At 40.2% G+C, this 144,179-nt stretch overlaps 3 protein-coding genes across 5 annotated transcripts; 2 read left to right on the forward strand and 1 right to left on the reverse strand.

Annotated features, from left to right (window-relative positions):
- The first annotated feature begins 2,450 nt into the window (after positions 1-2,450).
- On the forward strand, positions 2,451-37,386 carry pcf11 (PCF11 cleavage and polyadenylation factor subunit). Its single transcript, XM_052025917.1, has 16 exons — positions 2,451-3,156; positions 8,480-8,605; positions 10,666-10,854; positions 11,081-11,278; positions 14,890-16,061; positions 18,673-18,853; positions 22,073-22,904; positions 24,164-25,854; positions 26,169-26,271; positions 29,161-29,277; positions 29,393-29,495; positions 32,589-32,772; positions 33,056-33,211; positions 35,284-35,376; positions 36,202-36,237; positions 36,440-37,386. The coding sequence occupies exons 1-16, from the start codon at positions 2,989-2,991 to the stop codon at positions 36,644-36,646; spliced, it is 5,556 nt and encodes a 1,851-aa protein (XP_051881877.1). The 5' UTR covers positions 2,451-2,988; the 3' UTR covers positions 36,647-37,386.
- A 13,520-nt stretch (positions 37,387-50,906) lies between these two features.
- Positions 50,907-76,349, forward strand: LOC127575856 (ankyrin repeat domain-containing protein 42-like). The gene is made up of 12 exons (XM_052026051.1): positions 50,907-50,967; positions 52,219-52,379; positions 53,635-53,742; positions 54,375-54,494; positions 55,203-55,338; positions 59,427-59,627; positions 59,913-60,038; positions 63,246-63,351; positions 66,869-67,038; positions 68,223-68,349; positions 69,555-69,696; positions 74,210-76,349. The coding sequence occupies exons 1-12, from the start codon at positions 50,940-50,942 to the stop codon at positions 74,333-74,335; spliced, it is 1,551 nt and encodes a 516-aa protein (XP_051882011.1). The 5' UTR covers positions 50,907-50,939; the 3' UTR covers positions 74,336-76,349.
- Positions 53,898-108,071, reverse strand: ccdc90b (coiled-coil domain containing 90B). Of its 3 annotated transcripts, XM_052026052.1 has the most exons (10): positions 107,789-108,061; positions 106,203-106,319; positions 102,861-102,964; positions 100,286-100,387; positions 95,119-95,160; positions 94,952-95,023; positions 92,412-92,465; positions 89,617-89,731; positions 54,785-54,915; positions 53,902-54,502 (listed from the first exon to the last, which is right to left on the reverse strand). In XM_052026052.1, the coding sequence occupies exons 1-9, from the start codon at positions 107,892-107,894 to the stop codon at positions 54,833-54,835; spliced, it is 795 nt and encodes a 264-aa protein (XP_051882012.1). In that variant the 5' UTR covers positions 107,895-108,061; the 3' UTR covers positions 53,902-54,502; positions 54,785-54,832. The 3 variants fall into 3 exon arrangements, with proteins under 3 accessions (XP_051882014.1, XP_051882012.1, XP_051882013.1); XM_052026054.1 differs by lacking the exon at positions 100,286-100,387 and having other exon boundaries at positions 53,898-54,502; XM_052026053.1 differs by lacking the exons at positions 53,902-54,502; positions 54,785-54,915 and adding an exon at positions 79,059-80,401 and having other exon boundaries at positions 107,789-108,071.
- Positions 108,072-144,179: the final 36,108 nt, after the last annotated feature.

Genomic DNA, 144,179 nt, shown 5'->3' on the forward strand with positions numbered 1-144,179 from the left:
CTAGATAGAGATTTGGATAATAATAACAAAAGGGGCAAGGAAGGGGTGGAGTTTCTGAAATGTTATCAGGAGAAAGTTTTTGATGAGTCTCTGGCGCTAAGAGGAAAAAAATAAAAATCATCACTTGGAGAAGAGCTATTTCCAATAGCAACAGTTCAGGTGAATTGTATTCAAATGTTGGTAGACAAAACTGTAATTGAGTAATGGCAGGGCTTAAATTGAAGATGTTGCAGCTACCGTCTCGGTACATTCCTATGAGGAAGAAGGGTTAGGAAATTAAAGCTAAAGCTCCATGGATGACAAAATGGATAGAGAGCAAAACAAAGTAGAAAAAAAGAGCATATAAAAGACGCCATGTTGTTAACACAAGTGAAAACCATGCTGTTTACAGCAAGTTCAGAGGGAAAGTGAAAAAGGAAAATAATAGAAGCAAAGAGAGAGCAAGAAGAAAGGACTGGCAGAAAACATTAAAGGTAATCTAAAGAAAATCCACAGGAAAAGGATTGTAAGAAGAGAGAGATTGTCTAGTTAAAAAATAAAAAGAATGTTTGTCCATGGAGACATGGCTGAGGTACTAAATGAGTACATCAGTCATCACTAAAGAAGAAACTTCTGAGCAAAGGAAGATGCAAGTGAGATTCCAGTAGGGCTAAAAATTATTAAGCTGGAGGTAACAGAAAGGCTATCTGTACATAAATTGGTTGATGCAAAATCAGTGTGTGAAAGGGTCCATTTCCATCCTGTGAGACTCAGTCACATGGTCCTGACAGAATACATCCTTGATTGCTGAGGGAGGTAAGGGAGGAAATTGCAGAGGCTCTGACCATAATCTTCCAAACATATATAGATTTAGGATTGTACCTGAGGATTGTAAAATTGCAAATATTACACTGCTCTTCAAAAAAGAATACAGGAATAAAACCCAGTCACGACAGTTTAACCCCTGGGAAACATTCTCGATACAATAATGAGGGACAGTTTTAGCAGATCACTTGGATAATTATAAATTGATTAGAGAAGGGCAGCATGGATTTGTTAAAGCCAAGTCATATCTAACTAACTAATTTGATAGTTTACTTTTGGTAAATAAAGAGGGTCAAAGAGAGTAATGGAATATTAGTGATGTTCCAAAAAGCACTTGATAATTGGCTTGTATAATAGGCTTGTCATCAAAACTGAATGTCATAGAATTAAGTGGAATACTTCCAGGGTTGGTATGACTACTTTTCTTAAAATATTAATAACGTGGATGGTGTGTGGGGCACAATAGTTAAATTTACAGATGGCACAAAAAGTTGAGAAGCAGTTTTCCTTAGATTTTTTTCCCTCATAGCACCAACTAAAGAAAAAAAATCTAAGGAAAAATAGAAAGGCAGGTGGATTGGACATGTGGCTGGCAGAGAAAATTAAGTGCTGAGAAATGTCAGGTGTTACATTATAATGGAAAGAATGAGAAGAGGCAATATAAACTAGAGAACACAAATCTAAAAGAGGTACAAGGACAAAAAGAAAGCATTGAAAGTGGCAGGGCAGTTTGAGAAAGTGGTTTAAAGAAAGCATATTGAATCCTGGGCTTTATAAATAGAAGCATGGGGTAGGAGAGCAGGGCAATTATGATGAATCTTCATAAAATACTGGTTTGGGCACAACAGGAATATTGTGTCCAGTTTAGGATGCCACACTTAAAGAAAGACACAGATGGCAACCAAAGTGTTTCGAGGGCGAGAAAGGTAGATAAATTGGAGATACTGGGGTTATTCTCCTGATAATGGAGGTGATTGTGAGGAGATCTGATTGCAGTACTTATAGCCACTAAGGGGTAAATGTAGACGATAAAGAGAAACTAATGCAGCAGCAGATGGGCTGAGAACAAGGGGACATAGAATGAAACTGATTGACAAAATACCTAAAGTGACAACAGGAAAAAGAAATCAACCCTTCATTTGTTTAGGTCCAGGAATGCATAGTCAGGAATATTAGGGAAACCAGTTTCAATTATACTGTTCAAATGGAGGTAGAAGAGTATCTGAAAAGAAAGAAATTGTAGGAACATGGGGAGAAGACAAGATAGATGGTTGTCACATAAATAGTACAGATTTGATGAGCAGAATGGCATCCTTCCATGCTGTAACCAGTTTTTTTTTGTGAAACGTATAATTACTGGCTGATAAATATAAAAAGGGGAAATTGGTGACTGCATCCCACAGCCAAGTAATAAGGGCATTGCGTCCTTGGGAATATTTTACTACTCACCACGCCTGTATGACATCAATCACTTCCTTTGGGGGTTGTTTTCAATAAAGACAGAGAATTAAAAGGGCGCATGATGAGAACATCTATATTATGTATTGTGTGTTTGCAAAAATAAATACAATCAATGTAGTGTTTGAAAATAAACAAGGAACACACAGTGACTCCCTGAATTAACAATGAAAACTGTCTGTCTGAACTCCACTCTTGCAACTGTGTGCAACTTGGGGCTTGTTACTAGTCGACATCCGGCCTCGCCGGGAATCCACGTGGCCACATGACACAAACGTCAGCCGACACGCCAAGCGCAGGCCAGCAGCCAATCAGGAGTCGAGGAATACAGCAAGACGCAATGTCCAAGTGCAGCCACCAATCAGCTGTCGTACTTCGTGGATCATCACAATGCTTGTGCAAACGGTGTTGAGTCAACAAATGAAATGCCGCCGGCTGATGCCCGTCACGATAGCAACCAATGAGTTCTGGCTGTGATCACTCCCGATTGTGACGCTTATGAATAGGTTAAGTGGGCGCTGCCGCCATTTTGTATTAGGAGAGGCGAGGGAGTGGAAGTGTTGAGCGGCTGGGGGTAGTTTAGTGTCGTTTTGGCCTGGTTTTAGGAAGGACTTCCTTACCATGCGAATATTTAGAGAGTAAAGACGTATTTTTTTTATTAAGGGGGAGACTTTTTTGATATTTAAGAGGTATCAGTGAACGGAAGTTTTAATTTAAAACGCAACGATGGCGGAAGACACGGCGAAGGCGGACGCCTGTAAAGAATATCAGTCGTCGCTGGAAGATCTGACTTTCAACAGCAAACCGCACATCAACAACCTGACCATCCTGGCCGAAGAGAACCTGAAGTACTCGCCGGAAATCGTCAAGTTAATCGAAGCACAAATATCCAAGGTTTTTAAATCAGTCTCTTTTTTTTGTTTTCAAATTTTTTTTCGAAGAAAATAATTCGGAGAGTAATTAATTTTTTTCAAGTCTTCGGCTAGGTGAAGGGGGTGAGGTGCCCGGCGGCTCGGCTCCCTGTCGCTGTGCTAATGTTGATCAAGATGGCGGCGGGCCGGATGGGCTGTCCCGGCCTGTTCTGGCCCGGCCCGGCTGAGCCGACTGACGCACAAAGCCCGTGATGCGGATTTCACTCCTCGCCTATTCGCAGCCTCCCGCCCGTGCGCCACCGACCCCCTTCTCCTCACCCCCTCCACCGGTAGCGTTGGCGACTTTCGATCCTCCCATCTTTTTTAAAAAAAACAAAAAAATGCCTTCGGGTGAGGTTAGCGAGAGGGACAGTTTGTTTTCCTTCACCTCCCGGGGGTGGGGGGGGGGGGTGGGGGGAGCTGTCGCCAGACCGGAGCAGCCGCCGCCCTGCTGAGTGCAGTCGGCGGGTGTCTTCGAGTCCCTGTCGGACATCAACCGAGTGTCCGAGGCCCGGCCCCCGTGTGACCTCCCCGGGCGTGATTGGCTTGGGGCAGGGATGTGCGGGGAGGGGGGGGGGGAGGGCGGTGGCAGCGGCTGCTGCACCCGAGCCGCTGGAGGCCCAGTGTCGGGTGTGAAATTACTTCGTATCTCTGTTAAGCTTTGGCGTGTTTAACTCCAGTATTTCCAGTGTTAGTGTATTCATTGTTTAGATTAAATTTTAATATCCCCGCAGAGACTGCATCTTGCTGCCTCTTTAAATTGCTGTCTTAATCGTTAGATTTAGTTAAGCGGCTCGCGTTTTCTCGCATTTTAGTTCGCGTTAATGTTTTCCTGACGTAGTGAGATCATTGAACGAAAGCAAGTGGATAGGGGTGGTTTTCTCTGTAACCGGGCCAGACCGAAATTGCTTTCCTTTCTTTAAAAAAATAAAGGATACAATTGATCTCTTTTATCTAATGTTCTTAATGGCAGTGACCTGTTTAAATGGTTTTGAAAAATTGCTAATAAAGAAAATGAAATACGTTCTTTTGTCTTATTTCTTTCAGACTTGCAAGGTTTTTATTACAGTGTTTCAGTCGTTGATGTTCTATTCAGGAGCACACTAATCGCAAAACTGAATGTTTGTTAAAAGCTAAGTTTAGGAGGGATGGCCTATTAAAATGTAAAGTTTAAATTTGAAATTGAGAGAAGCAATGCAAATGTTTAAAATTCTACTTTTAAAAATGGGATGCACAGTTTAATCCTGTCTTCAGTGATTGAGGGGAATTCAAAATGATTTCTATTAAGCTTTAAACCATTAATAGTTAGGTTCCATCTTGGCCAGTTTTATAATACTGACATTAGACCAAGTAGGTCTAAATATGGAAGTTACTGTATTGTATCATGGCATTGTTTCTGGATACCGTGAATATCTGAGAATCTGGAATTTCCACTTGCTAAAATAAAGTTAGAAAACAAGCTTGATTACTCCACAAAATCACTGAAAATTGTTTGGATGGTATCCATGTGAATAGCTAGTATTGGCAATTGTTAGTGTTTTAAGGGCCCATTAGGAAATTTGAGAGAGGTTCCTTTAGCTTGTACCATAATGTTCTCACAGGTTTATTGAAACAAATACATGGAATCTGCTTACAAATAGCACAGCTTTATTGTAATCCAATGTAGTCAAATCACATTATTTATAAAGTTGAACTTCACAATGATGCTGTGGCTCAATTAAGCATTCAGTTTTGTGATCTCAGTTTTAAGCATGTGGCTGGGCAAAATTCAGTACTGTCTGCTGCTCGTGCTGGTGCAGATATACTCAGCATATTGGAAGGTGCTGAAGATCTACAGTTTACACCACAGGTGTTCATTTTCACACAAGTCATTTAATGACCTTGATACCTATGACCCAACTACCATTGCTGGTTTAGTTTTGGCAATGATCAAGAATGATCTGCAGCTGAGAGTTATTAAACTTAAATTCTGGCTTCTTAAAGCTAGAGTACTGGAAGATGCTGCCTGGTATGACTGTCATTCCTTCAATATACTGTTGGAATAGCTTGGCTTATTGGAGCAAGGAATGGTGCAGCTTCTATGCTCTTTGGCATAGAATACAAATGACCTTTTTATTCAGCCTTGTACTAAATTTGTATTTGTGTTGACTGGTGAACAGTGCATTAAGCCTTTTTCAAAAAAATTGCCAGTCTTGTAAGCAGCTTTGTTTGCTCCCAATGCTCTTTGCCTTCATGTGCTCCTGCTCTCCGTGCTTGTCCCAAAACTTATATTTCTATTCCCCTCAACTATTCGCTGATTGTGGAAGCAAAATAGCCTGGCTTCCATATAATTGAATAATTTCAATAATCTTACCAGGTAGTTGGAAGAACAAAGCATAAATGCTGAAAATTTCACTTTTTCTGTTGGACGGACAGAAGTGGAGCAGATTACAATTTACAGCATAATACAGTGATACTGGAATTTGATTTGTAGTAATCCATAAAATACCAAAGCAAATGCTGCAATAAATAATATTGGTGCTTGGTCAGTTTCATGCTGAAGATGAAAATTATCTTCATTGAAGTTCAGTAACTGAATTACCTGAAGTACATTAATCAAGAATGGCTTGTTCAAGAATTAATTAATGATGGAAGTAGTATTAGTAAATAAGGTCCATTTCATAATTATATGAATGGAATTAAGTTTGTTAGATGCTTGCTATTTATGAGCCCCAGATTTGTTTCATTTGGATAAAGTTTTCTATTTGATCAGTCTCCGGAGAGATCATTTTGAACATTAAATTTGGGTGAGAAGCCTGTTATTGGCTGTAACTTTCAAATTGTTTTCATTTTTTTGTAAAAGGCTGTCATTGCCTTTTGACTGCAACTGGTTAATATTGTTACTTGCCAGTTGTTGCCATCATTTAAACATGTTCTCCAAAACTTCTCAGAACTAATATTAAACTTCAGGTTCTGATTCCTGGAGCCGCTTTGCTGCAGTGGTGAACTAGTGGATATCTTAAGTATACCTTGTAAATATATACACAATTTGTAGAAATTGACTACAAGGTTTATATTTACATTCCAAGGTTTAATTATTAAGGTAAATGGTCAGCAATTCGTTGAAGGCTGTATAAATGTAAAACTGCTCCTTTGCATGTAATTTGTATTCAAATAATTGGAGCATTCAGTTGCACATGTTCAAACCTGTTTGCATGGTTGAAAAGAAAAACTAATCCTTATGCACAACGTTTCTATCTCATTGGGAATGTTACCATCGCCTGTGTCCACTCCATACTTGATAAACCACATCTTAGCCATCAAGTGCAGTAGGGATTGTACTAACGGAGTTTCAAAATGAGTTAACTGCCAATCTTTATGAAGTGGCTAATCAGTGAGATCTTTCATTTATTTTGTACTTGTCTCTCGTACAAAGTGCAGCTACATATGTAAACCTAAAGAAGTTTAAAATTGTCAATTGTGATAATGCTTCAATCTTGAAGTAATGTACCTTGGTCTAAGGAATTTTAAGCTGAGGGTGAAGAAATTCAGTGCAATTGAGAATTACTTCATTATCTAAATGGATGTAGGCTAGCCAGGGCCATCATGGACTCTTTTTATAAACAACACTGGAAAAATAACTAAAGTCAAACTGATTCTGCACTTTTAGTCTGTATAAACCTGTCTTCCCATACTAATGTCTCCCAGTACAAGCTGAATGAGGTCAGCTTCAGACTCAACATCCACATTTCACCTGGCATCCATCAAACGAAAGTTCAACTACCACTTTGATTCCAGCAGATCCAAGTATTTCATTAGCAAGTATAATGTTATGTAATGATTAATATCCATCCCATGGTGTCATCAAAGTACACAGGTTTGAATTGGTACACTGGTGTGCACTGATGTTCATTTTTTTTTCCAAAGCAAAATTCTTGTAGTGTATGTGATCGTTTGATTTTCTTTGGTGGGGAAGGTTGGAATTACAATTGATTGATGTGTAACCATTAGGTTTTTGAACTGTAGAACCTATGTGATCTACACAAAATATATCACAATGCTTTTTGCGCAATGCAGGTATAAATTCAATATGGTTTTGATAAAATATTTGCATTTTTAAGGTGAAAAGTTGGACACTTTGGAGTGAGCTCAGTTTAATTTGCATAGTTGAAATGGTTGCATGAAGTCTGGTCTCATTAATGTGACTGTTAACATGACTGCAACGAAAACTGATAAAGATAAGTGAAGATCCAAATTTGATCTGTGTCCCATGACACCAGTCTTGAAGTCGGCTGGCTTACGATTGGTATGCACTAGATAGAAAAACCAGCCGGCATTAATGTATTTTGGGAAAGTGGATGTTGGCAGCAGCAAAATCTAAAGTGGCATTGATATCCCAAACACTCAGATGCATTTTGGCTATGAAAGTAATGTGCCTTAGAATAATACCTAAAATGTGAAAAGAATGAAAGGGATGTCAGACACTTCGACTGAAAACCAAATTGCAAAACAAACTTAAACTGAACAAAAGCAAACAGTATGTTTGCTTAGAATCTGTAATGAATGCATTAAAGAATTTTCATTATTACAGGACTGGTAAGTATGTACAATTAAAATAATGCCTTTGCAACTGATGGTTGCTTTACTCATTTCAACTAGTACTACTATTTCATACAGAATTGATTAAATCCAAATAATACTAGATTTAGCATTAATGCTATGTATATTCTTATTGTGTTGGCTACTAAGCGTGTGATTACATCAGCAAGGTAAATTAATAAAAATCTGATTTTGGTGCATTGTTAAATGTTTAGAAATGTATATTTGAGGAAAATGGCTAGCTTTGCAAGCAGTTACAAACAGCCAGATTGTATATAAAAGAATTAACTTAAATTTATAAATTCATAAGTGGATTTTTATTTTCAATTTTGCTCTTAACTAATAATTGACTAACTGGAACTGCATTTGCTACAGTAACAACTGAAGAGTGACTGGCAGCTTGTATTCCAATTCCTCACCAATAAGTTTCTGATTGGAAAACATGGAAGATCTGCTTTGAAGCAAAGTACATGGAAGCAAACAGTAAAAGGGTTATTTACACGTGAATATAGGTGTAGTATTCACAGGTGCCACAAAACTGTTCTGAGACTAAGATTCCTTTGAGCGTTTGGCAACAACCAAATCCTGAAGTGCAGCAATTTGGAACAGTTTTCACTTAAACTGCAAATGAACCCTCCTGTGTTTGTATGTCATTGTGACTTCTTAAAAATTGCTTTATTCTGTCAATTTTTGTTTTCCTAATGTTCTGAGTTTTCCTATTACTGCAGGCACCAGTTTCAGAGAAGCTTCCAGTAATGTACCTCATGGATTCCATTGTGAAGAATGTTGGAGGAAGCTATATCACACTCTTTGCTCAAAACTTAGGTCTTACATTTGCTAGTGTATTTGAAAAGGTACCTATAATTTTGTCACTAGTGTATATATGTATATATTTGCTTCTGTTTTAGTAACTAGATATCACTGATGTTGCTGATGAAAGGTATGTATGTTTATGGAGTTGGAATGAATTTACATTTTAATCCCAGATCAAGATTTACATTATTTTGGTACACTTCAACATATAGCTACATTTAAAATGGTATTGTTTGATGGAGTGAAACTGGATTAGCTATAATTTAAAGGCTTAGTATATGAGAGAATGTGTATGTAGATATACAAGAAGACTAGATTTTTTGCATACAAAGCCACCGATTTGCAAAGTTTCTTTTACTTAAACAAGGATACACTATCTGAGACGCATCTTCATCGTTCATTTAAAACAATTCTATTTGGCTTCCTTGGTAAATTCTGGGTTCTTAGTGTAACATAGTGAAGGATCAGTTTTCTTTTAAAATGAGTTTAATGTTCTGAGCTATTATTTCCTCCCTTATTATTGGGTTGTCCAGTAATGAGGCAGACAGCCTCTCTGAATGGTCTCCCTCTGCAAGTGGTATGAGATCTTGTATTTTTCACTCCAACGAAAAGGGAGTGAAATTCATGTATTTTGAAAGGGCATATGTTAGCTCTTGCCTGCAATTCCATACTGCAGTAGTTTGCTCTTTGTCTTTGCCCAGAATTGATGTTGTTAAGTTCATTACAAAACTAATGTGGCTTCTGTTACAATGTGTTGTTTTAATTTTATGTACAACACAACCCTCATTTCAATTTCTGAATTTCCCTTCGGGGTAATAGTGTCCATTTTTTTTGATACTGTAAATCATGAAGCTAGTGTATTAGCAAGATTATTGTGCTCAAATTGTGTAAATTATTAACAACAAATACAGCAGTGTGGAATAGGACACTAATCTACATTATTTTTAAAAATACCACAGATTTTATCAGCTAATTGCAGAACATCGGCTGTCCATATTGGAATATTTTAGAGGTTCCACATCATTGAAAGTTACTGGGCACATTTTGGTACTCTGTCTTACAGTTCTTTTTCTTTCTTTGAGCCACTTAACCACCATCACATGAAGAATTTTCCTTTCAGGCAATATAATTAGAAAAGTTTTCATATTTTGGGGCCGACTATCAGAATTTGCAATCCCTGGTCGGGTACAGTCTTCCCTTTCAAGTCAAACCTGCAAATACACAAACAGTGACTTTGCCATTTCCTGCAAAGAATTTATGATCTGAATGAGATTTTCCCTTTTCTTGCTGAATATTTTGTGCTGACCCAAAATTTTTCATCTTCAATTGGGAAATGGAGGTTTTGTATATCTAAGCTGAATTTGATCCTACTCCCCGAAGTAGAAGGTCGTCAATTTAATGTGTTTGTGTTTATCATTCTGTATCCAGGCTGTTTTTATTTAGGGACTGGTAGAATTCACATGACAAGTAATTGACTTCCATTTCATTAATATCACTGAGTGAAGATGTCAGCAAATACCATTGGAGCAGAATCACATTTTGAAATTTAAATTCCTTTTTTGACATGTTTGACCATAGACATTGTACAAATAGATAGCTTTACAAATAAAATTTTTGAAATAGTTTTGTACTGTGTAGTGTTGTCCACAAGGCATTCTTCTTGTGACTAAATGAAACGTGTAGTTTCTAAGATTTTTATTTTTGACTGAGAAGTTTGTGCTTAAACTGAAAGCATAGTAACATTAAAATCAGTGAGGTTGGATATTACAGAAGATGCATGAATTGCGGTTACTTAGATGGATTTTTATATGGGGGGTGGGGCAGTGTATGATTGTTTTGAGTTTTGCCCAAAATAGCACATTTTGAAAATAGTTTTAATTCAATCATTCAACTGACAGCATATTAGCTAAGTGAGAGAGTACACAAGTGTCCCAGGACTCAAGCCTGCTTTAGAAAGCTTGTGGGGGGAACAAACCTCAAATTTATCCAGTAATATATCTGTAATAGTTCAATCTTCTTGGGATTTATTCTGATAGGTGTGTTTGTAAGAATATATAAAAGGCATAACACTCATAAAGTTGGATAACTGTTTTGTTCTTAGGTGGATGAGAGCACTAGAAAAAGTTTGTTTAAATTGCGCTCTACGTGGGATGATATGTTTCAACTGACGAAACTTTATGCCTTAGACGTCAAAGTCAACAAACTAGATCCTGCATGGCCTATTAAGCCTTTACCACCAAATGTGAACAGTTCAAGTATTCATGTAAATCCCAAGTTTTTAAATAGATCGGTAAGTGTTAAAGGAATCTCACCTCTATCATAAGGAATAACAGCATATGTTTCTCGTGTTCAGGTTGGATTAATGTGCTTGGCATTATTAAACTTCATGAGAGTAAATAAAGAAAATTTCCAAAATGTTGTGGTGTTTCTTATTTGTCAGCATTTCTTCTTGTACCAGTTTCCTTGGAGAATTGTAGAATGTCCTGGTCGTAACTTGACTTTTTCCTTGCTCGTAGCTTGAAGAACCCAGCACCTCAAGTTCCACAGTTGCTCCTGTTAACTCAGCCAAACAAAACATTGCTGAGTCACAGAAAAACGTAACACAGGAGCAAGAGCAATTTATAAGACAGCAACTATTAGCAAAACAAAAGCAGTTACTTGAGTTGCAACAGAAGAAGTTGGAACTGGAATTAGAACAGACAAAGGCACAACTGGTAAGTTCAAGTACTAATCACTAAATATGTTTCAGCAGTGAATAGCTATGAGGGGGAGGTAAGGTGAAGGTAAATTTTTCCAAACTGGAATTTTACTTTAGAAAATACAGATATAATAGCAAAAATATCTTGAGGACCAGAATTTAAGGCTTGGGATTTTTTTAGCAGAAATTTCAAGTATATTTTGCCATTAGCACTTGCATTTGTTATTGATCCTTATTTAAAAAATTATCAATCTGGGATTGCCAACAGACCACCACCTCTTATAAACATTCTTAATTTAGCAGTTCAATATTGCATTCTTATTAGGTGTGTTCACAGCCAAATCCATTGTTAATATTTTCCAAGTGCAATTATTGATTACCTGTCAAAAATATCTCCGTCCTGCATTACTAAGATGGTTACCATATACTACCAGTTATCTTGGAGAACATTTTTAAGGCCACTGATTAGAATGTACTGGCGGTACTTCAGGTCAGATGTAAACAAGTTCAGTCGTGCACATAGACCTTGGAAAGTAACTTCTTGTGGTTTTTGGCTAATATTTGCTTTATTGATAGAGGAACACATCTTGACCAATGTGAGCCATGCCTTGGACTGATGCATCATGCATATGTATATACAGATCTTGTCACATCAGCTAAGATCCATTTAATTTGTTAGATAAAACTTTTACCTTTATAAACTTAGATGAATCATGGGTTGGTTTGCATCTTTGCATCAGACTTGAGGTGCATTGGGAAAAGCATGGTAAATGTACAAGGAGAGTGATGAAAATAAAGACCATGAATGCACATTTGGATTTGGCCTGGGGAATGACTCCATCCAGTGGGGATATTTGATGACGACTCATTCTCCTTCCTCCTTACCCCCAAAAAAGTAGGGTGGTTGATAATTGTGCCTTAAAGGGGTCTTAGAAGAACTCGTATGGTTAGTTGCAAGCTGGTAGTATAGTTAATTGTTTGGCAGCAGTTAAATCTGGATTTTTCAGAAACTGCAGATGTTAATCTTTAAAAATAAAGAACTTAATAAAATGAGAGCAAAATATTCCATTAAATCAACTGAAATCAAAAATGTTCAAAATACTTGGGTTAGACAACATTTCTAGGCACAGGTTCAGGTCAATGAATCATGAGAACTGAGGTTTGATTTGGTTAGCTTTAACCTCCATCTCCTGGATATGAAAGACATGAATGTCTAGATCTTACTGAGTTATCCAGACTTCAGGATGGTTTCTGGTTATCCATTTGATGTCTGAACAGACAAATTGTGAGATATCTTTTTTGAAAACTGAAGACCAGTTTCTTACAAAGCTAGGTATTTTAGCTATATGTATATGATCTGAATGTGTGAAAGGCAAATGATTATACAGTTGAAGCAGGTCTCAACTTCCACTATTTTAGTTCTTTCTCTGCTTTGAACATAACTGATACATCTATGACTTCTAGCGTCTTATCTAAGTAGTTCTTGCTATGTGGCAGGATGGTATCTATTAGGTTATAACTTGATGAGTAGATTTAAAATATCAAATTTTTTTTTTACGAAGTTCAAGTTATTTTGACTGTAGTTTAAGGATGCTTTTAAGTAGTGATTTTTGTTTTGATTGGCTGGATCTAGTAACTCTGGGTAAAGGAAGAGTAATTGTAAGTTGGAGAGAGGTTAGTAAAGGCATAAAGGAGAATGTCATTTGTAGCTTGTACAGATAATTAGAGCAGAAGGCAAGTCATGCTTTGATATGGCACCTTGAGATCGAAGTTAGGTGGTCCAAATCTTTTCAATGAAGAAACAGTAAAATGCTGAAACTTATGAAATTTATTAGTTGTCAATTTGACATAAAAGTATTTGATGCCCTAATTTCCCAGATACAGATTATGGAGTTGAAAGGAGGCATTTTGGATACTGTAGCCAATCTTGCAGAATGCAAAGATTTTTGTGGGATATTAGCCGCATGGGTTTTTAAGTTTGGCTGTTTTTCATCATGCTTACACAAATTGCTAGACTTCATTAACTTTCATAATTTGCGCAATTGAATTTGAACATGCTACCTTGGTTGCTAGTCCATTGCCATTATTGACTGAATGATACACATAGAGTAACATGGTGTACGATTTGGGAAAAGTGAATCTTTTCTCCTCTAGTCAGTTGGAAAACCCAATAAAATTCTGGTGTTTTATTATTAATTCCAGTATATCAAGGGATGTTTTTCTGACTGAACATCAAACAATTGCAACTGAAACCATATGTTACAGAAATAAGTGGTTGAAATTCATATGAATTGTCTTGAGGAAATCCCAGATGTATCTGAAAAAAGACTTGAAGAACCTGTTCTTTTCAGAAAACGTGGTTTCCCTTTGATTGGAAACACTTTCCAAGCAAAAGGCAATATAAACTTTTTCTAGGAAACCTTATTTTATTTGAGATCACTACTATTGCTCAATATAAAGTTAGTTTCTCAATTAACCATCTGAAAAGCATCAGCCCAATAAAGTACCTTGCTGTGTTAAAGGTTAGATCTATCTCTTTATGCTTTAAAGCTTTTGCTTTGTCCACATTAGAAAGCAAAAAGCTGAAAGTTAAATTACTTGATGGTGTTGAGCAACTTAAAAGAAAAGTGGCCAGCAGAGTGGTGCAACAAGTAGAGCTGCTACCTCAGCTCCAGCACCTCGGTCCAATCTTGACCTCCAGTGCTGTCTATGTGGGGTTTTCATGTTCTCCCTGTGGCTGAGTAGATTTCCACAGTGCCCCAGTTTCCTCCCACATCCCAAAAACAAGGTTGTTATGTTACTTGCTCCCAGAGAATGTGGATGAGTGTAAAATTTGGATAGTTAAATGTGAATGTAGGGAGAATGAAATGGGTTAGGATAGAATTAGTGTAAAAAAATATATGCTTGATGGTTGGTGCAGACTCTATAGGAACGCTATCTGTGTGACTCTAATCCAAGTGAAAGAACTGGGGGGAGAAAAGCCATGCTAGGAATGCTTGGGTTATCTTTGGAGAGAAAGGTTTATTGTTTTAAGTGATTACCTCTTCAGAACATTTGCTGGATGTACCAGTGGCAAGACTGGATTGTCACAGATCATTATATTCCTATTATATGCTTATGTAAATGTGATAGAGCTGCCTGTTAGAAAGAAACTGGTATTTCATGGACTGAAATCCTTATGCAGTAAGTTGGTCTTAATTATTTCAGTGTACAATTTGAATCTTGAGTGTGATGCCTTGCTTAAATTGAACATTCTAAAAATAACGAGAAATAATTACAGATCATAGGCATCAATGACACAGACCAAACTGAAATGAAAGCATGCACACTAAAATAGCAAGGGGAAAACCAGCTAAATTTTTTAATGACCTGGGGGGGGAAATCAGCCAAAATTACCTTTCTCCAAAGTCTTATTTTCCAATATAATTTTCTGAATTTCTTTCTATGCCAAAAGTTGGAAGCACCTTTGTAATTAGGTGCTGTAGATTTTGGAAAAATGCTACTGTTTGAGAAACCATATATTAAGAAAAAAGATACAATTATTTCAATCCAGATGTAAATTTAAAGTCATATAGTCTGATATACATATTTATGCTTTTGTAGTAATTGTACATACTTTTATTTCAGATTGCTTCACTTGCTTCACAGCATCCCATTCCTGATTCAATGGTAACCCTTGGGCATTCCAAACAACATGTGCCAATTACAAAAGTTTCTCCTATGCTTTCAACGGGGTCAGCAAAGCCAACTCCAGCTGCAGTCAGGCCCTTGCAACAAGAATCAGCTCAGCCAGAAAAATCTCAGGCAGCACATGCCAGTGATACCAAAGCATCAAATAGAGATCCTCGCATAAATAGGCCCAGTCAACAGACAAAAGATTCTGCTAAGAAGGAAGGGCCAGTGCAAACAGTGAAATCTGACAAAACTGTAAGCAAAAAAAATAGCCCAGCTAGAGGATCCTCTGAAAAGTCAGCAAATCAAATCAGCATATCAAAACCAGACAAAGATAAAGTCTGTGACAGATCAGCCAGAAAGGAGTCCAAGGTGTCAGAAGGAAAATCTAAAGTGGTTTCACCAGTGAAAAATAAGTTGCCTGTAAAGAATACTAGAAAAGTGGACACTGAGAAGGTAAAAGTAGAAGTTGCAAAGAGAGATCCAAGATTGCGAAAGTCTTCTCAGGATAAGACTGATAGCAAAGTAGAATCAAAAGAAAGGAGGACAAGTACTGAAAAAAAGGTAGAGGAAGATCAGAGTAAAGGAACTGAACGCAAGTCTTCAATAACAAGAAGCAGAGCAATCAATGGCATTCTGGGAAATGAAAAGGATGGCAAAGAGATTGAAAGAGATGTTAAATCTGGAGGATTTAATTTCAGGGGACATCCTCGATCATCAAGATCACGGTCTCCAAGATCACGATCACCAAAATCACGGTCACCTATATCACGTTCAACAAGACAGAGAGGTAGATTATCACCCAAGAGGAGGCGTATAAGTGTTTCTCCACTTTCCAAAGTGCAGGACAAAGAAAAACCGGTAAAAAGACCCTTATCTGATGAGTATAAGCAAAATAGTAACTGGGAACATCGAGATCTTCGAAAGAAAGCCAATAGCAAACCAGAAGCAAGGGACTCGAGGAAACCCAAGAGGACCCGAGATGAGAGAAGTCAGGAATCACAAGTTGCACGTCCTGAAAACAGAAATTCCCCCAGACGCTCCCCTGAGCCAAAGGAGAATGCTGAAAACTGGCATGACCCTCCATCTGCCAAAAGGTGGAAGTCTGGGTGGGAAGAAGCTAAAAGGTAAGCTGGGAATGCACAGAACCAGACTATAAGTTCATTTTAGTCTATACTTTGTTCCAAAGTTAAAATACATTTTAGAAATACAAACTCTTGACCTGACATTCACAATAAATATGGAATTTTAAGTCTCATCTAGTTTTTTCACCACTTCTGTCCAAACTGAAGTTATGCACAGATTTAGAGAAACTTATTTTAAGTTTATATTTTGAGGTTTGTGCTGAATTTTCTTCATAATATTTTGCTGCCACCTGGTTATTCTGATCTTAGAATCTTAGCTGCTTGTACTTGTTTGTCTTATGATGCAGAGATTCAAGTTGGAGAGTTGTTAGCTAGGAAACTGTGGTGAATTGTCACGAGTTAGACAGTATACAATGGTGGATGGGAATTTTTGATAGGTTGCCAGTCAAATGAATTGCATTGTTGTGGATTGTGTAGAGCATCTTGAATATTTCTGTAGTAGTGTTTGTCGTAAACATGCATACTATTGCAATCCTGACTTCTGCCTAGTGAAAAGTTTTGAGTTCACATGGCAAGTACACCAAGTCTCTGACCATTGGTATTTGTGACTGATCCAATGAAATTTTTGGTTAAGGGTGAAACCAAGGTAATGGGGTATTCAGTAATCTTGATATATTTGAGTATCAAGGGAAAACATTGCCTGGCACTGTGTGCAGCAAATTTTACTTGTATGCACATGACTGCTTCATTATGAAATTGAATACTGCAAACAACAGTTGATGTCTCCAGTTCTGCCCATGTGGATGAAGAAATTGTGTTCTTTCATGGTGTACTAAGTCATAATGTGTAGGGTGTGTAAGTGGGACTGTCTGAGCTGTTCTTGTGTAGAGCTGGTATGGACCTGACGGGCCATGCAGTAGTCATTTTGCTGATGTCGGGTATCTGAAATAGCAAATAAAGGATACACTCGTCAGGCAGCATCTGTGGAAAGAAATAGTAAATGCTTCAGGTTGAATATCTTTGGTACTCAGAAAGCAAACAAGCTTTTTTTGTTGCAGTGAGGATGGGGAGGTCTTGGGATGGGGCTGTAAGAAAGAGACCAGGGTTGTTGTTTTGATGAGCTGTTGATGTAGCCATCTGGTTGATGGGTTTGAGGGCAGTTGGAGAGAAAACAAGAATGTATATAAACTGAAATGCAGGTCAGAACAGTATGAAATGTCCAGGAGACGAATGGAGCAACAGACTGAGAAAATATTACTAATCGATAAATTATAACAGGTCAGCAATGGATCAATGACGAGCATCAGCTATCTCTGTAACTTTCTTCCTTTCTGCCTCCTGTAGATGTTCCATTCTCCCAGTTCCTCTGTCTCTGTAATGTCTTTCCACATTGCTGAGTCTGAGATTTTTTTGAAGTGTGGCTTCTGTACCGTAATTTGTAGAACTCTTGACTGTCTTATTTTGCCTCTTCTGAGTACAGAGCAAGGACTGGTCCTCTCCCTCCACCCCACTAGCTTCCACATTGAACTGGTCATCCTTTTGTAACTTTTGCCATTTTCTATGAATTCACCATTAGACACACGTCCCCCTCATCTCCCCTTTCAGAAAAAGATCAGGTTTTTCTTCATCAGGCAATGAGACTTTCTTCCATCTCCACCAACCACTGCCTTTCTTGCGGCACTCTCCCATGCAACCGTAGAAGATGCAGCACCTCTTTTACCATGTAACTGCTTACCATCCATAAGACATAAGAACAGAATTAGGCCATTCGGCCCATTGAGTCTGCTCCGCCATTTGATCATGGCTGATTTATTTTTCCCCCTCAACCCCATTTTCCTGCCTTCTCCCCATAACCTTTGATGCCCTTACTAATCAAGAACCTATCAACCTCCACCTTAAATATACCTAACGAGTTGGTATTGACCATTCAGGTATACTCAGTCCTTTCAGATGAACAGTGGTTCACTTGGATTTCTTGCAGTGTAGTGTATTGCATTCAGTGCTCACACTATGGTGTTCTCTATGTTGGAGAAACCAAATGCAGATTGAGTGACCATTTTGTGGGATCTTCATTCAGTTTACAATGTCTGTCACTTCTCCATTCCACTCCTACTGTGACCTGTGTGTCGAATATGGCCCAATCTCAGCTTGACAAACAGCAGCTCCCATTCCATCAGAATTCATTGCACATTTCCATCTTAATATCAAATTTAACAATTTCAGGTAACATACTTTATTTGCATCAGAATAGGCCAATTCTGCCTATGTGCATATTTTTGGGTTTTTCCAGGATTGTTAATATAGAATACAAGTTGGTTCTAGCAGAGGCCCTTAAGCACCTTTCATCTTCATTCGTCTATTACTTAATAGTGATAAAAGATCTGGGATTTTTTCTCTATTATACAAGAAATTAGGATTTTGTGTCTCCAACCAGGTTGTGCAAAATATTGCGAACATTATCTGGTGCCAGCAAGTGCTTGAAAGAAATGTCAATAGCTAGCTATTCAAAAATTAACCTCTGTCCCTTTCACAGAATGTGCATAAGGGAAGGGGCTTCAAATAACTTCTGATGAGCAGAGTTCTCTGTTAACATTAAAATTAAGTTATTTGGGATGGTGCGATAATGAAGACTAATAAAATGTCTACATTTTAGCTTGAAGCAAAAACAGGATACTCAAGTACATACAAAATATCCACACCAGAAGGAAGTTTATCCTGGAAGTAAAGGAATTCTGTCTCCTCGAGCACCACGCCAGCAAAGAATGAGTGTTGATGCAAACTTACAAATCCCCAAAGAATTGACGAATGCTAACAAGAGAGACCTATTGAAAAAAGTAAGTAGAAGTGTTTTGAATACAATTTGGAATGAGTCAAATGGAATTATATTTATCAGCCAATGAGACTTTTTTCCATGCTTATTATTAGGCAAGTTCTGCATCATCAATTGGAGAGGTGGGGTTGGGAAACATTTTGGCATTTTTCTTGCCAGATCCTGAAAAAGAGGATCTGCAGTGTAAGGTAAAAGGCTTGCTTGGGGTCAAGATGGATATCATCAAAGCTTATCCAGAATTGTCACTTCTGACCTTGAATTTGTCCAACATGTTCCCCAATGCAGACATGGTCAGGTTATTTGATTCAGAGGCTGAACATTCCAGATGAGGAAACAGTAGCAGTGACAATTGGAAGGAGTATTAGCCCCTATTAGAAGGAATTTCAAAGGATCCCATTTCACTAAACTTGGATATGTATATATTATGAAGTTAGGCTAAAACTAGATTTAGTATATTTTCCAGCGGTTTTCTAACAAATGACATGGGGGTTGGAAAGAAATCAAGAAACTCAGAAGTTCTGTTGGAGGAAAGATTTTATGCCCGTAGTTTCTAGCATCAGTCTTGAGCTTCTGGCATTCAGTCTTCAGTTGAAAATTATTCTTAAGATATCTGGGCAACAGAACAGAAAGCCATGAAAATCTTATCTATCCACATATGCTCCTGGCATTAGAAGGAAGACTTTTTTCAAACAAGATCAGTAGTGGTGTTTACCAGAAAAACTATCAGCTTAATGGTGAACAGTCTTGGAGAACCTTAAATTATAGAATCATAGAACAGTACAGCACGATACAGGCCCTTCGGCTCACAATGTTGTGCCAATCTTTAAACCTCGCCTAAGACTATCTAAACATATCCCTCTATTTTAAATTCCTCCATATGCTTATCTAGCAATCTCTTGAATTTGACCAATGTACCTGTCTCCACCACCACCCCAGGCAGCGCATTCCATGCCCCAACCACACTCTGGGTAAAAAAAAACCTTCCTCTGATATCTCTCTTGAACTTCCCACCCATTACTTTAAAGCCATGCCTTCTTGTATTGAGCATTGGTGCCCTGGGAAAGAGGCACTGGCTGTCTATTCCTCTCAACATTTTATACACCTCTATTATGTCTCCTCTCATCCTCCTCCTCTCCAAAGAGTAAAGCCCTAGCTCCCTTATGATTTCTACTGCAAGGACTCTGGCTTGTCAATTAATGTTTGAAGATCATTTACGTGGGAATCTGATTCCAAAAAGAAATGAGAGAGCCATCAGATGTGTGAGCTACCATGCAGGGATTCTGCCTTTCCAGTAGGTTGTCTCATTGCCTCTTTAGACATTTACAAGACTAGAGGCCTTTTTAATGGAATTTGTGGTTCTTATTTACCTCCCATTTTATGTACTAAAGTTACTATCTAGGATAAAATTAATATCTTTTGATCTTTATAACCACAATAATAATGGAGTTATGGTGCTGGTACCTAAGTGACCAGTTTCCCTTTGTACAGAGAGCTTACCAGGAAAATGTCTTGGATTCGATGGAGTTTGTGGCCATTTATGCACTTGGAATTGTACAGTAATATAATTAGCCTTTGTTTTTTCTAAATAGTATGCCACAAGTGCTCAATTGTGGAGTCAAAAATACGGTTCTGACCAGAAAAAGGAAATCTTTTGCATGAATTCTAAATTAAGTCTAGCTTCTAAGGTGAACAAATACTGTTTCTGACATGCCAACAACCCAGATGGTGTGGATCATTGCAGTAGATGCCCCTTTCAGAAACAATATCTAAGTGCATGTAGCTTCTCTTCCATTAATCAGTCCCAATTTGAGTAGTTTCACTTTCAACAGCAGATTCTTTGGAGTTGCCTTGCTCTCCCCGTAGCATTCCAATATCGTGGGGGGGGGGGGTTCTGATCTAGCAGCTGAAGATATTGCATTTCTTTTTGTTCATACCTGTTGATCATGTATGCATCTATAATTGTCACCATGCTCTTTTCCTCACAATGGATTGAGAAAGACCTGTGTGTATAGAGGGAATAGTGATAATGGCCATGGATTACAGTTATCAAGACGTGGCCTGTTGGTTTTGGGGATCTATATCAGCACTTTTTTTTGCTATGCTATTAAGTGATTCGGACAGCTGAACAACAAGAGGCACATTCAACAAAGGAAATTGCAAATGGGACAGGCTCAAAGGGTTGAAAGAGCATCAGCAATAATGAATCTGTATTCCTTATTTGCTAGTGCCTTTTGAATAAAGTGTGCAGCTATAGTTGTCACGGTTGACTGTTCATCACCAGAGATCTGTATAACCCAAGGTTTTTTAATTAGGAAAGGTAAAATACAGATCAAGCATGATCTAATTGAATGGTGGACAGCCTCGTGGATTGAGTGGGCTAGTATTTACAGACTCTAAAATTGGATGTGTTGGTGCAGCTACTTTCTGGACTTATAATTCATGTTTTATGGTAAACATAATTTGTACAATTGACTTTCTACAATCTGGGTTAACTGGATTTGCATCCAGAATGGCATCCAATTTAGCAAGGGCCAGACCAAAATCACTTGACCAAAACTAGTCATGTTTGTGTGCCTGAATACAAAGGATCAAGCGTTACGGCATATAGTTCCTATGATGACTAGGTTAATTGTCTGCTGTAGAGTTGGGGAGAATTAATCTCAAAAGTTAGGATTATATTGGGGGATTGATCGTTTTACTAATTCCCTTGCTGCCTTTGGTAATCTTGCACATAAAAATTGAACTTGAGGAAAAGAAGGGAAAGCATATTTGTGGAGAAAACATTTTCTAAGTTTGGAAAAGTATGTTCCTTTCTGGTGAAAAGGTTTTGTAGAATATTTGTTGAATTCAAGTTTTTAAACAACTTTGGAAATCAATCTTAAAAATTCCTTTTTTGATTGTTTGTATTTGTGAAATTAATACTTAAAACCAGTTATCTACAATACTTGTGGCTGTTTCCTTGTTTCTTAAGCTAACTATTTGAGTTGTAGTTTCATGGACTCCAAAAGTACCAATTTTATTTAGATTTTCATATTTGATGCATTGGTGGCCTCCTTGATTTTTAATTTGACAGCCATGTATTCACTTGCATTGTGATATCTCACTTTCCTGGGCCAGGTTCGGTAGTTAGTTAAAAGTTCAACTCTTATTTTCATTGCTCTGATTAAATGTTTTAGATTTTTTTTGGATGTTTTCATCTAATCAAGTTTATTATTGGTTTTAGGCAAATCAACGACTAGCAGCTGCAGAAATAAGTTATGATGAGTTTCTTGTTGTTGCTCATCAAATTAATCAATTGTTCCAGTACCAAGAGGAAAAGAATAGGTCTGGTGATTGGCAAGCATCCCATGTTTCTCCCAGGGGTTTTAAAGCTGAACTGAAGGGAGAATCTCCAGCTAGAACCCAAGGTAAAGGTGGATCTTTATCTGAAGCAGAACTGAGCTATCTTGAGCATATGTCTAAATTAAAGAGAACCAGGGTTCAATCAGAACAATCGCATGATACAGAACTTCGTTGGAAAACAAGAGAGAGTCATAAGAAGGATGTATCTGGTGATCTTTCTCTTGGTGTAAGAGAAGATGGAGATCAAGGAAGCAAGTCCCCAAATGTGAACAGCAGCAGGCATGACACAAGAGGCACCTTTCAGGAAAGGAAGCTTGGAGAAAAAAGAGAGGCAAATGAGAGTGGGCATCACAGTGAAGGAAGGCATTCAGAAAGAAGAAAACCTTGTGATAAAACGGTGAGACATTCTCCTGTTGGTGACAATAGACAGTCTCATGACAAACATTATGATCGTGTGTCACCACCGCATCAACGCACGAATCCTTTAGATGAGCGAAACCAAAGTAACGTTCGTGATAGCAAAAAACACACTGATGAAGCATTGCCAACTAAACCAAGAATTTCACCGAATCCTGAAGATCGATACAAAACAGATTCTAATCATGGAATGAGACAACTAGAACTGGCAAGGAGTGAACACCATAAGGATCAGCGGCAAGGAACACATCAGCCTGAAAGAGATCTCAAAGAATTCGGTCCAAGAGAGAGAACAGGTAAATTCAGAAGAGTAATTGATAGTTCTTGGTTAAATTTATTCTTTCCTTGGTCACAATGCACACATCTCTAGTTACTGGCAAGCAGTCTTTACTAAAAGCATCAACTTTTATGGGCACAGTATACCTAAATGGCAGCATAATTACAGCTAAGTGGCAATGGCTTTTTTCATTAGATTATCACCAAAGCTGAAAGCAAAGTTATTGTTAGTGGGGTCAACTTGGCCAAGTGTTAATTCTGCTTGATTGCATTTTAAAAGTTACCTAGTGAGAGAACTTTGCATTTACTTCAAATCAGCAATTTTTACTCGCCTCATGGATTGAGGCTATTTTTATCTTTCTAACTCTAGCTAGGATCAGATGAACCAGCAACAGGAATTAACAATTGACCATTTGACAGTTTTGGTATTTCCCCAGAAATAGAGCATTTTTCCTACTCGACATGGGCATCATTCCATTTGATTGTAAAATCCATCTGACACCTTGGTTTTCCCTGTCCAGGTTTCTTTCTATAATATTTGAGTACTTGGTGAAAAGCACTTCTACTGAAGTTGTATGATATTTACTGTTTGCAACAGACTTCATGGGGGGAAAGAAGTTGTCACTTGTGTATTCCAGTGGCTCTTCAAAACCATAATAATGACTATTATCTTGGTGTGTAAAACTACAAGGTTACATCACAGTTGAGGTCATGATAGCTGAAGCTCTTTATATATGTGTATTTTCATACTTGGATCACCAGACATATCCAATGTATCCACAACAACATTACACCACAATATACCATTCCTGAGGCCAGTTGTTAATCACTATTTGTGCTTTTATTCACCAGATCATTGATAAGCTTATGAATTTAATTGAATATCATGTCAAATATCAATTGAAGTGTAAATTTTATTATTTGATCATTGGAATCACTGAAGAATGTTCGCCTGCATCAAATTTGTATATTAGTCCCACTATAGTTGGACAGTCACACTTAATCACTTTTCCTTTATTTTATAAGTTTAATTTGGCCATGAATGCTATATTTTAATGTTACAGACATTGCTATTGTGGAAAAGCTGTACTGAAGTTAATCGTACCTCATCAAAGTATACAGATTCATTTCTTTAAAATTATTTGTTACAGTTGGTAGTTTAGTAAAAGTATTTTGAACCTAATTTTGATTTTACTACAGACTTTTACAATCCCACCCTGCCCTATGATTTGCTGTGTTTTAATTCGATCCAAAGTAATTTAATATTCGTTTTTATCAGACTCCAAAAGAGAAGAGCCAAGGCAACGTGACCGTCGTTCAGAAGAAAGATCTGCTTATGATGCACCACCAAGGGGTGCTGGACTAGTTGAAAATCCACGCCTGAGATCTGGTGTACATGAAATTCCACAGAGATTTAGAGAATTGAGTGACAGATCAGGACCAGGAAAGTCTGGATCTATAAGAAATGTGGATAAAATAAGAACTGATGAATCCATTGAATCGGATAGGACATGGGTTCATGGTCGGGATGGATCTCCAAGCCGTGACATACGCATTACTGGATCTAGGATAAGGTTGCAGGATCTCCCTGAGCAACTTGTCCAGCCTATTAATGATAGCCCTGAGCAGTCTGGTCTTTGGATTGAGGGTATTCCGGGTCAACCAAGTAAACACTTTGATGGTCTTGGACAGTCTGGTGCATGTTTTGATGGTCCACACAGAGGGCACCCTGCTGCATGCTTTGATTGTCCGGGTAACCTGCGTCTAGGGCAGCCCTGTGTACGCTTTGATGGTCCAGGTGGCCCTCGTTCTGGGCTGCGCTTTGAGAGTTCCCGCCCAAGGCAACTTGGGCCACATTTTGATGGCCCTCGCATGGGACAGCCTGGACCACGTTTTGACGGCCCTCGCATGGGACAGCTTGGCCCACGCTTCGATGGCCCACACCTTGGTCAGCCTGGGGTGCGTTTTAATGGTCCACACCTAGCACAGCCTGGGGCACGGTTTGACAACGCAGGTGGTCAGCCAGGGGTACACTTTGAGGGTCCACAGCCTGGTGCCCGCATTGATGGTTCACACCCTGGTCATTTTGATAGTCCAGGTGGTCATCCAGGCCAGCCAAGCTCACGTTTTGGACTGCCCGCAGGACAACCAGGCGCACAGTTGGACAATCCTGGAGGTCATCTAGGGCACCCTCGTTTTGATCCACACCCTGGGCAGCCTGCCATGCACTTTGATGTCCCACATCCACGACAGTCCTGCACACGCTTTGATAACCCTGATGGTCTTGTAGGACAGCCCCATTTGCGTTTTGATGGTCCACAGTCTGGGCCACCCAATATGCGCTTTGATGGTCCAGGTTCACGTCTAGGACAACCTATTACTCGCTTTGATGGTCCACGTCCAGGGCAACTTGGTGCACATTTTGATGGCCCTAGTGGTCGTGCAGCACAGTGTGGTGTGCGCTTTGATGGACCACAGATGGGGCAGCCTGGCGCACATTTTGATGGTTCAGGCAATCACCCAGGGCAGCCTGCCATTCGTTTCGATGGTCCAGCTGGAACTCGTTTTGACATTATAGCTGCTCAGCCAGGGACATATTTTGAAAGTTCTCGTGGTCCACAGTTTGATGGGGCTGCAGTGCATCCTGATCCTAGATGCAGTGTTGCTGGTCATTTGTTTAACAATCATCCACCAAGTTCGCAATATCAGGGAAGAGGATTTGATGGACAATCTGGGCCCAGATTTAATATGCCTCAAGGATCTCATTTTAATGAATCTGCTGTACATGGAGCAACAACTTTGGCCAATCCAACCTACGTGCCAACAGCTGGTCCTTGCTTCGATGGTCAGACACCATTACCTCGATTGGCAGGACCACATAATGATCAGTATGAGCCAACATGTGGGACTTTTTACAACAATAACATTTCTTCATCATTACCTGAAAACTTGCCTCGTCAACTACAGCCTGTAAGTACCCGCAGACTTATTTATAGTTCCAATAGTTTGGGTATGGATGAGTAAATATTAAGACTTGCAGGTCAGAGGATCTTTGCAACAAACATGGGACTATATAGTGAGATTAGGTTTGAGCTGGTATAACTGAGGTGCCTAGTATAGCTATGTTAATTCACATTTGTGTTGTGAGGCACTAGAGAACTACCTGTGACGCAGCCAGCAAGATTGGGCTCAAAAACTTAAAACTTTGTTAGTCATTTTCATTAATGTAAATTATGTAAATTTTGTGTAATATGCAGTTGTCATGATATCTTTTTGTTTTGTAGGTTAATGCCATGACTGGTTTTTCCCACAATCAGATTCCTTTTAGTCAAGGGCAACAGTACCTTCCATCTCAATCTACTGTTCCAGTTACACAGATCCAGCAAGGTAACAAATTTTCTGCCAATAAATTAGACTGATATTTCAGTTTGCTTTTCTATTACATGATATCATTGATTTTCTGCCTTGTCTTGTACCTTGTCCTGCAAGTAACCAATCTTAATCTAAACTTTCCTTTCTCAAGTCCTTAGAATTATTGCTGCTTAGATTCTTGTCCATGTTCCCTGCAACTATGGGTTTGAATCCCTCTTTGGATTTCCTTCCTTGGCATTGTGCTAAAGCTGCTTATTAATTTCATCTTGTGACATTGTCTGTGGTAAAACATCCTTTTTCTATAATTTCTGACTCTGGACTGTTTTCCTCTGGCCATCAGGGGCTACTGTTGACTGGGTCTATCTCTAGCAAGTCATGCTGAGAAAATCAGTAGAATGGGTTCTCTTTCTATGTGCTGTTTCCAATGGAGACAAGAAACTCTTCTTGCTCTTGTTTCCTATTCACATTTTTTACTTCTGATGGGCAGAAATACAGTGGCATGCAAAAGTTTGGGCACCCCTGGTCAAAATTTCTGTTACTGTGAATAGCTAAGAGTAAAAGATCACCTGATTTCCAAAAGGCATAAAGTTAAAGATGACACATTTCTCTAATACTTTAAGCAAGATTACTTTTCCATCTTTTACGGTTTCAAAATAACAAAAAGGAAAAAAGCCCGAAGCAAAAGTTTGGGCACCCTGCATGGTCAGTCTTTTGTAACACCCCCTTTGGCAAGTATCACAGCTTGTAAATGCTTTCTGTTGCCAGCTAAGAGTCTTTCAATTCTTGTTTGGGGGATTTTCGCCCATTCTTCCTTGCAAAAGGCTTCTAGTTCCATGAGATTCTTGGGCCATCTTGCGTGCACTGCTCTTTTGAGGTCTATCCACGGATTTTTGATGATGTTTAGGTTGGGACTGAGGGCCATGGCAAAACCTTCAGCTTGTGCCTCTTGAGGTAGTCCATTGTGGATTTTAAGGTGTGTTTAGGATCGTTATCCTGTTGTAGAAGCCATTCTGTTTTCAACTTCAGCTTTTTTTTTACAGACTGTGTGATGCTTGCTTCCAGAATTTGCTGGTATTGGATACCTTTGCTCATTGCGGCCAAAAAGTTCTATTTTAACTTCATCAGTCCACAGGACTTGTTTCCAAAATGCATCAGGCTTGTTTAGATGTTCCTTTGCAAACTTCTGACGCTGAATTTTGTGGTGAGGATGCAGGAAAGTTTGGAGGAGAAAAGAGTGCAGAATTTCATGAAAAGAACACCTCTCCAACTGTTAAGTACGGGGGTGGATCAATTATGCTTTGGGCTTGTGTTGCAGCCAGTGGCACGGGGAACATTTCACTGGTAGAGGGAAGAATGAATTCAATTAAATACCAGCAAATTCTGGAAGCAAACATCACAGTATGTGTATTTAAAAAAAACTCAAAATCCGCAATGGACTACCTCAAGGCACAATCTGAAGGTTTTGCCATGGCCCTCACAGTCCCCAGACCTAAACATCATTGAAAATCTGTGGATAGACCTCAAAAGAGCAGTGCATGCAAGACAGCCCAAGAATCTCATAGCACTAGAAGCCTTTTGCAAGGAAGAATGGGCAAAAATCCCCCAAACAAGAATTGAAAGACACTTAGCTGGCTGCAGAAAGCGTTTACAAGCTGGGATACTTGCCAAAGGGGGTGTTACTAAGTACTGACCATGCAGGGTGCCCAAACTTTTGCTTCGGGCCCTTTCCTTTTCTGTTATTTTGAAACTGTAAAAGATGGAAATAAAGTAACCTCGCTTAAAATATTAAAGAAATGTGTTATCTTTAACTTTATGCCTTTTGGAAATCAGATCATCTCTTACTCACTCAGCTATTCACAGTAACAGAAATTTTGACCGGGGCGCCCAAACTTTTGCATGCCACTGTACAGATTCTGTATGAGTTGGTAACTCTATTGTCTCTGATTTATCACTGTCCAACATCTGATTTTGGATGAGCAGAAATGTTATCTAATTAGAAGAACTGACCCATTGTCATTGTTCCTGCAAAATTCCATTTACTTCACTTTTTTTTAAGTCAGGTTGTTCCCATTAATGACATCTTGCTGACACCTTCAATTCTGTATTCTCCGTCACTGAGGCTGTCTTAATTCATCATTGTCGGTTTCTGTCCTGCCTCAGACTATTTGTTGCGACCCCTATCCACACTTTTGATAATTCTATGTGGCTATTCTATTTCCTCTTGCATTATACTTTCCATAAACTCTAACCTACATTGGTTCCTGGTTTGGTAGTACAATTATAAACTCATTCCTTTTTTTCATATCTCCATGGCATTACTGATCCTACTTTTGTGACTATCTTCAGCTCAAATCTGTTCTTCATTTTTGGCCTTCATGCATACCACATTTTCAATGCTGCATCACTTGTGGTATGCCTTTATATGCCCAGGCCTTAAGAGGATCACTGTCCTATCAATAAATTCAGGCATGTTGAGGAAGGCAGCAGTTGGATTTCCAGTCAAGGAAGAAACTATTCTGGTGAGGGGATAAAGCTGTTGGTAGGAAGTATCTGAATCGTGTAACAGTAGGGTTAATATGCAAAAACACATCTTATGATTTGAGTCTTCTGGTAGTTAGTGAAAAATCTTCCATTTGGTAACCTAACTTGATGGAAGGAAAAGATGTTTGCATTTTAAGTGTTGTATTAAACTGGTCTGTTGTCAGAAATGTGTAACTTCAGTTTTATCGCATGAAACCTTGTATTTGAAATGGCCAGTAACCTTTGGTATTAACATTCATGCAATACAAAATCTCAGCTTTTTAGACTTGGGTTTGTTACCATTAGATCAGTATAGCAGTATTTGAGGCTATTCTGTTGGCAATTGTTTATTTTATTCTATAATCAAGTATTATAAAATCATAGGATCATCCTTTGCACCTTTGGATAATCATTTGGGACAGCTGGATGTGAATGAACTGTTTTCAAAGCTGATTTCTACAGGAATTCTGAAGTCAAATCCAGTGGAATCCACCCCAACACGTGAGTTTTTTTTAAAACAATCCTATTTTTACTTGCAAAACCTAAATTCATGACTATTAAAGAAGTGAAAATATTGTGGGCTATTGAATGAATTTGGAGTCTGGTGTGTTTCCAGAGGGTGATCCTCAAGCTTCCACTACAGTTGAAGATGATGAGGAGGAAGAAAATGAGGAAAGCATTCCAGATCTTACCAATTTTCAGATTGAGGAACTGAAACAGTAAGTAATTTCACTTTAATTACTGACATTGATGACAACTTAATGCTGTAGAATCCATTTTCTGATCAAAAGGAAACTGATCAAAGCAATGCAGGCCAGACTCAACAGCTAATATTGAAAACATGCTTCAACCATTATACTTTGATTCCTGTAAAACATTTTATTTTCATTCATTTCACTGGCAGTTGGAAAGGAAGGAACTCTTAAGCAAAATATTTCTGATTGGTGGACTAATGTGGATTTTACTATTATATTTTGAGCTTTTTCTGGAAACAAATATTTCATCTCTTCACTATACTGCGTCTTTAGTATATGTTGAGAATGGTTTTCTTATTATTCCACTTGTCTTTAATTACATGCTCGCTAGTTCACCTTTTAAAATAGTTTTATATTCTAAGGTATGAATTTTTAAACTTTAGAATCTGCTAACGTCATAGAAGAATGCAACACATGCTACAACCATTTGGCTATTCATACATGTATTGCTTCTTGAAAGAGATTTCCAATTACTCCCATTTTTTCTTCTGCAGCATGTTAATTAATGAAGGCCTGATTGTTTTAATCAACTAGTTTGATGTCTAGTTTCAAGATCTGTAAATGCTATGACCAAAGGCCACAAATTGTGCATGCTGTAAGCCACATAATCCAAGTATGTAATTAGTATAAAAATATGCATTGTAGTACAAATGTCAGTTCTGACAAAGGGTCTTTGACCTGAAATGTTCGCTCTGTTTCTCCTCACATAGATGAGGCCTGACCTGCTGAGCATTTCCAGTGCTCTGTTTTTGTTTTGGATAGTAACATTAATTTGAAAGAGTGAGGAAAAATTAAAGGGAAATCATAGTCATAGATACAGCACAGAAATAAGCTGCTCAGACTACTGAGTCTTTGCTGGCCATCAACCACCTATTTAGACCAATCCTACATTGATCCCATTTTTTTAATTCTCATGTTATCAACTCTCCTGCTTCCCAGATTCTTCCAGTCACATGCAGTTATTTTACAGTGGCCAATTAACCTATCAACCTGCATGTCTTTAGGATGTGGGAGGAAACTGGAGCACCCTGAGGAAACCTGGTCATGGAGTATATGCAAATTTCACACAGACAGCTCATGCAGTCAGGACTGAATCCAGGCCTCCGGTGCTGCACCATTGTGCTGCCTATGAAGTAATTTCTGATTAGTGTAAAAGTAGAAGCATTGGATGTCCAAAGAAGTTTGAATGACCATGTATATTAAAATATCATTGCTAGGTATAGGGGGTGGAAAAAGGCTAATGGGAAATTGGGGGATCTAGGAAAGAAGTGGACAGAAGATAGAAGCTACAGTTATACAAAACCCTGGTAAAAGAATGCCTAGAGTACTATGAGCAGTTTTGCGAAACAACTATGGGAAAATATTTTGAGATGTGAAAATATGGGTTTACTGGAATGATATCTGGACTTCCAAGGGTGAAATCACGTGGAAAAATAAGGCCAAACAAGACTGGTATTTCCTGAAATTGGGGTTGATGGATGACTTGATGGAAGATTGAGGAAAGCCAGGAGAACTTATTTTTATTGAAAGGGGCATTTATGACTAAATGCAGGCCTTTCAGGTGTGAAATTAAGAAACATTAGTAAGTGATAGAAGTTTGGAACTCTTGCACAGTCAGTACATGTAATTTCATTGTTAATATTAAAGTTTAATTAAGCAAATGAACTAAAGTATGTGGAGCAAAGGTGGGTTTATGGAGTTACAAGATCAACTTGAGAGGATCACAGATGACATTCTATAATACTGGATTTGAACAGAGGCTGTTGCAAATCTCAAGTTTTGTTTTAAGGAATCCTGTAGCAATTTGTTTTTTGTGCTAAGATAATTTAAATTTTTCTACAATTACTGAGCAGCAAAGAAATGGAAATATCGTGGGTTATTGAATGAATTTAGTCTCTTTTTAGAGGGTGAGCCTCAGACTTCCATGATGAGAGTTGTGGACAATGAAGAGGAAGAAAACGAGAAAATTAAAATTAACGATAGGGATTTTGTCATGGTATCATAATAGAAAAATTGAAGTTATGGTTAGACTTTTTGGAAAAGGTTATTCTGTCATTTGCAATCAACAAACTATATCCTATCTCTGACCTTTTAAAGAAGGTATTTGATGAAGCAGGTGAAGATGGTTGGGACTAGGATGCTACTGAAAGGAATTTGATTGTTCTGAGGGTTCTGATGAAGGATTTGGGTGTAGTTAGAGCCAATGGAATGTTTTTCTCCCCCTCTAACCACCCCTAAGAACAAATTTCATTGACATTTTGACCAGGACTTGATGCCATTTGAAGCTAAACTAATAACTATTATTTAAGTTCCTTATCAATAATTTGAATGAACAAATATTGTTACCTATCCCATTGACCAATGTGCAGAGTATTTTTCAAGATATCACTTGCAGGGTAGCTTCTGTTTCCCATATTCTAATTACGTCAATGAGTTCATCAAATCCACTTCAGAAAGGAATTCTTGAACTAGTCATAATTAAAGATAAATGGATAATAATTGCTTCTGTAGTTGGATGTTACTGAGCATTCAGTGTAAGGTTCTCAGGTTTTGGTCTGACTGGAGATGGTCTCTGTTGGAAATGGGGTGATATATAGGACTTGGTTCCCTTATGTTAGCAGGAAAATTATAAACTCATGTTGAGAGATGCTGGGCTTTTCACATAAGAGGATGCACACATTTACAATGGTTTCAATTCTGTTATATAAAGACATCTATAGGTTGAATTGAACTCCATGACCAGTAATCCTATAGTTTTCTTTGGGACCTACTTTAATAGGAGTATCCAGATTGTTTGCTTTGATGCAGAAGCTGTTAATGGATTTTTGTATGAAAGGTCCAAGTTTTTAAAAATTACTTTTAATAATCTGTGACCTAAGTTTAAACAATATTGGAGTGAAACAGATGCTTTCGTGTATCTACTGGGAAGACTGATGTTTTAATGTGGTGTGTACCATATAAAAGAATTGAGCATTTTGTGCCTCTGCTAACATTGAAAGGACTTCTTAAAAAATCCACTTGTTCATTTTACATTGTTTATTTTGTTTTCTAAAACAGGAGATATGAAGGTGTTATCAGTCGCCTATACACAGGTATCCAGTGCTATTCTTGTGGAATGCGATTCACAGCATCACAGACTGATGTTTATGCAGACCATTTGGACTGGCATTATCGTATGAACAGAATGGAAAAGGATATAACTAAGAAAGTAACTTACAGAAAGTGGTACTACAGTTTAACAGTAAGTTTGTTAAATGAGCAGAGTTTTTCCACATTGAATTTTTTTGTATTGATTTGTTCTTGCATTGTGGTAGTGGGGATAACTGGATCCAGGCAGCTAGCAGGTAGGTGATATAAGTAATGTAGTGGAGAGAGTTGAAGGTGGGCATGGTGCACAAGGTACAAACATTATGGGGAGGATGAGAAGGAACAGCTAATTTCCAGGAGTTTGTTGGGGGTGGTTAGATGGCGAGAGAGCAGTTGAAGTTTTGGGTTTATTTCAAATTTTACTTGTACATTCACAGGACTGGATAGAATTTGAGGAAATTGCTGACCTGGAAGAACGTGCTAAAAGTCAGTTCTTTGAGAAGGTCCATGAAGAAGTTGTACAGAGAACACAAGAAGCTGCAAAGGAAAAGGAATTTCAAAGTGTTCCTGCTGGACCTGCTGGAGTGCATGAGGTAGGATTGGTACTGAAATGCATCTGATTAAACATGGCAATTTTGTCAGACTGTATAAATCTTTTCTAACTTGAAGTTGTATGAAAGCCAGCAGATTTCAATGTTTCCAAATGTTTTTAGTTAAGTTTTTTATCCCTGATTATGACAACTGAACTAAAAAGCAATAAGTTTAAAAATGATGACTGCAGTGCTGTTTTTATATCTGTTGCTTGATTTCTATTGTCTTGATACCTAATTATTTGAAGAAATGCATGCGAAGCTTAGAATAATGAGCCAAGTGTGCTGCCCCGAAAGTGCTGTCAGTTAAGTTGGTTATGGTCACACTCTGGTTGTGAAATGTTAGACTTGCCTGAAGCAAGCCAGGTAAAATCTTGGCTCTGCTTAATGTTGGAGCCAGTATGGATTTGACAAGTTGAATGGTGGCCTCCTGAGCTTTAAGCTACCTCTAAATCTGCAAAGCCAGGGTTGGAAATCCTAGCTATGTTGTTAACCAGGCCATGTGGGTTCTCCTCCCAACTGTGCACCTTCCTTTGTCTCCCACCCATGTGGAAAAAGAAATTGAGTGCTCCTTGTTTTATGGAGATATGTTAGGTGTTCACCATTTGCAGTCTAAAGTTCAATGTGGTAGTGGACAACCGACTGCAAAACTAAAAAAAACTGCTGAAGGAGCTCAGCAGGTCAGGCAGCATCTGTGGATGGAAATGGACAGTCAATGTTTGGGTTGAGACCCTTCATCTAGGTTGAAAGCTGCATGGCAGATAGCCACTTTAAAGAGGTGAGGGGAAGGGGTGGAGCAAGAGCTGGCAAGTTGTATGTAGGTCCAGCTGAGGAGGGTTAATAAGCAGATCGAGGGAAGAGTGGAAATAGCAACAGGCTGGGAGATAAGTAGAGGCAACAAAGGGCTTCAGATGGAATCTGATAGGAAAGGAAGGTGGAGCATGGAACCAAACAAGGAAGTGTGTGGGTGATGGGCAGATGGAGTGGCTGGGGGGGGGGGGGGGGGGGAATGTAATTGGGTTATTGGGGGCTGGTGAGATGGGGTGTGTGTAGGAGGAAGGAGAAAGGGGACAGGGAGAGCAAGTTATCTGAAACTGGGGAATTCAATGTTTATGCCTTCAGGTTGTCGACTACCAAGGTGAAATATGAGATGCTATTTCTCTTGTTCCTGTTTAGCCTTACCCTGGCAGTGGAGAAAGCCAAAGACAGGTCTGTATGGGATTGGGAAGGGGAATCAAAATAGCTAGCAACCAAAAGCTCCAGGTGGCTATGACAGACGGAGCACAAGTGCTTGGCAAAAGCAGTCACCTAGTCTGTGCTTGGTCTCTCTGATATCGAAGATTACAAGAGTTTTTTCCATATAAATTTAAAAGGAAAAGCAGAAATGAACAGGTGTACAATTGTAATGTTTATTTGGTGGCACATGATTGCAAATGGATAAAATTCTGTACAGACCTAGAACCATTGGAATGAATGAAGGCTTGCTTTGCATATAGGCACTCAGAGCAGTCAAGGAAGTAGCATGGACTTCTATGATCATGTACCACATCCCTCCAGGGGTTTTACCTTTTGTAAAAGTAGATATCTTGATCTGATCCTGATGTTTCAAATCTATCTGCGATTTTTTTTTCTGAGTCAGAATGTGCTTTTCCTAGTAACCCTGTAACTTACAAACAGCAGCATTAATCCATTGGATCTTAGTTTTTGCCTCATCCCAATTATTCCTCCTTTTTCTTGCCCACCACTAATGCACACAGTACTTGAGATGTCCTACAGAGCATATGCATTTAGAATTCCTTTATAGGTCAGACAAATTAAGCAAATTAGAGTCCGAACATATTTAATTATATAAATCAAATGTTATTGACAGTGATCCATCCTTTCTGTGGGAAGATGGCCAATGGTAGTTCTCTTGCAGACCTTTCCAGTGAGAAAACCAGCATCAAAAGGACTTTGAAAGTTAAGCACATCCTGAATCTGAAGAGTTGCACTGTATTTGGAAATTGGAGTACCACTTTCTTTTAAATCAATACTTGACAACTTAGTTTCATTAAACTGTTTTTTTAATTTGTTAGGTCTGTGAAATTTGTCAAGAAGCTTTTGAGCAATATTGGGATGAAGATGAAGAAGAGTGGCATCTGAAAAATGCAGTTCGAGTGGATAGTACAGTAAGCTTGCATTTCATTTTTTATCCAGATGAGTAATTGGGCAATTATAACTATTCGTACCTAATATTTGAAAACAAATTTAGTTAAGGTTATACTCAATTGATATTGGTAGATAATCCAACAAATTACTACTTTCAGTTGTGGGATGCCTCAAAAGTGCTTCATAGCCAATGGAATAATTTTGAAACGTAGCTGCCAGTAGCCCCATGGCTTGAAGTATGATGAAAGCTGGGCACCTTAAATCACTAAAACAATGCAGTTTGTAATGTTTCATTTGAGAAGGAAATGTGACTTGAGGGTGAACTAGATTTGTGTTAGTGAAGTTAAGTAGAAAAGCAGTGGGGAAGGAATATAAAGATTAGATTTAGAAGAAAGAAAAGAATTTTTAAAACCTGAAGGGAATAGGACTTGTTCAAGTTTAGTTTCTGGGCCAGAAAGCCTGATTAATATTGCACAGATAATTACACTTTGAAATACATTCCCTTCTATTTACCAGATCCAATATACAAGCTTAATAGACAGCTAATGTGTTATTTCATTTTTTTAATCTATGAATGACATCTGTGCAATGTATATAACAATATAAAGTGACAAGCTAGTTCAGGAGATAAGGAGCTTTGTAAAATCAGACCCTTGAACTTGTTTGATTTGCATGATGTATATTTTTCTTGCAAGATCTGGCCCATCGGTGTTAATTTTGAATGTTACATTGTCTGTGATGCCAGTTCAAACCATGTTTATTTTTGCAGAACAAGTAGAATTTATATCCATCTAACATTCATTATCATTTGAAATATCTGATATCTATCTCATGTTTCCTTTTAGACATATCATCCAGCATGTTATGAAGATTATAAAAATGTGAGTATTTAAGTTGATCCTGTTGTACAAGAACACAAATAATCAAGTGCTAGAGTAGTGCCTTAATAGTAGGATGTGCTTTTTCAAAATTCTCAACCTTTTGGGGTGTTGAATGTTAATTTACAATCATAATTGATTTTAATGTTAAATTCAGCTGAAGTAAATTTTAGCATTATGAAAATTGATTTTCTTTTTTCTTCAGGCTTCATTTACTGATTCAACTCCATCTCCAAGTGAAGCTCCTATAGAAAATCCACTACATTCAGTTATTAAACAGGAACAGTCGGATGTTAGTAGCAAGACCTCAGATCTTGCCAGCAGCTGTAAAAATACTGAGGCTGAAGGCAGCTCTGTGACAGACATTAAAACTGAAAAAGATACTGCAACTGTGAAAATGGAAACGGTCTAAGTCTTTTTTCAAGTGATTTTCTTTCCACTTAACAGACTAGTATTAGAGGAAGAAAGATTGGTTGGATTTGATTTATCCTTTCGTATGAGGGTGATTATCTTACAGCAGTGAAGTGACACTACCTCTTGTTACGTTTGAAATCATTGGGAAACATGCAGAGCAGCAATAGTACATTCTACCTTCAAGGAACATGTCAAATTTGAACCCCTCCCCATTTGTTTTATTTTATTATTTGAGGCAGGGATCTCAGTTGAAGTTAAATATTGAATACATTTTGGTATTTGTATGTTCAACTGCATGTGCAGTTCAGGTGTGCATTACTGTGTGAGTGCTGCAAATGTGTGAATGCACTTGTGGAATGAAAATGTTGCTTTTTTGTAAGAATGTAAATTCTAAAACAAAATAAAATATTTTTGAAATGTTTTGTGTACAGTTGAGGCAAAGTGTTTAAGTTAAGTTTTAAATATTTATGGTGCAATGAAAATGAATACTTTGGTTCATTTAGGAAATTTGTTAAAATTACAGGATCTGAACTATTGAGAAAATAGAAATAAAACTATTGATATTTACCTGACACAAATTATTTTTGTTTTTTTTCATGTGAGCTCTTGCATTACAAATTGCTTTTGATAAATTAGTAAATCTTAAAATACTATGCACCTGAAAATGAACAATGCAGTGTTGAAACCATTAGTTAACCTTGTATGTACTAAACTAAATAAATCACCTGCACACAATATTTCTGTTTTTATTTATATAAATCAATTTAAACAAAAGTAAATTAGCCAGTTAGAAAATCACTATTAATTTATTAGCTATTTTAGAATATATACTGCAATTTCCCTAATTGGCAACATCTCATTACAATATTTGTCCACATTGCAATTTAATTCTGCTGTTGACTAAATATTAGCAAGTATTAAAAATGAACTGTCTTCTATTTGAAAGTTAAATTCATGTGGCATAGTACACAGGAGGCTTTAATGCCACTCAAACTTATTCTGGTATTCAATACCTGATCTGATCCTAACACCATCTTAGTTTCTGAAATATTTTAATACCCTTGCAATCAAAAATCAATCAAACTCATTTTTGTTAAATTGATGTTTGAGTCTGATACTTCTACCAGCCTTTGAGTAAATGTATAATGTCTTAAGAATGATATTAAGACTATCTTGTCCTAAATTCTCCCACTAAAAGTTTGTTTACCCTGTCAATTTCCTTCAATCATCCCAAAACATTTCAGTGGAGTTGTATTTTAATCTGGTATATTCTAGGAAGTATAAGGCTGGTTAGCATACATTTTTTCCCTTCCTCTATAATATTCTAGTGAATCTGCTGTACCTGCACAAATATACACTAAGATGTGATATCCAATACTTGGTGTAGTTTATGGATAGCTTTAAAGGACTAGAACACTTCTTACAGCAGGTTCTGCAGATGCTGAAATCTGGAGCAACAAAGTGCTGGAGGAACTCAGCAGATCAGGCAGCATCTGTGGAGGGAAATAGTCAATGTCTTGGGTCAAGACCCCTTCATCAGGACTCATCTGCTGACCTGACCAGAGTTCCTCCAGCATTTTTTGAGCATGTAATCTAAGACTAGCATCTTGGTTTTTATTATTGTTAAAAGTCTTTGTTATACTTCAACTTTATTGTCAGAAGTATACACAGGATATAAATGTCATGAAAATTAGCAGCAGCACTATTACAGACATATGTACAATTTATTAACTTGCATCAGTGCAAAAATAATAGTGCAAGGTGAGAGAAAAAGGTCCAAAGTAGTATTTGTTTTTAGGTCATTTCAAGAATCTCATTGCAGTGGGGAAGAAGCTGTTGTTGATCCTTGAGGTTGTGGGTCTTTGGGGTCCTGTACCTCCTGCCTGATGGCAGCATTAAGAATGATGGATGTCTTCCTGAGACATTCCCTCTTCTAGATGACCTCTGGTAGGGAGAGCTGAGGCTGTGATGGAACTGGCTGAGTCCACTACATTCTGTAGCCTCTTGCATTCCTGTGAATTGGAGTTTCCATATTGCAATGTTGCTGTGATGTGATGAGTTAGAATGCTTTTCACTGTACATTTTGTAGAAGTTTCAGTCTTTGACATGTTGAATCCCCTTAAATGAAGAGTAGAGATGCTGGTGTGCCTTCATGGTTGCATCTGGGTTGGTCCTCCAAGATGTTGACACCCAGGCTTACCCTTTCCATATGCAGACCCTTCAATGAGGACGAGTGTGTTTGCCTGACTTCCCCTTCCTAAAGTCCACATCAACAATGCTTTAAGAATGATACCATGCACGATAAAATGCTTTGCTAGATTGGATGTTGCCAGCTACCCTGAACTATCTGGATTTCAATAGAAGGTCATTGATCTGTAATATTGATTTTGCTTATCTTTCCATATCTGCAGTTCCTTTGTCCTTCAACTGACATTTGAACAAAATTTTTTTCTTTTTAGGTGGTAAGGATTACAAGCTGCAACTACTGAACACTGCTCTGGATCAATGCTCCCCTTCACTTTCTTCTGACTCTATTTTTACTCAGTCTTACCCCATGCCATGTCACAGAACTACCCTAAAAAAAAGTATTCCTCAGTAAAGGCCTCAACGTTCATTCCATTGCATCCCATCTCAGTGAATTTCAAGCTGAATGTGATGTTGAGTTCTGTCTATTTTACCCATTTTTTTCAGTGGAAGTCTCAACTGCATTTCTTCTATTTGCATGTCTGCTTTCACATTTTCTTCCAAGACAAAACAAAGATATTCCCCGAGTTCGCATCTTACACCCCACTGCCCTCTTATTATCCTTTTGGAATTTCTGCCAGCTCTGATACAATTCCACCATCAGCCACATCTTCCCCTTTCCTACCCTTTCTGCATTTTGCAGGGACAACTCACTTCATGACTTCCTGGTCCACTTTTCCATCCCCATCCACTACTCCCTGTCCCACTGCACCTTCCCATGCAACACCTGTCCATTCACCTCTTCCCACCATCCAGGGGCACAATCAAGGGTCCTGACCTGAAACATTGACCTGCTTTTCTCCACAGATTCTGCCTGGCCTGCTGAGTTCCAGCATCTGCAGTCCTTTGTTTCTCTAGCACAATCATTCCAGGTGAAGCAATGACTTCCCTTGTACTTCCAATCTGGACTACTGAATTCAATGTTCATAATGCAGTGGAGAAAGCAAATCCAGATTGGGTGATCACATTGCAGAGCAACTGCACTCAGTCTGCAGGGGTGATTCTGAGCTTCCTGTTCCATGCCACTTTAATTCTCAGTCCTACTATTCCAATATGTCTGTCTGTGGCTGCCTCCTCTGCCATAGTAAGGCCCAATGTAAACTAGGAGAACACATCTGCCTAATCACTTTGCAACTTTCTGGAATGAGCCCATTATAATGCTCGTGTCTGTTTCCCACTTGTTTTTTTTAAATGAGTCATCGTCATAGTGTTATACAGCATGGAACCTGGCCTTTCTGCCCAATTCATCCTTGATGACACAGTTGCCTTCCTGAACTAGTCATATTTGCCTGCATTTGGCCCATATTCTTCTAAAAGTTTCCTATCTGTGAACCTGTCCAAATGTCTTTTAAATGTTGTAATTGTACCCACCTCTACCACTTCTTCTACCAATTTGTTCCATATACATACCACTCTGTGTGGAAAATCTTGCCCCTTAGGTCCCCTTTAAATCTTTCCCCTGTCACCTGTTACGGACTCAGTGAAAGTCCCTTTAAGATAGAGAGTGTGTGTGTATGTGTGTGTGGGGCGTGCTTACGTCAATAGATGATAAAGGATGTAATGACGTTGTTGAAGAAGTCAGAAGGAGAGAGAGAGAAGGGAGAGAGACACCAGCCTGCTAGTTTTCTCTATCGATGGATGAGAAACTATAACTCTGTCTGCCACTGAAATCCATGTATGGAAGTTGGAAGTAATCCGGTGGAGTTCACTTTGTTGCTGACCTGTAGAAGGAAACAGGTATTTGTGTGTGTGGACGACCACGATTTGGATGCTTTTCGGGGTGAGGAAGTCACTACCGAGTAAACACTGAAGTGTCGTTTGGGTTCCATTGTGGAACATTTGGATTTCGTATTTACTCTCTCTATATTTCTCTACGTCTTATCTTCAGACAACGGTGGTTGTTGAAGAAGCCCTTGCTCATGTTTCACCTTATGGCTTGCGGAACTGAACTTTAAGAACCATTCCGGAACTGGGAGTTTGAGACTTTGTCACACACACACGAAGAGTTTAGTTTTGGGGTTAACGTTCAAGGTTTAACATTTTTGAATTCTAACATACCAACATTTTTACTTTTATTTTACGTATTATCATAAGTAGTGATTAATAAAATAGTTTTTAACACTGAATCATGCTCAGTGTGTTTCTTTTGTTGCTGGTTCGTGACACACCTTAAACCTATGACCTCTAGTTTTAGACTCCCCTAACTTGGGAAAAAGACTAACCATCCACCTTATTTATGCCCCTCTTGATTTTATAAACTATAAGGTCACCCCTCAGTCTCCTCCACTCCAGAGAAAACTGTCCCAGTCTATCTGGTTTCTCCTTGTAACTCAAGCCCTCCAGTCCCAGTGACATCCTTGTGAATCTTTTCTATACCTTCTCTAGCCTAATCAGATCCTTCCTAGAGTATGGTGACCAGAACTGCACAGTATTCCAGGTGCAGTCTCACCAATGTCCTGTATAGCTCTAACATGACATCCCAACTTTTGTACTCAATGCCTCCACCAATGAAGGCAAGTGTGTCATATGCCTTCACTACCTCATCTCCCTGTGTCACCACTTTCTGAGAACTCTCTGTTCTACAACACTCCCCAGGGCCCTGTTATTTACTGTGTATGTCCTGCCCTGGTTTAACTTCCCAAATTGCACCACTTCGCTCTTGTTTGAGTTGAATTCCATCTGCTATTCCTTTGCCCACTTTCTTAGTTGATCTAGATCCCATTGTAACCTTAGACAGCCGCCTTCACTGTCCACCACACCACCAAATTAGGTATCATCTGCAAACTTGCTAATCATGCCATAATATATGTGACAAATGCCTTTCTAGTGGTTGGTACTTGTGCTCCTTATCACTTGATCTATCTTAACCTATCTGCATATGGTCTTTTGTCTTGCACCTCATTCCTCCCTTCAGCTCTGTTTTGAAAACTTACTTTCCACTCTTCCCCCAGTTCTGAGGAAATGTCATTGATGTGAAACATTGACTGGTTTCTCTTTCCAAGGATGTTACTCAACTGGTTGAGTTTTTCCAGCATTTCTGGTTTTGTTTTAGATTCTAGCATCTACAGTTTTATTTGTTTTTTTTTTCATTTCTTTGGTCAATGTTTTCACCCTTTTCTACCTTAAATTCCCAGTCTATCTGGACCACTCCCTTTGGTCTCTCGATCTTTTCATCACAAACTACCAGTGTGATATTGACTGTCTATTTTCCACTTCCCTTGCAAACATTAAACCTCCCTGAACTTGTTGTGCTCTGCTCAGTAAGGATCAACCTCAAGATTATAATTAAACCAGCAATGTTGTCATAAGGTGGTCTGGCCTCAACCTTGTAGAAAATGAACATCAATTCTTTGACAACCTTTCATACCTTGATCTCACTGTACTGCATTAGTCCATGGTTTCTCAAACAGTCATTTCTTGTGTTTTTTTCCCTCCAGGCCCCCCAACATATTCCCTGTCACAAATAATCACCACCTTCCTAAAATCCACAAGTAGGGTTTTCCTGGTGGGGGTGTGGCCTTGGTGCTCACAAAACTCATTTCTTCTTACCTTGACTCTTCCTACATTGGTCCAGTCTCTTCCCACTTACATTTGCGATACTTTTGAATCCTCCACCACATTAAAAGTTTATAGATTTCTGGCCCCCTACTTTCATCATGGATATCCTATCCCTCTGCACCTCCATCCCACACACGGTTAGCTTGAGTGGCTTCTCTCTTGAGGCTGAACTAGTGCTCCCTTCACCCTCTGCCTGGTTGAAAATGTTTTCACATTCAACATTCCTCCTTTAACACCATACCCTTCCACGTAAAGGATGTAGCCTTTGTAACATGTATGTGTCTGAGTTGTGCTTGTCCCTTTGTGGGATATTGTAGAACATTTCTTTCCGTTCTACTCAGACCCCCTCCTTCATCTCTTTTTCAAGTACATTGTTGACTGTATTGGTGATGCTTCCTGCTCTCAAGAAAGTCGGTTGCCGGTTCCCACCTTGCTCTCACTTTCACATACACCATCCATCTCCAATTCTTCCAGTCATTTTCTCAACTCCTCTATCTCCATTTCAGTAGATAGCTTAACAATTAGACTACACTACAAGTCCATTAACTCCACAAATACCTTGACAATTTCCACCCTTTCTTCCTGTAAGGAGTGCATTACATTCTCCATTCTTCTGCACCTTCATTTTTGGTAATCTGACAACACTGCTTCAATAATAGTGCATTCAAAATGTCTTCCTTTCTCAAAATCATGATTTCCACTTCACCATAGCTTAATGGGCTCACAACTGTCCCATTTCCAGCACTTCTCCCACCCAGAACAAAAATAATCTTCCCTTATACACACCTGCATCCCGGTTAGTTACATTCAATGGATCATCCTCGGCAAGCTCGGCACCAGATTCATTTTTTCTCCAAACATACCTTTGCTCATTGCGGCTAAAAAGTTCTATTTTAACTTCTTCAGTCCACAGGACTTGTTTCTGAAATGCATCAGGCTTGTTTAGATGTTCCTTTGCAAACTTCTGACACTGAATTTTGTGGCGAGGACGCAGGAAAGTTTGGAGAAAAAAAGAGAGCAGAATTTCATGAAAAGAACACCTCTCCAACTGTTAAGCACAGGGGTAGATCGATCATGCTTTGGGCTTGTGTTGCAGCCAATAGCACGGGGAACATTTCACTGGTAGGGGGAAGAATGAATTCAATTAAATACCAGCAAATTCTGGAAGCAAACATCACACTGTCTGTAAAAAAAAAAGCTGAAGATGAAAAGAGGATGGCTTCTACCACAGGATAATGATGCTAAACACACTTCAAAATCCACAATGGACTACCTCAAGAGGCACAAGCTGAAGGTTTTGCCATGGCCCTCACAGTCTCCAGACCTAAACATCATTGAAAATCTGTGGATAGACCTCAAAAGAGCAGTGTGTGCAAGACGGCCCAATAATCTCACAGAACTAGAAGCCTTTTGCAAGGAAGAATGGGCAAAAATCCCCAAAACAAGAATTGACTCTTAGCTGGCTGCAGAAAGCATTTACAAGCTGTGATACTTGCCAAAGGGGGTGTTACTAAGTACTGACCATGCAGGGTGCCCAAACTTTTGCTTCAGGCCCTTTTCCTTTTTTGTTATTTTGAAACTGTAAAAGATGGAAATAAAAAAGTAATCTTGCTTAAAATATTAAAGAAATGTGTTACGGACTAGGTGAATGTCCCTTTAAGATAGTGTGTGTGTGGTGTGCTTACGTCAACAGAAGATAAGGGACGTAATGACGTTGTTGAAGAGGTCAGTCGAAGTCAGTCAGAGAGAGAGAGAGAGAGAAAAGGGAGAGAGACACCAGCCTGCTAGTTTCTCTATCGATGGATGAGAAACAATAACTGTGTCTGTTACTGCAATCCACGTATGGAAATTGGAAGTAATCCGGTGGAGTTCACTTTGTTGCTGACCTGTAGAAGGAAACAGGTATTTGTGTGGACGGCCACAATTCGGATGCTTTTCAGGGTGAGGAAGTCACTACCGAGTAAACACGGAGGTGTCGTTTGGGTTCCATTGTGGAACATTTGGATTTCGTAATTACTCTCTCTATGTTCTCTACATCTACATTTTATCTTCAGACAACGGTGGTTGTTGAAGAAGCCTTTGCTCACGTTTCACCTTATGGCCTGCTGAACTGCACTTTAAGATTCCTGGACTTGGAGTTTGGGACTTTGCCACACACACACGACGAGTTTAGTTTTTGGGGTTAATGTTCAAGGTTTAACATTTTTACTTCTAACATTCTAACATTTTTACTTTTATTTTTCTTATTATCATAAGTAGTTATTAATAAAGTAGTTTTTAACACTGAATCATGACTCAGTGTGTTTCTTTTGTTGCTGGTTCGTAACAAATGTGTCATCTTTAACTTTATGCCTTTTGGAAATCAGGTCATCTTTTACTCACTTAGCTATTCACAGTAATAGAAATTTTGACCAGGGGTGCCCAAACTTTTGCATGCCACTGTACTTGTACTTTCTTAGTACACCGCTTCCTCTGCTCACAGTGAATCGCTGCATTGGGGAAATCAAACTCAAAATAAGGTGAGCACTTCGTGGAACATCTCCATTCACTCCACAAGGGTGATACTGAGCTTCCAGTTGGCAATCACCCTAATTCTCCATCCCACTCCCACTCTGACCTCTCGAAATTTGGCTTTCTACACTATTCCAAAAATGTTCAATGCAAGCTTGAGGAACAGCATGTCATCTTCTGACTACGCATATTGCAGCCCTCGGGACTTAGTACTGAAATCAACAATTTCAGGTAGTCAGCCATTCCAGCCTTCTGACTCCCGTTTTTAGCATTCCCTCTTTTCTTTCCTCGTGATTTTAGATTTATCTCCTCTCTTTCAGTTGGCACCACTACATGCAATCTCCTTTGCCCTCCATCCTTTGCTTTTGTTTTCTCTGCCCCTCTCCTATTTCTCAACTTTCATTTATCTCTAGCTTGCCCATTTCTGATGAAAGCATTAACCCTGTTTCACGCTCCATGGTTTGCTGGCTGACCTGCTATTTCCAATATTTTTTTATTTCAGGTTTCCAGCATTGCAGTATTTTATTTTTGAGTATAACCATGTCAAGTTGTTTCTGGTCTTCCATTTTGGATACCAGTTCCCAGAAACTGGCAAGGAGAAACAAGAAGGGTCACACGTGCCTGATCCGACACCAGGTTCATTTACGCCCAAGTGGTTTGCCTTTTTCAGAATGTGATTAACTTATTCAAATTGGGAGGAAGACAGAAGACAGGAACTAAAGGCCAGTTAGTTTAACATCTATTGATGGCAAGATGCTAGAGTCAAAAATCAAAGGGGAAAGCTCAATGTAATTAAACCTAGTCAACATAGTTTTATGAAGGGTAAATCAAGTTTGCTTGTATTTGAGGATGTGGCAGTGTAAGAGGCTGGTGTACAAATTAAGACCCCAAGGTATTGGAGGAAGTGTGTTACTCTGGATCGAAAACTGGCTGTCACATAGAAAACAGAGAATTGGGATAAATGAGTTCTTTTCAGGCTGGACAGATATAATTTGTGAGTACCCCAGCGATTGGTTCTTGGCTATCAATTGTTCACTACTTACATTAATGATCTGGAGGAGGGAATGAAATACAAGGTTTCCAAGTGTACCAATGATAAAAAAAAAGACTAGGTGGAAGGGCATGTTATGATGGGGACATTTTGATTCTGCAACAGTACATAGATACATAAATTGGTAAATTGTTTTATTTTTTGTCACATGTACCAAAGGCATAGTGAAAAACTTTGTTTTGCATGCCATTCATACAGATAGATTGGAGTGATTGGGTAAAAACCTGGCAGGTGGAGTTTATGTGGGGCAAGTATGAAGTCAGCACTTTGGTAAGAGAAATCAAAAGGCAGATTATAATCTAAATGGGGAGAGAATGTAAATAAGTGAAGTTCAGAGGGATCTAAAGTTTTAGTGCATGAATCACAAAAAGTTAGCAGGCAGGTCCAATAAACACTCAGGAAGGCAAACAGCACTTTAGCCTTTATTTCAAAGGGGTTGGAGTTTAAAAATAGGGAGGTTTTGTTACAGTTATATAGGGCATTGGTGAGGACACACCCGGAATACTGCATGCAGTTTTGGCCCCCTTACCTAAAAAAACAATGGAGGCAATCCAAAGGAGATTCACCAAGTTAATTCCGGGAATGGAGATACGAGAGACTGCAGATGGTGCAATCTGGAGCAAAAAATAAATTGCCGCAGGGTCCTGATGCAGGGTCTTGACCCAAAATGTCAACTATCCTTTGCTCCACAGATGCTGCCTGACCCACTGAGTTTCTCCAGCAGTTTGTTTTTTTTTAATTCCTGGGATATCCTATCTAGAAAGGCTGGATAGATTGGCTCTGTATTTCTTGGGTTTAGAAGAATAAGGGATGATCCTTTTGGATCTTATATGTTTGAGTATCTTATTCAAACATATAAGATCCTCAAAGGACTTGACAGGGTAGATGTTGTTCACTAGTGGGAAAGTCACGAACAAGAGGACATAGCTACAAAATAAGGGTTAGTCATTTAAAACTGAGGTGCGTAGATTTTTCTTCTCTCAGAGGGTGGTGAATCTCTGGAATTCTCTGCCCCAGAGGCTGGTGGAGGCCAGATCATTAGATATATTTACAGTTGAGACAGACAAATATTTGAAAGATTGAGAAATTGAGGGTTATGGGGAACTAGCATGGAAGAGTTGAGACCAGATTAGATCAGCCCATGATCATAATGAATGGCAGGGCCTGGTGGCCTACTCCGGCTCCTATTTTCTTGTGTTCTTCCTAAGCCCTCATTTTTACTCACACACCTTCTGAGCCTTCATTTGCTCCCTTTCACTTGGGCTGAGCTTGTATCCTCTCTCCTCCTGAGCTTCCATTGCTCCTTCCCTGCCCTCTGAGCCTGTATCTCTTTATCTCTCAACCCCATCTCTATTCAGGTTCTCATTCTCCCTTTCTCCCTCTTTCTGAGCCTCAATTGTTTCTCAGTCTCTCCTTCTCTCTCTCTCTCTCTCTCCATATCCCGAATTCCCTTTCTCTCTCAATTTCTATGAGCTCGTTTGTTTCTCCATTCACTGCCTGTCCCAATTATCTGTCTCTCTTCGTACCTGTTTCCCTTTTCTCCCTGAGCTGCAATTCATTTGCTGTTCCCCCATTCTCCCCCTCTTCCTGAGCCCCAATGACCTTTCTCTCACCACTTTGCTGGGCAACCAATCTGTCCCCCAGTCTTCCTCTCCCTTTCTCTGAAGTTACATTCTCTTCCACTATCTCTCAATGAGGTCCCTTTCTTTGAGCTATCATTCTCTCTGACCTTTCAGTCTCATGCTCTCTTTGCAGAAGCTCAGTTTCTCTCTCTGGGTCTCAATTTGTTTTTTTTTCTCTCTCTCTCCTCCCCCCCCCCCCATCCCTACCCTTTCTGTCCACAATCTCCCTCTCTTTCTCTGACACACTCTCAATCACTTTTGCTCTCTCGCTAGCCTCCTTTACTCTTCCATTCTATCCCTCTGAGTTCCCAAACCCTTCTCTCTGTCCCCAGATCTCTTTCTTTGACCCCTTGCTTTCTCTGTCTTCTTTCTATCTCCTACATTCTCTCTCCTGGTCTCTCAATGCACATTTTTAAGTGTATTAAGGGCAAGAGGGTCCATTGGGGACCAAAGGGACAAACTGTATGTGGAGCCAGAGGACATAGGTGACGTGTTAACGAATACCTCCGTATTCACTAAAGAGAAGGACATGGCAGTTGGAGAATTCCAGGAGAGAGAGAATGAAATCATAGACAGTTACCACTACAAAGGTTATTGATGTGGGCTTAAAGTTGAATAGGATCCCAAGGCTTGATGAGATGTACCTCAGACTGCTATGGGAGGCAAGAGATTGCTGGGGCACTGACAGAGATATTTAAATCTTTGCTAGCCATAGTAGAGGTGCCTGGTGACTTATTCAAGAAATCCAGTGGGGATACGCCAGGTAATCTAATATCAGTGGTGAGAAGTTATTAGAAAAAAATTCCAAGGAACAAGATTAATGTACATTGGAAAGACAGGGATTAATTAAATATAGTCAGAATGGCTTTGCTCTGGGGAGATCATATCTGACCAATTTGATTGAATTTTTCAAAGAGGTAACAAATTGTATTGATGAGGGCAGCACAGTTAATGTAGTCTACATGGACCTCAGTAAGGCCTTTGACAAGGCTCCACGTACACTGGTCCAAAGGGTTAAAGCCCATGGGATCAAGGGCAAGTTGGCAAATTAGATGGAAAACTGGCTTGGTAATACACCACAAAGGGTGATGGTGGAAGGTTATTTTCAGGATTGTAAGCCTGTGACCAGTGGTGTCACTGCTGGAATCAGAGCTGGGACCCTTACTGTTTATTATATACATTAACAATGTGGATGTGCATGTAGGAGGCATGATTAGTAAGTTTGCAGATGACATAAAAATTGGTGGTGTTATTGTTAGTGAAGTGAGTAATCTTACGCTACAAGACAATATTGATGAATTGGTAAATTGGGTAGAGCAATGGCAAATGGAATTTAATCTTGATAAGTGTGAGGCAATGCATTTTGGGAGTACTAATAAGATATTCATAATGAATGGTAGGACCCTAGGGAGTATTGAGGAACTGAGGGGCCTTAGTATACAGATCCAAGGATCCCCAAATGTGGTATGGCATATAGAGATGGTTAATTAGGCATGTGGGATACTTGTATTCATATCCACAACACCAGATATAAGAGCACAGAGGTTAATTTATAACTATATAAAATTCATTAGGGCATAGCTGGAGTACTGTGCGCAGTTCTGGTCACCACATCACAGGAAGGATGTGATTGCATTGGAGAGGGTTCAGAGGAGATTCACCAGGATTTCACCTGGATGGAGTATTTCAGGTAGGGGAGGAACTGGATAGCCTGGGTTTGTTTTCCTTGGAGTGGAGGTGGCCAAGAGGGGACCTGATAAAAGTATACAAAATTATGAGAGGCATAGATAGAGTAGCTAGTAAGAAACTTTTTCCCCATAGCAAAGGTGTCTAAATCCAGAAGGCATAGATTGAACACGGAAGAGGTTTAGAGAAGATCTGAGGAGGGTTTTTTTTCCACCCAGGTTGAAATTTAAAGGACACTTTCTGAGTAGATGGAGACAGGTACTCTCATAACATTTAAGAGCCATCTGATCGAGCATCTGAATCACCATGGCACAGAAGACTATGGATCATGTGCTGGAACAGGGGTATTCATGTCCGTAACCGCGATCTGCATCTCCCCATTGCCAGTCACTTCAACTCCCCCTCCCACTCCATCACTGATATGTCAGTTCTCAGCCTCCTCCACTGCCAGGAGAATTCCAAGCACAAACTGGAGGAACAGCACCTCATTTTCCATCTTGGAAACTTGCAGCCTAACAGCATGAACATTGAATTCTCCCATGTTAAGTAATCCCCCTCCCCTCTTTTGTCCACCTATCCCTGCTCTGTTTTTCCCTCCTATATATTGGGCTTCCCCTTTTCCTATGCTCAGTCCTGAAGAAGGGTCCTGACCCGAAACGTTGACCACCTGCTTTTCTCCACGGATGCTGCCTGGCCTGCTGAGTTCCTCCAGTATCGTCGTGTTTTTCATCTAGATTCCAGCATCTGCAGTCCTTTGTTTCTCTAGTATGGGTGGCTATTTGATGGTCAGCAAAGACACGATAGGCTGAAGGGCTTGTTTCTGTGCTGTGTGACATTATGATTGATTCTTTCTGGTCTCCCTCATTCTCTCTTTCTATCTCCACTCTCAGAGCTCTCATTCTCTCTGAACACTTATTTTTTCCTCTCTCTCCTGGGTCTGCCATTCTGTTTCACAGCCACACACATACTCTTCATCTCTTCTATCTTCCCAGTCTCATCCTCATTTTCTCTCTCTCCTCTCCCCCCCCTTTCTGACCCCTCATTCTATCTCTCCCCACCAGCCCCATTCTGACTGTCTCTCTCTCTCTGCCTTCCTGTTCTCCTCCCTGAACCCACATTCTCTCTCTCTTTCTGAGTTCCCATTTGCCATCTCTCTCTCTCTCTCTACCTTCCTGAATTCCTGTTCTCCTTCCTGAACCCACATCCTTTCTCCGAGTTCCCAATTGCCATCTCTCTCTCCCCCTTTCTGTGTTCCCATTTGCCATCTCTCTCCCCCTTTCTGTGTTCCCATTTGCCATCTCTCTCCCCCTTTCTCTGAGTTCCCATTTGCCATCTCTCTCTCTCTCTCTCTCTCTCTCTCACTCACACATTCTCTAAGGAAGACTCGCTTACACACCTCTCACCCCTGATCTCCCACTCTCGGGTATTATGTCTCTTTATACCCAGCCCCCATCCCATCCATATGTACCTCACCCTCTCCATCAAAGGCAACTTCCTCCGGAAATTAAAGCATTTATTTTCATCACCGATTCGGGTAACACCGGAAGTTTATTCCCGTTGCTAATCAAGTGTTGTGCCGTCCCTGCCGGATTCGGGGCTGTGTACAGCCCGTTGCAGCTATGCCGGCAGATTCTGGCATCGCCTTAGGTAAAGTGACCCTGGAGGAGGGGGGGATCTGTGCGGAGCGGGGCAGTGCGTTCTCTAGTGCCGCAGACCGAACGGCATCTGTCCTAAATGTGTCTTATGATCTGTAACGCAAGGCTGAGTATTGGCGAAACAACAGACTTTTCTACAAAAGTTATTTCCTTACACTAAAGACAAGTCTTTGTTCGGATAAGGGAGGTCCGAAATTATTTAAATCTCATTACTTTGTGCTCCTTACGTCTTTGATCAAGTTTTTATTGCTCATTTGCTCCTTTTGCGGCTTGATGTCAGATTTAGTTTATGATGCACCCTTGTTGAGCCCCTAGATGTTTTGCTGCAGTTATGGCTCAATATAAATACAAGCTATTATTTTAAGAACAGGAAATTCAAAAAGTGGACAGGGAAAAAATATTGGCTTGTACTTAGGGGGTTCTGAAGAGATTTCCCAGGATGGTACCAGAGATGCTGAACTTCAGTTACAAGGAGAGAGTAACTATGGTAGGATAGGACATTTTAGAGTGCAGAATGAGATATTTATGTAATGTTTAAAATTAATCCAATCTCTAGAGCTGTGAGGCAATGGTGCAAACGGTTGCACCACTATGCAACCCTTGGATATGTGCTGGTTCAATATTGTACCTTCTTTGAATACTTCCCTCCGTCAATTTTTGTTACCCATTTCATAATCCTTAAATTTAAAACCAGACTTTTGACCCTGCTTCTCCATCTCAAATCATGTATCAAATTCAACTGTAATATGCTCAGATTCACAGCTTGTTCTCCTGCAGTTGACTTCATAATTAATTCTTGTTTTTTTTTGCTAAATCTAGCATGACGTTATTGTTTGTTGGTTTTGGAACAAATTATTCCAGGACGCTTATAAATTAATCAAGAGATTTAATGATTTGCTACTTGAGTTAATTTCTTTTTTCCCCTTATTTCTGTGAAAATTAATAAAATCTCACTGTTAACTTGAACTTGCTGCTGAATGTTTCCCTGATCTCTACATTAGTGTATTTGCTGCATTACTATTGTTTAAAATCTGTAAGTGGTTCTTGCATGCTGTATTGTTCCTCAATTTTATTCAAGCTGTTTCCAGTGGCTGTCCATCCTTACAGAAATGTTTTAATGAAATGAGAGGCACTTGTTGTTTCCTATATCCTAGAAATGCAAAGAAACTCAGTGACATTGAAATAATGCTGTTATTCTCAATTGCCGGTGCATTAATTTTTTTCAAATGTTCTTGTTTCATAGCTGCCAGGAAGAAGTGTTTCGTCAGTATTCATGATGCAGTTAAAGCTGGGGATGTGGCAGAACTTGAGTTAATGGTGAAAAATGGAGCCAGCATTAATGAAGTGGATCCCATTCACAAATTTACTCCTTTGCAATGGGCAGCACACTCTGATAGTTTAGAGGTGAAAAGTTAATTGCCAGTGTTTACCAGTGTTATCAACAGATAAATATATTTAATTTAAAATATATTTAGTGGTATGGTACCTCAATTAAAACATGAAATATATATAAATATATTTATATATAGGGCAGATTTATATATCAGGACAGAGTTGAAATATATATAAATATATTTAGTGTTTTAATTGAGATACCATACTACAGATTTTATCAGCAGTTTGTATATAATGGTTATGGGTTAGGTTTTCTAGGTTCAGGTAACCTGGTAACTAGATGGAGAGGGGAGCTGCCATATCCAGGGAATGATTGTTTTACTATCAATGACTGTGGGCCTTGTTTAGCAGGAGTATTTCCCAGGAATATCAAAAAGTATTCCATGGTCTGGCTCTTTGCATTTGGCCGACAGCTAATTATTCTAATCTTTCTCCAGCTGCAGTGATGCTGATGCCTTTGATTTTCCATTTTCCACCTTCCCTGTGTCCCTGTAAAATCCTGTGGGCCATGTGGTCAGAAACAAACACTGAGGTAGAAGTTTTAGGGAAGCCATGTGAGAAATGAAGACTAAAGAAAGATGCAGAGATTGTAACTACAATAACTAAAGAGTGGGAGCTAAATAAAGATGGTCATAGACATGGTTAACAGTTCCATTACTACCTAGCAATAGTAATGGTAATTACCCCTTTTATATTTCAATTTTATCTGCCTTCTGTTCTATTCCATTCTCCTTTTTTATGCATCTTAAAACTTATTTCAGGACAGAGTTGAAATAAACATTAACTCTGTTCCTTCACAAATGCTGCCAAATCTTCTGAGTAGACTTCCAGCTTTTTCTGTTTTATTACTACTATATGACGTTTCTTAATACGCTTCACTGTGAAAGCAAGCAGATAAGCTAATACTAGTTATCTGCATATCTTAATAATTCCCATTTACTGAGTGCCTTCTGTTTTCAATATTTCTGTCTAATGGTGCCAAAGAGTGGAAATAATAGCTATAGCTACATATGCTAACATGCATTCACCAAGAAACTGAAGATGAGTGAGAGAGTGATAGCTTTGAAATATGATACGATACACAAGGTTCTGCATTAATATTTTTATTTTCTATTTGGCCAGCTTGGTTTTTCATAATTAAATTTACTTATGTGTAATAATCATTCAGATATTTGTAAATCAGCCTTGTTGCCTTAAAAAAGTAGTCCTAATCAGACATAATTTAAAGGAGCAGAATAATTATGATTCACTTGCTATGTTACAGTGCCTGCATTGGTTGCTATGGCATGGTGCTGATATGACTGATATAACTCCCAGGGGATGGACAGCGGCACACATTGCAGCCATTAGGGGTCATGACGCCTGTATGCAGGTAAAGTATCTCAATAGTTTATATTCTTCTGAACTAAAATAAATATTTTAAATAATGCAAACATTTCATTTTGGTATTTGATGCATGCATTTTTTTAATGAGTTTGAGTATATATTTGAGAGGACAGGTGAATGAATAGTGCATTAGTCTTTACATCAAATATTTCACTTCAAAATTCAACAGACTGAGGGGATGAAGGTCATGTCTCTGTTGGCCATAATAGTGCTGCATCCTTTAATTTTAAACATTGTCTGTAAACAGCAACATGGAAGATCATATAGGTGTAGTTAAACTTGACTTAATATTCCTCAGTTCTTTTCCCCAGGATGTAAGTATAGGCAATTACATCTCATATAATAAGTTATCAATACATCTTAACAGCACTAATGATAATCGGTGTGAAAATCCATATCAATGTCTACAGAGTCCATTTTTTTGAAGTTTGGATTATGGTTTATCATTCTAAGGAAATTTATCAAGACTTCAACTTGTAACTTCTTTTTACCTATTTGAGTTTGCCTCTTTCCCAGAAGTGACATTTCTCATCACTGCATTCGCATTGTGAAGTCTTGAAATGATTTCAGGTTTTATCACGAAAACAGCCTAAGCACAATGCGTGTTTTTCTCCTCAGGCCTTGGTAACAAATGGTGCAAACTTAACAGTGAAGGATGATAGAGGTTGCACTCCATTGCACCTGGCGGCTTCTCATGGACATTCGTACACTCTTCAGATGATTCTTCGCAGTGGTGTGGTAATTACCTGTCAGGATTGATTAATATTTCATGTCTCTAGAGGAGAATGGCAATTTTGGGAATTCACTAGTATGATGGTTACATTATTGGACGGGTACTCAGAGGCCTGGACCATTGATCTAGAGATGTGAATTTGAATTCCACCATGCCAGCTGGGAATTTAAATTTAATCATCAGTAAATTTGGGATAACTATATATAAATTAAAATGGTGTTAAGGGTGACCATGAAATGGGAATAGATTATCATTAAAAATCCATCTTGTTCACTATTCTTTTTCAGACCCTTACCTGTCTCAGCTAAATGTGATGCTAAATCCACAGTCATTTGGTTAAGTCTTAATTGGCCACGAAATGGCCTAGCAAGCCACTGAGTCCGCTTGCAACTAAGGATGGACAACAAATGCATGGCCACCTATATCCTGTGAATGAGAAAATAATAAGAAAAAATCAGTATGGAAAGACACCTTTACACACAGATTATAATAAAAAGCAGCTTGAAATTGTTTGCTTTTATTATTGTTCAAATAAATTCACTTAGTTGGGATATTAAAATGACTGGATAATTTGAATACTGAACTAAGTAGAAATGTTTATCTAATTTTATTTAATCATGTAATAGGGAATGAATTCACACACAAGACACCTTCAGCATTTACTGATTTGGGAGCTATAAGACAACTTTTATTTTCTGTTTGTTTATCCTCAGGATACAAATCCAGCAGATAAAAACAATTGGAGGGGAGTCCACTACGCTGCCTTCCATGGAAGGCTGGGCTGTTTGCAGCTTCTGGTCAGGTGGGGAGCAGATGTGAATGAAGTGGATCAAGACGGGAACTTACCAGGTATACAACTGCTGTAATCTCTCAGACGTAGAAGGTTGCCACTGGTAAGAAATGCTCAATTCCCACAAGTGCCAATCAAATAAAAAGTTATTAGACGACAACTTAATTTGTAAGGCTCGGGCCTACAGCCATAGGTACTAAGGTCTTTTGTAATATGTCTCAAGTCCTAACGCACTATACCACAAGTGATATTTTTTGTACTCTTATTCTCATGTGGATATCTTTGTTCCATGAGATTATTCTGACATTTAGGGTATATATATATATATCTATATCTATATATATGTTGACATGTATATGATTAGCTCCACACCTGTTAAAAGTGCTTGTTGTTTGAAGGTTATGATAATCTGACATAGGCTAGAATTTAGTTAAGGCAAAAGAAAGACTTGCCTTTATATTGTGCCATCCATGTTCCTCCACAACTCCCATTCTGCACATCAGCCAGCTGGTCAACTAAGAAGTAAAAGAATACAGGAAATACACAGCAGGTCAGGTAGCCTCTGTGGAGAGAGAAACAGCTTTAACGTTTGGGGTCATTAACCTGAAATGTTAACTCTGTTTCTCTCTCAACAGATGCTGCCTAACCTGCTGAGTACTTCCAGTACTTTGTTTTTATTTCAGATTTCTAGCACCTGCAGTATTTGTTCATTTTCAACAAAGGCAGCCACGTGGTCTAAACTGATTGTCCGGCACTTATTGACGCACTTCCCTGTCCTCTACAGGACAAGTGGTGCACAACTGGAGGCAGTAAGAACTAACCAGAGGGCGACAACCATGCTTGTATTCCCTTACTCCCGTGTGCGAGTGATACTGGTGTTAAGGGGATGCCCTCAGGTGAGGTGCTGGCCAAAAGCAGAGCTGAAACTATTAAAACTTCAACAGTATCACCATTCTTCTTCAACATCAGGCCCACCCTCCCCACCTGCCCCACAGTACTACCCTTGGCCATTATTCATTTCAAATATATAGATATACAAGATCTATAAACTGAGAAGTAGTGCAAGTAGGGAAACTCAAGCTTATGAGAATGGTGATGTTGTAAGTTAGCAATCCAGAGATCTGGACCAGCAGGTAACATTTGTGCAACACAGACATCAGGCTAAGACCATCTCTATTGAGAGAGTCTAATCATGTCCATTTGATGTTCAGTGGTATTACAGAGACCCCACAGCCCAGCATAAAAATGAGTAGAAATTTAACTGGACCAGCTACGCAAGTACTGTGGATATGAGTGCAGGTCAGAGGATGGGAATGCTGTGGGTGATTGATTCACCTCCTCCTTTCCCAAAGCTGTTCTGCCACGAACCGTGATTAAGTACACCACTGGCATGCACAAGTCAGAAATGGGATAGAATCTTCGCCATCAGCACTCAAGAAGCTTGACACCATACAGAACAAAATAGCCTGCTTGATAATCTAAGTATTCATTTCCTCCATCACCAAGGCACTGTGACTGCATCTAAAATGTACTGCAACAATTCTCCAAGGCTTCTTGACAGCACAGCCGAACCAATGGCTTCAGCCACTGGAGGACACCTGCAAGGTCCACCATTAAAAGTCTGCAGCCTGCCACCAGCCAGGCTGCGACCACTTAATGTAGGCACACTGAGAGGCAAAGATGATGGGAAACCAGACACTAAGGAAATTCACAGCAGTGAAGAGGTGACTTTGTAGCAAAGTGGCATGTTTTCATTCACAAATATTTATTTTGTGATTTTTGTTTTAGCATTGTATTGTGGCAAAACTAGCAGTGGTCAGTGGCAGTGGGAAGGTAAGGGGTGAGACTGTTGGTGAATGGGAACTCTAGGTACAGTAACTGGTCTCTCACTTGGATGAGTTCTTCATGAACAATTTGGGCAGAAAATAATCTGTCTAGTTTGCTGCTTCCCTCCTCTTTCCCTTATTTCTACTCTTAGAGTCATAGAGTATACAGCATGGAAACAGGCCCTTCAGCCCAACTTGTCCATGCCCACCAAGGTGCCCACCTAAGCTAGTCCCATTTGGCCCATATCCCTCTAAACCTTACATGTCCACGTACTTATCCAAATGTCTTTTAAATGTTGTCATTTTACATGTCTCAACTGCTTTCTCTGGCAGCTCATTCTATTTCGGCACCACCCTCTGTGTGAAGAAGATGCCCCTCAGGTCCCTTTTAAATCTTTCCCTTCTCATCTTAAACCTATGCCCTATAGTTTTTAGTTCACTTTCCTTGGGAAAAGGACTGTGTGCAATCACCCTTTCTATGCCCTTCATGGTTTTATACACTTCTGTAGGGTCACCCATCAGTCTCCTCTGCACTAAGGAATAAAAGACCTAGCCTGCCCAACCTCTCCCTATAGCTCATGCCCTCAAGTCCTCGCAACGTTCTCCTAAATCTTCTTTGTACTTGTCTTATAATTTTAAGATCAGTGGCTCTTTATACATCCATTGGATGATTGGGCATATGCTGAACCTACTGGGGTGCTGAGGCCAATTTGCGGTATTCAGATTAGGGATAGGGTACTGTACAATCGGCCTCAGCACCCCTGGGTTAAGGAGGGACATGACAAACCAGACAGATCCTGATTAGATTTAGTAAAATCCACTGACCAACACAAGTAAACGCAGAAAAGTGAAGCAGAGGACCAAACTAAATGGTGACACTCTCATCCACCCATCCTTAAATCGCATTAGCCTAATTGTTTTGGACTCGCATTTACAGAGCAACCACTCAGGCTAGTTGCAGGTCCCGATTAATTTGCCATGACATCCCATCAATGTGCAGCATCCACAGATGACATCATCACTGACCAGACCTTTCAATCGTCAGCAGAGGAGGATGGGAGCTGAGAGGGAACAGAACAACAGAGGGCAAAGATCAGTGTAAAGGCAATTTGAAATGCGAGAGGGAGATGGAGGTCAGGGGGCCAAGGAGCAGCTTTGAAACAGAGCAGGACAGAAAATATGCTTCTTCAGCTGCTCGTGATGAGAAGGGCCCAGCTTTCATAATGGTGAGGTTGTACAGCATTTGGTAGACCTCCATTAATCTTAACACCTTCTATACTGAATTCACCAGGGTGGACCACCAGGGTAATCCAATCAGACAGGGAGATTTTGCAGCATACCAGTGGTGTACTTAATCACAGATCACATGGTGGCATGGCTTTCTTTATGTACTTATGCGTATGGGTTTATAATGTTGATAGTAGGCAGTTCTTGTCACCCAGTAGCCACTCTTTGGTTTACCTGATTGCTTCAAACATAACTGGGAGAATTTACTAGTACAAAATGAAGGCATCATGACTGCTGGCAGGGCGTTGTGTAATGATATGCATGAATCACTGCCAATGTTTGCACAAGGCAATGAAGGAGTGGGACACCTGTTACTTTTGGCATTAGGCTGTTTTGATGTGCAGCACCTGCAAAGTAATGTGTGTGCACTGAATAGCAACTTGCACCATGAAGAAACATTCAGTCCTAGCACACTGCGTGCAGACTTTACCTGCTCCTCTTTGGCAGAGGATGCAATAGTGGATGGCAGACCAGAAACTAAACCATAAGTCGTTAATGATCCCTACAAATGGTGCTGGTCCTTCCTGCTGTTGAACAGGTATTTAGCTATGTGAGGTTTACAAGAAAGTTTGTTGAAGTTTAAAATGGCAATCCTGGCGTCGGATCACCATTGCATTCTAACTGATATCAGAATCAGCCTGCTCTGCATGTACCTGGACATTCACCATTTTGGGGAAATGCCTCATCAGTATGGCCCTGGCAAAATCAACGAATGCCATTTTGGGGAAACATGAATGGCACTTGTGACACCAAGAGAAAAGAACTAAGAATCTGAATTTCATCATATAGGGCACACAAAATTCCTGAGTGACCCACATCAGCTTTCTCAGAAGATCACTGCAACAACCAGTCCAGGTTAAATTTTGCCTAATGAAATCAACTACAATGTTAAGATACAGAGTACCACAACTTTATGGATCATTGCACACTTTAATATTATATAAAAATATTTGTACAATAACTTATCGGCGTTATTTTAAAGGCCTTAAGGTTATCCAGTTATAATGTGTTTTTCCTTGCCCTTTTAATTGTAGCTCATCTTGCAGCAATGGAGGGACATCTGCACTGCTTTAAGTTTCTTGTCTGTCAAGGAGTTAGCATGACACATGTATTGACAGCAAGGAATGACCAAGGCGAAACCCCAAATGACCTTGCAAAGAGGTTCTACAAGGACAACATAGCACAGTACATCGCAGCTGTGGAACATGAACGGGATCACCCAGATGATCAAGAAAGTATGCAAAAACAAATGATCGTCAGGAACAGTAGGCATATGTTAAGCAACAGGAACAGGGGGAATGTGTTTTGAGGTACTGGAACAGTGGTAGGGCATATGGGGGCACAGGAGTAGCTGGAGTGTGTGGAGGACATGAAGAGGAAGACAATGCATGGAGATACTGATTTTGTTCAGAGGGGATCATTTCAAAAAATTAGCATTAAGTGGAGAACCTGTAATTTTCTGAAATGTTTAAAGTCATGTTTGCAGGTAATGATCTTTTCCTCTTTGGTATCATTTTTAGATCTTGCATTTCCTGCTCACGCAAGTGCTTTCAAAGGAGATCTTGAGACTCTGCGACAACTAGTGGAATCTGGAGTGATTAACATCAATGAACGAGATGATAAAGGCTCCACACCCATGCATAAAGGTCAGCAGCCATTCCTTTTTCACAACATTAGCTGGCAATAAAAAATCATTTTGGTTAATTAGTGCTTATTGTGGATCATTATACAGGTCTTTTAGTTCTGCAACCTTTATTTAATGGGTGAAGGTGTCAGCTACCCAAAATATTAAATTGATTGCAAAAGTGTATTCAGCTGCAAACTGCCTAATGTTCAACAAAATTGTCACCTGAAGTAATTTGAAGGAGGCTGAGGTTGGTTGAAGTGAAAATTTTCACACCGATTCAGAATGTGTGCTTTTTGAGTTTTGACTCTGGGGATGTTGCTGAGGCAGAAATGAAGTTGGGAGCAAGAGGAAAGTGATCAACAAAACATTACTCCGTAAACTTATTCATTTTACTTTTATCATTTGTATCAAATGGTATGCGATTAGTGCAGGAAGGTGGTGCTGAGGTAAAAGAACAGCCTTGAACTTATTAAATGGAGGGATAGGCACAAGGGGCTGCATGGCCTACTTCTTTTTCCTCTTATGATCTTAATTGATTTTTAAAATACTAGCTCTGATTTTTAAATCCTTCTGTGGCCTAGTCGCTCCTCATGTCTGTATCTCCTTTAACCCTTTAGACCTCCAAAGATGTATACACTCTCTAATGTTGTATATCCCCAAATTTAATCAATCAACCAGTGGTTGCTGTGCCTTCATCTGCCAAGGCCCTAAGCTCAGATGTTCCCTCTCTCGAGTTCTCTTGTATATCTTTAAGCTGCTTCCTAAAAGCCTTCCATCTGCCCAGTATCTTTTTTCATTGACCATCTTCTTGTGTGTTAAATTTTGTTTGGTAATGCTAAAGGTGCATTTTAATTGCAAGCCATCAGTAGGTTTCAAAGCCTAGAAGGTTTGTGTCACAGTTGGAGCTCTGGAGGTGGGTTACAAGAAGCAAGAATTTACCGTCTTAACAGATATCATCAGTATTACACATTCCTGGGATAGAAGTAATGTAGGTTAATTCCTAATTTTCTGAGGTGAACTCTTTCAGTACCCTTATAAAAGGAGCAGTTGGTTCAAATAGTTAGAGTAAAAATAAAGTTGCTACTTTTAAATATTTTTTGATTTTATTCCATGGTACTGATAAAGTAAGAATCAGGAATTTTTCACCACTGCCCGACTGAAATATCTTGAAAGAATTCTGCACATTATCTAACCTAAATACATGTTTCACTAATTCTTTAGATAGAGAGACCTTAACACAAGGGAAGGCTTACTGCTGTTTGTTGCTTCAAACATTCTACATGAAATACCAAAGAAAGGCTTGTGTACATTATCGATACACAAGTATGTATAATTCTTGGCGTGCATAGGAAATGATGTATTGGGGATCTAAATAGGTTGCCAGTTTTAAGACGGTTTGATTCTAGTAAGAAAGTGAATTGTCCAGTTGGGTCACTTTTCAGTTGTAGAGGACCCACTGAGAGATATTTCAGAGCTTAATGGTGTGCAAATAATCTGGACTTTTGTTCCATTTAGATGAACAGAACTTTTTGATGTGCATGTTAATGATTGACGTGGGTCTTGTAGATGTGGATTACTTCCCAGAACAGCCTAAATGCTTACTTTCAGGACTTATGTGGCTCCTCACAACAAGCTGGTGTAACATAAACTGAGAAATTCCTTCAATGGTATGTGACCATTGCAGAAATTCATCTGGTATCATATATTATCAAGTATACATGGTATCAGAATTAAAAAATGACAAAGTTGTCCTTCATTTGTACTGACCATTGGTCAACTGCCATCTGAGCATCATGCATTGTTTTAGACACCAAAACTTAGGAAAGGTGCACTGTTCCTGTAGTGGATATAAGTACAACTTCATTGGAAGGATAAAGGGGCCTAAAGGGTTAAAAGTATCAGGGGATCTAAATGGGTCACTAGTTTTATGACAGTTTATAACTAGCATTCCTTATTGTTTGAAAGATTGGGTGTTGGCATGATTGAAGTGGTTAAAATAATTAAGTAGTCTGAAATGGTGGATGCAGAGAAACTGTTTTCTTCCAGTGAGCCCATCAAGAACAAGAACCAATTTCTTAAGATTAGAACAAGATCACTGAGGAATTAAATCAGGTAACACAATCTCAGATGTGGGGTACTGAAGATCTGGAATTCTGTAACCCAGATGTCTGCAGGTGTTGGGTCAGTTGGAATGTTCAAGTCTATTTTAGATTTTTCTTGTATGGGAATATTGAGGAATGTCGAATAATGGGGTTAGGGTACAGATCAGCTATTGTCAGTTACGTGACACAATAGACTTGAGGTTTTGATTGGCCTTTTCTTATCCTTGTACAACTTTGAGTGTGTGAGGGTGGTGTTAGACTAATTCTCTCATCAGGTAAGTATCATTAACTTGAAACAAGTAGTCTATTGTTTTTCATTGGTGCAATTATGTAACCTATAAGCCTTCATACTAAACTAGATATAAACTAGTTCTTTTACAAAATGTACAAAGGAGGAATTTTAATTCCTGGATGAGAATCCAGTTGGATATTTGAGCTGCCTGCCGAGGATTGCTGTAGGAGATTTAGTTCATCCATTTTAATGGCCAGACCTCATTAATATACATCAGCTCCGGGTGTTCAGAGGCAGTTTGCTGGCTTTGGAATTACTGAGAAGGTGTGTTGAAAGGGTGTTGCCAGCATGTTCGTCATATGGGGATGGTTAGTTAGAAAAACATGGTGGGTGATGGAGGTGGGTAGTGGGGTCGGGTGGGGGAATCTTTAAGCAAAAATGTGCCTGTTCTGCTAGGCCATACACAGGTAAGGTTTACACACATGACAGGGCCTCTGTGTGAATGCTAGAACCACTGTGGGCTGCTCAGTAAATAGTTTCATTAGGGTCATTCCTATTTAACTGACAGTCTCATTTTATTAGCACAATATTTCAGCTAGGATACTGGGAGGCTTCTCAGCTGCCTAAGAAAACAGCTGTGTTAAAATAATCACCAGGCAGCAAATGCAACTTTACGTTTTCTTTAAAAATTCACTTTCTGTCTGACTTCCTCCAAAAACTTGGCTGAAAGAGTTTTCATCTGCAGACTGTGAACATTGAGTTAAATAAGAGAAAGCTGCTGTAATGGAAGTATCATGAACATCAAATAATCCTGTACCCAGTTAAAATGTTTCTCTTTCCTTCCTGACAAGACTGAATTGTTTGTGATGACACTTGCATTTCCAATTCTTAGCTGCTGGGCAAGGTCACCTTGGCTGCCTGCAATGGCTTATAGAAATGGGAGGAGACCACCATATCAAAAATGATGCTGGAGAGACACCGATGGACGTGGCTAAGAGGTAATGAGGACAGAAATCGTTGGAAGCACTCAGCTGGACAGGCAGCAGCTTTTCAGCAAACAGTTAACGTTTTGGGCCAATGATCTTTCATCAATATTTAAAGATAAGTTTCAAGATGCAGGGAAAGAAGAGAAGGGAGGAAAGAACAAATAGCTAGAATGCAGAAGAAATTAGATGAAAAATATGATGATGGTCAAGCAAAACTAGATGGCAATAGGAGAAGTAAAGAAACAAAAGTTGTGTTAGAGGAGGTGTAAATGGTCATAGCGGAATCCTTACCTGAAGTTGTTAAACTCAGTGTGGAGGGTGGATGCTGTTATGCACCTAATCTAAGGATCAGGTGTTATTCCTTCATTGGAACTGCATAGGATGTGAAGGACAGAGAGGTAAAGTGGAATGGGTAGAGAATTGAAGTTACGGGTGACTGGAAGCTCAGGTTAACTCTTGTGGGTTGAATATAGATGTTCTGCCGTTTTATTCCCCCCCCCCCCCCCCCCCCCCCCCCCATTGTTAGAGGAAACCACATTGTGGGGCAACAAATACCATGTACTAAAATAAAAGAAGTACAAGTACAAATAATTTGTTTCTTCACCTGGGAAGTGAGCCTGTGGGGATCATGAAAGAATGAGGTACAAAAAAGAGTTACTGTTAGAGGGTCTGGCATCTGCCATGCCCAGAGGATCAGCAGGACTAGCAGCATCTGCGGGATCCCTGAGAGTGAGGTATAAATGGAGCACCAGGTACATTGGGAACAGTCACCTTGGGAACAGCTGTGATATCAAAGTGCAGGGTTTGGTGTGGAGGGTGAGTAGTGATCAGGTAAGTCTTATTATCTCTTCAGAAGAAACTGGTGACAAAGGAAATGGCAGTTAGGATAGCGGTATGTTCTTCCTGCAACATGTGGGAGATGAGAGACGTTTCCAATGTCCCTGGTGACCATGCCTGTGGAAAGGTGTGTCCAGCTGCAACTCCTATCTGACTGCACTGAGCAGTTAGAACTGTGGTTGGACATGCTATGGAGCACCCGTGATGCAGAAAATCATTGATGGTATGCTTAGTGAGTTTCATTTATTAGTATGTTTTATATTTCATTGTGTTCAAAATTTCAAAGGAAATATGGTGTATTGCAGTCTGCTAACATACCTCATTGATTATAGTTATATTGCATGCATAATCTGCTACATAGTTAAAATGAAAATGAGAAGTACACAAGTGGTGTGTGGAATTATTTGTATCCATCTGAAGCACATTTCAAAATTTCTGTTTTTCACCTGTGTTTTTCAAAATTACTAATAGAAAAACACTTGCAACATGAAAGCCATCATTTGTAAAAGGTGGCTTGCTTTGAGTGACTTGACACTTTAGAGTAAAATCTAGAAAAACAATTGAAACTATACATTACAGAAAACATACAGTGAGAGGGGCCCTCCCAGTAAGATCCGTCCTGCACGGTTGGGGCATCACCCCCAGCGCGCGCTGCCCCCGGGAGGACTGCGCCGGGGACGAGATGGTCGCCCACCTCTTTGCGGGCTGTGGGTTCGCGAGGAGGGTGTGGCGAAAGATGCAGGGGTCCTTGTCACGTTTCATCCCCAGCAGCAGCGTAACGGAGGATTCTCTGATCTACGGGCTGTTCCCAGGGACACACACAGAGACGAACATCAACTGCTGCTGGAAGGTCATCAACTCGGTGAAAGACGCCCTTTGGTCTGCCCGAAAATTGTTGGGCTCCCAGCACTGCGAGATGTCCGTAGGGGAATGCTGCCGACTGGCACATTCCAGGCTGCAGGAGTACGTGCTGAGGGACGCACTGAAGCTGGGTGCAGCCAGCGCGAGGGCTCGGTGGGGAAGGACGACAGTTTAGGGTTCTTCTGCCACAGGAGGAGGAGGAGCGAGGTCAGGCGAGGAAGCCGCTCAAAGGTTGTAAATATGGGATTGAGGTATCACCCCAGGGAGCCACACGTGTGGCATCGGTGCTGTGTTTTTATATATATAAAAAGGTAACACTAAGAATTGAACTGTACACGAATGTAAAGGTTTGAACAGTTTTTATTATTGTATATAGTTTCCTTTATTATGAATAAAGTTTATTTTGTTTAAAAAAAAAGGATTTCAAATGATTGTAGACCTTAGCTCAGAAAATACGTGGTAATTCCATAAGACTCCTGCATAACTTCAAGTGGGGTTTGTAGAAATAGTAAAAGCTTGTGCTTTCAGGAAACCTTAAGGGAATGGAGCCTCTGCTACACCAAACAAGACCATTTTAAGGGAGCAAATTGACACTGAGAATGGAAAATTGTGTGTGCTTTTAGCCTTCACTGTAACGCAGCATATGTTCAGTGGAGACAGTACTGGTCAGGCCAGTAGTCATAGAGATGTACAACATTGAAATAGGCCCTTTGGCCCACTGAGTCTGTGCCAGCCATCAACCACCCATTCACACTAATCCTACATTAGTCCCTTTTTTCATTCTCTCCACGTTCTCATTACCTCCCTTCACATTCTACCACTCAACCCACACAGTAGGGACGATTTACCTACCAACCCGCACTCTTTGAGCTGTGGGAGGGAACTAGAGAGCCGGGAGGAAACCCACGCAGCCACGGAGAGAACGTGTAAACTCCACATAGATAGCACCCGATGTCAGGATTGAAACAGGGTCTCTGCTGCTGTGAGGCAGTGGCTCTACAAGCTGTGCCACTGTGCTTTCCTCTGTGCCCCACTACCACTGTGCTGCCCAGTAGCTGTGGTGGACATTGGGGTAGATTGTCGCTCTGCACCCCCAGGTTTATTTTTTACGTATGGCCAAATGGAATAGGGCGCGATACCTGGTTTCCAGGGGAAACGCTCCCCTTTTCCACCTGTAGAAAGCCTTTTACAGCTGGAATTTTCCAGACTGTGGTAATGGCAGGTGCTCATTGCAGACGAGATAATTAAGGCTTGTTATTTTGCACTGGGAATTCTGGCAGGGCTCCAGGTGGTTGGTTGCCTCTTGGTGCTTATGCTAAGATGTGCTGCCAAATGGATTTCACCCTGAATGCAGTCAATGGATGAAACAGCTGAGGTTACACACAGTGAGTTGACTGTTCATTATGTGTGTTTTTTAATGTAAAGTAAACAACCATCCCCTTACTACAAGTCTTCTGACATAAATTGAATATGTGTGAATTTCCCTCTAATATAAAATCCATTTAAAAGCACTCACGGTAAACTACGTTTGTTGCAGCAACTGTTTTCTGAAATGTTAATGAAACTGATATGGAGGTAAAAAGAGAATATCCCAAATCCAAACACTTACTTTGGTGAAAAGAATTCCCTAAATATTTGCAAGAGCTGGTTCAAATTAGAAGCAGTTGTTATGCTCCTATTGACCTTAAATTTGTTCTTGGTCCTTGTTCTAAAAGTACGTATATAATAGCTTTATGTTATAGTCAGATATACATTTACTGCAAATGAAAATCTCTCCTGTCTTTTGGGGACCAATCCAGCGCAGACTAACCATTTCACTTGTACAATGTAGGTTTTCCCAGTTGGCTGCTGTTAAACTCCTGGGAGGAGGTATAGATGATGTCTCGGATGAAGAGCTGAATGAAGGCAATTCCAGTTTCTTTGACCAACATGGTGTTGAAAGGAGTACAGATAACCAGGACAGCACTAACCACTGTCCTGCTCAGAAAAGGGAAGCTAGGAGTAAGTTTGTGCGCTTTACATTAAGCAATGAGCAAATCTGCACAGTGCATTGCAATAATAACAGGAGGAGATACTGTTCTGACTAGATCATGGATAATATCTTGTTGTTTTCCAAGTTGCATTGAAGAGATTGACAGTAGCTAAAATGAGTGTTGAACAGGGAGAAAATGCAAAGTGTATAAGCAATTTTGGCCAACACAGGCACCCCCACGTCCACCGTGAGTTACCTTTTTTTCATACCCACTTCTTGTTTTAGATCCTGAAATGGCTCCAGCAACATCCAATTCAACTTTACACAGAGGTGATGGTTGCCTTGTTTAGTTTTATTCATTCCTGGGACTTGGACATCACCTGCAAGTTCAGCATTTATTTCCCATTCCTAATTATCCTTGAGTAACTTGTTAGGCCATTTCAGAATGAATTTAAAGTCACCCACTGCTTTATACAGTGAAGAGGGTGAACAAAATAAGTTTCTCTAACAGCAGCTTCATGGTCCCATTATTCATATTTGTTTTTTTCTTCCAGACTTGTTTAATTAACTGAACTTAAACTTCCAAGCTGCCATATGAAATTTGAATTCTATCACTCAACAGCTTCAGTCTGTTTGTGGGTTACTGTTTCAGTTAATTAAATGTTATTCTAATGTATCACAACTCGAGCCTGAAATGGCTACAGCATTGAATTGCCCAGCTATTTTTTTGTCCCTGCTTACATACATGCTTTCCTATCAGCTGCATAATGCATATTCCATTTTGGTTTCAAGATAAAAGAAATATGAGGAAAGGAGTGAAGCACACAATACACTGTGGCACTAACTAATCCTTTACTCTGCTATTTCTTTTCTGCAGTGATAAATCCCAAAAGTGAAAATCAAGTTTATGAGCGTAGGAACACATCCTCGGTAGAATGCACTGAAAATGTGCTATACTAATGTATGTACTTCGAACTCTGGCTTTAAAATCTGGTTCTGTTATCCTTAATAGAATCAAATTTTGGAAGTTGAGTGCGACATGCAGCCCCCAATATATTACATATTAAGTGCAAAAGAACAGAATTTTCCCCTAGTTATTTTTCTTAAATATTGGTATTTTAAGCTCCATATCCAGCATTTATATTTGAATAGCAAAGCACTCTGGAAAATACATTTTTCTTTAATAATCAACATCTCATGTAAATCGATGCAGTGAGAGCCTACAAGAAGATTGAGAAATTTGAGCGGTTATTGGAAATTGCCAAAAGCAACTACAAGCAACTTGGAGGTATGCTGGAGGAAGATCAGCTCCAACGGAAGGAAAAGAAAGAAGCAGAAAGGTACTTATCAGCTTCTTGTTAGTATTAATGTAATGTTTGAACTGCCACTGTCAGCAGAGAATAGCACTCAGCATCAGTATCAGAAAATTGTGTCTGTGCTGCCTCTGAGCTGCCCATTGAAATAAATATTTGGAAAGTTTAAAATGAGGTTTTCTCTCATCAGTATCTAACTAGAAGTAGATCTTAAGCAAAAATTGATTTAATTATTTTTCTGATGAGAACGATTACTTTTTTTTAGGGTCAGTTTAGGAACAAAATGTCAGCTACTGTCTTTTGGTAACAAAGTGCACGATTGTAGTTTACCAGATTAACTTTAATTGAAATCAAGATAAAGCAATATGTGGAAACAGTGCATCTCTTCTTCAAATTAACTTAAACTAACAAGTTTGTGTGGACTAAATGCTTAAGGTGTGACTGCGTGGAGTTGCTGTGGTAGGATGTGACCTCACTTGTGCATTTTGTGGAAAACCTAATTCTCCAGATCAGCATTTTGTTTTAGTTAAAGGACAGAGCATTCAGTCATTGAAGTGTAGAAAGTGCTTTAGTATAAACTGGACCCACTTAATGTCATTTAGCAGTGCTGCAAACCACAACTGTGTAAAGAAGTGGGAAACATTGACATAGCATTACTGTCGGAGAGAGCTACACTGGTCATCAAAAGTAGATATTCCTGTATTTTCAAAAACACTAAGTTAAATTCACATTCCAGCTATAAATTCAAATTGGAAGAACACTGCTCCTGGGAAGATTAGATTCTAAACCTGTTTTTATAGCAAGTTTCATTATGATTTTTCTTTCTCTCAGCATGAACTGTTAAACTGATCCATGATCAGTTGTAATTGGGGTCTTGGATTTTAGGATTCACCCATGCTCCCTATTCTTCCTGTCAAAACAGGGTTTCTATTTTCCTCTTTCATTACAGACACTCTGTGCTGTGTTAGATGACGTCTGTAATGGCACATCTCTTGGCTAAGGAAAATCAGACGGGCCTTCTGCCCATGATTGTACAGCAACCCTTGCTCAGAGTCCACAAATCAGATGCATGGTGAGGACTCTTCTGCACTTAGCTGTTACTTCTCCCATAATTTTAAGGATGTGCTGGAACTCAGTCTCAGAGCTCTCCCAATGTTGGGTGTGGAGCAGCACTTTGAATATTTGGTGCGTAAGGACAGTGATGATGCGGAACACAATTTGCCTTTGTACAGAATACTGCAGGAGCTACGGGCTCAACTAGAGTACGAACGTCTACGGCGAGAGAAGTTGGAGTGTCAACTGGATGACTGCCGAGCTGAAATAGGTCACTTGAATCACTGTTTGGAGAAGATGAAGATGTCCAGCAGTTCTGTGGTGAGTGGGTTAATTGACTCGTCTAGGTTGAAGAAGCTTGGATTTTGAATTTTGGCAAAGTACTGCAAGGTGCGTTTAATTTTAGTAGAGAACTCAGTGAATATTTTGCAAGGACAATCACTCTCAACTTTCCTCTGGCATTCAGTATTTGCATTCACCTCTGAATCAAGGCTGTCATGAAATCTGGAGCCAAGTGGTTCTGGCAGAACCCAAACCAACAGAGTAGCTGAAAAGGAAAAGATTGCAGGCGTTGGAAATCTGAAATAAAATCAGAAGATGCTGGGGATACTCAGCAGGTCAGGCATCATCTGTGGAGGGGGAAAGAGAGCTAATGTTTCCGGTTGATGACTATTTGTCAGAACTAGAAAAGCAAGAAAACCAACCTATTTTGTTGCAGAGTGGGGAGGAGTAGAGAGAGCAAAGGGAACTGCTGTGTTCTGCTTCTCATGGTTCAAGCATGTTCTTGCATTTTTTCCCCCTCCTTTTTAGGCAGGTCAGTTATGATTTACTGGAGGGCACCAAAAGCATTTCTGTCACCTGCACAAATTTGGTCACCACCCTATCACAGACATTTCCTTTGTTGCATGCTTGGGTCCATCATGGATGATGATGGTTCTGTCCTTCTCTTCCTGTTTTTGACTTGTTGATTGCCATTCTCAGTCGGATGCAGTAGAACTTTATAACATAATCATAGGAATTTGCATCATAGAGACCATTTAACTCTTGTTTCCATGCTGGTTGAAAGAGCTATTCAGCCTAACAAGTTGGCCCATAGTCTTTTCATTGTGACACTTGAAGTGCACTTTCAAGTACTTTCAAATGCAGCGTGTTTTTATTCCTCTACCACCCTTTTAGGCAGCAAGTTCTAGACACCCTTCATTTGTGGGTGAAATACCTTCTCAAGTTGCCTCTATTCTTTTTACCAGTGACCTGAGCCGAAGTCCCTGACTACTGACAATTCCTCTAAGGGAAGCAGATCCTCCCCATTCAGTCTATCCAGGCCCCTTATAATTTCACACAGCTTTAATTAAATTTCTCCTTGGCCCCCTCTGTTTCAAAGAAAGCAACCTTAGCCTAAGCAAAATATTTGTCACTGAAATATTTCAGACTGGTAACATCCTTGAAAATCTCTGTACTTTCTCCAGTGCTGATTTTCCTTTCAGTATTTTTTTCCAAAAGTATACTTTATACTTTATCCATAAAATCTACAATAATATAATTGGGACATGTCTACACCAACAATTCAATATGTTCACATACAATATGTCAATGTCACTAATGTTTCATCCCCAAACTTTCCATCAGTGAAAGGCTGTGACACAGGGTAGAGCCTCTCTGTTTTCATGGAGATATAGAGTCATAAAGCACGGTGGCCCTTCGTCCCTCTGAGTCCGTACCAACTATCAAACACCCATTTATTACTAATCCTACATTGATCCTATTTCACTCTCCCCACATTTCCATGAACTCTCCCTAGATTCTATCACTTACTTACACATTCAGGGCAATTTACAGTGAACAACCTGCATGGCTTTGGGATGTGGGAAGACAATGAAGCACCTGGAGGAAACCCACACAGTCAAGGGAGAATGTGTAAATTCCACATGGACCATACCAGAGGTCAGGATTGAACCCTGTTCACTGGAACTGTGAGGTAGCAGCTCCACCAGTCATGCCATTTTTTCCTCACAGAAACATTTTTGAGGGGCTGGTAGTGCGGCATGGTCTAATTGATTGGAGTGTTCAGCGGCAGCAAGATCGGGCCCATCCTTTGCAAAACTGGGCACAGGTCAAACTTGGTATGTTGTGACACTTGATGTTTGCATACCCTGGTTGTATGATCAACATGATGCAGCTACACACAAAGGTGGCCATCAGAATGAGGGCACTGTTGGGTAGGTTTCTCCCCTCTTTCTGTGAAGATACAGTACGTACATCACCTCTCTACAGACAAGATCCTTTTTAGATCTCCAGATGAAATGGAAGATAGCTCGGGGGACTGCCATGGTGCAGGAGTGGGGTTCAGGTCTCCCAGTGCCATGTTCAGCAACACCGACAGCATCTCGCACCTGTCAATCAAGTCCTTCCCCGCCATCAAGAGGGAGCACCTCCTACACATTCACAACTTCTGTTTCACCTTGGCTATCTGCTCCAGCTAATTCTTGCTGCATGTCCTAGCTCCTCTGAATCAGATTCCTGGCATCTTCAGGTAATCAAAGGGTTGGGGCAGTTGTGAAAGAGTATGGCCTCACTAAGGTTATGATTTACTCTGACTCCCTCAGGTTGGTTCAGACTGGTCACAGATGATAACCATCTGCAGATCCACCATGGCTCCGAGCAAAAAACAGTGCTGCCGTCCATGTACAGGGAGGCTTTGACTTGAGTGGCCCTGCTGCCCGGAATTGTCACTCCCCTTATGCCCATGTCTTTCCTCATGGACTTGGTAATACACAAAACACAATACACAAAAAAAGGCAGGGGAGAGAGGAGAAAAAAAAGCCTTGATTGATTCCAGATTTGATGAGTAAGCGCTCTGTTTCCCACCCTTTAACTTGGACTGTGGTGCTGAGACTGTCAGTGATCTTCTAGTCAACCAGTACCACGCCCATGGCCATGGAAAATGATGGTCAGTGTGCCTCTATTGTATCTTCCCTTGCTTGGTATATATTTCATCTGGGACTGGTAATTTGTTTACTTCCAAAGATACTGTTTATTTATTCATTTTTTTATGTTGAGGGGCATTGCTGGCGAGGTGATGGTGAGCTACCTTCCTGAACCTCTGCAGTCCTTATGATGAAGTTACTCCCACAATGGTGTTGAGGAGGGATTTCCAGGGTTTGCAACAGAAACAATGAAGGAAGGTACAAATACTTCCAAGTGAAGATGGTGGATATCTTGGAGTGGAATCTGCAGGTGGTACTGTTCCATGTGCCTTTGGCCCTAAGTCGCTCTGGGTGGTAGAAGTTGTATGTTTGGGTGTTCCTGGATGTTATAGTGAGTCTCTGCAGTTAATTTTGAAGATGACATCCATTGCAGCCACATTGTTAGTGGTGGAGGTAATGAATGTGTCATTTGGTTGATGGGGTGTCATCAAGAGGACTGCTTCATCCTGGATGGTTCTATTGTCTTGTAGGTGGTAGAAAAATATAGGGTGTCTGGAGGTGAATCATCAGCTGCAGGACACCCAGTCTCTGAACTGCTTTGTTTCCACGGTATTTATGCTGCTAATCCAGCTAATTTTCCAATCAATGATGATCCCCCCTCCCCGGGATGTTGATAGTGGGTTACACTGTAATGGTGATATGTTGAATGTCTCGGGTCCATGGTTAGACTCTCTCATGTTGGAGATGGTCATTGCCTTGCACCTTTTGTAGTACGAGTGTTACTTGCCATTTATCAGCCTACGCCTGAATGTTGTCTAGGCGTGACTGCTTCATTTGCTCAGGAGTTGTGAATGGAATGGAGAATAGCGCAATCATTAGTAAACTTCCCATTTCTGAACTTGTGATGGAAGGAAGGTGATTGATGGTTGGGCCCTAGGACACAACTCTGAGGGATCCCTGCAGTGATGTCTTTGGGCTGAGGTCATTGACCTCCAATGCCCACGACCATTCCTTTGTGCAAGGTACGAGTCCAACCACTGGAATGTTTTCGTCTCAACGCCCATTTTTACCAGTGCCCCTCCAACCACACCACATTGTCATTCCAAACTGTTCCCATCTATTTTGCCTCTATTACCTTTTTGTTTCTGACGATCTCTATTCTTTGTCGTCCTCTTGCTCTTCAATATATTTATAATATCTTTAGGATTTCCATGATTTTATTTCTTCATGCCTTCTCTTTTCTAATTTCCTTTCTAATTTCAGCTCCTGCACTGTCCATGTTTCTCAAGGCCTTTTGCTGTATCGAACCCTTGGTTCCTGCCGGAGGGGCTTTCATTTTCTTTTGCCTTATTCCACCCTCTTGACATTCAAGTGTCTCTAGATTTGCATGTCACACACTTTCCCTTTGAATATATTTGCACTGAACCCTTGCAATCTACTTTCAGAATACTGATGGATGTGTCCAAGTTGTTGCTTGATAAATATTATATTGTGAGTGATAACTATCAGCCATTGGTTGTATAATCTGAGGGACAGCTCTCCCTTAATGGATCCAGTCTGAAATGTTGGTGAGAGAGACTTTGCTGAGTTGCTTTGGATTGGGTTGTCTGAATTTTGTAGTGATTTTTTTTAAAGAAATGAATCAATTTGCTCTCTGGTAGAGAGTTAGCATGGACACAATGGAGTGAAAGGCCTTCTCCTCTGCTCTAACCATTCTATGAATCTAGCTTGGAGGTATTAGGTGTCAACTATGTACTGAGATTCTCCTGCTCGATAACTGTGGCAGGTTCCTCTATCTGTTAATGAACTATTTGTCTTTACTCCTCTACCATTATTTATCAGAAATGATTGTTACAAATTGCGCAATATTATCTATGCCTAGATTGAATTATTTCCTTTTGCCTCCGTAGGAAGAAAATTTTGAAGAACCATTTAAGGGGAGAAAAACAGCAAAGAATAAACAGATGCTCAGCAGTGGAGGTGTTTTTGTGCGACGTATCCCTGATAGGAACAGCTTCAATCACAGACCCCTTTGACAGCCCACTCCCCACCCCCCAATCAGGTTCAAGTTCAACATCAATTCCAAACTATAGACTGGGCTTCATTTAAATTGCTCCCCTATTTTTCACTTTATTGAAATCACTAAATCAGGAATTTTACTGTGGCTTCTTGGACAGCTTATGTTTGAGTTTGAAATATAATTGAAGTCTTATTTCTACGTCAGGCCACACATTCATTGTGTGGGCTAATGAGTAAGCACAGTTATTCATTGTGAATTATGGTGGTAAGTATTAGTTGTTCAATTTAGATGCAGAATTACATTGCATATTTATGATTTGTACATGCAGAAATATAGTAATAATTATGCCAGATAGTTAAATATGTACTTTTCCAATTAAATGATCATATCTGCTGGTAACACATTTTATTTCAAAGCTTCAACAATGCTATTTAAATGCATCTTTAAAACCTTATGTTTGGGTCAGATGTTTCTGGTTGGTTCTCATCTGGAGATTCTATTGCTAAGAAGAGGGGATTAAACAGGGAGGAGGGAGATGAGATGGGGAAGAACAGAAGTGTAACAATGGGCGAGGAAGAGATGGGAGAGGGAGGCAGGGATGAAAGAAGAGGTTTTAGGAGGAGGCAAGTGTTGCTTTCGTTAGACACAACATTAACATTTTTAGAAACAGACACAGGTGCCTTGTGCTTAGCTGCAGACAGCTTGGGGCGGGAGGGATTGCCTTGGCTGCCACCTCAGGGGCTAATCCCTGAACTCAGCTGCTGAAGCTGAGGAGGAAAATGATGCAACAGACAATGTTAGACAAACAGGTTTAAGATGTAATTGAAAATTTACCTTTTATAAAAACAATCTACCAGTAGTTGGCAGCATTGGAAGTAAAGAACTTTAGGCTGTTCCGCAGTGACCCCTGATGACCACTGCCTGCTTCTGCATGCAGTTTCATAGCAGTCCTTCAGATTTGCCCAAGCTGGTCTCCTGCCTACTCCTCTTCAAAATAGCACCAAGGAATCAGTTTTGTTCAACTGAGAAAACAGATGTTTAACATTGTCCAAATGAGGGCACCTCCAGGATTTGCCCTCAAGTCCAGAACCATGTGCAAGTCTGTAGTGGGACAGGAATCTACGCTCTTTTGACAGAGGTAAGATTTCTACCACTAAATCTCACTGACAAGTTTCCCAAGGCCATCTGTGAGGGACAATAAAAGAGGGAGAGGAGTTAAGAAAGAATATTCTGTTGAATGATTATTCTGTCAGTCAGTTGAGGAGCAGGGGCACACTTTTTTGCAAACTGATAATCCAGATCACTACTTTAGGATACTCTTGGGAAAGCTATTCTATTTTAACCAATTCTTACTGATAATTTTAGTTACATGCATAGCAAAACAAATTTATTAACAGCCCAAATGATCAACCAAACAATAACAATGTACAATGGTTTCCTTACTTTAAAATGCAGTGTACGGTGGCAGTTGTTTTTACTTATTTGACAGCATAATTAGCTTGAAATCATTTTTAAAGTCCTTACCAGTTCTGGAGACTCATCAGTAATTTGAACTTTTGATTTCCCATCATCTTATCATAAACATTTAAGCTCTCTACTTTTTCTTTATAAACACTCCTTAATGGATATTATGTTGGCATTGTTTATTTTTATATATAGAAGCTTGCTCCAAATTGACCAGACACCTGTATTAATGGATACATTTTACTTTAAAAAGGCTTTTCATTAGAATTCGGTTCCTTTAATGGATGTCTGTTCCAAATATGTGCCATTACATATTGCAGTGGAAAATCTTATAGTCTTAAGTTCCAAAAAAAAAACTTCAAATGTTTCCAGAGCAAAATGTACTTCCCTCTTTCAAGTCTTTGTTAGAATCTGTACATTATTTGTATATAGTGGGTATGTATTTACAAGCATAGTTTCCACTTTTTTTTCTGGAACAGAAAGATTTTTAATGTGAATTATGGCTCTGATTTTGGGCAGGTATTATTGAAGGTGAATATGCAATAAGACTCCAGAAAAACTACATTAGCTCCTGACTTTAGCTCAGTTATTTTTTTATTTGCCTTTATCGCACCATTCAGCTGTCTGAACACAAAGAAGCTACCTTCAACTTTGTGTTTCCAAATCAAACTACTGAATATATCTGAACTTGTTCATTTCTGTTTACCTGATATAGCATAGACATACTTTCCACACAAACGTTGGTCCTGTCAAATCACAGGTAAGTTTACAAATAAAATACTACAGCAGCCTTAAATCTGAAATAAAAAAACAGAAAAAGGTGGAAATGCTCAGCAAATCAGGCAGCATCTGAGGAGAGAGAAACAGTTATCATTTCTGATTGAGGATGCTGAGGGGAAAGCCTATTGACTTGAAATGTAAAATCCATTTCTCTCTCCACAGATGCCATTTACTCACAGAGTACTTCCACCATTTTCAATTCTTGAAAACTCAAATTCTTTCAATTCTTGTAAGATTTCTACAATCATCAAGTTTACACGTTGGTTAAAAGAGACCACCAAGTATGCATGTGGCTGCTCCATTTAACTAACTCAAACAATACAGCTTGCCACACAGGAACAGGGTAAACTTCATGCCAGTAGATCATTAGGATGATCCATTTACCTGGCCTTGGTCTCCAGGTCAGGGTGGATGTGATTTATGGGTTGCATGTAATGCAAGCCTGGCCCACAGCTAGCCTGAAATGAGCAGTGATAGGCCCTACATACAATTAACAAGTGGCAGGGAAAATTAAGTTAGTCCTGAAATAAAATCCACTCATATACTGAAATACTCAAATGACGACATTAATTCATTCTCAACACTGGTGCCCCACAAGGCTGCATCCTCAGCCCCCTACTCTACTCCCTATACACTCACGACTGTGTGACCAGATTCTAACTCCATCTACAAGTTTGCAGATGCTACCACCGTAATGGGCCGTATCTCAAATAACAATGAGTCAGAGTACAGGAAGGAGATAGAGAGCTTAGTGACATGGTATCACGACAACAACCTTTCCCTCAATGGCAGCAAAACAAAAGAGCTGGTCATTGACTTCAGGAAAGGGGTCAGTGTACATGCACCTGTCTACATCAATGGTGCTGAGGTCGAGAGGGTTGAGAGCTTCAAGTTCCTAGGAGTGAACATCACCAAAAAGTCTATCCTGGTCCAACCACGTAGATGCCACAGCCAAGAAAGCTCACCAGCACCTCTACTTCATCAGGGGGCTAAGGGAATTTGGCATGTCCCTGTTGACACTCACCAACTTTTATCAATACACCATAGAAAGCATCCTATCTGGATGCATCACGGCTTGGTACGGCAACTGCTCTGCCCAAGACCGCAAGAAACTGCAGAGATTTGTGGACACAACTCAGGACATCACCGAAACCAGCCTCCCCTCCATGTCTATACTTCTCACTCCCTCAGCAAAGCAGCCAGCATAATCAAAGACCCCACCCACCCAGGACATTCTCTTTTCTCCCCTCTCCCATCAGGCAGAAGATACAAAAGACTGAAAACACATACCACAGGGTCAAGCACAGCTTCTATCATGCTGTTATAAGACTATTGAATGGTCCCCAGTACAGTAAGATGGACTCTTAACTTCAATCTACCTCATTATGGCCTTGCACCTTATTGTCTGCCTGCACTGCACTTTCTCTGTAACTGTAACATTTTATTCTGCATTGTTATTGTTTTCACCTTGTACTACCTCAATTCACTGTGTAATGAATTGATCTGTACAAAGGGTATGCAAGACACATTTTTCACTGTACCTCAGTACAAGTGACAATAAAAAACAATTTAATTTTATTGCAAAACTATGTAGTAAACCTACTGATGCAGAGCCACCTGGTGGCCAGACAGTGGAACTGTAATGCAATTCACAATGGGGTGTGCCAGCGGTAGCCAAAAGTCGCAGCACTGAAAATCCTATCACTGCACTGTAAGTGCAATAGATATCAAAGTTAATTGAATGGAAAAATGTCACAGAGATAACATATGGGTTTTCAAAGGCCATTTGTTGAGGGAAGGGTGGGGAGTCTGCATGAGATTAGTCACACACTGAGCATTACAGAATATAAATCTATATTTGTACAATGTTTTTGAATTTGGCTGCAGCACTAATGCTGATAAACTAGGATTGAATAATGTAGCAAATGTGTTATGCCAGGGAACCAATATTACTCAAAGTGGAAAACTGAAACTATAATCATGTGTTTATATCCCCAAGACATAGTGAAAGGGAATGAGGGCCTTGAGTGCCTGCTTTACAGCCAATATCCATAAGGATACTGCCATGAACTAATTCTCATCATGAGAGTTTATGTGCTGAGATTGAATCTACTTCCCTCTATAAATGTTAGAGTACATAAATGCTCTCCAGTTTATAATAATAAATGTATAACTGGGCAAAAAGGTAACTTCATTAAAAATCTACACACCAGCAAATTTGAGAAAATTCCTGATGGATATTTGTTCTTGAATGGTGTAGAGTGCAAATTTTAGACCAATTTAAAAGAAATTTTTCTGAAACACTTAAAGGAACAAGATTAGTTTCTTACACTATCTTTGGGAATAAAACAAAATCCCAGGACAGAAAGCATCAAGAACAATGGGACACAGGTATGGAGGCACGATTAATGCTAGTTGTTAGAGGTTCTGTACCAACAAGGATACAGGGAGATCTTGTAGAGCAGAAATTTGTTTGATGCTGATCTGTGATAACTAATGTTCATTATCCTGAGCTCTTTGGTCCTCAAGAACAATTTGACTGAAGCTGTCTGCCATTGGTCCTTGGTGAATAGAAATAAATTACACAAAACAAATTCAGCTTCATTATGATCCTTGAAACAATTTAATGAGTAAAGTTCAAACAGGCAAGTAGAAAATACAGAAATGCAAAAGTAAGCATTCACATATTCTGCTACTTAATTGTAACATAAAAGAGGTGATTTTACTGAAATGTGCACTTGCACATCTTTTAGAAAAGAGCCTAATTAACATAAATTTATCAGTTCCTGCTTAGGGATGTCCACATGCTCCAGGTAACTTATTTTAGCTGGGGAATCTCATTTACAGGTCACGGATTCTGCATTTAATGCGCTATCTCCACATTAATAGAGGCAGTGGCAAACCTTGAAATTACTGCCTACAATCCCTTCCTTTAATTCTTCCCCAGTTTTTGGTTTTCCTGCCATTTAATATTTGAAACATGTTCAAAAGCAGCATTTATCCTTGGTGTTAAAAAGTGATATGACTGAAATAATTATTCCAGAAAATGTTATTTACCGTGACGGTTTCTCCACAACAAAGTACTTATTCAGAAACTGACTTTGTTCCAAACTGTCAATTTTTGCCAATTCTCTGAAGAGTAGTTTAATTGCTGCCATTTCTCAAGTGTAATAGAAATCCATTTAATAAACAAATGCCTTGTAGCAAGATAACTGGCTGTTTGTTTCCACCCATATTGTAGTTGTTTCCATGGTTACCTGGCAACTGTTGCTACATACCAGCCTGTCAGTTCTTGCTATTTTGCAGTACTTATCGAAACAAAACAAAATGCAAAAACACTGCATTTCTAGCATCAGCATCACTGCTGTGTAAGATATATAGACAAAGACTAAGGTATCCAGCCTTAATACAACACCCAGTATGCTCAATGCATTTATAGCATTTCAAGCAGCTGCTAAAAAATGTAGTTTTGTGCCATGAGCCCACATGGGTCAGGCAACGTGTTACGAATATGCAAAAACTTCACACAGGACCTTTACAATCAACAGTGAGAGATTTGTATTCCGTCACTACACTGTTTTGAAATCTTCTGTAAGCATGATAAAAATGCACCATTAATAGTTCCCCAAACTACTGCAGCAGAACAATTATACTGCCAGCTAATTATCTCCCTCCAGGAAAAATCCTAATGTATTATTTGGAATTCTTCAGGATGATTGTGCAGGGGATCCATTTCAGGAGTTTCTTCCTAGTCATTGCTGAAGGTCATCTTTCATTTTCTATTTTTGCCACAAGCGATAAAATCCCAAGGCTATTGCTAGGCACGTGAAGACAGACGCTGAAAAAATAACAAAGGAGAAAACAACTCAATACATTTACATTTTTCTTTTAATTCCAAATCCTATTATTTCAGATGGATGGATGGATTAATCAAATGTGACTTAAAGAGACACAATTGGATGGGGTGAAAACATTGATAAACAAATCCACTAAAATTAAAGCGTTGTGGCGACTCACCGTCTAGTTGGGCGAACCGGCTCGGCAGTCGGGTCGCGCGGTGTCGGAGCGACGAGGCCCAAGATGGCGGCGGGCCTCGTCTTTCCGAGCGACGGGGAGAACCCGCGCGCGGGAAAGTCCTGATGACGTAGGACTTACGTCATTGCCGGTTTTTTTTGGGCGGGAGTTTTCTCCCTTAGAGGGCCCGCGCAAGGCGGGAAGATGAACCAGTTCTGTTTGGCAACCCTCCGAGTAGAGTCTTTTTTTATTCCGCGGTAGCAACCGCCACATTGGTGACCCCGACGGTCCAAATGGCTTTTGGACCCGCGAAATGGACGACAGCGCAGCAGCCAATGCAGTGGCCCTCAAGCTGCCCACCTTTTGGACACTTCGGCCCAGCGTCTGGTTTGACCAGGCCGAAGCGCAATTCCACCTCATGGCACGGTCAAGCCCCATCCTGCCAGCCCAAGGAACTACGGGACTGTAAGTTTGTTTTCGTTCGCAGGGGCACACCTCGGGCGCCATTGCAACGACCATATGAGGGACCGTTCCGAGTCATACGGAATAACGGATCCACTTTTATTTTGGACATTGGAGGCAGGGAACAGGTTTTCACGGCGGACCGCCTCAAACCGGCCCATTTGGATCTGCAACAGCCTGTCGAAGTTGCCACGCCGCGACGCAGAGGCCGCCCCCCTAAGCAGCAGCTGGCACAGCCCACGGACCTTGGGGACTGTCTCGCCGGTTCTGGGGGGGGTTGTGTGGCGACTCACCGTCTAGTCGGGCGAACCGGCTCGGCAGTCGGGTCGCGAGGTGTCGGAGCGACGAGGCCCAAGATGGTGGCGGGCCTCGTCTTTCCGAGCGACGGGGAGAACCCGCGCACGGGAAAGTCCTGATGACGTAGGACTTACGTCATTGCCGGTTTTTTTGGGCGGGAGTTTTCTCCCTTAAAGGGCCCGCGCAAGGCGGGAAGATAAACCAGTTCTGTTTGGCAACCCTCCGAGTAGAGTCTTTTGTTATTCCGCGGTAGCAACCGCCACAGCGTATTGTATTTTGCTGTCTTGGCATTGACAGATACTTGTTTTTGAAATATGAAGCTGGAATGGTCCAGTACAGTTTAAAGAATAAGACAGTAGGCACATCTTCTGGAGGGGCAATGCAGAAGAGGAACATTTGTCTTCAAGAATGAGCTAGTCCGGCATCTCAGCGACTTGCCCTGCGGAACTAGTGATTGCCTTGCAACCCTCTGGCTCAGTCTAATCTACACATTACAGTCATCAGAGCATATGCCTCAACCCGAGACAAAGCCAAGCTATTTCATCTTAAATATCCTGGTCTATATCCCAAAGGATCCTCCTGGGCAACTTCATCAGCAAGGTGGGAAGGGATGCCCTCTGGTAAGGTGTAATTAGCAAGGAAGGAGTAGGAGGACCAACTGCAATGGGGGCTTCTCCTGACAAAATGCTTGGGGCACAGCCTCGTCATAACTAACACCCTATTTTGTCAGAGGGACATGCACTAGACCCATGGCAACACCCCAGGCACCAGCTCCGGCACCTGCCTGATTATCTCATTGTCCATCCAGGGAACCACAGAGATATTCACAACACCCATGGCAGGCAACCATGAACACTGGACCATCCACCACCTAATTTTCTCCATCCATCTAGCTCCAATAGTGTCTCACGAACACCCTGCTGCTGGAAGAAACCCTTCAATGACCCCCTCAACTGCAACAGTGTCATCAATGTGAGAAACCTCTTTGAACCAACCTTGTTGCCACTCTTGAACAATGAGTTCATAAAACCATATCCCAGTTCTCAAATAACAAGGTGTCAGGAATAGATAGTATCCATGCTGAAATCCTAAACTTGGCGGTCAAGAGTTTTACTCACAAATTCACCCTCATTCAGGGAAGAGGAAGATATTCCAGAATATTCCTTATCAATATCCTAATTGTGACCATATTTAAGGAAGGAGACAAGTTGACTGTGGTAACTGCAGTGGAGTCTCTGTTTCTGCCACAGAGAAAGTCTTTGCCAGGAAGTCTCAACTACTGGCCAAAAAACTGCTGTCCGAATCACAGCGTGGATGCTGTCCATCCAGAGGCACAGTGTCACTGTGTGACAACTCCAAGAATAACGCAGGGAGCAGCACCAGCCACTATACGTGGCCTTTCTTTATCTCACTGTCGTTGACTCCATCAGTGAGGAGAGACCACCCTCAAGTTTAGTTACCCGTACAAAACTTGCTTCCATTTCGCACTTGCCCCACAATAGCATACAAACCATGATAGTAACCAATGGATCTACAACAGAATCGTTCCTAGTGAAGACTGGTTTTAAACAAGAATATGCCATTACCCAACACTTCATCAATTTTGGAGACAAAAGGTACTGCAGTTGCTGGAATCTGGAGCAACAAACAACCTGCTGGAAGAACTCAGCAGGTTGAGCAGCACCTGTGGGAGGAAAGGAATTGTCTATGTTTTGGGTCGAAACCCTGCATCAGAACCCAGCAGGTCGGATGCTGCATGACCCACTGAACAACTCCAGCAGATTGTTTGTTGCTCGAGATTCCAACATCTGCAGTCTCTTGTCTCCAACTTGCTAGAGGAACAAGCATCAAGCATCATGCTGAATTCACTGCAACAATGCATCTCACTTCCAACAAACTTACTGTGGGAGTGCAGCTCACCTTAAGAACTAATCAGAACCTACTGTGATTTCATTTTACAACCAAGGTTAACCAAAAGTCAGTAGTTGAACTAAAATATGCAGATATTGCTTGTGTTTGAGCACGTTCAGAGGCCAAGCTCCAAGCCCTCGTTGAATATTTTACTGAAACTTGCACTCAATGCCTGAAGATATAGGCAGGCACAGTAGTGTAGTGGTTAGCGTAACGCTATTACAGCGCCAGCGACCCAGGTTCAATTCCGGCTGCTATCTTTAAGGAGCTTGTATGTTCTCCCTGTGATTGCGTGGGTTTCCTCCGGGTGCTCCGGTTTCCTCCCACATTCCAAAGACGTATGGGTTAGGAATTGTGGCCATGCTATGTTGGCGCTGGAAGCTTGGCGACACTTGTGGGCTGCTCCCAGAATATTCTACGCAAAGGTGCATTTCACTGTGTTTCGATATACATGTGACTAATAAAGAAATCTTATAAATCTTATAACTTCTGTTAGCTGGTTGTAAAGACCTTGGAAAAAGTGAGCTCAAGGAGTCCCAATCGAGTTCTTAATCACCAGTAGCTTACAGTACAAAACTGCCCTTTTATCCAGCAGTGCACAATCCTTTTTAATGGGGAGGGGTCAGATTAGAAATCTGCATCATTTGTGGGGCCAGTCATGCAATTGCAGAAGTCCCAAGCTTCCTACAGGTCCTTGCTGCTGTCATTTGATTACTCATGGACACTGGATCCTATCTGCCAGCTGGTCAATCTGTTTACTGATCCTGGGCCAGGTTAGATCTGCCACAGGCTCTGTGACTCCATTCATTTCAATGGAGAAGAAAGGCTGCCAGAGAAGAGACAAGTTTTGGGTCATATGCATTTTTAAATTGAGCTACCTCAAATTGTTAAATTAAGTAAAATTAAATTAAAATATATTTTAATGTTTTAAAAGCTGGCTTATTTTGTTTGTTCATCCATCTGATGCTGACCACAACAGTAAAATGTTCCCATTTGCACGCCAAGCTATCCCAACATCACTTTGTTTTAACACTTGGTGTTCAAAGCCAATACATGCGAAACTAAAATATGAATTTTGTCTCTACACATTTTATAAAAGTTTGGAAGTGCATAGGCAAACCCAAGAAGGAAGGGTCCCAACCTGATAAAACGATAAAAAAAACACTACGATGCTAGAGGAACTCAGCAGGCCAGGCAGCATCTGTAGAGAAAATTTAGCCCACATGCATTGGAAGAAGTTGAATTTTATGTATAATGGATGTGGGCTACTGACAAGTGAAAACCGGTAGCATTGAAGTGTATTCAAATTTCCTCCACTTAATTGATATGCTGTCTTATTATACCGATTTGAATGAATTCATGTTTCCACCATTTGAGAACTCAGCCTTTGGTCAATCTATTTCACTCCATGTGTTACCAAGAAATGGCTGAGCACACAGGATACAGCAAAGGTTATAAGCCCCAAAAACACGATGATGCTGGAGGAACTCAGCAGGCCAGGCAGAATCCGTAGAGAAAAGCAGGCGGTCAATGCTTCAGGTCAGGACCCTTCTTCAGGACTGAAGATAGGAAAAGGGAGCCTAATATACAATGGCATGCAAAAGTTTGGGCACCCCTGGTCAAAATTTCTGTTAATGTGAATAGCTCAGCAAGTAAAAGATGACCTGATTTCCAAAAGGCATAAAGTTAAAGATGACACATTTCTTTAATATTTTAAGCAAGATTACTTTTTTTATTTCCATCTTTTACAGTTTCAAAATAACAAAAAAGGAAAAGGGCCCGAAGCAAAAGTTTGGGCATCCTGCATGGTCAGTACTTAGTAACACCCCCTTTGGCAAGTATCACAGCTTGTAAACGCTTTCTGAAGCCAGCTAAGAGTCTTTCAATTCTTGTTTGGGGGATTTTCGCCCATTCTTCCTTGCAAAAGGCTTCTAGTTCTGTGAGATTCTTGGGCTGTCTTGCATGCACTGCTCTTTTGCGGTCTATCCACAGATTTTCGATGAGGTTTAGGTCAGGGGACTATGAGGGCCATGGCAAGACCTTCAGCTTGTGCCTCTTGAGGTAGTCCATTGTGGATTTTGAGGTGTGTTTAGCATCATTATCCTGTTGTAGAAGCCATCCTCTTTTCATCTTCAGCTTTTTTTTTTACAGACAGTGTGATGTTTGCTTCCAGAATTTGCTGGTATTTAATTGAATTCATTCTTCCCTCTACCAGTGAAACGTTCCCCGTGCCACTGGCTGCAACACAAGCCCAAAGCATGATCGATCCACCCCCGTACTTAACAGTTGGAGAGGTGTTCTTTTCATGAAATTCTGCACCCTTTTTTCTCCAAACTTTCCTGCGTACTCACCACAAAATTCAGCGTCAGAAGTCTGCAAAGGAACATCTAAACAAGCCTGATGCATTTCGGAAACAAGTCCTGTGGACTGATAAAGTTAAAATACAACTTTTTGGCCGCAATGAGCAAAGGTATGTTTGGAGAAAAAAGGGTGCAGAATTTCATGAAAAGAACACCTCTCCAACTGTTAAGTACGGGGGTGGATCAATTATACTTTGGACTTGTGTTGCAGCCAGTGGCACGGGGAATATTTCACTGGTGGAGTGTAAAGAATGAATTCAATTAAATACCAGCAAATTCTGGAAGCAAACATCACACAGTATGTAAAACAGCTGAAGATGAAAAGAGGATGGCTTCTACAACAGGATAACGATGCTAAACACACCTCAAAATCCACAACAGACTACCTCAAGAGGAACAAGCTGAAGGTTTTGCCACAGCCCTCACAGTCCCCAGACCTAAACATCATCGAAAATCTGCGGATAGACCTCAAAAGAGCAGTGCATACAAGACAGCCGAAGAATCTCTCAGAACTAGAAGCCTTTTGCAAGGCAGAATGGGCGGAACTCCCCCAAACAAGAATTGAAAGACTCTTAGCTGGCTACAGAAAGTGTTTACAAGCTGTGATACTTGTTAAAGGGGGCGTTACTAAGTACTGACCATGCAGGGTGGCCAAACTTTTGCTTCGGGCCCTTTTCCTTTTTTGTTATTTTGAAACTGTAAAAGATGGGAATAAAAAGTAATCTTGCTTAAAATATTAAAGAAATGTGTCATTTTTAACTTCATGCCTTTTGGAAATCAGGTCATCTGTTACTCGTTGAGCTATTCACAGTAACAGAAATTTTGACCAGGGTGCCCAAAGTTTTGCATCCCACTGTATAGGAGGGAAAAGCTGAGTGTAAGAGGGTGAACGTAAGAGGGGAGGCAGGGTGGGCACAAGGTGGTGATAGGTAGATGCAGGGTCCTGACCCGAACTCTGTTTATCCCTCCTATATATTGGACTTCCCCTTTTCCTATCTTCAGTCCTGAAGAAGGGTCCTGACCCGAAATGCTGACCGCCTGCTTTTCTCCACGGATGCTGCCTCACCTGCTGAGTTCCTTCAGCATTGTAGTGTTTTTCATTTAGATTCCAGCATCTATAGTCCTTTGTTTCCCTGATAAAATGATAGACCAGGTTGTCAAAACACCGAATATAAACATTTTCTATATTAAAGACAAATATTGCAGTACAAAGGCTGCTGAGAATAGAAATTGGACAAACACCAAAATGACCTACATATCGTGCAAGCGTGGCCAAAATTATACCATAGTATAAGATTTGAACCAGTTTTCCCTTTAAAATAAAAAGACAGAAGAGACTGCAGATGCTGGAATCTGGAGCGTAAAACAAACTGCTGGAGGAACTCAGTGGGTTAGGCAGCATCTGTGGAGGGAAATGGACACTCGACATTTTAGGCCGAGACCCTTTATCCGGACTGGTGCCTGACCTGCTGAGTTCTTCCAGCAATTTGTTTTTTGCCCCTTAAAAATAGAATGTTCTAGCTGATTAGGAGCCCTGGAGCATAAACAGAACAGATGAAGGGTGAAGCTCCTAATTCCCTCCTCAGGACACTTGTGGTTCAGTTGGAAGTTTCTGCAATGTTTGGATCAATTTGAATGAAAAGGATAAATAGGCAATCTAGGGCTAAAAGCGATCATTCTGGTTTTGGGAAAAATGTATTATTTGCCTGCCACTTAATCATTTAACTCAACAACTTCAAACCACTACATAACATCTAGCACTGATAATTATCACAATCAAAACCATTTGCTTCTGATTTCTAAATGAAGTTATTGTTGCCAGAGAAAAATGTTCCATTGCAATGTTAATCACAGAAGAAAAACACTGACACATTATAATAATGATTTATTTCAGTGATATGGTTTCCCTGTAAATAGCCAACAAGATTAAAAGAAAATTTCTATTCCTTATAGACTGCAATGTATTTGCTGAGCAACAAGAGAATTGCAGATACCTGCTATTTTGTTTCAAAAGATTCAATAACTGCTTTTAATTTCTTACTATAGAGGCTTAAGGTGACAATTGAAAATGGTAAATATCATTGGAACGAATGAGGGAAACATTCTTGTAGATAAGGGCCAAAGATTACCAGAGTCTTTGTCATAATTCATTGTGGAAAGAGAAAGATAAAGAAGTGTTAAATTCACTTTCATCATAAACAAGAAAATGGAGAAGATTAAATAATGGATTCCAAGTAGAAAAGTGAAAAAACCTGATAAAATATTCTAGAAATATAATCTTTATAGTCTAGAAGAAGTGGGAGTGGGGCATGTGGTGCCAGTGGTGACCTTTCACAAACATATAAATTATTCAATAGTACAATAAAGATAAATACAACTTACTGTTTTGAAGGAACCAGGAAAATACAGCCAATGGACATAAGCGTTCATGAAAATCAACCCGAAACACCTTTACTCCAAAGTGATCAGTATATGGAATAATCATAATGTATGACAATGTGGATGGCATTATTGTTATTTATAAAAACAATTAGCTGCCTCAATGGCACAACTGTAGTGGCCCAAGCTCTGCACTGGCCAAATGTCTTCCCTTTTGCTGACTTTATGTTTGATCAAGTGCTACAGCTGAAGGACAAAAAATATATATTCTTTATACACATAATACCACATGGAATTGGATATTTCCTGCTCTGATATTGCAGTCAACATACAACATTAATTCTTCTTCTCACCATCCTGTCCTGCACCCACCCCTTCCACCCAGGACATATTCACAGGAGCAGATGGGAGACTGCAACCTTATGCAGCCTCAACTATTAATATTTTGGGATGAGTTGTCAGAAAATGTGAGCTCTGGTCCTCGAGTAAATTTGACTTATCTGCTTGAGAAATAAAGGATTGCAGATGCTGGAATCTAGATGAAAAAAACAACAGGTTCTGAAGAAGGGTCCTGACCTGAAACATTGACCATCTGCTTTTCTCCACGGATGCTGCCTGGCCTCCTGAGTTCCTCCAGCATCTTGTTGTTTTTTCTACTTATTTGCTTGACATTTATTTAGAAACAATTGCAGCCCTAAACCCTGGATTTGCATTCTGTAATTTATTTTTAGAGTTGCCAGAGATGTGGTATTTTTTCCCCAGTTACATTATTCCCAAGGACTAAATAAAAGCACTTCTAAGCCTCTGAATATTAATTAGCACATACCTATAGGAACTTAGTGTATAAAACCTTTCTTTGTCCTCAATGCAGAGTCCACCAAACAGATCCACCAATCAAATGGATCAGCCAGAAATGTTTGAAAGGACATATAAATGTTCTTGGCAAATGTGATGCATAAACACCAACATATTTGGAAGAAATACTATTACAGTTAAACATAAAGGACTCATAATTAAGTATTTTTACACACATTTAATTCTGGTTCCTTGCAATTCATCTGCAAATTTATCAATTTATATTGGAATTCATATGCATTAAAAATAATCAGATGACACCCACAAAATCTAAATAGTTTTTAATGTGCCACATCACTTCAAATAACTTATTTAGTTGCAAAATATTTATGAGGACTTTGAAGAATAGTTAGAGACAAAGTTTGTGCTTTCTTAGCCGTACGATGCAGTATTTAGGCTTTCCTGACTCTGCTGTTTCATACTGAATTAAAAGCCTGAATGTACCAGCCAGCAAGAAATATGTAAAAAAATCACTGACAAAAGGTTTTCAGTAGACTGATGCCAGATTAGTTTGTTTAAAAATGAGGATTGCACAAAGGTTATACCTCTGCATGCCAAATGCCATCAAACTCTCAAAACTAGCCACACAACACTGACCTGTTTTCACTCTTCGCCAAAACATTACAATTAAATCAAACATAGCACTGTGTTAAGTGTGACCTTATACAGATTGTACACTGACCTTTCACCCTCTTCTTTGTCCTTCCCCCACATGAAACACAAGAGGATAGGGATCATCTTAAGTTCGTACATTCAACCATTTCCATGATCCTACCTGCAAGATATCTCATTGTTTCCAGTTTAAGAGATTCCAACATGGTCTTAAGTGAAGCCACATCTGTGTCAATTTTTTTGTTCGTTTCTGTTATGGCACGGTCAGTGTCTGAATTCTGTGAAAAAACACCATAAATCAACCTACATACAGCAATACTATTGGATTCAAAGGAGATTACTTCCCATGCTCCTTGAGGTGGAGTAGGTAACAGTAAGCAACCATCAGTAAAACCAATTATTTGGTCATTATCTGCATCGCCATTAGTAGAGGCTTATGTGACTAAACGGGCAATTGCATTTCCTATATTACAACAGTGATTATACTAAAAGAGTAATCAGGATCTGATGCAAGTTGTTTTCCCAAATGCCATTCAATACTATTTGCATTATCAATAGCTGCATGAAAATGCAATTTTAGCCCCAGAAAAATGACACAGCACAGGCCCTGTATAAAGACCTTCTTTCAAAGCTTCCCAGACAATCTGTACAATATAAATCTATTGACAGTATGACAAATATTGACGAGGCTGTAAATTTTTCTGAATTTTTTCAATTCTGTCACCATTTGGTGTGCCATCACATAAGCTTGAACTAAAAGAAAGAGCTCCAAGAATTTTGATCCACCAATACTATGCAACGGAACACGATTATCAATTCAGATTACTACCATTTGTAATTGAGGGTACAATAATGTCTGGTGTTGCTGTTGGGGAGAATGTCTTTATTCCGCCTGATTCCAATTATCCTGTCTGATCTACCTCTTCCATTCAAGCAGCTTCAGTTCCCTGTTCAACTCAGTTTTGCTATGAGCAGTAACAAGGTGCAAGGACAATCACTAAAGGTTGTTAGCCTTAATCTCAAAACTCAACAGTATATGTTGGCTACTCCAGAGATGAAGATAGAAATAATCTATACATTTTTACACTGGATTAAAAAAGAAACAAATATAGTACATTCTCAAGTGCTTCAACATTGAAATCAAGTACATTTAGACATTGTGCATATGTGCATACCTACTTAAAGAGAACTATATTAAATTTAATTTTTTATATACATATTTATTTTCAGTGTGTATATTTTAGTGGTAACTTTAATTAAGTTACAAAATTTAAACTCAATTACATTATTGGAATATATACTCAAGATAGATTTAATTTCATTGACAAGGAGTGTTATAAAAATCCGAATGCATTCTTTTTTCTACATTCAAGGGATATGGGCTTCACGGGCTGAGCTAGCATTTAGTTGCCCATCTCTAAATACCTTCTTGGACCGCTGCAGTTCTTGAGGTGTGGGTATACTCACAGTGCTGTTAGGGAGAGAGTTCCAGGATTTCAACCCAGCAACGGTGAAAGGAACAGTGATTTATTTCCAAGTCAGGATAGTGTGTGGCTTGGAGGGCAACTTCCAGGTGGTGATGTTCCCATGCTTTTGCTGCCCTTGTCCTTCTGGCTGGTAGAGGTCATGGAAGGTGCTGTCTAAGGAGTCTTGGTGAGTTACTGCAGTGCATCCTGTGGATGGTACAAACTGCTGCTACCGTGCATCAGTGGAGGAGTGGTGAATGGTTGAGGATGGGGTGCCTATCAAGCTGGCTGCTATCCCCTGTATGGTGTCAAGCTTCTTGTTCTGTTGAAGTTGCATTCATCCAAGCAAGTGGAGAGTATACCATCACACTCCTAACTTCAGCCTTGTAGATGGTGGACAGGCTTTGAGGAGTTAGGTGAGTTACTCACTGCAGGATTCCCAGGCTCTGACCTCCTCTTGTTGCTACATTTTAAATGGCTACCCCAGTTCAGTTTCTGCTCAATGGTACATCTTCTCCTCCTGCTCCCCCCACCTTGCCCCACACCCCCCCCCCCCCCCCACTCCTCCACATCCCCCAAATATCAATACTGCAGTATTCAGTGACGGTAACACTACTGAATGTCGGGGGCTGATAGCTGGATTTTCTCTTGTTTTATATCATCACTGCTGTGTGCAACATGTAGAGAATAATGAATAACTAACAATGACCAATGGAATCAACAGTTGCAATCTTGGCTTTAATTCATAATTTTCATTTGAACCAAAGCCAACTGCCTGAATCAATCCCACCTTCTTCATATTACTAGCAGAACTCGTGTGGCATTGTAACTACCAAATCAAGATAATATGTTCCCTTAACCAATGCCATTTAAGGACTATGGGGAAGAAAGGGACGAAAAATAAATTAAAAGTGGGCAAACTCAATGGAACAAAAAACACTGGGTGCAGTAAGAAAAATGGAAAGAGATGAATAAATTAAATTGGAAGAATGGGAAAATAGTGAAAATTAACGATGTTTAAAATCAATATTTCACTATTTGAAGGTTTAAGATTGTACATTTCTCGGGCAAAATGAACTATTAATAATTACCTTACATTATAAAAGATTACGGTTTAACTCTTTTGCAAGTTTAATGAATAATCAATCCATAGATGTAGCATTTTCTGGACATTTACTCTATGAGAAGTACATTAGGGAGTGGAAAATACTTCGACAAAGTCCTTCAACCGATTGAATTGATTCATCATCTCTCGTTGGGTTCAGTCCTTTATAGTTTCCTGTTGATGGCTTTTCCCCACTTCTGTTTGTATGTTCCCCACCTGCTCTAATTTGCTGCATTTTTTTCTCTGCTAATTAACAAATTGCAATGAGGAAATATGCAATTTTATGGGAAGTGTTGGGCATATTCACACCAAAAAGTTATGAGAGATGTCCCCATTTCATAGTCACAAAAGTAACACTTTTCATGCAATATTCTTGAAAACACTTACCAGTTCAGTAAATTCATTTTTAGATGTCATTAACTGCTTCTCTTGCTCTCTAAACTAATGAAAAAGTAAATGATTATAGAAGTGAAATACTTGCACTTTTTGCCTCATTATGAAAAGCTTCATCAAGTTCATATTTGATCTTCCAACATCCATTAAACATATATCTGATACTGGGCTACGTGGTATAAATATTAACTGTCACATATTGTCTGACCAAAAAAATTGTTCACATTGTGTTGTTCTGCAGTATTCTGATCAATCAAACTATTGCCTGAAGAAAGCAGAAGTTTCTTTGGGATCACATGTATTTTGATTATAAGTAATAAGATTTGATTTTCTTAATATTCTCCTTTTTGATTTGTAAACACTTAACCCTCAGTTAATCCTTAATTCAGAGCTTGGACCTTGGCTAACATAATACCCTTGTTGCTATTATATTTTTGTGGAATTTAGAGTTACAATGATTTCCACTTAAAAATATTTTCACATTCGACATCCAAACCATTCATTTGTAGATGTGTAGAAATTTCAAAGGATAGTAAACCTCTGAAATTCTCTGCCCCTGAGGGTGGTGGAGACCGGATTCATTAGGTACATTTAAGGTAGAGTTCAATGAATATTTGGAAGAGTGAAAAATTGAGGATGATGGGGAATTGGCACAGAAGAGGAGTGGAGGCCATGATCATACTGTATAGGACAGGCTTGAGGGGCCTAATGGCCTAATCTTATTTTCTTGTGCTCTTGTGACAAGCAGCATCTGTGAGGAGAGAAACAGAATTAACACTGCAAGTCAATCATCTTTCGATAGAACTGGGAAAAGTTAGAAATCAAACATATTTAAATTGAAGAGAAGGGGTAGGTAGACGTGCAGAGGAGAAAGTGAATGCCTGCAATAGGATGGAAAGCAAGAGAGATTAAGCGACAGTGTGGTGGTGGTGCCAGCTGAGGGGGGATGGGGAGGGCCCGTCAATCACAGCTCATTGTCTGGAGAAGGTGAAAGCAGAAGGAGAATAGAAAATAAAACTGCTGGGACTGTGAGATTAAAATAAAACATTACACAGTTAGTGGGAATCTGAAATGAAAGAGAATGCGGCAGGTCAGGCAGCATCTGTGAAGAGAGTACAACTGAGTTAACAATGCGGACTGATGACCTGGCCATCAGAACTGGCCAGTTCTATTACAAACTGGAAAGGTTGGTTATTTAAAATTAGTGGATTGAGTTTGGAGTCTTGAGGGCTGTACTGTGTTCAGTCAGAGGATGAGATTCTGCTAGTCGAACTTACATTGGACTTTGTTGGGACAGCACATGTGACCAAAGACAGGAGAGATCAGAGTTAACAGCAGTCAGACACAGTGGTGCATCAGTTAATGTTGCTGCCTTACAGTTCCAGGGACCTGGTTTCATATGCTGATTTCGGGTGCTGCTTGTGTGAAGTTTGCATGTTGTCCCTGGGACCCCGTGGGTTTCTGCTGTGTGCTCTGTTTACCTCCCGCATCCCAAATATGTGCTGGTAGGTTAATGGGCTGCTGTAAAGTACCCTGTAGTGTAGGTAGGTGGCAAAAGAATCAAAAGGGTGTTGATAGTATGTGAGAGAGAATAAGTTGCAGGGAAATAGGAAGAGGAAGAATGGGACAGATGGGATTGCTGTGTTAGGATGCAATGGGATGAATAGCTACGTATATTTTTCCACAGAAGGCTGGGGAGACCAAGTTGCTGCATACATTTAAGGAGATAGATAGGTTTCTAGACGCAAAAAACATTGTGGTTTATGGGGAGAAAGAGAAATATGGCATTGAGGTACAGGATCATATTCAGTGATTGCACAGGCTCGAAGGACTGAATGCCTTACTCCTGCTCCTTTATGTTTCTGCTCCCATACATTTTTTTATATCTCCTGCAGTGATCAGCTGTGATTAACAAACCCCCTCTACCCCCTCTCAGCCAGTACCTCTTGCATCAGAGTCTCTACATCTCTGACATCACATACATTACCATCATTCTCTGCAGCTTGAAGCATTCTTGATTCCTCTGTTTACCTTGTTCTGATGAAAGGTTGTTGAGCTGTATTGCTGTTTCTCTTGCAACTGAATCTTTATTTTGGCTTAAAATCTCTGCTAAGAACTACCTTCTTTGGGTGCTGGGTTTTACCCCCATAGCCAAATGCACACATGAAGTTCCAAACTTATGACAGCTGATAACTGCTACATTTCCAGATGCTGGATTCCATATGTACTCTTGTGCTGGATTAGACCTGTTACGTTCAATGTCTTGATTCATTTTAATGGAGGGAAGACTGCGAGAGAGGGGCAAAGCTTACCTCCACTATCCTGCCTCCTTCCATACTTCCTCATCTGACACCTTCCTCTCCCTTTGGTCCAGTTATTGTCCCATCTCTCAACTCTGTTGAAACTCAATACCACACTTTCCCCATGTACAACATGGGAAAATGATCAGTTAAATTAAAAGGAACTTTTTAAATTATGACAGTGAATAAACATAAAATAGTTACAAGCCAGCATTAGTGTCAACGCTATATTACCGAGTCCATGATTCTGCTTTTCTCCAAGTTCATGTCCAGTTTTGTATCATTTCTGATTTTCTTAACTTCATCCTACAAAACCAACACTGAAATTAGCACTAGCCATCGAAACCAGAAAAATATGGTCTGCACTTGTAATAATTCAATGAGGTTATAGAGTAACTTACCATTAGCTGTTGTTTCACATGTTCCAATTCAATTTTTATTTTCTAATGAAAAAAAGAGAGAATTCCAATATTTTAAATAATCCTTCCTTGAAGAGTAATCAAAGCACATGTTTTAGTTAAATAATGGCACATATATCTTGTCGAGTAGGGGCCACTGCCTGCTAATCCCTCGGAATCTCAATCGGCAAACACTTGGCCAGATCTGGACTTGTTAGACGAGCGCAGCCTGGAGACAATTGGCAAGGTCCTGCATGGTGACAGAGTTTCATACAATGTAATCAGATCATGTGAGTGAGCTAGACAAAAGGAAATCCTTCGATAGGTGGCAAAGGCACACCCTCAGCTTTGAATCGTCAGAGTTATTACGTTCTTTAAATCCTTCTCATTGTCCTACATTCAAAATATTAATAATTTATCAAGTAACAGAAACATCTAAAAAAACAATTAAAACACAATGTAAAAAAAATCATAGACATTTAAGTAAAAAAAATCTTCCTTCCATACAGTTATAAAAGCTCGATTGAAATGACTGGGCTCTGGCATCAGTACCGGATCTCATAATGCAGGATCTATGAGCAGAATTCCTAGAGTAAGTGCTGGGAAATTCCATAAGGTTCATACTTGTACAAGTCTAGAATTCAATGGCAGAGCAAAGTGACAGATTTAGCAGCTGGAATCTATCAGCAAGTTTTGCCACAGAACTGCTGGTTAAACTCAGCAAAATTTCAACCTTTAAAAAAATTGGTATCATGGGGGTGAGTATTTGACCCAGCTGTAACAAAAGCAGGGACACAATTCTTTTAAATTAGTTAGTTAATTATATTGAAATTCCCCTGCTGCATTGCCACCATCTGCACTCACATTTCTGGATCATTAGTCCAGGCCTCTGGATTACTTGTTTGGTAACATGGCCTCTTTGCCACCACACCCATATTATGGAAAACTGGGACTTCATGTGATCAGAATACTGGCAGCTGAGTTTTGGATGAGCTCAAGTTTATGGAGAATGCAGGGACTGGCAAGGGAAAGGCCCGGAATAATCAAGTACAGAGGTAACAAAGGCAGGGCCCCATGATCTTTGAATTACAAAACCTGGACGACTGCACATGAAAGTAAAATTCATGTTAACGTAATATTATAAATGCAAATGGCATATTTATTTTGTAATTTATAGTAACTTTTATGTCTTTGCACTGTACTGCTGCCACAAAACAACAAATTTCACATCATACAAGTCAGTGATAATAAACCCGATTCTGATCCCCCATCACAGAGTCTCCAGCTGACTATCGTACTCAGAATTAAGGAAATGAGAGATAAAACACTACTCTTCCTATTCAGCAGTTCCTGGCTGCAGAATGACATAAATGTTGAAAGCTAAGTGTCCCCAAGTTCATCAGCAGCCTTTTACTTAAACTCTTAAGGCTCAACTGGGCAAAGGAAATCAAAAAAGCATTATTTTCTACACACACAAGACGATGACAGCAGTCACTCATGGTAGGATTCACAGAATGGTATAGGTTCGCATGGTAGTGTAGCAGTTAGCGTAACACTATTACAGCGCCAGTGACCCAGGTTCAATTCCAGCTGCTGTCTGTGAGGAGTTTGTACGTTTTCCCCGTGTCTGCGTGGGTTTCCTCTGGGTGCTCTGGTTTCCTCCCACATTCCAAAGACGTACGGGTTAGGAAGTTGTGGGCATGCTATGTTGGCACCAGAAGCGTGGCGACACTTGTGGGCTGCCCCTAGAATACTCTACACAAAAGATGCACATCACTGTGTGTTTCGATGTACATGTGACTAATAAAGATATCTTATCTTATCTAATATTCTGTGGCAGCCAGAGTTGGAAGCAAACAATTGTATTTTGCAGCAAATGAAGCCTACTTATAGATTGTATTCAAAAAGAATCTCTGCAAATTATAGCAGACTAGTAACAACTTCTCCCCAATAAATGTTCAGTTTAATGTTCAATAAATGTTCACTTCGCTAACAAAGAGTAAGAAGGGAATAGCAACCAAATGTGAATAGTATCCTTGCAGTCAATCCAGGTCACATACAGCTGTGGGATCCCAGGCATGATGGGATGCCTGTTGTTAATTATTTGACAGGTTTCGGCTCTTTTGTCAAACATTTCCACATCAGAGCTGAAAGAGCCAAATACAAATCATTAACAATGGAGTTGTCCAAAGGCCTCCGTTATGTATAGGAGTAATGGTATTGCTATTCCAACCAAAGACTGGCCTCTGAGAAACCCTCTACACATATATAAGATTTGACAATCTATTTACTGCCCTTGTTACAGAACTCAAACAGCTCTGAACAAAGTGACTTTGACTGTGGGAGTCTACTCCTCCTTGCCCTTGTCAATCTTTCTGCACCTTTGATGTAGCTGACCACACCATTTCCTCCTCTAATGTCTCACACTACCATCATCCAAGTGGACGGGCTTACATTCGTACTTATCCAGTCGTAGTGAGGTAGTCATCAGCTTCCCTTTCTGCTTTCACACTATTATCTCTGGTGACCCCAAGGATCTATCCTTGGCCTCTTTATCACCCTCATGCTGCCCCTCAGATGCACCATCTGAAAACACAATGTCAACTTCCACATGTAACCAGACGGCAGCCTATTTCACCACCACTCCATTCAACCCTACTGAAGTGTCAAACTGCTTGTACAACATGGCCGAGCAGAAATTCCCATCAACTAAATATTGACAAGGAGTAAAGCCATGGTTTAATTAAACTGACAGAGTTCATTCAATTCACTTCCCCAAGAAATATCCACTAAACCAAATTATGATAGAACTACCAATCACATGTTCAAATCAACATTGAGATCAGCTATTTCCTCTTTGAAAATGGATTTCATTCGTGTCTCAGCTAACCAGCTGCTAAAATGTTCCATTTGGTAGGGGAATGATTTCTTGGCAGCTTTTTTCTGTTCTGATGAAGGGGCCCTGATTTGAAACATTAACTCTGTTTCTCTCTCAATTGGTGCTGGCCAAGTGTTTCCAACATCTGCTTTTATTGCCAGCTAATACATTAATACTGATAAAGCGCTTTCTCACTATTTGAAGTATGATGGCCCCATCCAATCACACTGTTTAACAAGAAATTCACATCTGTAACCAAATGTATCTGGTCCAGGTACTGAATGGTTGACTTTGATCACAAACTGCAGTGACAAGTTAAAAATCAAAATCTGAAGATGTGGATTTCATTTAGCAAAGGCAGTTTTAATTAAAAAGTTAATAGGAAATTATGGAGGTCTGAACTAGTCATGAACAGTGGTCATATATAACTGTGTTTATATCCTGAAACCTTAGCATTCTCCAACATCGCAGCCATTAAATTGTAAAATTTAATCACTGACATCTGGACCACAACGTCGGCAATAATGTTCACTAATGGTAATGAGAAAATAATCAATTCATCTTTTTTTTAAAATTCAGTTTTGGAATGTCGTATTTATTGTCTATCCCTATTTGCCCTTGAACTAAGTGACTTGATATGTCATTTTATCGGGCAGTTAAAAGTCTGCGAGACTGGATTTACGTACAGACTATACTGGGGGAGATGGCAGATGGTCCTAATGACATTAATAAGTCAGAAGGACATTTGTGACGTTTGTTAAAGGATAAGTGATGGCAATAGGGGAACTGGGCAAAAGCAGCAACCAGGCTGCAGGAACCAAGGCCCCACCAATGAGCTGTCCTGATTGCTTTCGGACAGCTCATGCTTCTGCAATGATCAAAGACCATTTGTAACAGTTGAGGAAAAAAAAATTAGAAGCACATTCTGTTAACTAATTATAAACAAAATTTAAATTGAAAAATAAACAAAAGAAAAATCAATTAAACTTGCTTTTGAAATGAAGGTCAAGTGAATGGAGCTATGCCAGACACACTAGCAACTTAAAAAAGGCTCTGGATCCAGTGTAAAGGCTGGTTTGTGCTGCACTGTGCGCTGTAGATTTAGTTAGCATGTTCTCGCCAGTCCTTTGTTTAGAAGCCCATAGTGACAGGAAATGTCAAGTTTTTACTGATGGAAGAAACAAACAGTATTTATAAAATTCCAGCTAAATATATTAGAAGATTTATGCAAGTACATTGAGATTTTTGTTTAGCCATTAACGGCACTCCTTTGTGCTATAATTGGCACTTACTGTGTCGCAGGCCTGACCCCACTAAGAAAGAACTTGTATTGATGCACAGCTTTTTGAAACTGCAGGACCTTTAAAGTGCTTTACAGCTAATGAATTACTTCTGAAGTGTAGTCATTGTAAAATAGGAAACAAAGCTAGGAATCTGTTCACATCAAGGATTGACAGACAGCAATATGGAAACAACCAAATAATCTTCTTTAGTGGTGATAGTCAAGAACAAATACTGTTCAAGTCATTGGGGAGAATTCCTACACTCTTTCAAACACTGCTATTAGATCTTTTACATTGATCTGAAAGCACCATAGTTTAACTCTACCTCCAACAGTGCAGTGCTCTCTGCAAAGAACTGTCAACCTAGATTACATGTCTGGAGTGGGGCTTTAGCTAACCCACTTTCCACAAGTGACAGGGTGGAGAGAGGTTGGGGGAAGCAATTATCATTAAGCAATAGTTTCCACCAGGAATAGGGTTGAGAATACTGTCCCAAGGTGAAATGCTACCCCAATTGATCGGTAATACCACAATACACAAGCAGACACAGAACAGTCCTTTTCCTGATAAGAGCCAAACCAAGTGCAGAGATTCGATGGGACAATTAACCATCTTTCTCCTCTTAAAAAATGTGCAGTCACAAAGGAGAAGCACATACAAATGATGTCAAGGACTGCCTTGAAACACTGAAAGAGGCCAATTCCATAATCTAGGAGTTGACTCTCTGTGTACATAACAGAAGTAGTTTCATGGTCAGGCAGAGAAGGTGGTGAACATGATATAGTTTTTCAATTTTCTTCCACCCTTTCCTCCTGCCACTGAGACTTTTTTTTTAAAAACTGACCACCAATAGAACATGGGGGCTGTGGTTCTGTATCAAGAGCTAATGCCAGCAGTGGAATGGTGCAGTATGATGCAAAGAGAGGCAAGCCTTTCCAAACCCTGGTTTTAATTCATTCAGTGTTTAATCCCTACAGTACTAGTGATACAGTGCTGTTTGAAGTCATACCTCATTTTCCATCCTCAGACTTGAAAATTCACTTTTCTCCAGAATAACCATATCCTTTCTTATTGAGTCTAAATGGGCCATGATTTGATGCAGCATTATTTCCTGAAAGAAAGAAATATTCCAAACAAATGTTCACTTCTGTAGACTGAGAGATGAATGAACTGGTAAGTTTCACATTCTGCTTTGGCTGTACCTGTCATCTCCACCAATGTTAAAAGATCTCATTTCCCCCTCACCATTCGACACATCCAATCATTGGGAGATCCCAATGGTCTGGCATTTGGCTCATCAGATGTTTGTGATTTGCACTCTCAGGGGCCCCGGTTCCCATGCTCCTTTGCACTTGCCAGGGCCACAGTTCCTGTGCTCTCTTTAAATTCAGCTGGTTCTATTGGCTGCCCTTCCTTGAAACTTAACTGGCTGTGTTTCCTGCACTCCCTTTAAACATATCGCATTCACTGAAATGTTACTGTGAACTTAAAGTGTTAGGTTGATGTTAAATGAATTAAAAGTGTATTGGAGTATTGACAAAATAATATCTGATTGTCCAGAAAATCTGCCAGCCCAGCACCACTAAAGTCCCGAGAGTATCAAATTAAGAAAGTTTGACTGTATACAAGTGTTCCATAATAGAATACAGTTATACAAAGTTAAAGGAATGGCCCTCAGTACTTTGACAGTATTCCTATTAATATAGTACTAAGAAAAATAAAGCTTAATGGTCTGCAATGGGAAACACTTGTGATATCTGGGTCACAACAGATGACAGGTCACTGCTGGAGATGGCTAGAGACCAAATGTTGCAATGCTAGGGATGTTGCTGAATGAGATCCTTAGGGCATTGTCTTTGGCATTGAGTCAACCAACTGTATCAATGGCATTGCTTTATTACAATAGGTCAGAAGGGTGGGCTGTTCACTGACAAGTTAAAGCTCCTTTTATGCTATCCCTAACAGCAAAATGACATAACCCAACTAGATTAGGAGCTGGACTGAATTCAGATCAGGACAAAGGCCAGATAGTATTCATTTTCTATGAGAAAACTTATAACCTTCAAGTGCATCACCCACAATATTCTTGTGGAATGGGAGAGAAGGTGGGAGGAGGGAAAGTGCAATTAGATTAGTTCCATCAACAGCATGGTTACAGCAGCAAGGCATGGGCACTTCACCTCCTGACTCTCACAAAAGACTCACCGCAATAAACAAGGCTCAGGTCTAAGTGTAACAAAATACTCATCACTAGCTTTGCTGAGGGCATCCATAAAAAAAGTTAAACAAGGTCAGCAGTAACCAAGACAGGAACTGAAGCAAGCTGCCAAGTACAATTTAGTAATTCCAGACTTTGGAACCTTTACCAAAACAAAATGAACAAAGCAGCAAATCCTTTGGAGCAGCATCAGTCCCAAGTATCCCCCCTCCTCCACACCAGATCTCATACCATGATGTTTTTATTTTCAATACTGACTCATGAAAGACTATTGTGAGGGCAAGATTGGCCCAAGAACTGTAATGATCCATGAGATAGGTCTACCATCATCTTCTCACGAAAGCGAGAAATGGCAAAATGTTAGTCATAGTCATAGAGAGTCATGGAGAGATTCAGCACGGAAACAGGCCCTTCAGCCCACCAAGTTCATGCCGACAATCATTTACACTCATCTTACATCAACTCTCTGCAGATTCTAGCAGTCACCTTCACACTAAGGGCAATATATAGCAGCAAGTTAACCTAATTAAGTGCATCCTTAACAGAGATAGCTATGTCCTTATAATATGAAAAATTCACATGATACAACTTTGGATTTTAATATTTACGACTGTAACAACCATAAAAGTTAAGATGACAAAGCAAAAAAAAATTGAATGCCATGGTAATTATGCTTACATTCCTCTATGCCTTTTAGGAGAATGATTTGTAATTTCCTCGACATCGAACTATTGTTGTACATTAGAAACAATTGTGTGCAATGAAGCAGGGATGAAGGTGGTGAATCAAACAGCAAATCCACTAGACCTGGGATTATTAAGATTCACACTGCTGTCAAATCATAGAGATTGGGCTACTTATATCCCCAGTATCACTAACCAAGCAAGAAGCAGTGGAACATCTGCCTTCATAAACTCCAGTCATGTAAAAAGACAAGAGGAAGTCATGTATATTCATAACCAAGAAATAACAATAAAGACATTTAAAAAAGAAAAATTAGATTCAGAATATGGCAAATGAAGGAAAAGATTAGACCAAGAGACAAAGGAGGAATAGATGGGTATAAAACACATTTTCCAAAAATACATTCAGAATGGTTCAGTTATGTTATTCCCCGAGTCCTCAGGCTCTCATCTCAGCATTGGTTCCTTATTGTCAATGGTTTACAGGAAAAGGGACATCACTACGATTTGTTTTTCAGCAAATTCAGTTAATTTCTTTACTTTCCTCACATATTAAGAGACAACAATGTTTGTACGTAATACACTGAGTAATTTTAAGACTGTTTAGAATTCATTTGAACATTACAAAAGTACATCTTTAAAAATCAGTTTTGAGAAAACACTCTCACAAGAGATGCACCTACCTGCTGTGCTTTAGTTACCAAATCCTTGTACGTGGATTCCATATTTGCACAGGTTACATTTGCTAATAATGTAACTATTGCCTCTGCTTGCTCTTTTGGAAAACCTGATCATAAAAAAAGAGAAAAATTTAAAAAATAATTCCAGTTAGAATAACGAGTTAGTCATAGAGTAATACAACACAGAAACAGGCCCTTTGGCCCAACTTGTCCATGCTGACCACGGTGCCCACCTAAACTAGTTCCCTTTGCCAGTGTCTGACCTGTATCCCTCTAAATCTTTCCTATCCATGCACCTGTCCAAGTGTCTTTTAAATGTTGTTATTATACCTGCCTCAATTACTTTCTATGGCAGCTCGTTCCATATTCGCACAACCATCTGCATGAAGAAGTCACTCCTCAGGTCCCTTTTAAATTTTTCCCTTCTCAAATTAAACCTATGCCCTCTAGTTTTTTTTGTTCCCTTTCCCTGGAAAAAAAACTGTACATTCATCCTATCTGTGCTCCCCATGATTTTATACACCTCTGCAAGGTCATCCCTCAGTCTTCAATGCTCCAAGGAATAAAGTCCTAGCCTGCCCAACCTCTCCCTATAACTGAGTCCTGGCAACGTTCTCGTAAATCTTCTTTGCACTCTCTCCAGCTCAGTGATGTCCTTCCTAGAACAGGGTGACCAAAACTGTACTCACTACTCCAAGTGTGGCCTCACCAATGTCTTGTACAACTGCAACATAATGTCCCAACTCTAATACTTATTGCCATGACTGATGAAGGCCAGCATGCCAAATGCCTTCTTCACCATCCTCTCTACACATGATGCCATTTTCAGCAAACTACGTACCTGTAATCCTAGGTCCCTCTGTTCCACAATACTCCCCAGGGTGCTATGATTCACTGTACAAGTCCTACCCTGATTTGACAAATAAAAAAATTTGCAGATGCTGGAATTCTGAAATAAAAGCAGACGATGCAGGAAACTCTCAGCAGGTTGGGAAGTATCTCTGGAAATGCAAACAGAATTAACTTGTTTTATCCCCTTCTCAGTTCTGACAAAGGGTCTCCGAACTGAAACATTAACTCATTGTCTCTTTCCACAGATGCTGCCTGACCTGCTGAATGTTAGAAGTAATCAGGCTAGTTCCTCTCTCTCTGCTCCTCAAAAGAAAAAAAAAATTCTCACCCACAAGAAGGATAACGCAGGGAATGCAGCAGCCTACTTACACACAGCCACAGAGCAATAATGACTCTAAATCTGCTTTTATGTATTGGTTGAGGGACAAAGCCATGACCAGAACACTACAGAAAACTTTTCTCTTCTCTTTCAAATCAAGTCTTTTTTAAAAATAGAAACATCCACCGGAGAGTTGACAGAGTCTCATCTAATAGTGCATCCGTAGATACAGTGTGGAGCCTTAGCACTTCCTGAGGAGAAGCTGGAAAGACAGTTAGGACCTTTGATCGGATGTGTCACAGCTCACTAAAATTGCAAGAGATAAAGTTAGAAAGCCATTCCATTGCAAATCTTCTTGGGCAGGGATCATAAATAAGAGGAAAATTAAATTTTGCAAAGTTTTCCTAAAACAAAAATGTGTTAGCAGTGCATGGTTTTAACTAGAACAAGGTTCCGTCTGGTTTTCCAGCTTGCAGTAGAATTGGACACCATGAAAGCAGGAGCCTATAGATTCTCAGTCAGGTCTTTAGAGAGATCCACAAGTACCTCATTACTTGGCAGACCAAGAAACTGAACTGAACTTTCAATCAACCTTGTATACTTGGGGCAAAGATCAGCTTCTCCGATTATATTTTAACACTTTTGATTTAACGGTCTTTTAATGGGATAACTGGATACAAAATTCAGTCAATTTCCACTCTCTACTGAAGGCACCAAATATTTGCATTTAGATGGTGCTTTTAACACAAAATAGCTCCATGCACTTCACGTGTCACTGAGTCAAGGAAGAGAACCTTAAAAGGGTGTCCAAAACTTTAGCCAAAGTTGAATTTTAAGGAGGATCTTAAAAGATGAAGGAGGCAGACTTAGTGAGGGAATTTCTGAGAGTAGCGTCAGCAGCTGAAGTCATGGCTCTTGCTATTCAATGAGATTGTAGTTAGTTTATGATTCATCTTTTCCCCCAAATGGAGGTGGTCAAGAGCAGGGAAATCTATACACATTGATGGGTATTCTAACATTCAGGTGTTAGGATATCAAGAGCAATATGCGTTAGCTTGTACAGATGAACACTACGATAACCAAATCTGTCTGACCCTGGTATTCAAAGATAGGATAGAAAACAGATGGGAATAAATATGAAGGGTGAATAAATATGGACAATCAGAGCCAATGCTGATAGCAGGATAGTTCCTACCTGTTAGAGAAAACAAATGTTACATCATTACCAAGGTTCCCAATGGAGTGGGTAAATGAATGAAGACCAGCAGGCAATAAGCAAACATTTTAAACACATGAAAAGCAGAAGAGTAGTGAATCATAGAAACGTACAGCCCTTTTGGCTCACTTCATCCATGCCTATCTTTGGTAATCCCATTTGCCTGCATTTGGCCCGTATCCCTATACACCTGTCCAAATGCCTCTTAAACATTGTGAATGTATCTGCTGCCACCACCTCCTCTGGCAGCTCGTCCCAGACATTCACCACCCTCTGTGTGGAAAAACTTACCCCTCAGATCTCCTTTAAATTTTCTTCCCTTTCACCTTAAACCTGTGCCTTCTAGTTCTAGACTCCCCTGTCCTGGGAAAAAGATTCTGACTAGCAAAGCCACTCATAATTTTATAACTCCTATAAAGTCACCCCTCAGCCTCTTCCATTCCAGTGAGAATTAATCCAGCCTATCCAATCTCTCCTTCTAACAACGGCCCTCCATTCCAGGCAACAACCTGGTGAATCTCTTCTACACTCCCTCTGTTACCATATCCTGTAGTGTGGTGACCAGAACTGTACACAAGTTCAGGAATTTTCCATTAGGGTAAAGGAACTTTGGTCAGGGAAAACCAATGCTTATCAACCGAGTATCTGGTCTCACTTTTTATAGGAATAAGGTTGAATGGAAGAGTTCTAAAGAAGGAATGAGAATATTAAAAGTGATAGAGAGGAATGTATCAGTGAGAGTATTGGTGCAATTTTTCCTTTAAGTTGTTTCCACAGGAAGTAAAAGAAATCACCAAAATTGAACTTAGAAGGCATAACAATTGCTAAAAATCACAGTATATAAAAATACAATGATCAGACCCACTGAAGAAAATAAATTTGAATGGTTGAACTTCAACAAAATACTGCAGGTTAAAGTGAAATTCAGAAATTGAAAGAGACGATGCTTTCTTCTCACCATTATTCTGCAGCTCCAGAACTAAAGCATGGGTATCAAAACACATCCTCCTCTGTTCCTGGGAGAATAATTCAACTCTTGTGTCATAAGCACATGATGAGGTAGCAGCAAAAAAACCTGCAAACAGACAAAATAAATCAGCTTCAACTGACTGTACACGTCTAATGGCCCTGCCAACACTGCCAGGAAATATCCAACCCATAAACCAGAATGTTTCCTTTTGTTGCTCAAGGAAAGAGTCTACACAAACCATTTATTGTTTAACATACTCCCCATTATCATATAACAATTCAATAGATAAAGAAACATTAATCCTGTTATATAACTAGATGAAGCCACATAGACTCTTCTCACCTCAGAATGACTTCAAGTTAACATCAGAGAGCTGCTCCATGTTCACAGGTTTCAAAATTATGGACATGCCAAAGGTACAGTAAAGAGCTGAATGATGTTAAGGGCACTTACTACTGACGGCATATTTATCAGTCGACAGACCGACTGGTGGTAAAAAGGATTAGTATGGATGGCTACTTGATGGTTGGCATGGAAACAGTGGGCCGAAGGGCCTCCTGCATGACTCTACATTCTGCATCTTCAGCTGGTTGCACGTTTTTCCCAAGCGAATTAACAAAAGACCTGCTCTCAGGTCAAAGCCTTGAAATGAAGCCACCCTAGCACATAAAGTGCCTCATTCAAGGGCAGGTGTAACTACAGTGATGTGTGGACACAGAGAAGCAACACGGTATACCTTTTCTGGTAAAATGTTCATTCACTTAAAAATGGAAAAAAATCATTTACTGTGTTTGGCTTTTCAGGAATGAACAGACATCATGTAGAGCCCCTGTCATGTTGATAGAGTTATATATGTGGCTTAACAAGTCCATTCACCAGATTTTACTTTATAATCGTTGCATGAGTTCTTAACATTCCTACATAATTACTAAATGCAAAATTACTGCTCCTTCAGGGGAAAGCATGATGAGGAAAGAGACAATGTATTGCAGTGGGTGTGATATGAGGCAAGTATTGGGGAGGGAGAGTTCCTTCCATTCGTTTGCCCTGGGGTTTGGAGGTAATACTTCATGGTTAGATTTTGGGGAGGAATTCTCGCAGTAGTTTTGGTCACCGGTAAAAGCGATGTAGGAGTGAAAATCAAAATATTGCAAATGCTAGAAATCTGCAATTAAAACAGGAAATACTCAGCAGGTCAGTCAGCGTCTGTGGAATGACGTTTTGTAGGAAGATTTACGAGGAGCTCTGGCGGCTGAGCGAGTTCAGGTGAAATGCCGCCACTGCTTTATGAGAGGGCAGGGCAGGCCCAAGTCACCGCTGGGCGAGCAGTGATGGAGTCGGTCACTACCGGTCACGCTGGTTGAAGTTTCTGAAAGACGTGATCAGGAATAAACGAACTGACGTGCCTCATTTCGCTGAGCAAATACCCCAGATTTATTCATGTGATTCTATTTCCTGATGCCAGCTTTCTATTGTACTTTGGAAATTCCCCATAAACTGAATGTGGAAGGGAAATACCCAAAGGTTACCTGAACGAGGATCACTCAGCATTATTTTCCGTGATTTACACTCACCGCGTTTTAAATGCGTTCTTGGATTTTCGGCTAATGAATGATGCAGATCCACAGCTCGGAAGTTGTAAGCTTGCAACAAAGTTTTACAACGTTGTATCAGCTTCATGTTCTTTCTCCCTCTCTCTCTGCGCTCAATCTTTACTAATTGTTTCCACTGAACAGTGATAACAAGAGCCAGTAGACTACGGCTGGTATTTTAATTAGAGAAAATGATGAAATATTATTCAACAAAATTTACACCGCCCCAATTCACCCTGATGTCATTTCCACCGATGAAACTCTCAGCCTCGCGAGCTCATTGAGGAAATTCCAGCACTCGGAATAGCATCACCCTGTGGGCTGGAGTTATATTACAGTGCTGCTTGACTGTATTTTCGTACAGTGTCAATCTTTTTGGTTCCTCAACTCACTTTTGACTTTTACAGAGACGTGATTTCACTTGGTACAATAGTTCATACTTCACCAAAAGGAACGTTCTGTATGTATGATCTTAAACAACAATACAATTATTCCCCAAGTCTTCTCTCAGCAGCAAGGGATTGTATCCACCGCGCCACCTCCCCCCGGATGATGGCCAGGACGCTAAGAATTCCCTGTTTGATGCTGTAGGATATTTTATGGCCAGATGAACAATCTAATATGGCTTAATCCCATTAATATTCAAAAATATAGCAGTCCCTCTTTATTGTATCAGCACAAATCATCTAGTTAAAATTTGAAATGGGAATGAAACCTCAATGAATGCAGTGGGAGATTAACAGTTGAACCGTGCTGGAGTCATCTTTGCTGGAGATTGACCCAAGGCCCTGCCAGATCTGAATGGTTCAGTAACCAAATTGGTGCAATTATTGAAGGAACCATTGACATAACCAATGCATTTCTGCTATGAGGGTCAGAAGATAATGGCAATTTGACAGCTGCTGTAGCTGGATAGTTATTAATATGATGTTTTGCACTGTAGTATATTACATTGCATTTTATTCTACTGCAATATGTCACATAAATCCTTGCTCTCATTTTATACCATGCAGTGGAACAGCATGAAGACATTCAGGCAGGCATAATAACCTGCTATTCAATCTGCACTACTCTTATCCACTTCTTATTAAATGGTGCAATATATGCTCATGAGATTTTGGATTGCTGGAAAGTTTGCACTGTAGCCTCAATGATTTTAGCCTCAGAGTAATTTTAGTTTTGAGGTGCTTCTGTGTTAAAGTTCTATTTACAAGATGTTTTGATTCTTACATGAGGACACACACATACCTCTAGGATAGAACAATGGCTGTGCAGGGAAGTCTCACATAGGGTATTGAATATGATATATGACTATCATGGATCTGCAGTGTAACCAGGGCCAACATATTACCATGAAGTGTTGGAAAATTGAGCCTCTGGAGAGGAACTCAGTGCACAAGTAGAATTGACTACATTCTGCTGTGTCATGACAAACTCAGGGCACAGGGATAATATAAATACTTAGAGGGGATGGGGTGAGTAGAGGTGGGGGTGGGGGCAATATGAAGATGTAGTAGTGGGAATCCTGACTACAAAAGCCCCTGAGTTACTGGAGCCGTTCTACAGATATTTAGCATTGTTTATGTATCAGGTGGATTGTAACAGTAACTTAGAGAAGAGGATGGACCTGATTGGTACACCACAGAGAGATGGACTTCTCAGGGGATGAGAATCACATAGAAAACAAAACACAAGAAAATAGCGTATGTAGACCACTTGGCCCCTCAATCCTACCCCAGACCTCAAAATGATGATCTCCAATCTGCCCCAGACCATATCTCCTTTTCCACGCCAGTTGCCCACAGCCCTCAAATTCTTGACCTTTCAAACATTTATCTACTTCCTCTTTAAATATCCCCAATAGCCTTCACAAACCTCTTGGGTAGAGAATACCAGAGCTTCACCATTCTCTACGAGAAGAAGTTCCAATGCACCTCAGTTTTAACTGATGGCTCCCTAACCTTGTATTTGTGTCCCCTAGTTCAAGATTCTTCCACCAGTGGAAACATTGACCCTATCATGCCCCCTAAGGATCTGATGTTTCAATAAGATCACCCCTCATTCTTCTAAACTCCCAGAATATAGATCTAATTTCTTTAGCTGCACATAATGGGATAACATTGTCATTCCCAGGAATTACCCTGGTGAATCTCTTTCAGACTTCCTCCAGTGACAGTAGATCTTTCCTTAAATAAGAGGACCAAACTTGTGCACAGGATTCCAGGTGTGGCCTCACCAGTACACTGTACAATTGTAACAATACGTCCCTATTTCTAAACTCCAACCCTCTGTAATAAGTGCAATATGCCATTTGCCCTCCTAACACTTGCTGCATCTGCCTGCTAACTTTTTGATATTCATTCACAAGAACATCTAGATCCCTTTGTACTTCACTCATCTGCAATCTTTCTCCATTTAGATAATAGCCTGCCTTTGGATTCTTCTCACACTTTTCTACATTAAATTCCATTACTCAGGTTTTCACCCACTCACTCAACCTATTGATATCCAGTTGCAGGATCCTAATATTGTCATCATAACTTGCCCTCCCACCTAGATTTGTGTTATCGGCAAACTTAGACCCCTTACCCATTGCTCCATCCTCCAGGTGACTAATATAAATTACTCTATAAATCTATTAATAATTGAGGGCAAAAAGCTGGTCCTTGGGCACTCACTAGTTACAACCTTTCAGCCTGAGAAAGACCAATTTATTCATACGCTGTCTTCTATGTGATAACTTGTCTTCAATCCATGCTAACACACTTACCCTAATATCTTGTACACCAGCTTTTTATGCAACACTTTTCAAATGCCTTCTGAAAATCCAAATGCATTGCATCCCCTCTATCAACGCTGCTTGTTGTATCCTTGAAGAATTCCAGCAAATTTGTCAAACAGGGTTTATCTTTCATAAACCATGTTGACTTGCTTTGATTACATTCAGCTTCTCTAAATGACCAGCTATTTCTTCCTTGATTATAGATTCCAGCATCTTGCCAACCACAGATGTTAAGCTAACAGGCTTATAGTTGCAGCACATAGGGGGAATGGTGGATTCCACAATAAGAAGTATAAAGGAGCATTCTGTATACCTTGTTGGATATCTTGACTCCTTTATCCAATGCCCTGTCAGCCAGGGTGTTGGACATCATGGAACAGATAGAAAAAATTTCTGGAAGGAGAGTAACAGCAGGTCATAATTATAGAGAATCAGTGGCATAGCTGGAAATATGTTTGAGCATTAGCGATTTAAGGATTAGAAGTAAAGTGAGTGACAGTTTTCTGATTTTATCTTGTAATACATAATGGTTGGATTCAGAAATTATAGAACTTCAGTATGAGAGTGCAGGGTGGGCACACCAGGGTAGAGATCATCTTCCTACACCTGTGACTTCTGCAGTAAGGGAAGTTTACATTGAAGGAACTGGCCTTCACATGACCAAAATATCCTAAAACTCGGAGGGAAGATTCAAACTCTCATGACAGGATGTGAAGAAAATCTGGTTTGACACTGGACAGAGACAGCAGATTTGGGAATACCACTGAAATAATAACAGATGGTTTGGCTGGAATAAATTGTGAGGAGAAGGTATAAACAATGAAAGCAAAGGAAAGAAGCAAATTGATAGTGTGAGGTAAAGATATCATTGTGGAAGGGGGTAGGTGTTCTCAAAAAAGTAAATGAATAAACCAGAATCAAGAATAAGGATCCAATCCAAAATTGGAGATTAAACAATAAATGTGTGAATGCAGGAACTATTAAATACAAAATTAGAGAGTGTGAACCATATGTAACAATGGAGGAATATCCTGTGGTAGTAGTTATAATGGAGAAGTGGTGCAGGGTTGCATAACATTGTGAAACGAACATTTATGACAAGTTTCAATATAGACAGGAAGGGACAAAGAGCAATATCAGCAAAAAATTCTGTCACAATGCCAAAACGTAAGGTAATCCTGGGGGTGCATTAAGATAGAAATGGTGTGAAGGGACAGGAAGGAAAACTTCCTGACTTGGTGTCTATTTCATGTCACTATATGGTCAAAAACTCTGCAGGCAGCTTGAAGGGACAAACAACAAGATATAATAGATATTTTCAAGTATCCTGAGATAAGCAAAAATAAACATAAATGTGTGTGGTTGTAGTGTGGAATGCATTAGGATTGCTTTTTAGATTCGTGTTTCTAATTTCTCAAGTGTGCAGTTTTGAGTAACATTATAAAAAGGACATTAAAATCATAGAGAGCAAATAATTTGATTCACCAACAATATGCCAGTGAAGAGAAACTAGTTATGAAAAATGTGTTAGTGGAGCTACTTTCAATGGGAGGAGATTGATTAAAGGAATTTAAAACTAGAAAAGGTGATAGATGTTTTCACTGATTTGAGAGGATTAATCCTCTGAGAACTATTAAAAGAGAGACTAGTGGAAAGTTATTTAGAGAAATGGTTGCTGACACATTGGTTACTCTTGTATAGGGGATGGTGTATGCAGTGATCATTCTCTCAGGGAAAACTGGAAACAAATTTGAAGTAGAGGATGACACAGGGCTATATATTTGAAAATTTTTCAGAGAATCAAAGACTTTAATTAATACTTTCAGGCTTGAGCATGCAATAGAAAATTATTTTTTTTAAAGTCACAAATATGATATTGTAAACAAATTACATACAGAAGAGTTTGAAAAGGCTGTTCCATTGTCAACCAGCTGTCTGAAAGTATTTAATTACAACTACTCCAATTATGATACTGGCAAAATTGGCAAAAGATCTCTGTGTGGATATTCGGGGGGATAAAACAGCATTTAACAACATGTGGGGCAATCTGCCAGTGATTACACACTAGATGACTCCTGCCAAAGAACATTGAGATATTAGAATATTGCAACAGTGCACTGCCTGCTCAATTATATGAATTGATTTACATAATTACTGTATGCACTCGGTATGTACTGGGCTATTCATTGGTTTACCAGCTCAGCAGTAGACAGAATTTCATTAGTGACTTGCTGCAATTATAGATAACCTGCAAAACTCAAAGCTAGCCTGCATATTTAAAATGGGAAGTAGTTTGTGGCCTGTATTCTCCTGAGTGGAGGCCACTGTCAGCATTCGCTGCCCATGTTCAGGATTCCATCCAACGTAGGCCAACCTTGCTGGCTGCGGCAGTCCTGGAGCTGAGCAGCAAAGCTTCGAGAGGCAGCAGGGCCTCAATCAATGAGCTGGTGGCCCTGCCTAAAAAAATCCTCTAGATACCTTAGGTCTCAGCTCTCATTTTGACAAGAGACAAAATTGACCAAGTTTCTCAATGGCCATTGACTGTCATTGATCTGACCCCATCTGTGCTCATCCTTGGGTTAACCCTGTGATTTCACCTATCCTTTGCAAACCACAAGGCTCCCAATGTCTTTGAGGCAGTGTTGGTGGTCTTATTGTAGCCAAGTTACTGGGAACTATGGTTATTTTGCACATTCTAAAGCATAGTGACTCGTGTCTCTGAATGACTCCACTGGGCAGTGATGTCAATTCTTTGGTACTAGTAGTATTCAACAGACCAAGAATTAGCACATGACCACCTCACTTTCAGGAGGAGATAGTACAAAGGAAAATTGCATCCTTCAGCCATCTGAATGAGGATGTTTCTTTCTGGGCATTCTATGTTAGGCCATACTGCTGCATAGTTACTAAGTCTCCAGGTCCTTCCATTAATCAGGATGTCCTGGTCAGATGACTTTTAAACACTCACCGACATGACTGATCTTGTCACTGCAGGCTTTTGCTGGGATTTACTGTGGATAGTTATCAGCTGGTACTAAGATGATGATTATTTTGCAAAACAGCAGAACTTTCGATAGAGTCATCGAATCATAGAGTTGTATAGTGCAGAAATGAGCCCTTTAGCCCACTCTGTCCATGCTGACCCTTTTGTCCATCTTCTCTAATCCCATTTGCTTGCATTAGGATCGTATCCTTCTCTGCTTGCTTATTTAAGTGTCTGTCTAAATGCCTCTGGCAGCATGTTCCAGATATCAACTATTCTCCGTGTAAAAGAACTTGCCCCTCATATCCCTATTAAAACTCTTTCCTTTCATCTTAAACCCATGCCCTCTTGCTTTGAATATCCCTACCATGGGAAAAAGATTCTGACCATCATCCCTATTGCCACTCATAATCTTATAAGCTTCTATCAGGTCACCTCGCAGCCTGCTTCACTTCGAGGAAAACAAGCTCAGCCTTTTCAATCTCTCCCCATAACTAAAGTCCTCCAATCCAGGCAACTCCCTGGTGAATCTCCTTAACATTCTCTTCACTTAATAGGGGCTCAAAGGATAGGTGCCCCATTTTACTTATGTATGTAACCATGGTAATCTTGCATACTGCCAGGGCACTGTGGTTTTCATGCAGTTATAACTCTGATTCTGTTTGTCTGTTAGTGCAAAATTGCACCCAGATGATGCACTCAAATGTATTATAACTACCGATGCTGGAGATTTCACTTCTTTTGCAGTCATGAAGCCACGACTGATGAGATACAAAGACAGCAATAAAAGTTAAGTAATTTAGTGCCCTTATCAACCAGGACTCAACCTGACAGGACTCATTCCAACTAGGCCTTGTACTCATGTATCCACTTCAAATACTCAGCTTGTCAAGGTTGTGGTTAGTTTTTGAATAATTGACCTCACAGATGAGGAGTGTCAATAGTTTGAAATAGGCACTCATTCAAAGGGTCAAATCCCACATGGCTTCTGCCTGCTGTTGTATACGTTCAGTAGTCCAAAGTTAGGCATAAGTATTAACTGGAGCATTCAGCAATGCTACCAAAACATTTTGGCAGACTGATCAACATCATGGTTTGCCAACTTTGCATTCTTCCTGCAGGCATTAGCTCCACTTGTAGCCCTCTCCAATATGTTGGTTGGCATGATTCACAATATGCACGCACGCACGCACGCACGCACGCACGCACGCACGCACACACACACACACACACACACAGCAGCCACTTAGAACCCGATTGGCTTCATCAACACCCAAACGGTGGGTGCATCAGAAATGAATTTTGAAGCCATAAAGAATTTTCTGTATGAGATAATTACTTGAGTAACTCACTAAAGTGATTTTATAGAATACAAGTGTGGTACTTGCAGAATGTGTGCTCTCTGCGTCAGAACTGTGGGACATCAGTTTATGTGGGAAGATTAGAGAAACTGGAATTGTCCTCCTTGGAGCATAAAAGGTTTTAGGTTTGTACTGCAATGCAGTGGTGAGAGAATGCTACACTGTTTGAGAGCTGTTCTTGCAGATAGGGGCAATGACAATAATCAAAGTCTCCATCTACCTTTTCAGATGATAGTAATGGACATAGGAAGCCGTCCTCTTATTCAGTCAAAAAAGGTGAATATTTTATGCTGCAAGTTGTTGTAATCTGAAATGCATTACCTGAAAGGAAAAGAATTGTAGGGTTTTATGGAGCTGGAGTAATTGATAGCATTAAGGGCTCGTTTAGTCAGCATGGACCAAATGGATTCCTGTGTACTGTATGACTCCATTAATTTTAATTCACTATAGATTCATTCTCAGAAAGTGTTTTGTCACATAAGCCCAGTACTATCAATCCAGCAAAAGTCTGCAATACCACTTTATCTCCTAAGTGGGGTGCTGGCTGACCTTATGCAGAGTCTGATGTTTAATAACAGTTCTTGTGTATTCCCCACTTACGAAAAAATTAGTTAGCTTTGGCTGAATCTCACTGTCTTTTTTTTATTTTACTGGTGCCACAATATAATTAGCAAGCAAACTTATTCAATTCAGTAATCTAATTCAATCACAGGAATCTTCAAATGGAGGAAAAGCACGTTCTTAAGCTCAGATAGGGTCATTTAAAGATTACTTACTGGATATTGAAAAGGCCATATAGCCTGCTGATTAAAATTGTGTCTGCTAGTTCATGGTTACAGAATTGTAGACGTTTTATTGCATCCTTTCCCTTATTGAAGCTTGAGTGACTATTAGTGTCCTTGATAAGTAGTTTTTCTTTACAAGTGATTGAACTGGCTGAACAGTATTGTTCAGACAACTTGTATGCCAACCTTGAGAAGCTGGCTGTATCTTGAATTTGGGGACATCACAGATGAAAAGATTAGCCTTCAGTTAATGAGAAATACATGTTTGCTTTGCAAACTCAGAGGTTTACTCGTTATGTTTGACCTGACATTTGAGAAAAAGCAGTTTGATGAAGCTGCCAATTGTGATGTCAAAACTATTGCTAAAGGAAAGAGCTGATGTTATTCATGAAAGCAAGAATATTGAAGAAGTGATAAACCTGGCTTTAATACTAAAGAAATGATAAATAAATTCCCAATATTTCCATTGCAGATTGATTAATTATCTGACAAATGTTCATTTTGTAAATGGAATGTAAATTGTGTTAACATTAGTAAACATTAATGCATTTTTGCACATTTCTTAAGGTATAAAGCTTGCAATGCATGTGACATGTATTATTGATCTTTTGACCTGATAAGCACCAGCTAAAAGTGATGATTAAAACTTGCATGATTACATTCCAGCTCAACTTATGTTAATGTCACCTGCTATGGAGGTGCTAATAAGTTGACAGAGAAAGTCTGCAAATGTTCAGTGCAGGAACAAAGCAGCAGAAATTCTACGAAACTGTTCAGTCATTTCAATCTACATGGTGGTGTTAGGTTATAAACTGGTAAGTTTATGAAACTTCAAAAATTCAGATGTCTACCATGGCTATCTGGAGCTTCTGGTCGCAAGCCATTTTAATTCCACTTCCGATCCCCACACTGACCTGTCTGTCCTCAGTCTCCTCCACTGCCAGGGTGAGGCCAAACACAAACTAAAAGAACAACATCTCATATTCTGCCTGAGTAGTCTACAACTCCATTTTCAGGTAACCTGTTCCCCCTCTGTCCCTTTCTCTTTCCTTCTGATCTACCCAGGTCCTCTCACACACACCCTCTTCTTTCCAAGGCCCCAGACCCCATCTCCCACTTTTTTCCCCTCCCCCATGTACTCCACCTGTCCATCATCCACACACCTCCACCCACAGGCTCCTCTCCACCCATCTGCCCATCCCACCTCCCTTATTTAGTTTGTCTTCACCTTCCTTTCTTGTCAGCTTCCATCATCTGCAGCCCTTTGCCGCCTCCATATCACCTTCCAGCCTCTGTCACTATATCCACCATTCCCTCCCCCACCTGACTCCTTCCCCTCCCCCCACCCCCTCACCAGAATCCATCTATCGCTTGCCAGCTCTTGCCTCACGCTACCCCTCACCTCTTATACTGACTATCTCCCCGCTACTATTTCAGTCCAGGTGAAGGGTCTCAACCTGAAACATGACTGTCCATTTCCCTCTACAGATGCTGCCTGACCCACTGAGTTCCTCCACCAGCTCATTTTTTTGCTCCAGGTTTCCGGCATCTGCAGTCTCTTGTGTCTCTGTCTTAACTTCAAAAAGACATTCGCTTCTGAAAAGGAATAATTTGTGCTCTCATTGCCATGATGCATGCTGGTGATAATTCTCCTGTTTTTAAATTGTAGTTAACCACTGCTGCATCTAGATTGATTGTTCTGTCTTTTAGTGAATAAAATTGCACACTCACAAACATGCCGTCAAATGTGCACGGCCTTCCCTGTTTCAATGAAATTAGCACCAGCAGTAGAAGCTGACCTAATTTTTCAGTAATTAGCATTTCAGGGATATAGGACGTCAGTGTACCTTTCGTTAGGGGAATCATACTAATCTGTAGATGGCTGGGAACTCATGGAAAATCCCAAGTTTTTTGGGAAGAATATCTTCTATGAAACATCTATAGTTCACACACTGTGAGGATAAATCAGTGCCCCGACTTAAAGCACTTTATATTGTTCATTTAATTGTAAATTAAGGGTTGATTATTTTTCAGAAATAACCCAGAAAACAATAATTTATGACATGATTTTGCAGCAGTGAAGATGATTTGTAAGCAGAGAAATGTGGACTTTGTAAACATGGTTGATGGACGGCATGGACTCGGTGGGCTGAAGGGCCTGTTCCTGTGCTTTTTGACTCTATGATTCAATGTGAAAACTGGTTTTGAAACCTAAAAGACTACTTAACCTTTTCATGTGTTAGACTGAGCAGGTGGAAATGAAAATAAAGTAAAATGAATTATCAGTTTCAGACATTATCAGCACCTATATTTTATAATATTTCTTTCCTTTTTTTTAGCCATAAAGCTTCTAAAATTAGACTGAACTTTAAGATGAAGCAACTGTATGCTGTCTACACCCAGTGTGACAACATTTCCACTTGCATTGAAGGTCATTGCTGTCATTGTATTGCTTTCAGATATTTCTCTCAATTCTTTAATGGCAGACTTCCTCTTTAGATTCAGATAGCATGTTTAATTGGCACTTCGTGTTAATAACTTGCTGAAATCTTAAAAGATCATCAAAAATACCAGTTTACTCGGGAATCAGAATGAAAAGGGATTTCTGCTTCAGTTGCCTTCTATTATCACTGGATATATAAGAGCAAGATGGGTTGTTATAACATTTTTCACCTTGTGTGATTTCTGCCAAACCTTGATGAATTGCTTGATTATAGAGCACCTACACAGCAAGTTCTCAGGATTCATGAACTTACTCAAACATCACCTGCGTGAGCACTCTTCAAACTGATTCAACTGTTTTCAGGGGGTTGTGGTCAAAGTTGTGCATTATTAGCAATCAATGGAGATCATCAATATACTTCCTTTTTTTTGCACATTACAAATTCTGGCTTTTTGCTGATGCTTTCTCAGGTGCATTGGACTAATCATTTTGGTAAGTGGATTCTGCTACTTCTACCTGTCGCAGTAAAGTTGGAGGGTTAAATTATCATCTTTCTAAAGGGTAAAATTAGCATTGTACATGCACTACCATTATAAAAACTGTTCAATGTTCAATTCTAATCTTCTCAAACATCTTGCACGTCATGCATTTTCTAATATAAACAGTCAATCTGCAATGGGGATGCCAATATCTAAGCAGCAAGCTGGAAACCTACCCTATAGTGCCCAATATCTACACATGAAATAATGCAAACAAGGGTTGAACTACTGACCTCAAAATGCACTAGTACTTCTCTGGTCGTCAGTCTAGTTTCTGATTGATTGTGAACCCCAGGATAGCGAGAGTGGGAGATTTAATGATGACATTAAATGTTGAGGGGATATGGTCGAACTTCCTCTTGTTGATTGACTCTAGTACAGTACAATGTCAGTTGTCATATTTCAACCCAAGCATGAATGTTGTCCAAACCATGCAAAATGTGGGCATGGACTACTTCATTATGTGAGAAACAGCCAATGAAATTGAACAATTTGCAGTCATCACTGAAAATGCCCACCCATGACCATTTGTTGGAGGGAAGGCCATTGATGAAGTGTGAGTGATGCTTTGGCTAGGACAGTACTGTGAGGGACTCCTGCAGCAATGTTCTGGGACTGACATAGTTGTCCTCCAGAAACCACAGCCATCATCTTTCATGTGATTTCAACCAATATTGAATCTCCCAACTTTTCTATTGAGTAAAATTTTACCAAGGTTGCACATTGTTAAATATTACCTTAATGTTAAAGTCATTGGCTTTCAGCTCACCTTTGGAGATCAGCTCTTTTGTCCATGTTTAAATGTGTCTTGGTGTCTGGAGTGGACCTGGCAGAACTGAAGTTGGCATCAGGGATCAGGTTGCTGGTAAGTAGGAGACATTTGCTAGCACTGTTAATCATAGAGTAAAATAGCATGGAAACAGGCCCTTCGGCCGTCCGAGTACATGCTGACCAATGATCCCTTTCACTGTCCCATTGATAATTAGGAATAAAATAATGAGGTAACAATTGTCTATACAGGATTTTTCCTGCTTTTCATGCACAGGAGATTCCTGGACAACTCTCTATTTTGTAGGGTAACTGTCAGTGTTGTAGCTGTCCTGGAACAGCTCAGCATGGAGGTGCAGCTAATGCACAAGTATCAGCACTACAGGTTGGCGTAGTAGCACAGCTAGTAGAACTGCTGCCTCACAGCTCCAGTGACCTGGTTTTGATCCTAACCTCCAAAACTCTCTGTGTGGAGTTTGCACATTTTCTCTGCGACTGTAGAAATGCAGAATGTTAAGTTAATTCGCCACTGTAAATTTTCTCTAGTGTGTAGGTGAGTGGTGACATCTGGGGAGAGTTGATGAGAATATGGGGAGATTAAAATGCGATCGGAGTTGAAGGCCTGCGTGAATTTAGTGGGCTGGAGGGCTTGCTTCTGTGCTATGTGACTCTATGACTATGACTCCAAGTTGTTTTTGGGTCTAGAGAAACAAAGGACTGCAGATGCTGGAATCTAGATGAAAAACATGATGATGCTGGAGGAACTCAGCAGGCCAGGCAGCATCTATGGAGAAAAGCAGGTGGTCAACGTTTCGGGTCAGGACTCTTCTTCAGGACTGAAGATAGAAAAAGGGGAAGCCCAATATATAGGAAGGAAAAGCAGAGTTCAGGTCAGGACCCTACATCTACCTATCACCACCTTGTGCCCACCCTGCTTCCCCTCTTTTGTTCACCTATCACTGCTCTGCTTTTCCCTCCTATATATTGGGCTTCCCCTTTTCCTATCTTTAGTCCTGAAGAAGGGTCCTGACCCGAAACGTTGACTGCCTGCTTTTCTCCACGAATGCTGCCTGGCCTGCTGAGTTCCTCCAGCATCATCATGTTTTTGGGGCTTATAACCTTTGCTGTATCCTGTGTGCTCAGCCATTTCTTGATAACACATGGAGTGAAACAGATTGACCAAAGGCTGAGTTCTCAAATGGCACAAGCTTGAAGGTCTTTCCATGGCCCTCACAGTCCCCCCGACCTAAACATCATCGAAAATCTGTGGATATACCGCAAAAGAGCAGTGCATGCAAGACGGCCAAGAATCTCACAGAACTAGAAGCCTTTTGCAAGGAAGAATGGTGTGAAAATCCCCCAAACAAGAATTGAAGACTCTTAGCTGGCTTCAGAAAGCGTTTACAAGCTGTTATACTTGCCAAAGGGGGTGTTACTACGTACGACCATGCAGGGTGCCCAAACTTTTGCTTCTGGGCCCTTTTCCTTTTTTGTTATTTTTGAAACTGTAAAAGATGGAAATAAAAAGTAATCTTGCTTAAAATATTAAAGAAATGTGTCATCTTTAACTTTATGCCTTTTGGAAATCAGGTCATCTTTTACTCGCTGAGCTATTCACATTAACAGAAATTTTGACCAGGGGTGCCCAAACTTTTGCATGCCATTGTATATTAGGCTCCCTTTTCCTATCTTCAATCCTGAAGAAGGGTCCTGACCTGAAGCATTGACCGCCTGCTTTTCTCTACGGATTCTGCCTGGCCTGCTGAGTTCCTCCAGCACCATCATGTTTTTGGGGCTTATAACCTTTGCTGTATCCCGTGTGCTCAGCCATTTCTTGGTAATACATGGAGTGAAACAGATTGACCAAAGGCTGAGTTCTCAAATGGTGGAAACATGAATTCATTCAAATCGGAATAATAAGACAGCATATCAATTAAGTGGAGGAAATTTGAATACACTTCAATGCAACCGGTTTTCACTTGTCAGTAGCCCACATCCATTATACATAAAATTCAACTTCTTCCAATGCATGTGGGCTAAATTTGACCAACAACCTAAACAACTATTGTGTTTTCAAACATTTCAGACCAGTGTGGATAATAATGTTTGCATGTCAAAGTGCTTCTGCTTCTTTGAGGCTCTCTGAAATCTGAATATATTGTAAGGTTGGTTGCCATGGTGACTGCCTTCAAATTCAATTGCTGTAGAGTGCTCTGATAGGTACTAAGATGGCTACAAGTCTGCTTGATGCAGCTTTATTTCACAAAATGATTAAAATGGATGAACACCTGCACAAATCGTCTGGGATTCTCTATCCAGCAGCAGTGCTCTGGTGAGGCTGGAACTACACTCCTCCATTTAATATTGCAACAATGGTAGACTGAGTAAGGATCATTCAGTATGCAGCACCAGTTCTCTGAGAAACTTCTGCCACAAAGAGGAAGCCTGACACTGCTTTAGAGCAGAACCCTGGAAGTGGGAACAGGGACACAGAAGAGAAAGCCAGCCAGTTAAAGGGGCTGAAGCCTTATGAGGAATTGTATAATGTCTGCCTAGTAAAATGGATTAAATGGCAACTATAAATTGCCTCTAGTGTGTAGGTGAGTGGTAGAATCTCAGGACAGTTGATGGCAATATGGGGAGAATAAAATGGGGTTAGTGTAAGGGTTAGTGTAAATGGGTACTTGGTGTTTGGCACGGCCTTGTGGGTTGAAGGGCCATTTTCCATGCTGCAGGACTGTATGACTGCAACTCAGCAAATACTGATGGTCAACACATAATAGGGGTTGGATCACTGTAAGGCTGAGTTTATCCATGGAGAGATGTTAAGATCATTACTGCAATTTCCTGGGTCTACTACCAAATTCCCCGTGGTAGCCCGGGACAACAAATAGGAAGTATTTGCTACCCCAAGGTGGGAATGAGTGGTCAGTGGGGTTCCTAGAGTGGGAGGTGAAAGAAAGTAAAGGTCATCATTCTCCATTGTCAGTGCTCTGATGATAAAGTGGGATTGGACTGAGAATCCAATCCAGGCCTAACTTGGAATATGACAGGAGAGGAAAGTTAATTAATGCATGGGATAAATGTATGAAATTCCACATTTCCCTATGACATAGAGGAAGGACATTTCCAGCTACTGAGTCTCTGAAGGCACGTAGAACCATCCCATTCCCCCACTAACATTTTTCCTGTAGCTTATGCTCCCCATATTTCCATCAACTTCTCCCAGATTCTATCTCTCACCTACACACCTGTGACAATTTACACTAGCCAAGTAATCTACTAACCCACACATCTTTCAGGAGGGAATCAGAACACTCAGGGGAAACCCACATGGTCACAGGGAGAACATACAAACTCTACATAGACAGCATGCAAGGTCAGAATTGAACTTGGGTTGCTGGAGCTGTGAGGCAGCAGGTCTGGTGACTGCTTTGAGACAGTGGACTGGTCCATGTTCAAAGACTCAGCTGCCAGCCTTGATGAGTATGTCACCACCATCATGGACTTTATCAGCAAGTGTGTTGAGGACTGTGTACCAAAGAAGACAATACGGGTGTTCCCAAACAGAAAACCATGGTATGAACCGGAGATCCACTCCCTACTGAAGTTGAGGACTGCTGCACACAAATCTGGTGATCCTGATCTGTACAAGAAATCGAGGTATGACCTTCGGAAACCTATCAGGGATGCCAAGAGGCAATACCAACTTAAAATAGAGTCCCTGACCAGCCGTCAGTTATGGCAGGGCTTACATGCCATAACAGGCTATAAGACAAAGTTGGGCTGCATAGCTAACAACAGCGCATCCCTTCCTGATGAACTTAATGCATTCTATGTGCATTTTGAACAAAAGGGAAGTGGATTGTCACCATCCACCCTGACAGCCACCAATGCAGCTAAAACCTGTGATCACAGTGGAGGACGAAAGATCAGTCTTATGGAGAGTGAACACGAGGAAAGCACCTGGCCCAGATGGTGTCCTGGGCCACGTGCTCAGATCTTGTGCTGACCAGCTGGCAGAAGTATTTGCGGACATATTCAACCTCTCCCTGCTTCAATCTCAGGTTCCCTCCTGTTTTAAGAAGACCACTATCATCCGGTATGAAAGAAAGCAGGGTAACATGCCTCAATGACTACCAACCACTGGCTCTGAACATCCACCATCATGAAGTGCTTTGAGAGGTTGGTCATGGCATGCATCAACTCAGCCTACCAGACAACCTGGACCCATTGCAATTCGCCTATCGGCGAAACAGGTCTACAGCAGATGCATCTCCCCGGCCCTACACTCAGCTTTGGAGCATCTGGACAGTAAAGACCTCGTTAGACTATTGTTTATTGACTACAGCTCTGCCTTCAATACAATAATTCCAAGCAAGCTTGTTACCAAACTCCCAGACCTAGGACTCAAACACCTCCCTCTGTAACCGATCCTTGAACTTTCTAACAAACAGACCGCAGTCAGTGAGGATAGGCAGCAATACATCCGGCACGATTATTCTCAACACTGGTGCTCCACAGCCTGCGTCCTCAGCCCTTGGACTCTACTCCCTATACACTCACGACTGTGTGGCCAGATTCTGCTCTAACTCCACCTACAAGTTTGCAGATGATACCACCGTTGTAGGCCGTATCTCCAACAGCGATGTCGGAATGCAGGAAGGAGATAGAGAGCTTAGTGGAATGGTGTCATGGACAACAACCCTTTCCCTCAATGTCAACAAAACAAAAGAGCTGGTCATTGACTTCAGGAAAAGTGGGTGGTGTACATCACCTGTCTACATCAATGGTGCTGAGGTCGAGAGGGTTGATAGCTTCAAATTCCTGGGTGTGAACATCACCAACAGCCTGTTCCTGGTAAAATCACGTAGATGCCACAGCCAAGAAATCTCACCAGCACCTCTACTTCCTCAGGAGGCTGAATGAAATTTAGTTTGTCCCCTTTGACATCTCACCAACTTTTACCAATGCACCATAGAAAGCATCCTATCTGGATGTATCACGGCTTGGTACGGCAACTGCTCTGCCCAGGACCGCAAGAAGCTGCAGAGAGTTGTGAACATAGCCCAGTGCATCACGGACACCAGCCTTCCCTCCTTGGACTCTGTCTTTACCTCTTGTTGTCTTGGTGTAGCAGCCAGCATAATCAAAGACCCCACCCACCTGGGACATTCTCTCTTCTCTCCTCTTCCATTGGGTGGAAGATACAGGTGCCTGAGGGCACGTACCACCAGACTTAAGGACAGCTTCTACCCCACTGTGATAAGACTATTGAACGGTTCCCTTACACAATGAGATGGACTATGACCTCACGATCTACCTTGTTGTGACCTTGCTCCTTATTGCACTGCATTTTCTCTGTAGCTGTGACACTTTACTCTATACTGTTACTGTTTTTACCTGTACTACATCAATGCACTTTGTACTAACTCAATGTAACTGCACTGTGTAATGAATTGACTTGTACGATTGGTTTGTAAGACAAGCTTTTCACTGTACCTCTGTACAAGTGACAATAATAAACCAATACCAATACTAATACCAATGTGCTGGCCTTCTGATCTTCTGCATTAATGTTGGGGAAACAATTACAAACCTTCGAGAAAAAGTGGAAATTGTTGGGTTGCCAATAATTGTTCTCCAAAGTTGTGGTGGGATATTGCAGTATCCCGCAGAAATGCTCTCCCTAATTAAGATGATTCATTATTTCTCCCTCAGTTGTGGTCTATTGTCTGCACAAGTTATGCCTTCGTTAACAAATGCTGTAGCAGTTCAAAAATTCTGGTTAATCTTCCTACAAATTAAAACCCACAGAATTTCATTAGGGTTTGCTAATTTGGAGGTGTCAAATCCACTGTCAACCTAGAATATATGTTACTGAATTTGAAGATGGCAGAACATTTTGAATAATATTTTTGCTTTGCCCTGATTTTCATGATAAAACCGAGCTTTGCAGGTATGATGTGTAATGAATTATACCACAAAGATCCATGACTGATTTGTAGAATACAGTAATAGATATTGGAAAAAAATGTCAAAGAATGATTATGCTGATAGCTGGTCCTCATCACATTGTGCCAAATTTCAATACCAATTTGATGATCCTCCAAAAGTACTTCATTGGTTGTAAAGAGAGTTGGACAGCCTGATGTTATGAAAGCCATAATATAAAATCATGTCTTTGTCCTTTCCTTTCACATAGCTGCCTCTGAGGACATTTTCAAGATTAGTCAATTGCAGATTATGTCGATGCATATAAAGGTGCCATTCAATAGTAATTTCCACAGACTTTATCAGGGCTCAAGCATTGGTGGAAGCAGTGTAAATGTTTATTAATTGCTTATTTTCTCACCTTTGAGTCAAAGGTTCTATTCTACTGGAGATCTGAGTATAACTTCTAGGTGGATACTGACAGCAGTATTGAGGAAGTGATGCACCATCAGAACTGCCATTGTTTGCATCAGATATAATGTTTTATTTGTCCTTTTGAATGAAAGTTAAAGAAATTCCAGGTTTTAGAAAATGCTTTTTTTGAAAGTTTTTGTTTTGATAATAGGGTATTGGATATAATGTAAGTAGTCAGGGATAAATTTCAAGTTGAAGATATCATTGGCTAATACCTACAATCACTTTGTGGTGGAACAGATGAATGGATGTAGATGACAATACATTGCTGGGGAAATAGTGTCGAAAAACACATATTCATAGTAATATGAACTTAAACCATAAAACATGGTTGAAATAAAAGACAAAAGGATGATTAGTTAAAGACTAGTCAAATTTGGTTTTAAAATTCAAAAACATGCTGCTTCAGGTTTTAAGCAATTAACGATTTAAGAGATCTTTACTTGACACCTCAGCTCTTGCTTCTTCATTAATCACAAAAGTGAGATATAAAAGTCATACATTGTCATAAAGTAATTAATGCATGCATTGCAGAAAGAGCATATAAATCCACCAAAAAAATAAATGGAAAACAATTGATAAGATAAAGGAAGTTGAGGCAAATATGGAATATGATGCCTAAAAAAGATATCTTAATTATAAAATGGAGATAACATGAGACATCACAATGATTTGTTTAGACATTCTTTAAGACTCCATTTACAAAAAGAATTTCAAGGAACCTTCATAGTGTGAGTTGAATATAAAGATAGCAGGTGCTAAAAGCAAGTATTGATAACAATGTGTTACTCAGACAGACAAGCATGAAAGTTTCAGGCAGTCTGATTTTTGTATATTTATTCATTTTTTGGGATATGGGTGTTGCTGGCAAGGCCAGCATTTATTGCACATCCCTAACTGCCCTTACAAAGGTGGTAGTGAGCTATCTTCTTGAACCATTGCAGCCTTTCTATTGAAAGTACTTCCAGTGTGCTGTTGAACAGAGAGTTCCAGGATTTAGATCCAGCAACAACAAAGAACTGACAGTATATTTCCAATACAAGGTGGCATACAACTTGGAGGGGAATTTGCAGGTGGTGATGTTCCCATATGTCTGCTGCTCTTGTCCTTTTTGGTGGTAAAGTCATGTGTTGGAAGTGCTGTTGGAGTAGCCTAGGTGAGTAACCACAGTAATTTTGTAGAGGGTACACACTGCACCCATTGTGTGCCTATTGAAGGAATGATTGTTCAGGGTGATTGATGGGTGCCAACCCATGCAGGCTACTTTGTCCTGGCTTCTTGAGACTTGTTGGTGCTGCACTTACCCAGACCAGTGGAAAATATTCTATTCTGCTCCTGACTTTTGCTTAGGGGATAATGGAAGGGTTTTGGGGTGTCAGGCAATGAGTCACCTGCTACAGGATACCCTGTTTCTGACCAATGTATTTATTCGGCTGGTGCAGTGAGTTTCTGGTTAATTGATGACCAACAAGGGGATAACATTTGCCACCCTCCAATTCTCCGGTTACCATCCCTGTGGACAACGAGGACTACAAAGATCCTAGGCCAATGGTTCAGCAGTCTCCTCCCTTGCCTCACGAAGCAGCCTGGGGAATATTCTGTCAGGCCCCGGGGACTTATCCGTCCTAATATTTTCTAACAGCTCCAACACATCCTCTCTCTTGATATCTACATACTCTAGAACATTACCCTTACCAACACTGTCCTCAGCGACATCAAGACGCCTCTCCTTGGTGAATACTGAAGAGAAGTATTCATTGAGAACCTCACCGACTTCCACAGCTTCCAGGCACATCTTCCCACCTTTATTCAGACCTACCTTTACTCTAGCCATCCTTCTGCTCTTCATGTATGAATAAAAAGCCTTGGGATTCTCCTTAACCCTACTCGCCAAAGCCTTTTCATGTCCCCTTCTCGCTCTCCTCAGCCCCTTCTTAAGTTCCCTCCTTGCTACCCTATATTCCTCGCGAGCCCTGTCTGGTCCTTGCTGCTTACACCTTATGTATGCTGCCTTCTTCTTCCTAACTAGTTGTTCCACCTCCCTTGTCACCCATGGTTCTTTCACCCTGCCATTCCTTCTCTGCCTCGCCAGGACAAATTTATCCTTAACATCCTGCAAGAGATCCCTGAACATCGACCACATCTCTACAGTACATTTCCCCAATTTTTCCCATTCCCCAATGGAACTATTAAACCATAGAACAATACAGCACAATACAGGCCCTTCGGCCCACCATGTTGTGCCGACCTTCAAACCACTCCTAAGACTATCTAACCCCTTCGTCCCACATATCCCTCTATCTTAAATTCCTCCATATACTTATCTTGTGAATAGAATTGAACATTGTGCAAACATCCCCACTTCTGAACTTCTGATAGGAGGAAGGTCATTGATGAAGCAGCTAAAGATGATTGGCCCTGAGAAACTCCTGCAGAGATGTCCTGGTTCTAGGATGATCCACAACCATCTTCCTATGTGCAAGGTTAGACTCCAACTATCAGTGTGTTTTATTTTGATGCCCATTAAGTTTAGTTTCACCAGGGTTCCTTCAAGCCACACCTGGTTATCAGCTGCCTATATCAAGTTCAATCACTTTCATGTCATCTCTGGAATTTAGCCATTTGGCTCAAGTTTGGGCCAAGGCTGTGATGAGTTCTGGAGCCAAGTAGTCCTGGTGGAAGCCAAACTGTGAGTCGATGAGTAGATTATTGGTAAGCGCTGCTTGATAGCACTATTAATGATACCTTCCATCATTTTACTGATGATTAGAGTAAACTGACATGGCAGTAATTAGTTGGATTGTGAACAGGGCTTAACTAGGCAATTTTCCAGATTGTTGGGTAGATGCCATTGTTGTAACTGAACTTGAACTGCTTGGCCAGAGGCACAGTGAGTTCTGGGGTGCAAGTCTTTGGTGCTATAGCTGTGGTGTTCTGTGGTCCCTTAGCCTCTGTTGTATCCAGTTCTCAACCATTTCTTCATTGTACATGGAGTCCATTGAATTGGCTGAAAACTGGCTACTGTGAGGATGGAGATCTCAGGAAGAAGCCGAGATGGATTAGCTCTTCCTCAGTTCTGTCCAAACATGATTGTGAATGCTTCAATCTTGTCTTTGGAACTCGCATGCTAGGCCCTGCCTAGTGAAGGATGGGATATTTTGGAGCTGTTTAATTATCCACCACCATTCATGATTAGATGTAATTGAACTGCAGAGCTTCAATCTAATCCATTGGTTGTAAGTCACTTAGCTCTGTTTATTCTGCAAACTTTTTGTAGTCCTACATTGCAGCTTCACTAGGCTGGCACCTCATTATTTTTAGGAATGTCTGGTGCTGTTCCCTGCAAGCCCTTCTTATTGAAGCAGTGATAGTCCCTTGGCTTGGTGGTAATGGTAGAATGAGGGATATACTGGTTACAGACTGAGGCGGAATAATCCTTTGCTGCTGATGTTCCTTTTGGACCCATTTGTGAGCTGCCAGGTCTGTTCTGAGTCGATTCCATTTAGTATGATTGTAGTGTAATACAACATGGTTGGAGGATATACTCAGTGTTCTCTCCAGTAGGACTATGTAGTGATCATTTCTGCCAGTGCCATCGTAGACAGATTCATCTGCCACAAGTAGGTTTATCTGTTGGGTTGGTTCACTCATTACCTGCTTGGCAGATCTGGCCTTCATGACTCCCTAGCTCAGTTAGTGCTAGAATTTCCCATCCAATCTTGGAAACTCCATGAATGAAATACAAGAAGTCGAGGGATCAAAACAGCTGTGATTGTAGAACTGTAGCTTCAAAGTGTGTAAGTATTTTAGCCATAGGCTACGTCTTTGCTAAATGGAGGTGAATGTAAATCTGCATTAGAGGAATCAGAACAATCTGAAGTCATGGAATGTTTCAGATTCAGAACCATTAGCAGTTCTGTTAATGTTGTACTTGATTGGATTGTTGGTTTTGTTGGAGTACGTGGTGAGCAACTGTCATGGTAATTGTATAAGCTGTTTCAAATGCTTTCTATGATCAAGTTGATTTGCACTACAAATCAATATTGATCCTGCAACCAATATTGGTAAAGCACACATAATCTGTTCATATATCTTTGCTGTTTCCTTGTGAGATTTTGCTCTGCACTAATTGGTATTGGTTTATTATTGTCACTTGTACTGAGGTACAGTGAAAAACTTGGCTTCCATACCATTCATAAGGATCAATTCATTACACAGTTCATTGAGGTAGTACAGGGTAAAAACAATAACAGGATACAGAGTAAAATAATTGCTTTCCATATTACCAACATTATCTCAATGTTTACACTTTAAAAGTAATGCGGTGGCTCTTGGAAGGAATATAAGATGATAGTCCATTTTGAATTAATAGTAGGATTAACTTATTTCAAATAACTGAACTTAAATTCCTTTCAGGATTTGAATTTATAACTTGAGATCATCTGTATAAACTTTTGGATTACTAAACTAAAATGCTGGAAGCTCTCAGTGGGTCAGGCAGCATCTGCGGAAAGAAAAACAGTTTCTAGTTCAGGATTCTTTGTTAAAACCGGGAAAGAGTTGCTTTCCAGAAGTTGGGGAAGGGATGGTTAGGATAAAAGGAATAGCTCTGATAGAGTGAGTCTGAATGGGTTAATGGGGGGCAGTTACCAGCACTTTAGGCTTCTTTGTCTATGTAATATTTTGGACAGCAGGCTGGATTATACAAATAGACAAACTGAGCCAAATTTATGACAGGTAGAAATGGCCAGTTCTGATACAAACAGAGAGAGCTAGATACCTAAAGTTGGAAAATTTGATTTTGAGTCCAGAAGGCTGCAACGTGTCAAAAAGGAAGATGAGGTGAGGTTCCTCAAGCTTGCATTGACCCTTGTGATAGAGCATGAGGTCATAGGCAGAGAGGTTTGAGTGGGATTGGGCTAGTAAATTAAAGTGGCTGGCCACTGGGACCTCAGAGTTAGTCCTATGGACTAAACATAGGTTATCTGCAAAGTGAACAGGCAATCTGCATTTGGTTTCTCCAAAGTAGAGGATACCAGACTGGATGATTGCTTTGTGGATCTCTGCATGCCAGCTGCCAGGGGAGCAAATCCATTAGTCCCATTCCACCCCTGGCAGACGTCAAGCTTACACTGGAAGAACTGAGCACCGTGATCAACAGTCACACGACAGCGCTCCCTGATGGCTTCCCAATCATCGCAGGGTACTTCAACCAGGCCAGCTTGAAGGAGTCTCTGACAAACTACCACCAATGTATCACCTGCGGAACCAGAGGAGCCAAAACACTCAATCATTGTTATAACACATCAAGAACGCTTAATGTGCCATCCCGTGCCTGCACTTTGGCAAGTCCAATCACCTGGCTGTATTTCTATTCCCAGCATATAGGCAGAGACTGAGGACTACAGCACCAGTGGTGAGGACAACGAAGGTATGGTCAAGGGAGGCAGAAGAGTGTTCACAGGACTGCTTCAAATCGGTGGACTGGACCATATTCAGGGATTCATCTTCCAATCTAAATGAATGTGCCATGGCTGTCACTGACTTCATCAAGACCTGCGTGGACGAGTGTGTGTCGTCGAGAACATACCGAGTCTTCCCAAACCAGAAGCCCTGGATGAACCAGGAGATTCACAGTCTGCTGAGGTCTAGATCTGTGGCATTCAAGACCAGTGATCCAGAACCCTACAAGAAATCCAGGTACGACCTACGGAAGGCCATGGTGAGGATGAAAAGGCAATTCTGGGTGAAGACAGAGACACAATAAGATGCACGACACCTGTGGCAGGGTTTGCATGCCATTACTTCCTATAAGGCAAAACCTAACAGCATAAATGGCAGTGATGCTTCACTCGCTGATGAGCTCAATGCCTTTTATGCATGCTTTGAAAGGGAGAATAACGCTATGCCTGTGTGAATCCCCACAGCATCTGGCAATCCTGTGATATCTGTGTCGGGGAGGAGGTACAGGAGCCTGAAGACCCACACTCAACAATTCAGGAACAGCTTCTTCTCCTCCGACGCCAGATTTCTGAATGGTCCACGAACACTACCTCGTTATTCTTCTTCTGCACTATTTATCTTTTGGTAATTTATATTAATTTTTATGCCTTGCACTGTACTGCTGCCGCAAAACAACAAATTTCACGACATACATCAGTGATAATAAACCTGATTCTGATTCTTATTCTGATTCCCTTTCCTTGTTTCCCTAGAATCCTACAACTTTTTCTTTCTCACATATGTCCATCAACACCCCTTTTATTTTCTTTGCCATTAAGCTACACTGATGAGTCACTTACAGTAGGTAATTAAATTACCAGGATGTCTCTGGAATGTAAGAGATAACCCGAAAACCCAAAGGAAACACACAAAGTCACAGGCAGAACATGCAAACTCTGCACAGACGGGTCCCGAGATCAGAAATGAACCTGGTTCACTGGAGCTGTGAGGCAGAAGCACTAACAGCTGCCCAATATCAAAGAGGGCTTGTCTGTAATCTGAAGTTTGGAGCTCTCACATCTTATGCATCTTAAAGCCTAAAGGAAGAATCATTCCCCTTGACAAACAAGCCTCTTCACAACTTATAATTGTAACAACTGGACACACTGAGAACAAGATAGTTTGGAATGGAGAACATGCTTACAGCAGTGTACTCTTAGATGATGTGATTGTCTTCTCATACCCTGGGTACCTTGGATTAATCATTAAACTTCAAGTCCTAAGCTTCTGTCTGGGTTGGTGAAAGTAGCACTGACTTCTAAGCCATTTCATTCCATAGCACCACTGCCATTAATGCCATTCATTGTTTTACAGCAGTTTCAAGTGGCGGTCCCTCCTCTTTTTGTTAATTGCAACAAAACCCCTACAGAAGTATCAAAAAAATTGGAGGCTCTACTTCCTGCTGGAACACCTTGAGAAATCTTTCCTATAGACTGCAAACCATTGCTGACAATTTTGGAATTTCACCTTAAGTTTCTGCAGCCATTTAAATTGTGCAGCAGAACTGGATTTCCTGGCATGAGTCCTTCCCCATCCAGAGGGGTGCTGCCAATAGGAAATGCAATTAGTTCCAAAAATCAACACTGAATGTGTCAGCCAACCTCACTCTGAAAACATCAGAGTGAAGTCACAGCAGGAATTTCATGCTGCTGTACTTCCAGTGAGAACCCTTTTAACTTAGAGTATCATCCTTGTTTAAAATCTAACAATAATTCACCTAATCTTTAACTCTTTAAAGAATTAGTGTGAGCACTTATCAAGACAATTTTCCACTGTTGGTATTAGCAGGAAAATCGTAAATGTGTTCAGAAGTATCTGTTCATTGTTCTGCTATAAATGGCAAATACTGGCAATGTTGCTCCTTCAGAGCAAAGTTAAAATCATGATAAAATTAGACTTCCCTTACTTTGTTTATTTATTGCAATCTCAGTCCATTCACTGCAATAACTCATTCTTTAGGAACTCAGGAATGGGACATTCTGTGGGTCAACAGATCTTTCTGACATTATCAATGTGAGAAAGTTTGATAAAGATTAAATTTATTTTTATCAAACTTTGTGTAAAATTTTGCCACACACATCTGCGTAAAAAAACTTGCCATGTACATCTCCCTTAAACTTTCCCCTTCCCACCTTAAATGCATGTCCTCTAGTGTTTGACATTTCTACCCTGGGAAAAAGATACTGACTGTCTAACATCATGTATTTAGCACTCATGGATGATGCAACTTTTACAGAAATGTCCTGTTACCTACCCTTCTTAAAGAGGTCATAAATTACTTGTAGGTTTGCAGTTGATTTATGAAGTGTTGGTTGGAGTGAGGCACAGGTCAGTCATTTTCCAACGTATTTTATGCTCTACAGGGAGTGGATTTAAAGAAGGAGGGATGTATGCTAAGTTCAATCTTCCGCAGAACTCTTTTGATTCCAGACAAGGTATTTTGGTGATAATTCTCCTAGGAGTGCAGTGTAAGTGGCATGCAGAGTAGGATAATCTCCAGGGAGAGGGAGAGAAAGGGCTTCATTAGGAATCCAGTAAAGATCCTTGGGGAGCACTTCTCCTACAAGCAGCTCAGCGAAGAGTAATGCTAGGACATTCTTCTTCATTAATGAAGTTTGAACAAAGATAGGATTTCACACAATTGAAGCTACAGAGCAGAGAAGAATCGTATTGCAAGTGGCTGCTAATGTCCTGGTGGTCACGAGTTTCTATGGAGTAGGAGATGGCGACAATACTTCACAGCTGCAGCGCACAGCTGTGTCAGGAGATCTCAGATGCTCTGTACTCCAGGAGAGCACAGACATTCTCCCTTGATAGGGAGCTTATGGGATTACCAAGCATTCAGCCTTCCCAACAGACCAGGATCACATCACCCTCGAGGTTGCATTTTGGAATACAGAATCTAGGTAGCATTCTCAATCCTTCTATTTTATGTTCTGCAAAAGCAGGGGCTTCCATTCCCTGAATGCATAGCTGGCCTGTGACTGTAACTAACTTATCATGATGGTCACTGCCCGGTATCTAGGTAGCATTCTCAATCTTCTATTTTATGAGTCCTCCATCTTTCAGTCATCAAGCTGGGAACCAATGGCTATCTGCCTGGATGCAATGTGAATCATGGACACAAGAGCACTGGCCTCCTCAAACAACTCTGCTCCTGTCTGGATCTGGAAGAGCTTTGCAGTAGTGAGTCTCCAAATTCACTGTTATCTGGTATAGGGCGCACAACCTGGCAATCCCGTGAGTTCAGCCCGACCAAATGACTGTGGAGAAGGAAGAGGAAGAGGAGAAGAAAGAGAAGGTGAACTATAATGAGCCTGTCTTTGGTCAGGCAGTCAGTGAGCAGGCAATTGGACTGAGTTTTCATTGACACAATCCTAAATCCACATTTCATTGTAATTCTCATTTTACTTTCCCTCTGTTGTGCTGGTTGCACTGTCTACTTGACTACCATGACAAAATAAAACCCAACACCAAGCTATGGTTATACATCCAGCCATAACAAAAACCAAGTAACATCAGCTACTCAGCATTCTGCATTCCCTCATTGCCTGGTTTCTTTTTCCTGTCCCAGGTCTCCCACACGGAAGCCTTCTACTGTCTTCAGCATGGCTGGTGGGAGGTTTCTGACTGGCAGTAGATCAGGCTGCAGATGGTCTTGGAGGACCATCCTCAGGCACAAAATCATTCTTAAAATCTTGGGTTTATGTTATTACAAACATTGTTTTTGAAAACACAAGTTACTTCGACCATCGAAGGGATGATATCAATGAAAAATGAAATTCTCTATGTTTGAGAAATGTGACATAATCTTTAATCTTTTGTGAAGCATCTTGGAAGGCTTTACTAATTTAAATGACTTTGTAAACACAGGTCTTCATTTGCACTCTTTAAATGGTTTTCTGAGATTTTTCTGGATCTCATCTTTTTACTCTGATTTTTTTTTTCTTTAAATTTCACGATTATGAGTATTTGTTTGGTGTATGGTTATTTGTCTAGTAATCTATGCCCTTACAGGACACAACTACTGCTCAGCTACACTGTTGGTTGGTTTAGTCATGATATTCCAAGAGAAATATGAGTTGAACTTAGATGTAATTTTTGTTTAGCAATGGGTTTTAGCAACTTTTGTTGTTAACTGCATCTGAAGTGCTTTTAGACATTCCTGATAGATGCAGCAATGTGTTTTCTAAAATGCTTTCTTTCAACAAAATGTAGAAAGTAGTAAATTAAATCAGTAAAAGTTTAGTACAACAATATTTCCCTTTAACTTCATATGTTCCATCAGCTAAACTGTGATACAATCAATCACATTAGAAGCCAAGAGTATTGCACTCAAGTAACTGTCAGTATTCAAAATTGAGACGTATTACAGCCTTGAAACGCATTCCGATGTACATGTTGGAATCAAGTTTCTTACAGAGCCAAACTTTAGATTTCTAGGAATTTGTTTTGCAAAGTAATATGTACTAGGTCGCATTAAAATGATGGCAGCCCGTCTTAATCAACTTAACTGATGATGGGATTTGTGCCATTTGATTGGGTCTTGTAATAAGTATATTTACTTCCTGTCAATGCAAGTATCTGTTACATGTCCATGTGGCAACATTTTCTTTTAAATTGTGAATTCTCAAACACAAGTTAAAAGGCTGAGATCAGAGAGCCAAGAGCAGCACTAATTGGTCTGATCTGTTATTGGAGGCACAAGAGATTGTAGATGCTGGAATCTGAAGCACACACAAGATGCTGGAGGAACTCAGTGGGTCAGGCAGCATCTATGGAGGAAAATGGACAGTTGACATTTCGAGTCGAGATCCTTCATCTGGACTCAGTTCCACTGACCATTGAGTTCCTCCAGCATCTTGAGTATTGATGATCTGTTATTGGTAGTTGCACTTAGGACCAGCATTCACAGGGAGCATGTTGAGGAAATCATGGACACAAACCTTGATATTACAAGATGAGTGTTGATGTTCAAGTGGCTTCTCAAATGTGCACCTATGGGCGTAGGTCTCCACTGGAAACATCTGGCGATTGAATCACCTGCACCAACATCTCATCTTCACAAGCTGTGACCGAAGCAAGAATCTGTATTGTAATTGTGACCGGAATTAAATTTTTGCCCCTCACAACTTACATTCTTTGTGCCAAGACTCAGATCTATAATCCTTCATTTCAGCCTTTTCTCAACATGGAACCAATTATATTTTGTCAGGACAAACAAAACATTTGGCAGCTCCTGTGAAACAATAAACAGAGCCAATGTTTTTGGCCAGTGAACAGCCTTTAAGGAAATACTGTGCCAAGGTGAAAAAGCTGTGAGTGGGAGGTGGTGGTGGTGGTGGTGGTGAAGGAAAAAACAAGAGGAATTTTTGGGAGAAAATGGAGAAGAGTGATTAAGTATTTGTGGCTACTGCAAGACAAACCAGGATGACAACCACAGATATATTAATATTGAGGTCAATGAAAGGGCTGAGAATCTAGTGGTTGAAACAGAACATCCAGGGCAAAGAATAAGTTTCCAGGACCGAATATGGGTAAATGAGAGCACAGGAAGGTGTAGGTGAGTGGTGACTGAATAGTGGAAGGATATAAATAGATGAAAGGTCATTGTGTGAAGTGTAACAGTTTCTCTCTTCTTTGATGGTGCCTGATCTAATGAGTGTTTCTAGAATTTTCTGCTTATATTTCAAAATTTATTGATTCTGCAGTTGTGTGTTCAAGCACTGGATGAAGCAAGGGAAAGAACGGACTAAAGATCAGTACAGTTCTCAAGATGGGGGTTAACATTGCTTAGTGGTTCCTGGTATTAATGAGCAGAGGCATGGAAGTGGGTTGGAGGAATGCTGGATATCATGGCGGTATCTGGGATCATGTGCAAATTCAAAACACAAGTAGAAGATAATTTGGAAGCCAGAGAGAGCTGAAAGTAGATGATAAAAACCTGTTTATATCACTTTTACTTTTTATTTCTGACTCAGCAGCAACCATCAATTCCTTTGTTCTCTGCTGAGTATCTGTCAATATTTTAAAATACTTCTGTGTACATAATCTGAATATGAAATATGCATATCCTATTACCATGTCCCTTGTTCACTTCACCACTGTTCCCTATAACTACAACTTTAATTTTCCAGAGAAATCAGATGCAAATCTGTTAGATATCTTCATTGCTGCCTGATTCAAATCACTAATGAACAGATGATAGGTGGCAGCATATCATGGGCACTCTTTCATGAGTATGATGGGCTAATAAGGTTTATGTATGTCTGTATATAAAAAATGAAACTTTACTTTGAGAGTCTGATGAAATTTTAGCACTTTAATTAGAGGCAGAGCACTTGATTGCTACAGGGTGTGTAAGTGACATTTGGTTTGGCTCATTTTTAAATTCTGAGTTGAAATACAAGATCTAGAATTAAGAAATGCTTGTCTGAAATACTTGCTGATAGGTTCACCTAATGGAAATAAAGTCTGCCTGCTTCGGGCAATGACTATAGACTTTTCCATTCCAATGTTATTAACTGCCAAAGAAATGAAGTGAATTGTAGAGAGAGTGGACCTGTCAATAATTTATTTTCTTTCTTTCAATTTTGCATTTTGTCCTCTCTCTCCACCTGTTACTGGAGGTTACACACGACAGGAGGGAAGTGGAAGAGTACTCAGATCCCCTTTTGCTTCTACCTCTCTAATACTCTTATTTTCCAAAACACATGTATTCCTTAGTCTTCCATTCACTGAAGTTATCATCTCAAACCTACCCATGTTGATGTTCATTTGCCATTTATGAGGCCAGCATACAATTTTGTTATTATTTTTTTGTACCAGTCACACCTTCTCAGTGCTACTCAGCTCCCAACTTGATGTCAGCCACAAAGTTTGAAACTGTATCTCCAATTTCATTTAAGTATATGGTATGTAATAGAGATCTGGGTACTGATCCATGGAGCACCACATTGCACCTTCCAGTGGTCCATACAAACACTTACCTCTTCCCCCACACTCTTTTGTAGCATGTGATATAGATTTGAAGTTAATTTGGACTGTATATTCAATGATTTGAATCTGACTCCTTATAGTTTCAATTTGATTAAAACATCTAGTAATGACAATCAACAGTCATGGGTGCAATTATTTGTTTATAAAAGAGGCAAGAGTTTGGAGGAAGACTGGAGCAAAGAAGTTCCCATAAATCTGATAGTCAGAAGTCAAGGCAAACTAATGCTGGTCTTCTCAATGGACAGAAATACTCCAGACAATGTCAGGGATTGAGAAATATTTAGAACCAGTTAGCACTTGTGACCTTGATGTTTGCCTTTTCTCAACAGCAGATGCAGGTGTGACTGCACTTAATTTATGATAGTTAATAGTCAGTCTCCAGCTGCAGTCATGTTTCATTACCAACTTATTTGGGGGAACTCTCAGTAAACATGTCTGCTCTAACAGCCTGCTGTATCAGCAATTGAATGAAATCTCTTATTTATGGGTGACCTTTTTCAGATATTGAGTCCTTCAATAGTCCCCTGGAGTTGAGGGCAAATTGTTTTCACTCTACTTCTGATTTAGGAGTAGTTGAAGATGCCTGTGCATTGTTTCTTTTAATACACAGTAGCTGTTGCACACCAATTAGTTTGGTGAATGAGTGTGGATATTCATTAAAGAACTCTTCTGCTTCCATTTTCCTACAATTACATTTATTTTAGTTTGAACATTTTTGCAGAAATATACAACATTAAGATTTTAATTGATCAAGTAACTACATTCCTAATACATTAGGATAGTGAAAACCAAAATCAGTCTCAGAATAAGGAATGGCTGTTAGGACTGCACTGGGGAGAATGAAAATCAAAATCTGTAGATGCTGGAAGTCTGAAATAAAAACAGGAATTGCTAGAAATGCTGAGCAGATCAGAAGCATCCATGTAAAGAATTCTGATGAAGGGTTTCAGTCTGGAACTGTATCTCTTTCCAGAGATGCATCCTGTCCTGCTGAGTATTTTATTTTATCCCACGACTCTAACCTGCCTCCATAATTATGCAGTACCTCCATCTCATACTTTTGCAGAATAAGTCCTTGACCATGTTCCAATTGCTGTCACAGGATTAGGATGATTGATAAAATGCACTATATCTCCCCATGCCTTGAGAACATTTTTGTAAATTTCTACTCTAAGGGTATTTTTGGACACAGACCCTTCTGAGGCTTGTTTGACCTATGGCTATAATTCATTTGAAATATTTGCTTATATGTTTTACTTAATTCTTAAATGTAACATCCAACAAGTATAGTCATACTTTTATCCAGCTTAGAACCATTCACTTCTGTAGTTGGCTAAATGCTGGCCCTAAGAAATATTCACACAGTTCAAGTCAATCCAATGTCAAAGTGGTGGCCTAATTATCTCAGAAATAACACAAGTGGGTAGATTATTGGATTGCTCTGAATTACTGAAGTAGCCACAATAGAGTCCTTGAGCTGCAGTAATCACTTATTCCAATAACACATCCACTTCTGTATTGTTTTAGAGATATTGAAGATGATGGCATGCTCACACCAAATCCTGTCTCACAACCCACTTCCTTTTATACCATAATCCCCTGTGTTACAAGTTAGATTGTGTGTGAGTATACATTTCTCATTGTTCTTTCCTCAGCATAACCACACTCTTGTTCCTTTCCTGTTTCAGATACTCAAGAACCCAAACTGAGCTGCCTATGGATGGACAACAAGCAGGTCAAGATGCAAACACATAACCACAGTCAAAGCTTACATACTTTGCTTATCTTGGAAATTAGCTCAGAGGCAGGATCTGTATGTCCTAAGCCACAGAGCAGGATGGAAAGTAGCCCAGAGAGAAAACTTAACATCAATTCTAGTACAGAGGATTCAGATGTGGACTTCAATAGGTCAGCTTACAAAAGGCAGCTGATGAGCAAGCACAATGAGATGAATGGTGAATGGACTGACCTGTCAGGAAGCATTCATGAGAAGGATGCTGCCAGGACTTGATGGAATGAGTTACAGGGAGAGACTGGATTCCTTATTCCTTAGTGTAGAGACAGGTGATCTTAGAGGTGTATAAAATCATGAGGGGCATAGATAGGGTGAATGCACACAGTCTTCCCTCCCCCCCCCCCCCCCCCCCCCCAGAGTTGGGGTATCAAGAATTAGCACACATAGGTTTAAGGCGAGGGGAAAGATTTAAGAGGAACACAAGGGTCAACTTTTTTTAAAAAAAAGGGTGGTATCCATGTGGAATGAGATGCAAGAGGAAGTGTCTGAGGCAGGTACAATAACAACTTTTAAAAGACAGTTGAACCAGTATATGGATTGGAAAGGTTATGAGCCAAATGCTAGCAAATGGGAGGAGCTTGGATGGGGCATCTTGGTCAGCATGGACCAGTTGGGCCAAAGGGCCTGTTTCTGTGCTGTATGACTATGGCTGTATGACTGTGGGAATTCCAACACTAGTCCTATGCAGTGCCTTGGAACCCATCCTCTCTAGCATGGAAGTGCTATCAGCTTCATTCCAGGCAGCCTGGATGGCAGCACCTAATGGCCAAGGTCTTGGCTTCCACTGAATTGCAAGAAGCAGCCAGTCAAAGAGTGCTGGATGGAAACTCCAACTGCCGAGCATAGATCTGGATACCAATGCTCAGAGTGGTTTTGAAAGTGGCATGACATTATGGCAATCTGGCTTCAACATATTACTAGACTTGCTGAGGCACTGCCTGGGGGGCAAGGGTTGTGGCTCTGAAACAAATCTGTTTTCCTCTCAGGAATTCAGCTTTTCTAATTTTCAGTAGCTGTCAGTGCCCTTTCTCTTGCCTGCAAACCAGCCTAACCAGTCACCTGAGGAAAAAATTCTGCAGATTCTGGAATCTGGAGCAATACACAAAAAGAAATGGAGAAACTCAGCAGGTCAAGTAGCATTCATGGAGGGAAATAAACAGTCAACGTTTCAGGCTGAGACCCTTAGAACCATAGAACACTACAGCACAGAAAACAGGCCATTTGGCCCTTCTAGTCTGTGCCAAAATGTTATTCAGCTAGTCCCATTTACCTGCACCCAGTCCATAACCCTCCAGACCTCTCCTGTCCATGTATCTATCCAATTTATTCTTAAAACTCAAGAGTGAGCCTGCATTTACTACATCAGATGGCAACCCATTCCATACTCCCATCACTGAGTGGAGAAGTTCCCCCTAAACCTTTCCCGTTTCACCCTAAGGTGACATCTTCTTGTACTTATCTCTCCTAATCTAGGAGAAAAGAGCCTACTCACATTAACCATCTGTGCCCCTCAATTTGTAAACCTCTCAAGTCCCCCCTCATTCTTCTGCACTCCAAGGAATAAAGTCCTAACCTGTTCAATCTTTCCCTATAACTCAACTCCTGAAGATCCAGCAACATTCTAGTAAATCTCCTCTGCATTCTTTCAATCTTACAAATATCCTTCCTATAGTTAGGTGACCAGAACTGCACACAATACTCCAAATTTGGCCTCACCAATGTCTTATACAACCTCACCATAACATCCCAGCTCCTATACGCAATACTTTGATTTATGAATGCCAGGATGCCAAAGGCCTTCTTTACAACCCTGTCTACCTGCAACACCACTTTCAGGGAATTATGTATCTGAACTTCCAGATCCCTTTGTTCCTCCGCACTCCTCAGTGCCCTACCATTTACTGTGTATGTCCTACCTTGATTTGTCCTTCCAAAATGCAACACCTCACACTTATCTGCATTAAATTCCATCTGCCATTTTCTGGCCCATTCTTCCATTTGGTTCAGATCCCTCTGCAAGCTTTGAAAGCCTTACTCTGTCCACTATGCCTCCAATCTTAGTATCAAACTCGCTGATCCAATTTACCACATCATCTTCTAGATCATTGATATAGGCAACAAACAACAATGGCCCCAACACAGATCCTTGAGGCACACCACTAGTCACAGGCCTCCAGACTGAGAAACAATCATGCACTACCGCTATCTTCTCCCACAAAGCCAATTTCAAATCCAGTTTAGAACCTTTCCATGGATATCTAGTGTCTGAACCTTCTGAACTAACCTCCCATGGGGGACCTTGTCAAAGGCCTTACTAAAGACCATGTAGACAACATCCACAGCCTTTCCTTCATCCACTTTCATGGTAACCTCCTCAAAAAAAAACTCCACAAGATTCATTAAGCATGATCTACCATGCACAAAGCTATGCTGACTATCCCTAATCAGCCCTTGGCTATCCAAATACTTGTATATCTGATCTCTCAGAACACCTTCCAATAATTTACCCACTACTGATGTCAGGCTCACTGGCCTGTAATTACCTGGTTTACTTTTAGATCCTTTTTTAAAAAACAGAACAACACGAGTTACCCTCTAGTCCTCCGGCACCACACCAGTGGCCAAGGACATTTTAAATACATCTGCCAGGGCCCCTGAAATTTCTACACTAGTCTCTCTCAATGTCTGAGGAAATATCAGGCCCAGGGGATTTATCTACTTTTATTCACTGTAAGCCAGCAAGCACCTCTTCCTCTTTAATCTCCATGTTCCATGACACTATTGCTCATTTCCCTTCCTTCCATATCCACTATGCCAGTTTCTTGAGTAAATAATGATGCAAAAAACTGTTTAAGATCTCCATCTCCTGAGGCACCACACATAGAAAATCACTCTGATCTTCTAGGGGACCAATTTTGTCCCTTACTATCCTTTTACCCTTAATATACTTTAGAAACCCTTTGGGTTTACCTTCACATTATCTGCCAAAGCAACCTTGTATCTTCTTTTTGCCTTCCTGATTTTTTTTTAGTATTTTCTTACATTTTCTCTACTCTTCAAGTACCTCATTTGTTCCTAGTTGCCTATACCTGCTATACATCTTTCTTAACCAGATCACCAATATCCCTTGAAAACCAATGTTCCCTATGCTTGTTAACTTTGCCTTTAATCCTGGCAGGAACATGCAAACTCTGCACTCTCAAAATTTTGCCTTTGAAGGCCTTCTACTTACTGAGCACATCCTTGCCAGAAGACAACTTATCCCAATCCACTCTTCCTAGATCCTTTCTCATTTCCACAAAATTGGTCTTTCTCCAATTTAGAACATCGAGGACCAGACCTGTCCTTATCCATAAGGAATTTGAAACTAATGGCATTACAGTCACTGGACCCAAAATGCTCACCTACACATACTTCTGTCACCTGACCTGTCTGGTTCCCTAATAGGAGATCAAATATTGCATTCTCTTGTTGCTACCTCTTGATTTAAAAAACTTTCCTGAACACATTTGACAAATTCCAAGCCATCCAGCCCTTTCAGTGTGGGAGTCCCAGTCAATATGTGGAAAGTTAAAATCCCCAACTATTACAACTTTGTTTCTTACATCAGTCTGCTATCTCACTACAGATTTGTTCCTCCAATTCCCTGACTACTGGGTTGTCTATAATACAACCCTATTAGGGTGGCCACACCTTTCCTGTTCCTCAGCTCCACCCATATGGAGTCTGTAGACGAGCCCTCCGGGCTGTCCTTGCTACGCACAGCTGTGATATTTTCCCTGACTAGTAATGCCACTCCTTCCCCTTTCAACCCTCCCCCTCTATCACATCTGAAACAGAACCCCAGAACATTAAGCTGCCAGTCCTGCCCCTCCTGCATCCAAGTCTCACTAATAGCAATAATGTCATAATCCCACATGCCAATCCACATCCTAAACTCACCTACAATACTCCTTGCATTGAAATAGATGCCCCTAAGAACATTTCTATTATGTACAAACCTTTGAT

This window comes from Pristis pectinata, chromosome 11 (assembly GCF_009764475.1).
Source record: "Pristis pectinata isolate sPriPec2 chromosome 11, sPriPec2.1.pri, whole genome shotgun sequence".
In the NCBI taxonomy this organism is placed as follows: domain Eukaryota; kingdom Metazoa; phylum Chordata; class Chondrichthyes; order Rhinopristiformes; family Pristidae; genus Pristis; species Pristis pectinata.

Bases quoted from the DNA above. Each gene is read 5' to 3' on its own strand.
- ccdc90b (XM_052026052.1), bottom strand. From the start codon at position 107,894: ATGAAGCTGATACAACGTTGTAAAACTTTGTTGCAAGCTTACAACTTC. The intron at 106,320-107,788 runs GTGAGTGTAAAT...GTCTGTTTGCAG, and splicing joins AAGAACGCATTTAAAACGCG to GTTTTTTTGCTGCTACCTCA. The intron at 95,024-95,118 runs GTAAGTTACTCT...TTGGTTTTGTAG, and splicing joins ATGTGAAACAACAGCTAATG to GATGAAGTTAAGAAAATCAG.
- LOC127575856 (XM_052026051.1), top strand. From the start codon at position 50,940: ATGCCGGCAGATTCTGGCATCGCCTTAG. The intron at 53,743-54,374 runs GTAAAGTATCTC...TTTTCTCCTCAG, and splicing joins GTCATGACGCCTGTATGCAG to GCCTTGGTAACAAATGGTGC. The intron at 68,350-69,554 runs GTACTTATCAGC...GCCTTTGTACAG, and splicing joins GAAAAGAAAGAAGCAGAAAG to AATACTGCAGGAGCTACGGG.
- pcf11 (XM_052025917.1), top strand. From the start codon at position 2,989: ATGGCGGAAGACACGGCGAAGGCGGACGCCTGTAAAGAATATCAGTCG. The intron at 16,062-18,672 runs GTAAGCTGGGAA...TCTACATTTTAG, and splicing joins GGGTGGGAAGAAGCTAAAAG to CTTGAAGCAAAAACAGGATA. The intron at 36,238-36,439 runs GTGAGTATTTAA...TTTTTTCTTCAG, and splicing joins GTTATGAAGATTATAAAAAT to GCTTCATTTACTGATTCAAC.